Source organism: Heterodontus francisci, chromosome 16 (genome assembly GCF_036365525.1).
Source record: "Heterodontus francisci isolate sHetFra1 chromosome 16, sHetFra1.hap1, whole genome shotgun sequence".
Lineage (NCBI taxonomy): Eukaryota > Metazoa > Chordata > Chondrichthyes > Heterodontiformes > Heterodontidae > Heterodontus > Heterodontus francisci.
Window position 1 is genome coordinate 81,168,448 of NC_090386.1, and position 110,103 is coordinate 81,278,550.

The window sequence follows — 110,103 nt, forward strand, 5'->3', positions numbered from 1 at the left end:
GCGTATTTTAGTAATTTTAACCGGTTTAGAGTGATAAGGTTAATAAACTGAAATCTTTCTTGTTTAAACTCAAGAAAACCTGTCTGATTGGTTCATTTGTAATTATATTTGAGGACCAGTGAGCAAGGGCTCACTGAGGTGGTAAGCTTAATCACTGTGTTAAAAGAATAAACCCTGTTGCGGCCAAACCAGAGAAGGTGCGAAAGGGGAGCCTGTGACGCCTTCCTCACCTAGTCATAACAGAAGTTTGGGGGCTTTAGTCTGACATTGGACGCACAGGAAGTTGGATATCAAATTGATCCCAATCAAAAAAAAGACTTCAAAAGAGATTTTCTTGTGGTTTATTTGCTAGAATACTAACATATCTGCATCCGAAGCCAATACCTCCCCAAGCCAGGGTGAAGTAACTTGGGTAAGTTAAAGGCATGATCTATGGAAGAGTTGAGGAATATGGCTGGGTAGTGTGGGATCACTTTCCATGCCAAATCTAAGAAATCCAAACTCTTAAGACTTGTGGCCAACCATTTTCCCTCTAATCTGAAGAGTTAGGGACAGGGCTAGAATTAGACTCTGACAGGGTAATGTTAGCAAAGATACAATTGCAACAGAGGAAACTTGAATTAGAAGACAGGGAAAGAGAAAGAGAGAGAGAGAAAGAGAAAGAGGAGAAAGAAAAAGAGAGACGGAGAGAGAGAGAGAGAGAGAGAGTGAGAGAGTGTGAGAGAACTTTCCAGAAAGAGCAGGAGGAAAGGGAGTTACAGCAGCTTGAGTTAGCTAGGGGGTGACAGAGTAACCCCAGTGAAACCATGGCCAATATGGAGGTTACAATTAACTCGAGGCCGTGTGCTGAGCTTTTAAAATTCTCCGAATTGATCCCAAAGTTCAATGAGGGAGACGTGGAAACATTTTTTGTAACTTTTAAAAAGCTTGCAAGGCAGTTTAAATGGCCGGCTGAGAGCTGGACCCTTCTGCTACAAAGCAAGCTAACAGGAAACGCCCATGAGGTCTATTCCCTGTTGCTAGATGAAAGTTCATCAAATTATGAACTGACTAAAAATGCTATCCTCAGGGCATATGAGCTAGTACCGGAAGCCTACCACCAGAAACTCCAAACCCTCCGGAAACAAGCTGATGAAACTTACCTGGAGTTTGAGAGAGGTAAGCAGCTGGCTTTTGACCTGTGGTTAAGGGCCCTTAAAGTGCAGCCCATGTGTGAAAATCTCAGAGAGGTGATTCTTCGAGGAATTTAAAAACTCTCTCCCCCTCTCCATAAAAGACCGATGTGGAGGAACAAAATATGAACAGAGCGAGGCAAGCCGTAGTTCTGGCTGATGAGTTCGCTCTCTTTTACAAGTCAGTTCCCCATGGAAAAACCTTTCCTAGTCACCCCCACAACATCAAAAAAGATAAGAGGTGGTAGGGTGATAAGAAGCCAAACAGTCCTGGGAGAAAAATTGGACACACAGGGGGGCCCTCTCAAGCCAAAAAAGATAGTGCTGTAAATAGGAGTGAGACCCAGAGACCTGTGTGCTTCCATTGTAATAAGACAGGTCACCTCAGAGTTGACCGCTGGAAACTACGGGGAAAGCCTGTAGGGTCAATCAGGGCATACCCGCCAAGTGCAGGAGAGGGGACCCTGATGGAAAGCACAGCAGAACAGGCTGTGGTTTTAACTGCAACAGCAGTAAGACCCAGAAAAAAATACTGTTCTGGGTGCAGAAGAATTTAATGAGTCCCTGAGGCTATCAGGATTTTGTATCCAAAGGAAAAGTAACCCCATCAAGTGGGGCAAGCAAGCCCATAGTCATACTCAGGGATACCGGGACCACCAGATCTGTTTTGCTGGGAAAAGGCATGACTTTTCCCCCAGAGAGTGCACTGAATACCATAATGGTCGGAAATGATATTGGAGGGCAGTGTACCTTTGCATCGGGTGCACTTGGAATGCAACCTATTTTCGGGACCAGTGAGCATAGGGATTGTCCCCAGTTTGCCTGTGGACGGGATTGACCTGCTCCTAGCAAATGATCTGGTGGGGGTGAAGGTGGTAGCTTCCCCAGTAGTTTTAAAGAGACCAAAAGAGGTCAGGAAGACTGAACAATTGCAGGACAAGGTCCCTGAAATTTTCCCTGACTGTGTAGTAACTCGGTCCGTGGCCAAATCAACTCCCTCAGGGGAGACTGAACTGGCGCTGCAGAAGGCTGACCCTACTGTCTGATTGTCAGAAAACTGCTTTGGAGAATTAGACAACCCAAGGGATGGACTAGACAGGTCTTCCCTAGTCAAGACTCAACAAGCCGATTTCGTATTAAAGAAGTTAGCAGACTGCCCAAACCGAAAGCGAAGTGTAGGGAATCCCGGAGTGCTACTATATAAAAAAAATGAGGTACTGATGAGAAAATGGAGACCCCCCCCCCCCTCACAGACCTGCAGACGAGGAGTGGACAGTGGTTCACCAAATAGTGGTGCCCCCGAGGTACCATAAAGAAATACTAAGACTGGCCCAGGGGTTTCCCATGGCCGGACATGTCAGGGTACAGAAAACCCAAGCCCGCATAAGGTAGCACTCTGGCCAAAACTCCACAAGGATGTGGTGGAGTTCTGTAAAACCTGCCACACGTGCCAGGTTGTGGGGAAACCCCATTCTGCAATAAAACCTGCCCCCTAATTCCCATACCGGCTTTTGGGGAAACCTTCAGCCGAGTGCTGGTGGACTGTCTGGGATCCCTACCGCAAACCAGATGGGGCTACCAGTACCTCCTCACCATCATGGATGTCGCTACCCGATTCTCAGAGGCCATTCCCCTACGAACTATCTCTTCAAAGGTGGTGGTGGACGAGCTAACCCAATTCTTCACTCGATATGGCCTGCTGGCTGAAATCCAGACAGATCAGGGCACTAATTTCATGTCTGGGATCTTTCAAACTGTCATGGGCAACCTGGGCATAACCAGGACACTGAAACTCAGTATTTGAATTCCATTCATTATGGACTTTACATCAACCTCCCAATTCTTTTCTCCCCTCTCTATCTACTTTGTGTGTGTGTGTGCGTCTCTTGTATGAATGTGAGTGTGGATGCATCGCGTATTTTAGTGATTTTAACCGGTTTACCACCGAGGTGGTAAACTAAATCACCGTTTTAAAAGAATAAACCCTGTTGTGGCCAAATCAAAGAAGGCGTGAAAGGGGAGCCTGAGACCCCTTCCTGCCCTGGTGGTAACAACTGGTAGGCCTCTGCTACAGTATTCTGACCAATTCTGGGCACCGCACTTTAGGAAGGATGTCAAGGCCTTAGAGGATGCAGAGAAAATTTACTAGAATGGTACCAGGGATGAAGGACTACAGTTATATTTTTCTCCTTAGAGCAGAGAAGGTTATAAGAGAAGATTTGACAGAGGTGTGCAAAATCTTGAAGGGTTTTGATAGCATAAATAAGGAGAAACTTAGGGCAGTGTCTAGGTCAAACCATCTTCAGTTACTTCATCAATGACCTTCCCTCCATCCTAAGGACAGAATTGAGGATGTTCACCAATGATTGCACAGTGTTCAGCACCATTCACAACTCCTCAGATACTGAAACATTCATGCCTGCATATAGCAAGACCTAGGCGAAAATCAGGCTTGGGTTGATAAGTGGCAAGTAACATTGTCCCACACAAGTGCCAGGCAATGACCATCTCCAACAAGAGAGAATCTAACCATCTCTCCTTGATATTCAACAATATTACCATTGCTGAATTCCCCACCATCAACATCCTGGGGATTACCATTGACCAGAAACTGAACTGGACTAAATACTGTGGCTACAAGAGCAGGTCAGAGACTGGGAATCTGCAGCGAGTAACTCACCTCCTGAAAAGCCTGTCCACCATCTGCAAGGCACAAGTCTGGAGTGTGATGGAATACTCCCCACTTGTCTGGTTGGGTACAGCTCCAATAGCATTCAAGAAGCTCTATGCCATCCAGAACAAAGCAGCCCACTTGATCGGCATCCCATCCATCAGGTTAAACATTCACTCCCCCCACCTACAGGATGCACTGCTGCAACTCCCCAAGGCTCCTTCGACAGCACCTTCCAAACGCGCAAAGAACAAGGGCAGCAGGCACATGGGAACACCACCACCTGCAAGTTTCCCTCCAAGCCACACACCATCCTGACTTGGAACTATATCGCCGTTCCTTCACTGTCGCTGGGTCAAAATCATGGATCTTCCTCCCTAACAGCGTGGGGAGTGTACCTGCACCACATGGATTGCAGCAGTTCAAGAAGGTGGTTCACCATCACCCTCTCAAGGGCAATTAGGGATGGACAATAGATGCTGGCCTTGCTCGCAACGTACAAATCCCATGAACAAATAAATAAAATTGTTTTCTGTAGTAGTCGGGTTGGTAACCAAAGGACACAGACTCAAAAGGAATTGGTAAAAGAACCAGAGGTAACATAAGGAGAAAAAGAGTTATGCAGTGAGTTATGATCTATAAAGCACTGCCTGTAAGAGTGGGGAAAGCAAAGACAGCAATAACTTTGAAAAGGGAATTGGATATAAACTTGAAGGGAAACACTTGCTGAGCTTTGCAGAAAGAGCAGGCGAGTGGGTCTAATTGTATAGTTCTTGCAAAGGTCAGGGACCGGTGCTATATCATTCTATAATTCTATGTCATCTAACCTGTGACCCATATAATCACACTGAGGGCACCCGTCATCGCACTACCACCGTGCTAAATGGGATAGATTTAGAATAGATCCAGTAGTTCAAATCTAGACATTCATGAGGCACTGTTGGCCATCAGCTGCAGCAGAATTGTATTCCACCACAATCTGTAACTTCATGGCCCAGCATATCCCTCACTACCTTTACCATCAAACCAGGTGGCCAACCCTGGTTTAAATAATTATAGAAGAGCATGCCAGGAGCAGCACTAGGCATACCTGAAAATCAGGTGTCAATCTGGTGCAGCTACAGCACAGAACTAAATATATGTTCGCTCATAGAATTTTACAGCAAAAAAGGAGGCCATTTGTTCCATCACACCTGTGCCAGCTCTTTGAAAGAGCTGCCCAATTTAGTCCTACACCCCAGCTTTTTCCCCATAATCCTGCAAATTAGTATTCTTCAAGTACATGTCCAATTTTTGAAAGTTCCTATGGGATCTGATTCCAACACCCTTTCAGATAGTGCGTTCCAGATCTTAAGAACCCAATGTGTGAAGAAATTCCTCATTTTCACTCTAGCTCGTTTAACAATTATTTTAAATCTATAACCTTAGGTTACCAACCCACTTGCAAGAGCAAACAGATTCTTTCTACTTGTTCTATCAAACCTCTCATAGTTTTGAACATCTCTATTCGCTCTTCCCTTAACCTTCTCAGCTCTAGGGAGAACAATCCCGGTTTCTCTAATCTCCCAATGTCACTGAATTCCCTCATCCCTGTTATCCTCCTGGTGTATCTCCTCTATACCCTTTCTAAAGTATGGTGCTCAGAATTGGACACAATACTACAGCTGAGGTCTAACCAGATATTTCTAAAGGTATAGCATGACTTCCTCGCTTTTGCATTCAATGCCCTATTTACAAAGCCAATTTCTTAACCACCTTATCAACACCCTACCACCTTTCAAGATTTGTGAATGTGCACTCCCAGATCAATCTGTACTTGCGCTCTCCTCAATTAGTACACCTTTAGATTATACTGCCTCTGCATGTTGTTTCTTCCAAAGTGTATCACGTCATACTTATCCACATTAAATTGCATCTGCCATGCACCTGCCCATTTCACCAGTCGGTCTACGTCCTCCTGAAGTCTGCTATTATCCTGTTCACTACAGTGGAAAGTTTTGTATCGTCCGTAAACTTTGAAATTGTTCCCCCTATACTCAAGTCCAAGTCAGTTATATATAACAAGAAATGGTTCTAATACAGACCCCGGGGGAGAACCACTGCATCCTCCTCTCCATCAGAATAATAGCCTTTCACCATTACTCTCTGCCTCCTATCCCTTTGCCACCGTCCCTTTAATGCCATGTGCTTCTATTTTCCAGAGAAATCTGTTCTGTGGTATTTTAATCAAATGCTTTTCCAAATCCATATATACATCTACCACAATACCTTCATCAACCCTCTCTATTACTTCATCAAATAACTCAGACATGATGTGCCGTTAACAAATCTGTGCTGGCTGCCCCTTACTAATCCATACTTCTCCAAGGGAGGATTAATTTTGTCCTTGACAAAAGTAGTCTTCCCAGCACAGAGGCGAGACTGGTTGGCCCATTGTTAATAGGGTTATCCCTCTCTCCTTTTTTGAATAACATCATTTACAATCCTCCAGTCCTCTGGCACTATTCCAATATTTAAAGGAGGATTAAAGATTGTGGCCAAAACTTAAGCTATCTCCACCCTACCTTCCCTCAGCAACCTAAGATGCATCTCATCTGGACTAGGCAATTTGTGACTAGACAGCGCTGAGCAACAGATCAGATCAAAGATCTGCTATCCTGCCGCATCCAGTCGGGACTGTGGTGTACAATTAAACAACTAATGGGAGGAGAAAGGTCCATGAACATCCCCACCCTCAATGATGCCGGAGCCCAGCAATTGAGTGCAAAAGACAAGGCTGAAGCATTTGCAATCACCTTCAGCTAGAAATGCAGAATGAATGATCCATCTCCGCCTCCTTCTGAGGTCCACACCAACACTGAAACCAATCCTCAATCAACTTGATTCGCTCCACGTGCTATCAAGAAATGGCTGAACACATTGGATATAGAAAAAGTTACGGACTGCAACAACATGCCAGCAGTAGTGCTGAAGACCAGTACTCCAGAACTAGCTGCTTTTCTAGCTACTGGCATCCAGCTGACAAAGTGGAAAGTTGACCAGATATGTTCTGTCCACAAAAAGCAGAACAAATCCAATCCAGCTATTTACTGCTCTATCATCCTACTCTCAATCAGCAAATTGATGGAAGTTGTTGTTGACAGTGTTACTAAGTGATACTTATTCACCCATAACCTGCTCACCATGCTCAGTTTGGGTTCTGTCAGATCCACTCGACTCCACCTCATTACAGCCCTGGCCAAACATGAATAAAAGAGCTAAATTCCAGAGTTGAGGTAAGAGTGATTGTGCTTAACATTAAGGCTGCATTTTGACTGAGTGGCATCAAGGAGCCCTCATAAAACTGAAGTCAATGGGAATCAAGATGGAAAACTGGCTGGAGTCATACCTAGCACAAAGGCAGATGGCGATGGATGTTTGAGGCCAATTCTCTCAGCACCAGGTATCCTGAAGGAGTTCCTTAGCCCAGTGTCTTAGGCCCAACCATCTTCAGCTGCTTCATCAATGATCTTTCCTCCATCATAGAATCAGAAGTGGGAATGTTCGCTGATAATTGCACTGTGTCCATTCCATTCACAATTCCTCAGACAATGAAGCAGACTGTCCCCTCACGCAGTAAGACACAGACAACATGGAGAGGCAGTGGTGCACTGGTAATGTCACTGGACCAGAAGCCCAGGCTACTGCTCTGGGGACATGGGTTCAAATCCCACTATGATAGATGCTGAAATTTCAATTCAATTAAGCTGTGAATTAAAAAGCTAGTCTAATGGTAACCATGAAATTGTTTTGGGGTGGCGCAGTGGTTAGCACCGCAGCCTCACAGCTCCAGCGACCCGGGTTTGGTTCTGGGTACTGCCTGTGTGGAGTTTGCAAGTTCTCCCTCTGACCGTGTGGGTTTTCGCCGGATGCTCCGGTTTCCTCCCACAGCCAAAAACTTGCAGGTTGATAGGTAAATTGGCCATTGTAAATTGCCCCTAGTGGTAGGAGAATGGTGGGGATGTGGTAGGGAATATGGGATTAATGTAAGAATAGTATAAATTGGTGGTTGTTGGTCGGCTCAGACTCGGTGGGCCGAAGGGCCTGTTTCAGTGCTGTATCTCTCTATGACTCTATGACTATAACATTCATGCTTGGGCCAATAAGCGGGAAGTAACATTCACATGCCACAAGTACTAAGCAATGACCATCCCCAACAAGTGAGAGTCTAAAGTACCTCTGTTTGATATTCAATAGTGTTATCATCGTCAAACTCTCCCGTTAACATCCTAGGGGTCACCACTGACCAGAAACAACTGGACCAGCCGCATAAATACTGAGGCTACAAGAGCCGGTCAGAGGCTGGGTATTCTGTGGTGAGTGACTCACCTTCTGACTCCCCAAAGCCTTTCCACCACCTACAAGGCACAAGTCAGGACAGTACTCCCCACTTGCCTGCAGCTCTAACAACACTCAAGAAGCTCCACACCATCTAGGACAATACAACCCCTTAATTGGCACCTTATCAACCACCCTAAATATTCACTCCCTCCGCCCACCAATACACCATGGCTGCATTGTCTACTAACTACAAGATGCACTGCAGCAACTCACCAGGGCTTCTTCGACATCACCTCCCAAACCCGTGACCTCTACCACCTAGTGGTACAAGGGCAGCAGGCACATAGGAACATCATCACCTCCATGTTCCCCAAGTCTCACAACATCCTGACTTTGGCATATATCGCCATTTCTTCATCGTCACTGGGTCAAAATCCTGGAACTCCCTACCTATTAGCACTGTGGACATACTCACACCACAAGGATTGCAGTGGTTCAAGAAAGTGGCTCACTACCACCTGCTCAAGGGCAATTAGGAATGGACAATAAATGCTGGCCTTGCCTGCATCCTGGGAATGAATAAATACATTTTTAAAAATGGGAGGTACCCTGTGTTGGCCTTAACAACATGCATGACATTACATTTGTCGGTTATTTGCCAGACTCAATTATTCCAATGTCCTTCTGGTCAGCCTCTCATCTTCCACCCTCAATGCAGTTGAGCTCATCCAAAACTCTGCATTTGCCCATCACCCCTGTGCTAGTTGACCAACATTGGCTCAGGGTCCACCAACACCATGATTTTAAAACACTCACTCTCACGTTGAAATCCCTCTATGGCCTCACCCCTTCCTATCTGAACTCAGCAGTGCAAGCGCAGTGTGTTCTCTGAAACCAGTAGGGTTAACACTGTGCCTTGTCTGAACTCTGTCGCCTGCCTGACATTGACTGAATCAAATTACACATTGCAGAGAACTTGAATTGCTCTGCAGCAGACAAGATGAAATTACACATTCCAGACAAACTGTTGAGTGTGTTTTATCCTCCAAGGGGATCAATCAGAAATCTGGTCCAGCCCACGTGTGTTGCAAATAGATGCAGCCATCTCCCTTAATCCCAAGTGAGGCTGTAGCATCATCTGTAGAAAGCTTAGCTACCTTTTTCGTATGTCAAACATTTCCTTTTGTCTTCATTAACTCCTGATAAGGCTCATGTGTGCCAAAGCTTAAAAAACTGTTCCTTGTCTAGTTAGGTTCTTCTTGTACCTCTCTTGTATCCTTCTCAAGAACATACGAACTAGGAAGAAGGTAAAAATTAAACCTTAAGATCATTATCAGAACGGGTTGGAGCGGGACTTCTGTCCACCAGTCTAATCCCACCGGGACTCCAACCCATTTTCTCGTGTTGAGGTCAATTACATACATAGGGTGGTCTCCCAACTGTATCGCTGCTCTTCAGAGGGAGCCCACACTGTGGGGCATGAGAAGGAGAAGGTGTTTCAGCAGGGCACCCAGTTCAGTACCTGAAATGGGAGCAGATGTAAAAGAGGACAGAGCCTCCAAAATGTGCATATCTAGATTTTGTTGGCTCTAAATGAGCCAAATGGCAAAACACGCCAGCAGTTAGAGAAGTTAAGAGAGGGAGAGGTGGCCAGATAGCCTACCTTTTCACCATGAAATAGGATACGCCCTGCCCCATAACACCAAATCCCGTTACTGCTTTTTTCTTACTTGTCTTCTCCTCTATCAGCAGTACAAAAGTGGAAATGTTGTGGGTTAGGAGAGAAGAAGATAGCCCTGCTTCCATGCTCTCACTTATACATAGCAGAATCAGTGGCTGAAAAAAAACCTCACCGAGTCATTTCAAGAGGAAGGATATGACAGTAAGCCTCCTTGCAATCTTTTAGGACTGCCTGAAAATGTGTGCATTCCTGAAGGAAAATCGAGCCTAGTTTGTCCATTAGACAATGAGACAGTCCTCGTCTAAATTCTGACCTCTTTCTTTCTGTCTCTCTCCCCCACCCCCACCCCATCCTCAATTAAATAAAATAAACGCTAATGCAGTCATTGCACTCCTTAACTTTCTGTTCTGGATTCCCTTCAGCTCTAAATAGTATGTCCTGCAAGCACTGCCTCCTCTCTTCACTGTGTAGAAATAAAGGCTCACCATGCATGCACTCTCCCAATTTATCTCATACTTCCTTAAGACTTCAAAACTATGTAAGTTCTTACTGATCTGTTTACCTATCCTCATAAAATCTAGAGACTTTTGAAACCCAAGTGACCAAATCACCACATCTAGATATATTTCAGCTTCCTATGTATTTGGTTTAAAATTGTTGGTGAGCTGCACCATTAATTTTTGCCCTTTCCCTAGGGTTCTTAATTCAAAAGCACATAAAGCATCCATGGTTTTTTTACACAATTCAGAATTCCAGCATTAATTACTGTTGTGTGTATGTCGAAATGAAGAAAATCGGAAGTCTCCTGGTTTAAACAAAACATCAACAAGAAACTTGCAACATTACACCAAAGGAAACAGCCAACATTTTTTTTTTTAAAGTACTGCATTAAAGATACCACATTTTATATACTAGAAATGAACATGAAGTTGACAATTGGAATGATCATAGGAATCCGATTTTATAATTTAAAGGAGCAACCACTGGACAGTAATCCCTATTATTTCCCACCTCCCCCCCCCACCAGGATTTTTTTTAAATAATCAAAACTAGTATTAATTGGATCCTAGAGCACGAAACTCATGAAACCATTAAGAAATGAAGCACCAAGTAAACCTATTTTTATGAACAATTTATTTTTCTGGTTTTGAAAACAGCCAAAAATATTTGAGGAGACAGTCTCTTGGGAGGGTGGGGGTGGGGTAGGGGTGTACTGGTGGAACTCGAATAGTTTGCTTTGCCTTAAAAAAAAAAGAAAGGCTTGCATTTATATAGCACTTTCACAACCACCGGGCACCTCAAAGTGCTTTACAGTCAATGAAGTACTTTTGAAGTGTAGTTACTGTTGTAATGTAGGAAATGACAAAATGATTTAAAGAAAACATATCATAAACTGTACAATGAAGTATTTCACAGGATTGTCTATCTTGCCTGTTCATATCCATAAGGCCTCTGTTGCTGAGCTGAGGGCCCTGGCTGAGCAGTCCTGTAACTTCCATATTGCTGTCCCTGTCCCTGTTGGTAACCTGGATACTGAGAAGTGGCTCCCTGGGTTGGACCTGGAATTTTACAACATGTTTTTAATAAGACAGATGGCTCCACATGATCTATATTCTTTTTAAATCAGACATGGCAGGAAACAGTAGAATTACATTTTTGAAGAAACATACACATGTTGATTGCCAAAAAAAAATTTCCCCTGCAATATATCAAATTAATATTCAAGTATGTTCATATTTGGGTTTTACTTGTGCATGGCATGTTTACAACATATCCACAAGAAACTGTGGTAACTCATGTGAGATACTGCATGAGATACCATATAAAAGTCTCTGATGGCTCTGAAGGGCAACACTCCATGTGGTGTGGCACTGAGCCGTGCAGACCAAGAAGGTTCCAGGTTCATTGAGAAAGCTAATCTCAGCCATTGCAGCAATAATTATAATGGCAGAACCAGGGTGCTACTATTGGTCTCAGCATTGTCAAGCTGAGGAAAAAAGGTGAGAACAAGCTCAGCCTTGGCTTTAATGGTCCTTTTGATTTCTTAACAGATAAACACTTGAATTAAGGTACTGAAAGGTCACTGCTTGTTAATACATGCAGTACTACTCTCAACCCAGGGGTTAGCAGATAAAAATGTGTTTAGCAGTGAAGTTCAACATTCCATTGTGCACTAACAGTACTAGATTTCATTTTGGGTGGAGTTTATCTCTGAAAATATTTGTTACATGGTTCAACCATTTTTTCAGTGGTAATTCGAAAAATTGAAAGGGCCTGGAAAGTACAATTTATACAGCAAACTATTGCGAATCACCAAGCTACAGCATATTTTAGGTTACGTTTTTAACTCATCTTTAAAACCTTATCAATACATGCCTGAATCCCCTGGAGTTATTAGACAGTTGAATCATTCTTGTTAGAGATCTTAGACTTTGAGACTATGTTCCATGCTTTACGCGTTATGTCTATGAAAGTACTTCAGACCAATTGTGAAGTTTGGACAGGGCATCCTAGTGAGGTTAAATGTCATTAGAGTTTGGATTAAAATAAAAATCAATATTTTCTTACACAAATATTGATATTTCTACATCAGACTCTCATTCTGATGCATACTAATCTGAATATACCCACCAATCTGAAGCTTCAAGGTAGATTTATATACACTCTACTTATCATGCTGGAGAATCTTTGGTCAGAGGCGTCAATTTTCAATTGCAGCATTTGGCTTTGTGCTGGGTTATAATGTTATAAATTCAAGGGGTTTTTTTTTTTTTAAGAACAATCAATGCTCACTATGCCCATGAAAAATTTACTTTATGATGAATTTCTAGAATCAAGACACTTATCCATGGAAAATCAGTTTTATTGTTACCAACTTCTGGCCCAGGGCCACTGTATTTTGGAAGCCTGTATCTTTTCTATGTCAAGCCAAAAGCCCTTTCCCATACAATTATCAATCGTTCAGTCTCCTCTCATCTTCATTATAGATCCAATTTTCATCAAGGGATGAATCTTGATTGATAGCACATGATTTGATGATAGATGCAAGCATCTAGTTGTGCGCTTCATATGACAGTTCATGTTGTGGCCCTTGATCCCGCCCACATGTTACTGCTATACCTTCCTTTGGTTGCATCTCAGTATTAACCACAAGAGATATAGATGAGGAAGGCAATCAAACCATCCTAGGTCATCCATCTAGGACAAATCTACAATCTCATCATAGCATCCAACTGCTACAACTGTTTTAGCCTCCACAGCAATTGCCTTGAGAACATCACCTTTTATGCTGTTAAATAATTCAGATGTATAAATGAACAGAAAGTCTTTTATACAGCCATTGTATAACTAAAAAAAAATTATTCAGCGCAACCTTTTTCAAATGTTTAAAATTATAGCTTTGAACAAGATTTTGTAGCAGTTTGAATCAAAAATCAATGTCATTGTAGGGACCATTTTGAAAAGAAGAAAATGAATTATGCAAGTTCATCATTGGTCATTTTAAAAAGAAAATTTTCTTCACATTTATTTATCTTCCCCCTTTTTAGTTTTCCCATTTAGACATTCACAGAATTACAGAAATTACAACATAGAAACAGGCCATTTAGTCCAGCGAGTCTGTTGTTTATTCTCCACATGAACTGTAGTCCTAATCCCATGTTCCTTCCCTCTTCCCATATCCCTTTATCCATGTTTTGTTCAACAGCTATCTAACTTGACCTGTGCTTCAATCACTAGTTCTGGGAGTGCATTTCACAGGTTTCTGTCCTAAATCTCTCATATTTCCATCTCCTTGTTCTAGACCTCCTAATCATTGGAAACAGTTTGTTTTCATCTACTCTGTCCCATCCCTTCATAATTTTAAACCAGAAATAACTTTGTAATCTCTTTTATTCTAATAAAAAGAGCCCCAACTTTAAGTCTTTTTCCTATTTGCACTTCTGAATACCAAACAGCATCCTAGTGAATCTGCACTGTACCTCAACACTCTCCCATAGTGTGAAGTCCAAATCTGCACACAGTACTACAACTGTGATCTTGCTAAGGTTTTATAGAGATTTGCCATTACAACTCAACTTTTATACTCCTCACCTCTTGCCATAAAACTTGAAGTGCTGCTGTTCATGTCTTATGAACCCGAACCGCCAAATAGCTCTGCTCTTCCACATCATTCAGCTTTCCCCCACTCAAAATGTACAATTATTCAACCAAAATCTACCACCTCACATTTACTGACATTTCCATCTGCCACTTCCTTTCGCCCATTTCACCATCTTATAAAGTCCCCGCAAAGTTTCCTTTGGTCCTCAGAACTATTTTCTTTTTAAAATCATGCTTATTTGGCAAATTTGGACACCACTCTCCTTAGCCCTCTATCCACATTACTCATGTGCAGAGTAAGCAGAAGCAGTCCCAGAACAGAACCTTTTATGAGATTGCTACCCCTTCCAACTACTCGGAGAAACTGCCTCTACTCCTAGGGCATAATCTTAACTTAATTCACCTGGTGGGAAACTGGTGCAGTAAGATCAGCCACCTGTTTTAAACACTGCCTGATTTACTTTTCATTGACTACTGATCAGATTGACTCAGTTTTCCTCCTGGTTGGTTAGGTTCAAATCATCCTCCTACCCTCTGTTTGTTCCATCTAAACAGTTTTTAAAATTGAGTTTGCTACTCTTCCCCCCAGTCCCATACTATTAATCTTCTCGAACAGTTCCCTGTCCAGTATCTTGTCAAAGGCTTTCTGAAAGTCCATGTGCACCACATCCAATAAATTTCTAGAGCAAGTTAGATCATATATTGCTAAAAATAATCACATTTATTGTGTGAAAACCCCTGTATGCTAATTTAGATTTGAATTACAGCCAAAAGCAAATTTATCACCTTTTTGTTAAATTTAGCAAAGCAGAAACTCTTGGTAACAAACAATTGGTATCAACCAACTATCATGGTAGAGCTGCATATTTTAAAGATATAGTTCTTCATTTTTATAACAGTCAAATTTTTTACTGCGAACCTGTTTTATTGAAATGGTTTAAAACAAGCATTTACCATTAAGAAATACAACAGGATTCTATTTGTGTCACACTGGGGCCCAGTGTTTTGTTGTTGACACTGGTTATTTTATTTTTAGAAAGACCAAAAAACAGCTGGTTATTGGGAAATTCCTGAAAGTAACATTCCTTCAGTCCTTTCCTCAAATTGCTTTTCAGTAAGTTGCCCAACAAAAACTTCAGAAATTTCTAGGAACTTTAAAAAACTATGAGCCATATCTGGCAGTTATATTAATTGCAACATGTAGGGGGAAAAATGAAAGTAGAAACTTATACGAGGCTCATTTCCTGACTCCCCAAAGCCTCTCCAGCATCTACAAGACACAAGTTAGGAATGTGATGGAATACCATCCACTTGCCTGTATAACTGCAGCTGCAACAACGTTCAAGAAGCTAAGGTATATGATCAGCTATAATCTTACTGAATGGTGGAGCAGGTTCAAGCAGCCGAATGGACTATTCCTGCTCCTATTTATGTTATGCAAATCCAGCCCAACCGAATGCACTGAAAACCTCCCCTGTCAGTTGGTTTAAAGGTCCTGTGCAAATTGAGTTCTTAATGGGCTTGGGCCCACAGAACAAAACTCTCCCTAGTCTGGCACTGATTGGCAATCTCATTCAGAAGCTGATATGGGAAAAATCACTGACTTAATAGGAGTTGTTGTTCTGAGGCTGTGGCTGCATCATGTTATTGAGGCAAAGAGCCGTTTTCTAGAGCTTCATGTTAACACCGAGCAGTGAAAAAGGAAAGTGCTTCATTTCCCAGATCTCAGGCATCAATCAGCCCAAATATTTGAAGAAAGAAACCGGTTTTAGTTATGTTTAACTTCTAGTGCTTCTTCAATATTCCGTTGTAATCCAGAATAAAGATCAATATATTGGAGGCCACTTTCAATTCTGTTAATTGGAGATCCAGCAGCTGAATTTCTGAGGCAAACACTCTAACCTTTAGAGAAGTGAGATAGACATAAAGTGTACCCCGATCAAAATTATAGCATTTGCACATTTTGTTTATTTCATAATGATGATTTTAATTCCTGAATTCTAACTTAATCTAAACAAATGTTGAGATTACTGACTAAGTAAGCCTCATTCTCTTCTACATACTATACACTGCACTGACTCAGTGACTGCTTCTCTCAGTTTCTGCTATTGTAAAGGACAATTAGGGATGGGCAATAAAAGCTGGCCTTGCCTGCAACACCCGAATCCCATGAACAAATTTTTAGAAAGTAACGACAGTTTGAAGTTCAACAGCTATTGCAGTGTTATCCAATATGTTTGCCACTAGCCACATGTGAGTAATCGGGAATCAGATGTGGCTAATTACAATTCTGATTATTTAAAAAAGTGAGTGATAGACACCATCATTGGGCATGTGATCTCAATACTCATTCGTACAGCAAATGCAAGTGTACTTTGACCTTTTTAATGTTTGTTGGTAAAACGGTAAGACAAAAATCATAGTGTATGAGTGATTTTGATCAGTGAGTAATTCACTTCCTTGTTTACTGAATGGCGGTAGATGTTTACAAATTAAATATGCATGAAGTACATTTACCTGTATTATGTAAGTGCACGAAGGGTGTTTTCTGCTAAAATGAGTGCATGTGGCCAAAGTGGTGTTGCCTATGAGTAGTCGGCAATTTTTTTTTTGAACTATACTAGTCTATTTTCAACTTTTGAAGTTGCTATTTATTTCCTATCAGGTTATAAGTAATTCAATTGGATTAGGTGGTAGGGACATGGTTTAGAGAAATCACAATTTCTAATTTACTTCTCATATCAAACCAGCTTTCACAAAATTCCCACCCAGTGAATCCACACCAAAGATGCTTTGATTTTAAGTTTGAAAACATTCATCTACAATTCCATTAGTGTGGATCTTTTGTTAAAAGAAATCCACACACTCCACATCCGAAACCTTAACCAGGCTTCTCTCTTTAGGTGCTGATGTACCAAGTGTATTTCCAACATTTCTTTGGTTTTATTTCAGATTTCCAACATAATTTTTTTTATCATTTACAATGCATCAGTTGTACAATTACAAACAGGAAACTCTTTTTACTTGGGGGATAGGAAGAGAATAGCAGGTAGCATCCAGATAACTTTCCTCACGGACTATTCCAGCCTCTAATTAGCAACCTTTTGCATACCAAGGTCATTCAGTAGTCAAGTTGTCCCCTTCACCGTCAGGTCAGACTACCCTGAAGGTGCTGGGGATGAAAGGCCTACTACCCGACCCAAACCCAACGATGTGTCGGGTTCGGGTCAGGTCGGGTTGCACTTCCGGGTCTGGCATTCGGGCTTGGGTCGGGCCGGATCGGGCACGCTCTATCACAGGTAAGTGGCTCCACAGAAAATTTAACTTTTGTACCAGAAAGGTGGTTTTATTACAGTTATTTTAAGCTTGTGCAGATCAGCAACAAAGTGAAAAACGGAAGGTAAGTTAATTGATGGTCGGGTCAGGCGTGGGAAAAAAATGGAAGGGCTCGGGATGGGCCAAGTCGGGCTTAGGTCGGATGTGGTTCTGTCGGACTCGGGTCGGGTTTTTTTTTGGCAGACCTGAGCAGGCCTTTACTGGGGATATGATTCGGATGGGCTGGGTCATGCAGCAAAACCTGGAAGGAGAGAGCAGCCATGGTGAACCATAAACTGAGCATGTGGGAGCAGCGTTCTCTCTCCATTGCGGGTAAGAACCTGGTCATCAGGTGCAAGGTGCTCACATTATTACTGCACAAGGTGCAGTTCTGGCCCATACCCCAGTCCTGTGCCGTGGCGATCACCTGAGCCATCATCCACTTTATCCGGAGGGACACGATGTTCAAACCTCTAGATAAAGGGGGAAGAAAATGTACCCAACATCACTCTCATCCTGAAGGCCACCTTTGTGTGCAGCTGCATCAAGCTGTGCATACAGCCCCAGTACGCAAACACCAAGTGTCACTACATGCTGAGGTTCTATCTGTTCCCAGCGTTGCGAAGGATGGGTCTGGCCACAGTGCCGCGGAACGCTCCATCCTGTTGGACCGTGCCTTACCACCTATTCTTCTTGGAAACGTTTGTGCAGAAAACCACCTTTGACCACCAATCCATCACGCAGTGGTCTGCACGGAATGTCCTCAAGGCCCTATGGGAAAAAGAGATGGTGGATCCTGTCGGATGGTTCCCTGAGCAGACTGCCAAAGTCATTTGGCAGAATGCCTCATCAACAGAACTTTCAAACAACCACAAAGACGTAGCTTGGCTGGTGGTGAGAAGGGCCCTCCTCGTCAGATTGTTCCTGCACGCCCGGGATCTCACCGCCTCCACACGCTGCCCTCGAGGTAGCTGTGGTGAAGAGACAGTTGCCCACCTCCTTCTGGAATGTGCCTTTGCAAAGCAGGTGTGACAAGAGATGCAGTGGTTTTTGTCAAGGTTCATCCCGAGCAGCTCGGTAACTCAGGAGTCTGTGCTCTACAGTCTGTTCCCAGGGACGCACACCGAGATAAACATCAACTGCTGCTGGAGGACCATCAACTCGGTGAAAGACAGTCTTTGGTGTGCCTGAAACTTGCTGGTGTTCCAGTGCAAAGAGTTGTCCACGACCGAGTGTTGCAGACTGGCACATTCCAAGGTCCAGGACTACGTGCTGACTGATGCACTAAAGCTTGGAGCAGCCGCCGCAAAGGCTCAATGTGGAAAGGCCACTGTGTAAGGTCCTCCCGCCATAGTGTACCGCGGGGCTGGACCCATGGAAAACCCCTCGGGCTGTATACAGCAAAATGTTTTTACTATGTCATGCCAATGTGCATTGCACTTAAAATGGAATGGCAAGAATTGTCAGGCACTTCATGTTTTTCTGTATCGAAGAAATCTGATCTGTGTTGTACTATCCGGAAAGTGAAATCTGAACTGTTCTGAATTGTTTTGTAATGTATTTTTGCAAATTTTTATGAATGAAGTATATCTTTGAGAAAAAAAAGTCAGAAACATAAGCCTGCCTTAAAAGCTGACTTCAATTTTAAAACAACATAAAATTCCCATTCAAACCTCTACTGAATTTTCAGCTGCTTTTTCACATTCTGAAATGAATTGGTTTTGAAATAACCTCTGAAAATAGGGTTGCTACCAATCAGGGTTTGAACCAGATAGTCCAGTTTTCAAGTGCATATCCATAAATTTATCTCTTCTTCATCTACAGTTAAAAGGTTTTCCACGGATTTTCATGATCAGTAAAGCAAACAATAATGTCTTGAACTATGATCACACTGCCTTGCCTTGTCTCCTATCTGGACTTGGTTAAAAGTGACAATCGTATTTTGAAATTGTCTGTCACTAATGACTCTAATAAGCAGATGCTCAAGACCTTTTACAAGCTCTGGTTGAAAACAGTCACTATACCATCAATAATAGTAGTGTTGATCTGCTCAATGGCAGATCTTCTGCTTATTTCTCCAAGCCTCATGGTCCTACGCTTTCCTCTTCAGTTGCTCATAAGAGCGTCCAATGAGAAAAGTGCAATAATGACTCGGAGAAAAATTACATGAGGTGGTTTCCTGTTGCCTTCCTCCTGTGCTTTAAGGGAAACACAAGTCCTCTTCCCGAAGGATCCTCCACCTGTAAGCAGCCCTTGTCCCTCAAGGTTCTAGCTCTTCCACCATCACCACCGACAATTTGTTGATTCCGCCATTGGGCATGGCGTGTAACCCTGACCAAGGGGACCCTTACCTGGGCCTGGGCCTGGGCCAACTCACAAAAGAGCAGGGACGACCACCCACTCAGGTTTCAAATGACCCTGCTACCCTACACCAATACCAGGAAACCAATCATTTTAAACTTCCCAAAAATGTCTTAAAATAATCATAAATTAAATCAGAAGTGAAAAACATCAAAGGCCTATAGGGAAAAAGCAGGGAAGCAGAATTAGTTGGATAGCTCTATCAAAGAGCCAACACAGGTATGATGGGACGAATGGCCTCCTGTGCAGGATCATTCTATTCTTCCAAATTATATTCATATACAAGTTACAGAGCACCAAAAAAGTTTAAAAAGAAGAAATTCATTGGCAAGCTGAACAGATTAATGCAGATTTCAAGTTCATTTCCTTCCCAACAACAAAGTTGAAATTTTATTCTTGCCAATGTTCACTTCTTTGTGGCTGTTTGCCTTACTGACAATCAAACTGGGTACTACAGAGTTCAAAAGATCCAAGGAGATAGAGCCACATTCAGAGAGGCTTTATGGAACACTTGGTGAAATAGGAGAAGAACATTACTAGTGTAGGTATCACATACAATTTAGAAAGAAAGATGTGAAGTTATATCATGCTTTTCACGACCTCAAGTCGTCCCAAAACACTTTACAGCCAATGAAGTACTTCAGACGTGTAGTCACTGTTGTAATGCAAGAAATGCGGCAGACAATTTGCACACAGCAAGCTCCCACAAACAGCAATGTGATAATGACCAGATAATGTTTTTTTGTGCTGTTGCTTGAGGGATAGATATTGGCCAGGGCACCAGGGATAACTCCTCTGCTCGTCTCCGAAATCATGCCATGGGATCTTTTATATTCTCCTGAGAAGGCAGACAGGGCCTCGGTTTAACATGTCGTCCAAAAGACAGCACCTCTGATAGCACCACACTGGAGAGTCAACCTAGATTTTTTGATCTCAATTCCTGGGCCAGGATTTTATCCTGGCAATGGGGCTCTCAACATCTGGAAAAAGCGACACCAAGAACCCCGCGTCGCCTCTTCTGTGGAAGGCCCACTAAATCTAGTGCCAATTAGGAACTTAAGTGGACAGCAGTGGGCCTTCTACAGGATCAAGGGTCCTGGCGACAGAAATCCCACCAATCAGAGGCTGGCAGCTCTTTCACAGAGTAGCGCCACCACAGAGGCAGTGGCTGCTGCCAGTGGAACACCTGCCCGAGGCCCAGGAGCGTAACTGGTACAAGCCACAGGTAGGTCAGGACGGGAGTGGTCACGCAGGGAAGTGGGGTTGTAGGGGGGTGGATAGCAAGGGCAGGTGTTGGCTCTCAGCGGGTCGCCCTTTTCCTGATGCCCCTCATTCAGACACTGTGCCTTTTAACGAGGGACCCCACCCCCCCAACCCTGCAGCCGGAAAGCAGCCTTCACGGTTTTCATGCCATGCTTCCCATGCGGCGACAAGGCCACCCGCCATACAGCTAATTGCGGCAGCAGGATGAGGTGCTTAACTGGGCATTTGAACCCACAACTTGCTGACACAGAGGCAAAGGTGCTAATAACTGAGCCACAGCTGATCCTATTAATTTAGTGGCTTTGGTGCATCCAAATAAATCCCTCCCACCACCCCTGCAAAGAAAAAAAACTTGAGGTGCCTAATCTCATAATTTTGAGCAGGGATTGACACTTCTATTTCTGCACGATAGTACAACAACAACAACTACTACTACTACTTATATTTATATAGTGCCTTTAGCATAATAAAATGTGCCAAGGCACTTCACAGAGGCATTATAAAAGAAAATATGACACTGAGCCTCTTAAGGAGATATTAGAATAAACGCAAAATACTGCAGATGCTGGAAATCTGAAATAAAAACAGGGAATGCTGGAAATACTTAGCAGGTCTGGCAGTATCTGTGGAGGGAGAAACAGAGTTAACGTTTCAGGTCAGTGACCCTTCATCAAGGTTTTTCATCATTTCTTGTTTTTTTTTTAAGGAGAGATTAGGGCAGATGACCAAAAGCTTGGCCAAAATGGCATGTTTCAACAAGTCTCTTAAAGGAGGAAAGCAAGGTCGAGAGGCAGTGAAGTTTACAGAGGGAATGCCAGTGCTTGGGTCCTAAGCAACTAAAGGCTCAGCCACCAACGTGGAGCAATTAAAAGCAGGGATGCTCACGAGGCCAGAATTAGCGGAGTGCAGATATCTCGAAGGGTAGTAGGTCTGGAGGAGATCGGTAGGGGCGAGGCCATGGAGTGATCTGTAAACAAGGATGAGAATTTTAAAATCAAGGCACGTTTAACTGGGAGCCAGTGTTGGTCAGCGAGCAGAGGGGTGATGGCTGAATGGCATTTGGTGCGAGTTAGAACATGGGCAGCAGAGTTTCGGATGACCTCAAGTTTAGGGAGAGTAGAATGTGGGAGCCCAGTCAGGAATGCAATAGCATAGTCAGTCTAGGAGTAACAAAAGCATAGACGTGATTTTCAGCAGCAGAAGAGCTGGGGCAGGGACAGAGTCGGGTGATGTTACGAAAGTGCAAATAAGCAGTCTTACTGACGGCACGGATATGTAGTTGAAAGCTCATCTCAGGGTCAAATATACTACAGAGGTTGTGAACAGTCTGGATTAGCCTCAGACGGTTGCCAGGGAGAAGGATAGAATTGGAGTCAAGGAAGCGGAATTTGTGGTGGGAACCGAAGAGAAGACAAAGGCTTCAGTCTTCCCAAAATTGGAGGAAATGTCTACCCATCCAGTACTGAATGTCAGATAAGCAGTCTGACAATTTAGAGACAGTGGAGGGGTCGAGAGCGGTGGTGTTGAGGTAGAACTGGGTGTGATCAGCATACATGTGGAAACTTGGATGATGTCACTGAGGGACAGCATGTAGATGAGAATTAGGAGGAGTCCAAGGATAAATCCTTGGAGGATACCAGAGGTTACGGTGCGGGAATGGGAAGCGAAGCCATTGATGGTGATTCTATGGCTACAGTTAGATAGGTTAAATGAGGGCAGGCAAGTGCAGTCCCACCCAGCTGTATGATGGTAGTGAGGCATTGGAGGAGGATGGTGAGATCAACTGTGTCAAAGGCTGTAGACCGGTCAAGAGGGATGAAAAAGGGATAATTTACTGTTGCACAGTCACATAGGATGTCATTTGAAACTTTGATAAGAGCTGTTTGGCAGTGTGGCAGGGCAGAAACCTGATTGGAGGGATTCAAAGATGGATTTCTGAAAAAGATGGGCACAAATTTGGGAGGCGACCACAAGTTCAAAGACTTTAGAGAGGAAAGGAAGGTTGGAGATGGTGTGGCAGCTTGCAAGGCCGGAGGGGTCAAGGATTGTTTTTTTGAGGAAAGGGGTGATGATGGCAGATTTGAAGGAGAGAAGAACAGAACCTGACTAGAGAGAGAACTGTTAACAATGGCAGCTAACATGGGGACCAGGAGGGGAAGTTGGCTGATCAACAGTTTAGTGGGAATAGGGTTGAGAGAGCAGGAGGTGGGTGTCATGGACAAGATGAGCTCAGAGAGGGCATGACAAGAGCTAAAAGAGAAACTAGGAAAGGAAACAAGTTCATGGCTAAGGAAGGGGGGAGCCTTAGAGGAAAATTGGCCCAGTGGGCTAGGGGAAGGGAGGGATGTGATATAGGCACTGATCAGATGGTCTCAATCTTGGTCACAAAGAAATCCATGAGCTCCTTGCACTTGTTAGAAGCGAAGATGGAGGAGACAGGGAAGAGGGGTTTAAGAAGATGTCTTGCAGTAGAGAAAATAAATCAGGGGTTACCTTTGCATTCCAGGATGATTCTGGAATAGTGAGACGTTTTCGCAGATCTGGGCTGGACCCGATAGAGCTTTATGTGGTCCAGCCAGATCTGGCGGTGAAGGATAAACCAGTTGTCCACCATATCTGTTCAAGTCTGCATCCCTCCGACTTAGGGAGCAGAGACGAGGGCCATACCAGGAGGCACACTCAGCGTGAAACAGAGTAATGGCCTTAATTATACTGCCATTTCGATATTAATGTAAGCAAGTTCAGAAGCGCACAGACATGAAAGTTACAATATAACCCATGAATCAGGTACACTAAAGCACAAGATATATATGTGTTGAGACATGCTTAGATGTTGCTAAGCTCAGATGAGATACTGCCAGCAGTACAATTCAGGTCCACCAGCTGCTTGTTGCAATCTGCAATGTCAGACCAATAAATTGCAGCCTTAAAATGCCTAGTTATCGGATCAATCCAGTCTGGTAATTGCTGAATGGATCTGAACATCTGCCTATTTTACTTGTTTTGAAAATTATGGCATGACGAAAGGTCAGCTAGCACATCATGCACTAACTACAAATTAAGTGTTCATGATTCACAGTTAGCATTCTTCTCCCACTTACCGTATCCTTGTTGCTGTCCTGGGAAGCTCTGCTGGGTGGGGTATTGCTGCTGGGAATAAGTTTGCTGCTGTGTTGGTCCCTGCTGGTAAGCAGTCTGCTGTTGGGTATACTGGGAATTTCCTGAAGATAAATGATGAAACTGGCTGTCAGGCATATTGTCCTTACTACCAAAAAAACTACTACATGGCCCTTCAAATTCTCCAACAATTAAAGGCGTTCTCTGCAGCTAAGCCCAAAGAAATTCTGTGGTACAACACTGTAGATATTGCAGCTACCAATTGCCAGTGACCTTGCTGGAAAGTGTACATTTGTGCATGTCAATTAAAGACAGCATCAGGCTCAGCTATGGAATGGGATCACTTTCAGTTTTCATTGACATGTATGACACAGGCAAGCTGTGCAGAGATGTTTAACAGCACATCATAACCCACCCTCAAAGCAGCAATCACTACTGCACCAGTATGAATTTTTCCCAGATCTAAGGCCCGATTTGAATTCCATGCAAATGAATGCGTTTTGAGTGACTTAAAATCTCGTCTTTGGTAAGTATTGGCATTAAGTTATGGGCAATCATTGGAACTCTGACCAGTAAACACTCAAATGCATTTCACCTTAGTAGTTGGCAGGCACAAAACACCTTCATCCCATTAGTCTGGGCTGGCTTCAATCCAATCCAGTTCCAGATTAAGGTCCAAAAAGTGAAAGAGTAATGTTCCAATCCCACTTAATTATCCAGTCTCTATCCCTCCTCCCTCCCACCATCACCCCACCCCCAAAATCCTGACTTCTCACTCAGTTCAGTTGCTGCACACTATAACATGGCTCACTACAGTTGTCTTTATTTTATTATAGTCTAGCTGGATGCATACAATGTCTGGCAAGACCGGGTCATCATTTCAGCAAATTAAGAAAATGTTCAAAATGAAGCAGTCAAAAAAACTGTTTTTCCCTTTCCACCAACCCTCCCCACAATTGACTTTAGCTCCTGCCCTAAACTCTGTATCCTTGACAATGATTCCGTCCTCTCTCTGACTCAGGTCAACGCAGACAGTTCACAACTTTGGCATCCTGTTTGACCCTAAGTGGGGTTTTCCACTCAATACCATCTCAATTACAAAGATCCACTTTCATAACAACTGTCCAACTCTACCCAGGCCTTAACCCATTCCCCACCGAAACCCTTATCCATGCCTTTGACACTTTCAGAATCAACTATTCTAATGGTCTCCTGGCTGGTTTCCCCATTCATCATCCTCCATAAACTTCACTTCATCCAAACCTATGCTGCCATATCCTAGCCTTCACCAGCCCTTGTTGTTTAACTCCCCTCCCAGAGCGTAAAGTGGGAGTTTGGTGCATGAGGGAGGAGCTCCTTTCTTTCTTCTACCTTTTTTCAGCCTCCAGTAGCTGCCTCTCTCTTCGGTGCAGGGGAAGAAGTTGATTGGTGAGTAACTGGTAAGTTATTTTACTTCTCATTGTAATAAAAAAATTTTAAAGTTACTTTATGGCAGGTCAGGTTGACCAAGTGGAATGTATGTCCTGTGGTATGTGGTAAGTCATGGATGCACCACGTGTCCTAGACGAACACATCTGCAGGAAGTGTCACCAGCTGCAGAAGATTGAGCTCCGGGTTTCGGAACTCGAGCAGCAGCTGGAGTCACTGTTGTGCATCTGCGAGGCAGAGGACTACATGGGTAGCACGTTTAGGGTAGGTGGTCACACTGCAGGTTAGGATTATGCAGGAAGAGAATGAATGGGTGACCGCCAGGCATTCTAAGAGAACCAGGCAGGTAGTGAAGGAGTCCCCTAAGTCTATCTTGCTTGCTAATCGGTTTTCCATTTTGGATACTGGCGAGAGCAATGGCTCCTTGGGAGAGTGCAGCCACAGCAAAGTCTGTGGCACCATGGGTGGCTCAGCTACACAGGAAGGGAGGAAGAAAAGTGGAAGAGCAATAGTAATAGGGGATTCAATAGTCAGGATATCAGACAGGCATTTCCACGTCAGGAAACGCGACTCCAGGTTGGTGTGTTGCCTCCCTGGTGCCAGGGTCAAGGATGTCACGGAGCGGCTGCAGGACATTCTTCTGGGGGAGGGTGGACAACCAGAAGTTGCAGTCCACACTGGTACCAGTGACATAGGTAGGAAGAGGGATGAGGTCCTGAAAGCAGATTTTAGGGAGTTAGGAAGGAAATTAAAAGGCAGGACCTCCAAAGCCGTAATCTCAGGATTACTCCCAGTGCCACCTGCTAGTGAGCTTAGCAATAGGAGGATTGATTGGCTACACATTAACAGGACCGGAGCTAATCTCCTCGCAGGGAGATTTGTTGGTGCTCCTGGGAAGGGTTTAAATTAGCTTGTCAGGGAAATGGGAACCTGAGGGGGTAGCTCAAATTGCAAGTAAGTAAAGCTGGTAACAAGACGTAGAAAAGTAGCAAATGACATTAGAAGGCAGGTGAAACAAAGGCGAGCATCAACTAGGCTTAGAATGTAGAATAATGTCAAGAAGACAAGGTTAAGGACACTCTACCTGAATGCATGCAGCATTCGCAACAAGGTAATGATTTAAAGACCCAAATAGAGGTAAATGGGTATGATCTAATTGCCATAACGGAAACGTGGCTACAGGGTGACCAAGACTGGGAACTGAATATTCAAGGATATTCGACATTTAGGAAGGACAGGCAAAAAGGAAAAGGAGGTGATGTTGTGCTGATAATAAGGGGTGGGTTCAGTACATTAGTAAGGGAGGATCTCAGATCGGAAGAACAAAATGTGGAATCTGCTTGGGTGGAGCTAAGAAACATCAAGGGGCAGCAAACATTGGTACGAGTTGTTTATAGGCCACCTAACAGTAGGAATAGTGTGGGGCATGGTAGTAATCAGGAGATTAGAGAAGCATATGGCATGGGTAATACAGTAATCACGGGTGAATTCAATCTGCATATAGGCTGGGTAAAGCTAATGAGCAGTAATGCTGTGGAGGAGGAGTTTCTGGAGTGTGTTAGGGATGGTTTTCTAGAGCAGTATGTTGAGGAATCGACTAGAGAACAGGCTATTTTAGATCTAGTTTTATGTAATGAGAAAGGGCTAATTAATAATCTTGTTGTAAAAGAACCTTTAGAGATGAGTGACCATGATATGATAGAATTTTACATTATGTTTGAAAGTGAGATAGGTCAATCTGAAGCCAGGGTGTTAAATTTGAACAAAGGAAATTATGATGGTATGACAGTACATAGGCAACGGATAGTCTTTAAAGAAATATTACATAGTTTACAGCAACTATACATTCCTTCAAGGCATAAAAAAACCCAAAAGTAAAGGCAGTCATTGGGAAAACAAAGGAAGTTAAGGATTGTATAACATTAAAAGAAAAGGCCTATAAAGTTTCCAGAAATAGTAGTAAACCTGAGGACTGGGAGGATTTTAGAATACAGCAAAGGAGGATGAAGAAACTGATAAAGAAAGAGGGAATAGAATATGAATGTAAGTTAGCAAAAAATATAAAAACGGACTGTAAAAACTTCTACAGGTATGTAAAAAGGAAACATTTGGCTAAGACAAATGTGGGTCCATTACAGACGGAGTCAGGAGAATTTATAATGGGGTATAGAGAAATGGCAGAGAAGCTAAATGATTATTTTGTGTCTGTCTTCACTGAGGAAGATACAAGAAATCTCCCAGAATTAGAGATCCAAGGGATTAGGGGGAATGAGGAATTGAAGGAAATTAGTATTTGTAAGAAAGTTGCATTGGAGAAATTAATGGGGCTAAAGGCTGATAAATCCCCAGGACCTGATATTCTACATCCCAGAGTGTTGAAAGAGGTAGCTGTGGAGATAGTGGATGCATTGGTGATCATCTTCCAAAATTCTATAGATTCTGGAGCGGTTCCTGCGATTGAAAGGTCGCAAATGCCACCCCACTATTTAAGAAGGGAAGGAGAGAGAAAACAGGGAATTACAGACCTGTTAGCCTTACATCAGTCGTTGGGAAAATGCTAGAATCGATTCTAAAGGATGTGATAAATGGACACTTGGATAATAATGATCTGATTGGGCAAAGCCAACATGGATTTATGAATGGGAGATCATGTTTGAGAAACCTGTTGGAGCTTTTTGAGGATGTTACCAACAGAATTGATAAAGGGGAGTCGGTGGACGTGGTATACTTGGACTTTCAGAAGGCTTTTGATAAAGTCCCCCACAGGAGGTTGGTTAGCAAAATTAAAACACATGGGACAGGAGGTAATATACTGGCATGGATTAAGGATTGGTTAACAGGCGGAAAGCAGAGAGTAGGAAATAACATGTCATTCTCCTGTTGGCAGGCTGTGACTATTGGGGTACCACAGGGATCAGTGCTTGGGCCCCAGCTGTTCACAATATATATCAATGATTTGGATGTGGGTACCAAATGTAATATTTCCAAGTTCGCGGATGACACAAAACTGAGTGGGAATGTGTGTTGTGAGGAAGATGCAAAGCAGCTTTAAGAGGATTTGGACAGACTTAGTGAATGGGCAAGAATGTGGCAGATGGAATATAATGTGGAAAAATATGAGGTTATCCACTTTGGTAGCAGGAATAGATGTGTAGAGTATTTCTTAAATGGTCAGAGATTAGAAAGTACAAATGTACAAAGGGACCTGGGTGTCCTTGTCAATAAGCCACTGAAAGCTAACATGCAGGTGCAGCAAGCAATTAGGAAGGCTAATGGTATGTTAGCCTTTATTGCAAGAGGAGTTGAGTACAGGAGTAATGAGAGGTGATCTCATTGAAACCTACAAAATACTTAAAGGGATAGACAGGGTAGATGCAGGTAAGATGTTTCCCCTTGTTGGGGAGTCTAGAACCAGGGGACACAATTTCAAAATAAGGGGGAAGCCACTTAGGACAGAGATGCGGAGAAATTTCTTTACTCAGAGGGTTGTGAATCTTTGGAATTCTCTACCCCAGAGGGCTGTGGAAGCTCAGTCATCGAGTATATTTAAAGCAGAGATTGACAGATTTCTAAATACAAATGACATAAGGGGATATGAGGATAGTGTGGGAAAAAGGCATTGAAGTGGATGATCAGCCATGATCATATTGAATGGTGGGGCAGGCTCGATGGGCTGAATGGCCTACTCCTGCTCCTATGTTCCTCAAACTCTCCATTCATGTGACTCTGACCTCATACATTCCCACAATACCTTCAGCCATCTAGGCCCCATGATTTGGAAACCATTGCCTAAAACGTTCTGTCTCTCCCCTCCTGAAAACCCACCTCTTTGACTAAGCTTTAGGTCACACTCCTAATATCTTCTTTGATTTTATCCTTTTTTTGGGGGGGGGGTGCAATAAATGCCAGTCTTGTCAGCAATGCCGACATCCAGAGAATAAATTTTAAAAAAGATGAAAGCTGTGGTTGTTCTACCATCCAAAAAACCCACATAAAAATCAGTATTCAATGTCACTCAAGAAAGATGTAAATAAAGAAGGCTATTTGGCACATCAAAGCACATCCATCAGGAACCAACAGTCCCATCACAGCATCTAATTTAACAGGATGTGAATCTGGTGCTAGTGGGCAAAATAAAGCAACATTTCCTCTCATCTTTCACCTGTGGTGAACCCCTTGTCACTGTGCTCTGAAGATTAGGACATCAGGAATCTTGGCATGAGGGAAAAATCATAAGTACAAATCAGTATCTCGCTACTTAATACCTGCATGGTGCATTTTACTGATCTTCTCCCGACCAACAACCACCCATTTATACTAATCCTACACTAATCCCATATTCCCTACCACATCCCCACCATTCTCCCACCACCTACTTACACTAGGGGAAATTTACAATGGCCAATTTACCTATCAACCTGCAAGTCTTTGGCTGTGGGAGGAAACCAGAGCACCCGGCAGAAACCCACACAATCACAGGGAGAATTTGCAAACTCCGCACAGGCAGTACCCAGAACCGAATCCGGGTCGCTGGAGCTGCGAGGCTGCGGTGCTAACCACTGTGCCACCCCTGAAATTGATATATTAAATCTAGTATTAGAGTTGTGGGTTTACATCTGTACAGCAGATATAGTGGATCACCCTTTGTTTTATCTGCACAATCAGATACATTAATTTTCATTACCTCCTTCATAGTAATGCTGTGAGGATTCCTCAAACGACCGCTCGTAACCTTGTTCTGCATATGATGATTGCTGATATGCATACTCACTGTGACCTAAAGCACATATTGCAAGAAAAAAAAATGAAATGGATTACTTTATACTGTTGAACAGTGCTACATTTAATGAAAATCATTTAAAGAAGTCTTTGAGCAAAGGAGCTTTCTAAATCACCTTTCTAAAATCGGCTCATGACAAAATAGAATAAAGCTACCCAAAAAATCACATTGAAATCATCTCAAGACCTTTTTGCTCATAACATACTTGCATGCAAACGTTGATTATAGAGTTTATTATCTGATGTTTAGAAATTACTCATATACAGAAATCTCACAAATCATGTAAAATGCTGACCATACATCCCACAATCAAGTCAGAAGTACTCCTCTCTGAACAGAAATAAATAATCCCATTAAATAGTATATATTTAATTTAGGAAAATAAAATTCAAACCATCGCTCCTTTTGATATATATTAATGACCCAGACTTGGATATACAGGACACAATTTCAAAGTTTGTAAATGGCACAAAACTGAAATGTAGTCATCAGACAGGAAGATAGTGACAGACTTCAGGAGGACAAAAACAAACTGATGAAATGGGCATTAATAATAATAAAAGCAAAATACTGTAGATGCTGGAAATCTGAAATAAAAACAAGAAATGCTGGAAATACTCAGCAGGTCTGGCAGCTTCTGTGCAGAGAGAAGCAGAGTTAATGTTTCAGGTCAATGACTCTTCTTCAGAACTGACAAATATTAGAAATGTAAAAGATTTTAAGCAAGTAAAGTAGGGGTGGGGCAAGAGATAACAAAGGTGAAGATGTTGATAGAACAGGGTCACAGAGAATAACTGACCAGAAGGTCATGGAACAAAGGCGAACAGTATGTTAATTGTGTGCTGAAAGACAAAGCGTTAGTACAGAGAGGGTGTGAATGACTGTAAAGCACAGAGCACTCCAAGCACAAACATAAAAAAACACATTTAAAAAACCAAAACAGTGGATAAGCACAGTGGAAACAAACTAAACAAACTGAAAAACCTAAAATAAAATAACCAAATAAAAAAGGAAAAAGAAAAAAAGAATAACTAAGTATAAAAAGGGGGACCCGTCATGCTCTGAAATTATTGAACTCAATGTTCAGTCCGGCAGGCTGTAGTGTGCCTAATCGGTAAATGAGGTGCTGTTCCTTGAGTTTGGGCAGGAGTACGGCAGATGAAATTTAACACAGAAGTGTGAAGTGACTCATTTTGCTAGGAAGAATGAGGAGAGGCAATATAAACTAAATGTTATAATTTTAAGGGAGGTGCAGAACAGTGAGCTGGGGGTGTATGCACATAAATCTTTGTAGGTGGCAGAGAAGTTGAGAAGGCTGTTCAAAAGGCATACAGGATCTCTGGCTTTACAAATAAAGACACAGAGGACAAAAGCAAGGAGTTATGCTAAACATTTATAAAACACTGCTTAGGGTCCAGCTGGAGTATTGGGGACAATTTTGGGCACCACACTTTTGGAAGGATGTCAAGGCATGACAGTGGGGGTACAGGAGATTTACTAGAATGGTAACGGGCATGATTAAGTTACAAAGAGAGACTAGAGAAATTGGGTTGCTCTCCCTAAAGCAGAGAAGATTAAGCAAGGATTCGATAGAGGTGTTCAAAATCATGAAGAGTTTTGATAGAGTAAATAAAGGGAAACATCGTTCCCAGTGGTAATAAGGTGGGTAACCAGATGGGACAGATTTCAAGTAATTGGCTAAAGAACCAGAGGTAGCATGAGGGAATAAAAATACACAGTGAGATGTTATGATCTGGAATGCAGTGCCTCAAGGGATGGTGGAAGCAGCTTTAATGATCACTTTCAAAAGGAAAGTGAATACTTGGAAAAGAAAAATTTGAAGGGCTATAGGGAAAGCTGAGAAAGACTAATTGGATAGCTCTTTCAAAGAGCCAGCACAGGCCCAGTGGACTGAATGGCCTCCTTCTTCGTTATATCATTCTATGATTAAGAAGGAATGTTGGAAGTCATTGGATATCATTCCACATGTCACATCTAAGATATCATCAAACTGAACCCATCCCAGAAGTGGCCTCAGTTGCACAGTTGGTACCATGCAGTCAACACTGAGAGCGATACATTGTTATTTCTCTATGGTCTTATTGTCAGCACCTTGAGAGTGCTATAAAAGTAGTTTCAAATAGCAGGTTTTTTTGCCATTTGAATTTATTAGCCGATTATGTGCAGGAAACGATGGCTTTCAGGAAGACAGCCTCTAGAAAAGAACTAGGCTTGAGGACAGAGTGCAGCAATTTTGCCATTCGGCAAAAAATACTTGTGTGGCACATGCCACAATATTCAAATCTTGAATTTGAAAGCAAAGGGGATCTCTTTTGTTCTGCATGCAAGATTAATGAAAAAAAAAACTTTACAAAATACTGGGAAAGTTTGTTACTGTAGTAAAAAAAAATCTCTAAATTGTGGACACTTAAAATATTTTTATCTTCACAATATTGACAGCACACAATTACAATGCAACCCAAGATCAGAAAAAAATAAAAATATCTCAGACTTTTAGTACTTTGCGTTCTCCCTGCACTCCAGTTAGTAGATTGCAGAGGAGCTGATTTATTGGAAACCAAATACCTTTATCCAGTTAGATAAATATTTCACATTACAAATATGACTAGCAGTCTAAGGGAAAAAGAAGTACCATCAGGGTAATATTGTTGATTAATGGAATCTGTGGGTCCTTGGCCATGTCCATATTGCTCACCGTAGTAATCTTCCTGTCCGATGTATTGCTGAGAAGAACCTACAACAAGGGAAGAAACAGTAGCCAGAGTGTCAACTTTTGTTAAATTTTTTAAAAAGTCATCTTCTCAACTTAGACAATTTATTCAGCTTTGTTTACTGCAAAAAAAATCATGCATAATAAAGTTAATGGAATATTCTCCTCTTAAAAGAATGAAAAATACTCTTAAATATTTCTTCAAATATTGGATTAGCATTTGGCAACTGACTAAATGTTGGGTTATTATTGGGAAATTGACGCCAGAAGAGCATATAGTTGCGTTAGCAATATCCACTGAAGTAATGGACAAGCAGCAGCCAAAACAAAATCAAATGGATTGTCTACAGCACAGCTTGTAACAGTGTTAGATTTCACAGTCACAGCCAGTCCTGATAACTTGAGGCACAGGTTTTGAGAAAATAATTGAGTGAAATACAATGAAAGTAAGATTTGTATAAATTTAATATCTATACTGTCACATTCCTGTGTCAGAGCTCGTCACATATGTTGCCTTTAACTACAGTTGAGTTCAGTTGGGGCCTCAACATCAACAACAACTTATATTTATATAGCACCTTCAACGTAATAAAACGTTCGAAGGCACTTCACACAAGCATTATCAAGCAAAATTTACACCAAGCCACATAAAGAGATATTCAGACAAGTAAACAAAAGCTTGGTCAAAACGGTATGTTTCAACAAGTCTCTTAAAGGTGGGAAGTGAGGTAGCGAGGCGGTGAGGTTTAGGGAGGGAATTCCAGAGCTTAGGCAACTGAAGACCAACAATGGTGGAGGGACTAAAATCGGGGATACTCAAAAGGCCAGAATTAGATGAGCGATGCTATCTCAGAGGGTTGTAGGGCTGGAGGAGATTACAGAGACAGGGACGGGCGAGGCCATGGAGGGATTTGAAAACAAAGATGAGAATTTTAAAATCAAGACGTTGCTTGACTGGGAGCCAGTGTAGCTCAGGGGTGATAGGGGAACTGGACTTGGTGCAAGTTAAGACACAGGCAGCAGAGTTTTGGATGATCTCAAGTTTACGGAGGTTTTAATGTGGGAGATCAGCCAGGATTGCATTGGAATCGTGAGGTCTAGAGTAACAAATGCATGAATGAGGGTTTCAGCAGCTGATGAGCTGAGATAGGAGTGAAGTTGGGCAATGTTACAGTTCTGGAAATAGGAAGTCTTAGCGATGGTGCGAATATGACGTCAGAAGCCCATGTCAGGGTCAAATATGATGCCAAGGTTGCGAACAGACTGGCTTAAATCACAGACTGTTGCCAGGGAGAGCGATATAGTCAATAGCTAGGGAATGGAGTTTGGAGCGGGGACCAAAAACAATGGCTTCAGTCTTCCCAAAATGTAATTGGAGGAAATTTCTGCTAATCTAGTACTGGATGTCAGGTAAGCAGTCTGATAATTTACCAACAGTGGATGAGTTGGGAGAGCTGTTGGTGAGGTAGAGCTGGGTGTCTTCAGTGTACCTGTGAAAACTGTGTTTTCAGATGATGTCGCCAAAGGGCAGCATGTATATGAAAAATAGGAGGGGGCCATGGACAGATCCTTGGGGAGCACCAGAGATAATGGTGTAGGAACAAGAAGAGAATCCATTGAAAGTGTTATGAATGCTGGACTTTGTAACATGATTATGTTTTTAAAAATTGTTATTTTTGCAAGTTTAAGAGGTAGTCCAGAAGGTCAGGTGACCTCACATCCACTCTGCGAAAGGACAAGACAGAAGTCATGGTTACCAGGAAAACAGAGAACATAGTCAAAGACTTTTTTTTGTTGAAAAAACAGAGACTGCAGGGGTAACACCCCTCCCAGACTTTCCGGTCATAATATAAGGAGTCAGTGGTTCTGAAGATGCAAATGTACCAAGCAGCTGTTAACACCTGGGACCAACGGAAAGCCTATGTGGCTCTGTGAAACCAGACTTCTGGACTTTGCATATTGGAACAGGACAATAAGCTATTGACTTTTGAGTCCAGATCAATTTAACAGATTTTCTGAAGGCAGACAGGCTGTAAGAGAGGAAACCAACAGCTGCGGCCTCAGAGCAGGTGGTAAGGCAGACAACCAGCGGCAGCGGCCTCAAGAAAGAACGAGAGAGGAAACACATGCTCTCGGAAGCCTGAGGTAGCGAAAGGCTGAAAAGACTCAAACATGTTTTGAAAGTTTAAGACTGTGGAGAAGTAGATGACCAGCAGCATCACACAGAGTTCTAGGTCAGAAGTGGAATCTGGAACACACTGCTTGAAGGGATGGTAGAGGCAGGAACCCTCACAACATTTAAGAAGTATTTAGATGAGCACTTGATATGCCATTGGGAAGGGGTGGTAGAGGCAGGAACCCTCACAACATTTAAGAAGTATTTAGATGAACACTTGAAATGCCATAGCATACAAGGATATGGGCCAAGTGCAGGAAAATGAGATTAGATTGGATGGGTGCTTGATGGTCGGCACAGACTCGTTCAACTGAAGGGCTTGTTTCTGTGCTGTATAACTCCACGACTCTATGACTCTAACTGCTCGGAGAAGTGAGCGAAGAGGACATTGATTTATGAAAAGGTCTGGGAGATCCAATCCATTGCAACTGAGATGAGTTTGGGACTTTTAACCACAAAGGATTTTGCCAGCAAAAAGGACTGAGTAACGTATAAGTGTGGTGTGAGGTTTTCAAATATTTTTAATAAGTAAAGAAAATACCTTTCTTTGTAATTTGGGGTATCAGCTACTTACAAAGTACTATTTAGTTCATGGGGATTTATTTTATTTCATAAAAGTCTCAAAACATGAAATCTTGTGTAATTCTTTAAATTGGTCTGGGGGTTCATATCTCATATTTTTAATGTTAATGGTCTCATTGAAGTTGTAACACTAGTGATTCTCTGGCTATGATTAGGTAGATAAGAATGAAACCAGGTGAGAGCAGTCCCATCCAGCTGGATAACAGTGGAGAGGTGTTGGAGGAGGATGGTGTGGTCAACTGTGTCAAAAGCTCGAGAAAGGTCAAGAAGGACGAGGAGGGAAAGTTTACCTTTGTCACAGGCACACAGCATGTCATTTGTGACTTTGATAAGAGCTGTTTTGTTAATGTGGCAGGGGCGGAAACCTGATTGGAAGGTTTCAAACATGGAGTTCCAGGAAAGATGGGAACGGATTTGGGAGGCGACAACACATTCAAGGACCTTAGAGAGGAAAGGGAGGTTGGAGATGGGATAGTAGTTTGCAAGGACAGTGGGGGTCAAGGTTGTTTTTTTGAGGGGGGTGATGACAGCAGATTTAAAGGACAGAGGGACTACACCTGATGAGAGAACCGCTTACAATATTGGCAGCTAACGTTAGCATTCTGTGCTCGGCTCAGTGCTTAGAAAACTATTTACCATCAATGCCATTTGCGTCACTGATAATATTTATCTTAATACTGAAATATGTAAGGTTCAAATAGTTGGTGCATCAAACCAACTTATTGAGACTTTTGCTTACCTCAGAGGTTGCTATAACCCTAATAGAAGAATAAAATAAGATTATCTGTCCTTTAGATGAGGCGATAAACAGAGACTCATTTATCCTCTTGGCTCAAAGACAGCCGTAGGAGTTGTCTTGGTGTCCTAGTAAATGTTCATGCCTCGACATCACAAAAACATTATGTGGTCATTTATCTTGTTTGTGGGATCTTGCTATGTGCAAATTCCTACTCAGTTTCCTTACATCACAACAGTAATTCAATGGCTGGAGTGCTTTGTAATGCCAATAATGCATGAAAAACTCTTAATGAAATGCAAATTTTTCTTTCTTTTGGAGTCTCTTCTTAAAAACCATAACTTGTAATTACAGAAGTGTTACCTTCATAACTAAAGCAGAGTAGATGTTTGAAGGTCTTGGTCTAGACAAAGGGCTGAATTTTATCTGTCCATCACAGGTCCCAGCACCGGATGGGGCAGAGTCACCGCTCGGTACATGTACGGCCAGCCAACCGCGATCAGCGGCAGCCAGCCCATTTGAATGCAGGAGGCGCGGGGCTCCTCCCATTGGAGGATGGAAGCGGATGGCGAGACACCAATGGCATCGCCAGTGGAAATGGATGCAGGTGCTGGCACCATATTTAAAGCACTGCCAGCCCTGCTTAAACTGCTGCATCACTGACTGACTTTGCTGCTGCTTTGCCTTTGTGTTGCTGTGCTGCAGTGCTGCTGACCTCACTACTTGCAGTCCCTGTGCTGGTGACCAAGACCTCATAAGGCAGGAGCTGACTGGAAGCCAAGAGGAACCATGTCAGGCAGGAGACACCGGGAAGTCCCACGGTTCAGCGATGACTCTCTGCGGATTCTCCTCCAGGCTGTAAGGGAAAGGTGGGAGCTCCTCTTCCCAAGGGATGAAGGAACAGACCCTCCTGACAGACCAAGCAAGCCTGGACAGAGATCGCGGAGGAGGTCATCAGCCGGGGGGCGGGATGGTCATGCCCCAAATTGGGGTCCAGTGCCACAAAAGGGACAATGACCTCCTTCGCTCCACCAAGGTGAGTCCTCCATACCCATATCATCTTAGGGGCTTGCGGGACGGAGCAAGCCATGATCAGGGAGTGGCTACAAAGGGGGTGGCAAGGGACTGAGGCAACAGCAGACCATGTCAGATGCATGGCTGCATCTCCAAGACAGCCGGACTTCTTTTCTAGCTTGCTCCCCATCTGTCTTGAGAGCAAGCGTGAGAAGGAGGCATTCAAGAACCCCCATCAGGGCCAAAGGGCTGCCACCAGAACAAGTGTCCCACTGGTCTCCATGGGGAGACTACAGGGTGCCTCTTTCTGCTCACTGGAGAAAGCGGCCCACAACACTAGGGAAAGGACGAAGGCTGGAGATGGGATCCCAGACATCTGGACTGGCCCTGGAAGTAGTAGGCTCCCAGGATGGCCATTCCATAGCAGACAGAGAGACTGGACTGTCCACCTGAGAGAGTGAGGAGGCATTATGCTCATGTGGCAACCACTGACCTTCTAGAGAACCAGATCACACATGGTTGGCATGGGCAGATCCATGCAGCAGAATCCCTAAACATTTGTGTTTTCTCATGGCCGTGACTGTAGAGGCCACCGACATTCGGAGGAGAGAGAGAGGCCAGGCTCATACCAACTGCCAGGCTGATGATGAGCCTCTGATATCAGCAGTGCAGCACAGAACATGCTGGAGTTGCAGAGAGAGATAAGGAAACATCTGCAGAGCTGCCAGAGACAATGTGCAGTTATGCACAGACAATTGAGGAGTCCATCCATACCATGACTGCTGCCATGTCTCAGGCATGCAACAGCATAGCTTCCTCCAACAAGAGGAAGGCAAACATCCTGGAGAGCCAGATCCCACAGATGTGCACAGGCCATATATTCCCCTTGGTCATGAGTTCAACGCAGTAGTGGCAAGGCGAAAGAAGGATGAGGCGCGCTTCTCCATCTATAGTCAGTAGGGAGGTTCAAGTGGGCCTTGAAGGAGGAGAGGCTGATCTCCACATCTGGGGCTCCCCTCAGGGTGCTGAGTATAGGCAGCGGCTCTTCAGCCCCTCCGCCAGTGAGCCCAGCTCCAGTAACTGCGATGACTGAAGAGGCTCCTACACCTGTGCAAGAACCCCTCAGCCAGCCAGAGGCCACAGGGCAGTGCGTTCAGCAGCCTGTCTTCACTTCAGCTGCCAGTGCAGGATGAGCACTTTGTAGACTGAATTGCATGAGGAAGAGCAGCCAGACACATTTGGGGTTTCACGGGTGCGTGCAACTTGGTCTTGTTATTGAATATTGTGAACGTTTAGCTAAATGGAGGTCACTTTCATTGTTGAAAATCTCTCATGCATTCCCTGCTACCCTGTCAGATGCCACCTTCACACTTGTTCCCTCAATGGGCTGCCAGCGCAGGGGCAGACTGCGTACGGGCACCTTCTCAGCTCTGTACATGCACCTGGGGAGCCTGGGCACAAGGCGCAGGAGTGCGATAGGTCAGTCTTTATGAGTTCCTTGGAAGGGGCATCATGGTGGCAGAAACCGGGTATATATGAGATTGTTCCGAGCCTCCCTTGCGAGTCTCTCAATGGCCCCCGCCTCCGGTACAAGGGCTTCAATCATGTCCTCTTGATGCAAGGCCTCTCCGCTCTGCAGTGTTAGATTGTGCAGAGCACAGCAGACCGCCAGGATATGAGAGATCGTCACTGGGGTACACTGCAGGGCTCCACTGGAGTGATCTAGGCACTGGAATCTCATCTTCAGCAGCCCAATGGCCTGCTCAATGGTCGCTTGGATAGAGACGTGACAAGTGCTGTACCTCTCCTCTTCTGCAGTGTGAGGGTGCCTTACAGGCGTCTGTAGCCATGGCTTTAATGTATAGCCCTTGTCCCCAAGAATCCATCCCTGAAGGCAAGCAGAGGGCCGGAAAAGCTGTAGCACCTGGACTGTCAAAATATGTCGGCGTTATGGCTGCTTCCTGGCAAGAGGGCACACACCTGCAGGAAACGATTTTGGTTGTCACGGACCAGTTGTACGTTGATGGAACGAAAGCCCTTCCGGTTGATGAAGGCTGCTGGCTGCTCCCTGGGAGCCTTGATAGCCACAGGCATGCAATCGTGGACATGTGGAAATCCAGCCATTGCTCCGAATCTGATGGCCCTCTCTGCCTGAGTCAGTCCAGTACCGCATATAGTCAACGGCCCTCTTAAACACAGCATTGGTCACCACCTTGATGCAGCAGTGGGCTGCTGCCTGACACACTCCACACATGTCCGCAGTGGGCCCCTGGAGTCAGAGGTGTAAACCTTGAGTGCCACTTGATCTTCAGGCCCACGGGTACGGGATATCCACCGAAGCCCATGGGTTGCAGCTCATCCTGCAGCATAGCACATAAGTTGCTGACGGCCTCCCTGGAGAGCCACAGTCTTCGCTGACACTGCTGCTCAGACATCTGGAGGTAGCTGAGGTGAGTCCAGTTCACTCTGCACTGCAGATAAGATCTTCTTAGCGCGGTCAGCTGCTGTGGCTCCTCTAATCAATCCTCACCAGCTTGCCCAGCTGGCCCTGCCTTCCTCTGAGTCTGAATATGATTCATGCATTGCCATATACACAATCAAATGGCAATACAATAAGAAGTCTATGGGCTAGATCTTGACTTTTTGCAATAGTGTAAAACGGGTGATGGCGAGTCAGTAGCCTATTTTACATCTCTCACCATTTTTATTCTCATTTACTAATCGCACAAAGTTAAAATCAATCCCAATTGCTTATAAAACCACATACCTCTTGAATTCACACACACTGGCACACGTGCACACAATCCAGATTTCTTTATACCATTAGTGTAATTTTTTCCAACAAAATTATAAAAGAGATAGCAACACAACAAAATGCTTGGTCCATGCATCAAGTGGACAATCCTAAAGTTTGCAAAGTTGGTACACAAGGAAGTCGGCAGTAAAGTAAAACTTTGCACTACATCATAAAGAGATTCCAAGTTCAATTCCACCCACACCCCCAATATAGACCCATACCCAAAGAGATACGAGTCTAACAACAAAGTGAAATTTAAACACAGCATAAACAGTTTTTAAGTGCATCTGTCACACTTTAGACATATTACTCTGTAAAATACACCAGCAAATTACAAGCTAATAATCTTAGGGAAAGAAATATAGCTATTTCTTCTAATCTACAGCTAACCCTGAAGAGGTTCTTCAGAGAACAGTGCGAATCAAACCGTTGGCAATTAGAGAAACATGCAATAGTTAATCTCAGATCTATTTATACCACTTCTCTGCAGGGATGAACTGAGCATTGGCCTTAAAAAGCAGCAAGCCAGATAAAGCAGTTAAACATTACAAACCTATGTGCATGATCTATCCATGAAAATCCCACAGATCAGCTAGTACAACTCTAAAGATATTGCTTAAAATAATAACTTTTTGCTCTTTGCAGGTTTTTCTCCAGAGTTACTAATAATATTTAAATTACAATACTGATAGAAGAACAGTCGCCCTTTACATACATATGAACATACGAATTAGGAGCAGGAGTAGGCCACTCGGCCCCTTGAGCCTGCTCCGCCTTCAATAAGATCATGGCTGATCTGTTTGTAACCTCAACTCCACATTCCCGCCTACCCCTGATAACCTTTCACCCCCTTGCTCATCAAGAATCTATCTACCTCTGCCTTAAAAATATTCAAAGACTCTGCTTCCATTGCCTTTTGAGGAAGAGAGTTCCAAAGATTCACGAACCTCTTGAGAAAAAGTTTCTCCTCATCCCTGTCTTAAATGGGCGACCTCTTATTTTTAAATAGTGATCCCTAGTTCTAGATTCTCCCGCAAGGGGGAACATCCTTTTCACATCCACCCTGTCAAGACCCCTCAGGATCTTATACGTTTCAATCAAGTCGCCTCTTACTCTTCTAAACTCCAGCAGATAAACGTCTAGCCTGTCCAACCTTCAGTCATAAGACAACCCGCCCATTCCAGGTATTAGTCGAGTAAACCTTCTCTGAACTGCTTCCAACGCATTTACATCCTTCCTTAAATAAGGAGACCAATACTGTACACAGTACTCCAGATGTTATCTCACCAATATCCTGTATAACTGAAGCATAACCTCCCTACTTTTGTATTCGATTGCTCTTGCAATAAACGATAACATTCTATTAGCTTTCCTAATTACGTGCTGTATCTGCATACTAACCTTTTGCAATTCATGCACTAGGACACCCAGATCCCTTTGCATCTCAGAGCTCTGCAATCTCTCACCATTTTGATAATATGCTTCTTTTTTATTCTTCCTACCAAAATGGACAATTTCACATTTTCCCCCATTATACGCAATTTGCCAGATCTTTGCCCACTCACTTAACCTATCTATATCCCTTTGTAGCCTCCTTATGTCCTCTTCACAAGTTACTTTCCTACCTATCATTGCATCATCAGCAAATTTAGCAACCATACCTTTGGTCCCTTCATGCAAGTCATTTATATAAATGGTATAAAGTTGAGGCCCCAGAACAGATCCCTGTGGCACACCGCTTGTTACATCTTGCCAACCAGAAAATGACCCATTTATGCCTATTCTCTGTTTCCTGTTAGCTAGTCAATTTTCTATCCATACCAATATGTTACCCCCTACACCATGAGCTTTTATTTTCCGCAATAACCTTTGATGTGGCACCTTATCAAATGCCTTCTGGAAATCTACGTACAATACATCCACCAGTTCCCTTTTATTTACAGCGCATGTTACTTCTTCAAATAATTCCAATAAATGGGTTAAAAATGATTTCCCTTTCACAAAACCATGTTGACGCTGCCTGATTACTTTGAATTTTTCTATGTGCCCTGCTATCATGTCTTTAATAATAGCTTTTAACATCTAAGACAGATGTTAAGCTAACTGGCCTGTAGTTTCCTGCTTTCTGTCTCCCTCCCTTTTTGAATAAAGGAGTTACGTTTTCTATTTTCCAATCGAATGGAACCTTTCCCGAATCTAAGAAAGTTTGGAAAATTAAAACCAACGCATCAACTATCTGACTAGCCACTTTTTTAGGACCCTAGGATGAAATCCATCAGGACCTGGGGACTTGTCAGCCCGCAACTCCAACAATTTGCTCAGTACCACTTCCTTGGTGACTGTAATTTTCTAGAGTTCCTTCCTCCCTCCCTTCCATTTCCTGAATTACAGCTATTTCTGGGATGTTACTTGTATTCTTTATAGTGAGGACCGATGCAAAATACCTGTTCAATTAATCTGCCATCTCCTTATTTTCCCTTATTAATTGCCAGACTCACTTTCTATAGGACCAACGCTCACTTTAACTCTTTTCTTTTTTAAATATGTATAGAAACTCTAACTATCTGTTTTTCTAGCTAGCTTTCTCTCGTACTCTAATTTTTCCCTCCTTATTAATCTTTTAGTCATTCTTTGCTGTTTTTTATATTCTGTCCAAACTTCTAGCCTACCTCCCATCTTTGCTCAATTATATGCTTTTTCTTTAAGTTTGATACTATCTTTAACTTTTTTAGTTAACCAAGGTCCTCTCCTTGGAATTTTTCTTTCTTGTTGGAATGTATCTATTCTGTGTATTCTGAAATATCCCCTTAAATGTCTGCCACTGCACCTCTATTGACCTATCCCTTAACAGAATTTGCCAGTTCACATTAGCTTGCTCTGTTTTCATGCCCTCATTATTACCCTTATTTAAGTTTAAAATACTAGTCTTGGACCCATTCTTCTCTCCCTCAAACAGAATGTAAAATTCAATCATTTTATGATCGCTGCTACCTAGGGGTGCCTTCAATTAATCAATCAATTAATCCTATCTCATTGCACAATACCAGGTCGAGTGTAGCCTGCTCTTTGGTTGGCTCCAGAATGTGCTGTTCTAAGAAACTATCCTGAAAACATTCTAGACTACCTTTGCCCATCTGATGTTTCCCAGTCTATATGTAGATTAAAATCCCCCATGATTATCGCCGTACCTTTCTGACAAGCTTCCATTATTTCTTCCTTTATACTCTGTCCTACCATGTAGTTACTGTTAGGGGGCCTGTACACCACTCCCACAAGTGACTTATTGCCTTTCTTATCTCTACCCAAACTGCTTCTACATCCTGGTTTCCTGAAATTAGGTCATCCCTCTCTATTGATCTAATACCATCATTAATTAACAGAGCCACCCTGCCACGTTTTCCTAGCTTCCTGTTCTTCCTAAATGCCATGTACTCTTCAATATTCAAGTCCCAATCTATGTCATCCTGTAGCCATGTCTCTATAATGGCTATCAGATCGTACTTATTCTATCTGTGCTATCAGTTCATCTGTTTTGTTTCAAATACTATGTGCATTCAGATACAGAGCCCTTAGTTTTGTCCTTTTATTACTTTTGTAACGTCTAGCCTGGACTGCTGATTTACTGTTAGATTTGTACTCTCTATCCCTTCCTGTTGTGGTATGTTTATCATTTCCTACATTCATACCTTTGTCTCTTGCCTTGTCTCTACTCTTTGATCCACCACATCTTCCCAAATTTGATCCCTTGCCCCCACTGTTTCGTTTTAAATCCTTTCATTTCTATGTCTTGCACACTGTATGCTTCTAAAATGCATCTTCTTCATTAATACATGCTGCTGAAGCCAACAGAATTTCCTGAAGAGCAACTTACTCCATTCATTAAGGACAGAATCAAGAAAAAAAAAAATCACAACATAGGGAACTGGAAAAATGTGGCAAAAATACCATGTCAAGCTATACACAAATTGTGACTCTGTGCTAATCATACCTTGTTGTGATGACCTATAAGGCCCCATTGGCCTTTGCCCCATTAGGTTGTTGCCTTGGTTACTCTGTCCCATCATGCCCATGGTTGACTGCCCCTGGTAATGTTGGCCACCTCCTTGCGGTGTGCTGTAATGTGAGGTTGCAGCTTGCTGGTGCATCATGGGAACTGAAAAATAATCTGAATGAGCAATTCTGCTAAAAAAAATTGCATCGTGATCAAGAACTTGCACTTACATGGCAAATTTCCCCAAGCACTTCACATCCAATGTGCTACATTCTAATAGAATCAGCAAATTACATCAGCAATTCCACTATTTTCTTCAGTAGTCAAACTACAGTGAAGCTGATGCTAAACATTGAAATGACTGAACTGCATTATTTGATCCAAGGTTGGCTCCATTTAAAGCTTACTGAAGTTGAATGCATTACTAAACATCCATTAAAAGAAATACAATCTCTAAATTTCAATAAGGTGAGAACATATATTAGCTCCCATATAAAAAGCAGCTGGTGCATAGCGCTGCCAAAAAAGAAACAAGTGAATAACAAACACTGACAGCCTGCTGCAATGCCATTCACATTTGGATGAATTAATACAGTCAACAAGCTCATCAGCAGTTTTCAATCATTAGAATTTCAATGTGCAGTCGAAGGCCAGAAAGTGGCAGGCTACACATGTGTTTTGAGCGTGCACGTGCAGAGCAATGTGAGCAAGCATCAACAACGTAAATTCCCATCTTGCCACTGTAGAAATGCATTTTCTCTTCCCTGCCAACTCCCAATTTCATTTTCTCTCCTGAAGGCCATGGCTCATATGAGCCTTAGTTTCATTCTCATTGGCAGCTTTCTGGTGCTTCACTCAAGTGGCTGTTTTTATATTATCCTAGATAGGAGATATCTTAAAACTGTTTAACTGGGAATCAAAACTCTACTCTTTCATGTCCTCACTAAATGTCTACACATATGGAATGTTGACCAGCTAGCAATCAGGAGCAGGAATCTTGGCTGTTAATGCCTCCCCACTTTCCTAACCCACTAACGCCAAAGGACACATTTGGCACCCCTACCACTTCCCGCACTGAGAGCAGACAACTCAGTACAAATTTGGAACCTTTTCGATTTGAATAGCTTAGTATTACACTGTACCCTTTGAGCTATCAGAGGTGTTTGTAACAATTTTGTTTATGTATTAGAAGTTTAAGTGTCAAGACACTGCAACATATTTTGCTTTGAATTTAAAAAGGTAAATTAGATTATGTTTGTTTAAATGTTTGCGAGTTATATTAAAATTGGGATCCCTTTGGGCTCAACCACTAAGCTGCTTCTAATAAACCAATTTTTAAAAAAGGTTTATCCAAGTTAAATAAGCACTTTTAACTCTTTTGGGCTACATGTTTTCATTTATTTATTTGTGACAACTTTTCTTTTGGCCGATCAGAATACACTGCTGTTGTGAAATGGCTTTGGAGCTATTTTAAAATGAGTGATCTTTGTCCTCAAAATCAGTCCCACACGAAGCACCATTTGCCCATCACACTGTTCTCATTAACTTATATTGACCCCTATCCCTCAATGAATCAGATCTATAATGTAGGTCTTCATCTACAAATCCTCCCACAGCCACATTCTACCCCATTTCTGTAACTTTCTCCAGCCTAATATCACTTCCCAGTCTGCTGTGCATTTTTCACCCTCCCCTACACCACCTTCAGTTGCACAGCCTTACCTTTTAGAAATCCCTTGTCAAATCCTTCCTCTTCTCTACCGCCTTCTCAAAAACATATCTCTGACCAAGCTTCATTTAATTCTCCTTACCCTCCTAACAAGAGCCTAAAACTATTTCATTATTATATTTATAGAAGACATGTTTCCATGGATCACATGGCCCAGAGTCAGATCAAATGACTATCTAATTTCTTGGTTAAAATATTTTCCAAACCCTTGTCCTTTGGTTACATTTTCCTTACTTTGCACTATAATCACCATTTCAGATAAGCAACTCAAACAGGGATCCATTGATTGTGATTTGAAATAAAGCTTCATTAATTCCAGCAACAATAGAATAAAGCTAGATTCTTGAACTAAAACAAAGCCTCATGTTTTGTAGTCATGAGCCGGAAGAAAGGCAAATTCTACAGAAACAGTTGCTTCCATCAGGGCTCAATCCATTTTCATTAGCCATCTCTTATATGCCAACATTGTTTCCAATTTTTGCAGAAGGCAAAAATTAAAAGTGTATCTGTAAAAGGTAATATATTCAAGCACTAGCCTCTGAATGAAAAGATAGTAAGCACCTCTTCACTTAGTTCCCAATTACAGCCATGTAAGAGGAAAAGAAAGCATATCTGACATGAGCATTGCTGCACTCTTGAATGCCTCCTATTGTTAGCTAGCCAAAAGTGGCTTAGATGATATTTTGTGAGCACGTTCTTTAGCCTACTGTTTCAGTCTTGAGTATCAGGGAAAAAATAAACAGCCTCTCTTCACTGTTGAATGTCACGGGGTTGCATTTAAACTTCAAAATATTCAAATGTCTATTTATAACTAGTGAAAATTTGAAACTGCTACAAAACTGGTTTTATATGGGCAGAAGAAAAGAGCTGAAAAAATGCTAAACCAGCTGCTCAAGTATAGTTGTGGCCATGTTGGGAAATTGTTCAAAGTCATGATTTTTTTGCCATTCTGCTCAAGGGAAAAGTAAACTTAACCAAATAAAATCGACAGGAGGTTTATACAAAAAGCCCCGAAAAGCAAACATCTCTGATGCCAAAATTATTTATTACAATAATGTGACATGGCGACTTTAGAAAGTTTACCTTGACTGTTTTGCATGCTCATATTTGTCCGAGATCCATAGTTTGCCATCGACTGGTTCTGACTCTGCATCTGCATGCCTTGTGATGAAGGTACAGAGTGACTATAACCACCTGCAGTTCCATGGTTATTGACAGGCATGGTCATTGAAGAACTTGGTATTGTGGCTGGTCCTGACTGTTGCACTGAAACGTGAGTAGGACCTAAAGAAACAGAGCCAGATTCAGTCACAGTGATTTGTTCAGATAATCTCTGGAGTTTGGTGGACATTTCAGCGGCCTATGCTCACTTAAAACCTAGACCAAAGGGACAAAGTCTTCCTTCTATTTCCAATTTCAAGGATTTTATCTGAAGTTAATAAATTGGGCGGCGCAGTGGTTAGCACCACAGCCGCACAGCTCCAGGGACCCGGGTTCGATTCTGGGTACTGCCTGTGCGGAGTTTGCAAGTTCTCCCTGTGACCACGTGGGTTTTCGCCGGGTGCTCCGGTTTCCTCCCACAGCCAAAGACTTGCGGGTGATAGGTAAATTGGCCGTTGTAAATTGCCCCTAGTGTAGGTAGATGGTAGGGAATATGGGATTACTGTAGGGTTAGTATAAATGGGTGGTTGTTGGTCGGCACAGACTCGGTGGGCTGAAGGGCCTGTTTCAGTGCTGTATCTCTAAAATAAATTTTTAAAAAATCTAAAAATGCAGAATTTAAAGTGATAGGCCCCCAGCACAAAACTGATAAATTAGCAATCTCACACAAGAATGTTTGTGGTGGGAAATGCCCCCTTGGGGCAACAGAATGAGCTCTTCAGAGGCTAGGGTTAAGGCATATTGTTAAGGTTGAGCAAGGTCTGCTGTTGACAATCTGGCAGAAAAGCACCTGTACTCTCAATTATACCTCCTACCTGTTCCAGGCCCCAAGGCCTAGCTGGAGAGGGAGACAGGGCCTTCCTGGGTGCAATTGTTGCTGATATCTTGCCCTGGTTGCTGCTCCAAGGAACTGGTTGCAGGATGGCAACAAACATAGCAGCATCTTTAGGGCCCAACTGGCGCCAATTAAAATCAAACAGAAGCTGCAAACAGTAGCAACCCGGACCAGGAACCAACCTGGGACCATGCTCCCAAATTAAGTCAAGCTGAACTGTGGCAAAAAATCTCCAGCTGTGCCTCCTAAATGAACAGGTAAGTGAGGCCCAATCTCTTAAAATATACACAGTTACGCTGAAGTAGAATCAACCACTGGTCCCGGCAGGAAAGAAGGAAATTGAGCTCAGGCCAAGAACACGAGTAAGTTGCGCCACCACAGTTTGCCCCCTTCTTCAATGCTATTCCACCCAAGCTTGGGCACTGTAACCACAATCAAGGGATAGAGGAAGAATGTTGTTGGGGGTTGGGGAGAGTGGGGGTGACCAGTTCCATTAAGCGGGTGGCGAACAGAATATTTAAGATTGAATACTTGGGGCTGAGGGAGCATTTCACAAAGTCATTTCAAAACCTTTCCCAACCCCTACCCCAACAGCCTGCAACAGTCCCTGTAAGGACCGTTGGTTGTGCCACTCAACAAGTACCAATGGGCAGAGCATACACAGCACACGCAGTGGCACTTCAAAGTTGCATCAGAGTCCTATGGATATCATAGGACCCCAATTTGCATGGACTAATGAGGCTCCAGTCTGTTTCTGATCAATTCCTGGACTGCCCATTTCAAGGTTCCTACCAAAATGGCTAAGAGGTGTTTAGTTTAGTTTAGTTTAGAGATACAGCACTGAAACAGGCCCTTCGGCCCACCGAGTCTGTGTCAACCATCAACCACCCATTTATACTAATCCTACACTAATTCCATATGGTTGATGAAGGGTTGAAAATTGGCACTGGGGTGTGCAACTGCAGCAACCATGTCATACAAGGATAGTGGACTGGCACTTTCCTCATAACTTTGTTACCATACCTTGTAGGGTCAACATGCATCACCCTGGCCAGACCCCTCTCTTCAAAACCTTCACAAGGTCCTTTCTCCAACCACACCTATATCTCCCAGTAATGAGAAAGGGAAAGGAAACAGGTCATTTATAGACAGAGAAAAAGTATTGGAGAGAGAAAGAGGGATTTTTTTTTTAAAAAGAGCTTGAGCAAAAAGAAAAAAGAAGATTGAAAAAAGACATAAAAAGATAGAGACAAAAACTCAGAGGAAATGCTTTGACTTATTATGAGCAATATCATAGCAACTCCATTTTTTTGAACAATTAATATTCTAATAACCATCCTTAGTCCCAAAGCCTTTTCTCAATTACCAAAACCTCAAATTCTTTTCTTTCCAATCACCTCTCTCCCACTTCACTCTGCAACTTAATGCGAGAAATGCATGGAAGACCCATCAGTGTTATAAATTATACCCAGCATCTCATCAAGTAAACAGATTATCACAAATTATGCAATTGTGGATTAAAGATTGAATAAAAGGACAGGCTTGTTTAGTCATTGGTTATACAGATACCACAATTGTTAACCACTGTGAGGAGCACCTGCATATTCTCTGCTATTGAATATATATTTGGGGTGAAAGAAACATATTGAAAATGACCTCATTAGTTTAAGCAATGGAATCACCCATGTTTAATTGCCTGTCAAATTACTGCTCAGAATTTAAGTGAAAGCAAGAGAGTCATCCACAGCAAGGTAAACATTCTCATGGAGGGAAAGGCCCATCTGCTGTTGGTCAATCACAGACAATATCAATAGACACAAAGCTCTCCATGGATACCAAGACTATCCTAGCTTCACATATTAAGCAGGAAACAAGAGTGAAGATCTAGTGAGGGAGAAAATAAACCATTTTTTGTGAGGAAGGTTTTTTTTGAGGAGGAGAGGAAATAATCATCAAATCAGAGTACTAGCATATTTCATTTTAAACTCTAACAGATAATGGGCACTTTGTAAAGGAAGATATCAATGGACTGGTCAGGTGGGCAGAAAACTGGAATTCAACCCGGAGAAGCGTGAGGTGATGCATTTGGGGAGGTCAAATAAGGCAAAAGAATACACAATTAATGGGAGACAGATGCAGAGGAAGTGAAGGGCCTTGGAGTGAATGTCCACAGATCCCTGAAGATAGCAGGACAGGTCGATAAGGTGGTTAAGAAGGTATATGGAATCCTTTCCTTTATTAGCCGAGGTAGAGAATATAAGAGCAGGGCGATTTTGCGGGAACTGCATAAATCATTAGTTAGGCCCAACTTGAGTACTATGTGCAGTTCTGGTCATCTCATTACAGAAAGAATGCAATTGAACTAGGGAGGGTACAGAGGAGATTTATGAGGATGTTGCCAGGGCTGAAAAAATGCAGCTATGAGGAAAGATTGGATAGACTGGGGATGTTCTCCTTGGAACAGAGAAGGCCGAGGGGAGATTTGATTGAAATGTACAAAATTGTGAGGGGCCTGGATAGAGTGGAGGTAAAGGGCCTATTTACCTTATCAGAGAGGTCAGTGACTAGGGGGCATAGATTTCAAGTGGTTGGTAGAAAGATTAGAGGGGTGATAAGGAAAACATTTTTCACCCAGAGAGTGGTAGGGGTCTGGAACTCACTGCCTGAAAGGGTAGTAGAGGCAAAAGCCCTCAACTCATTTAAATGGTGTCTGGATGTGCACCTCAAGTGCCAAAACCTGCAGGGCTACAGATCAACTGCTAGAAGGTGGGATTAGGTTGGGCGGTTCTTTTTTTTCCAGCTGGCGCAGACACGATGGGCCAAGTGGCCTCTTTCTGAGCCGTAAACTTTATTTGATTCTATGATTCTATAAAGGCCCATTATCTAACAGCTCAAAATTCTGAAACTACACTTTTAATTTATTGCCACAATTATGATGCTTAATTCTTTTTACATGTGCTGTTCTACTGCATGGTATTATGCATTAAAGACACTCTGTGATACTCCCTCCAAATGGCTCTGTGCACAGAGTGTTGTTGCACTAGCCTATCTTGAGTTTGCAGATGTTGAGGCCAGTTATTATGCTCTGAACTAATCAGGGGAAAAAAAAGACATGGTCAAAATTTCTCTTCTAATCACCATCCAGCTACCACAACTAGAACAGCAGGCATGGATGCTGGGGCAGGGCAGGGCTTGTCTCAGCTCTGATGCCCAGATGATTGATTAGCCTGCACTCATGAATAAAGGCTACCTTAGTGAAGAAGCAAAGAACCACAACTGCCCCGGAACCAAACTACAATACAAGTTTGTTTCTTCTGAATAGGAGGGAGAAAAGGCAATAATAAACAATATTATGAGAAACATTGCTTCAATTAAACTCATTATAAAAATTTGAACTTTCTGCCCTTTAACTTTATAAAGTATAATAAGGCATTCATCACTTATCCACATATTTCATTCATAATTTGGATTGGAATATTAACTAACTTCAAATTGCTGAGCTTCTACATCACTAGGTGGTGTTGTGACAGAAAAAGTAATTTCTTTGTTTAAAAACATAAGCCAGACATTAAGCTAACCTGGAGTCTACCATTTTTCAGCTTCACAATCTAGCAGATTCTGGTGTCTTAACATTGCTATAAACTAAATAAGGAACAGCGGCACTGTTTAGCATTATTAGAACCTACCATTGCTCATCTGGCTCTGCATTAGTGGGGAAGGTGGAATACCTCCTCCCATTGTGTCATTAGGAACATTCTGTGAATGTAAAGCTTGATTTGATCCAGAGAGATTCATTCCTCCTGGTCCCATAGACAGGTTTTGGGAAGGTGGCTAAGTAAAGGAAATATCAGAAGAAAAGAAAACACAATTAAGAATTGGATTTTTAAAGAAAAATCTGGCAAAGACCTCAAAATCCTTTTCTTTTTAAGACAAAGTAGATGTCATTACTTTGGAAGATCACCACAGGAAATATTCTATTCTACAAATAGTTATGATATTCTTCCCCTGAAGATGGAAAGAATAAATAAATTTCCATTTATATAGCAATGTATCACATTCTCAAAATATCCCAAAACACTTTACATTGAATGGATCTCTTTTCTGAACTGCAGTCATGGTTATTATGCAGACAAATGTGCAGCTAAATTGTGCCCAACAAGGACCCACACAGAGGAAATGAATGAATAAGCAGATAATCTGTTTTTGGTGATGGGTGGTTGAAAAGGAATGTTAGCTGACACTCATGGAGAAAGCTTTGTTTTTTGAAAAGTGACATAGGATCCTTTAAATCCACCTGAACAGGCAGATGAAATCAGTTGAACAGCTCATCCAAAAAGGCAGCACCTCCAACAATGTAGCATTCCCTCAGTTACTGCACTGAAGGTTGTCAGAAGCAGATTATGTGCTCAATAATGGTATGGAGGATTGATGTTCAACCTTGCTCCAATTAGACACCCATAAATGTACTAACTAGTGTAACACTCAGGTAGAGCTGGAACAGCTCAGGCTGGATCCCCACTCTGTGCCAGTTTAGCTTATCTCAGCCAGGACAGTGGTAAGGATGAAACAACTGGGCTCAGTGCCACAGTGTAGAGAAGGACAAAAAAGCCAGGGTTTCCTCTCCTATCCAGTAACCCTGCTGTACGAATAGGATCAAGTTCATCAGCTGTACGCCAACCACCCCCACTCCACTATCAACTTGCTGGTGCTCATTTTGCCTAGGTTTAGACTGGGCCCTAGGGCATGAACCCAACATCATCATAAGCCAGCAACCTCATGAGAAAATGAGAAGTGGGTGTGTGCATGTGGAGGGGGAGGATGCTTTAAATTGTTAGCCCACATGATCCTCATGTTTTCTCTGCATAGATGTATAGACACTGTATTTAGTACTTCATTATTATTCTATTCTGATCCCGAGATCAAACCCTGAAACATACACTTGCCCACATGTGTAGCATTGCAGCAAAGATAAAGGCTGACTATCAAGGTATGCAAAAGTACACTAATTGCTTTATAGGCTAGGTACAATAAATCCTTCCATACCAGAAAGACATTATTGATGACCTTATTGATGAATGGCAGCTTTTTCCATCAGTTCAAAGCATGTTTAGTTTACAAGTGCTAGATACAGTGATCTTTGACCAGAATGACCTGAATGAAAGAACACCAGGAACTGTGAAGTGATTCCATTTCTTTAACTGGCATGCAATTCCTGGCAGAACCTCAACTATATCCTTAAATCAATTTGAGCACTGTGCATTATTTCCCCTGTAAATCATTTTTTAGCTTTGATAAATATTAAATATTAAATCATAGCTGATTGATTCCCAGTCACACCCACCAAATCCTTTTCTGATTAGCCCAGCTGCACCGATAGTTGAAATAATTGAGTAGTCAGATTCTCAAACCATCATAGGTATATACATAGAATGAAGTTAAATTGTTCAGCGGTGCAGAACAGAATATAAAAGTTGGATAGTTAGAAGTGTACTGTATTATCCATAAAGTTAGAAGTCTTTTGAAACTGTAAAGCCTTAAGTTGCAAGGTGTAGAAGTCAACTAAGACTCAGTATAAAAGCAATAGCCTGGATTTTACAGTTATACTGAACGGCAAAACTGACAGCGTTCACCATCATTTCTCCATGAAACTGACAGCTGCTGGTGCCTGCACATGCGCAGTTAAACACAGAAATCCAGAAGTCGCTGTCAGTGATTCCCCGTTCCTTCATAAGGTGTGCTGCTGAAGTCCTTGCAGATTAGAAGTCACTGATTTGACACAAACTTCCACTTTATTAGTCTCGCTGTAAAAATCCTTGTAAAAGTTACACCTTGTTAATGAGATGTTACTGGATTTTTAAACAGTGTACTAAGTTAACAATTACTGCTGGTCAATCTCTCTAGCCATGAAAAAACCCATTTTATATTTGTGGAATGTCAATTTTCTCCAGTGCATGCTAAAATCCATAGATTATTCTAATTTAAAAAAAAAGTTTATTATATTGCAGTTCTACCTTAATCCTCTGTGTGTGTCTCAATTTTTATTTTGCTTTCCATAAAATTATAAAAAGTGAACGTTAAAACCTGCTTGTTACTTCCTGGTTTGCTTTCTGTGAGCATTCTTCAATGTGATTGGCTGCTTAGCTGCTTGATGATATCACTGTTGCTGGATGTTAGAAATTCTACAACTGTCAGCAGAATTAGATTAATGCCAGTAAATGTGAAATTGACATCAGAGATCACTTGATCTTTGTGGGCAGCTTTCTTCAAGGTCAGTGGCAAGCACTGTTACTTCATTCACAGCTACAAAATCTGGACCAATAGCTTTTAAACTATTGGGCTGAAATGTTCTCTGTGGTAGACCCTACAGAAAATAGGTTGAAGTGGTCTCAACCCAGATGGCTCCGAGTGCTTGCAACACAACATAAAATGGTCTAGAATTTGTCATAAATTGCTAGTTTCATTCAGAGCAGCCAAATGAATGGCTGGTGTAGGAAGTGGAATCATCCGAAATTTCCTTTAAAACAACGGACCAGAGGAATTTGATAACCTGTCTCTAGCCTATCCTGTACATGTTTCGGCAAAAACAAACTGAATTCTAGATAGAAAGAAAAAGTTGTTCTTCTTCATGAACGCAAAAACAAACTTTAAACGTTAAAATGTGTCGGTCATGGCTCAGTGGTAGCACTTTTGCCTCTGTATCAGACGGTAGTGGCCATAAGCCCCAGTCCAGAGATTTAAGCACAAAATCTATGTTATCACTTCTTCAGTGCTACATAGTTGGAGGTACAGGCTTTCAGATGAGATGTTAAACCGAGGCCCCATCTACCCTTCCAGGTGGATGTAAAATTTCCCACAGCACTATTTGAGGAAGAGGGGAGTTCTCCAAATGTCCTGTCCAACATTTATCCCTCAACCACCACCTAAAAACAGACGGTTTGGCCATTTATTTTGTTGCTGTTTGTTGGGGCTAGTTGTTTGCTGTGTTTCCTATATTACTACATTTCATTGGCTATAAAGCACTTTGGGGCATTCTAAGGTCATGAAAGTGCTATATAAATGCAAGTTATTTCTTTAATCACTTTCTGTACTTTTGTTTTTAAAAAGTGATCTTGAATTTTAAACAAAAGCATTCAATTAACTTCTATCCACAGAAAACCAATTTTTACTGGCTGCAAATTTGAATTTATTGTAATTCTTTTTATTCATTTCATGGGATTCCCCTTGAGAAGGTGCTGCCTTCTTAAACCACTGCAGACCATCTGGTGCGGGTATACCCACAGTGCTGTTCAGGAGGGAAGTCCAGGATTTTGATCCAGAGACAGTGAAGTGTTACGGACAGAATTGTGAGAGAACTGAAACGCCAGTTCCATTCCCTTTACTCTCCATAATCAGCGTGTTTTTGATGAGGAAGATGTGTGCGTTTCATAAACCCGGAGTGTGTGGACAATTTGCAAAACCAGCAGCTAGGTTTTCGTGGGTTTAAATAAAGAGGATTATTTTTATTCATGTGTTCACCCCGAAAATCTAACGCTACTTTACTCACCACACACACTCACACACACAACACACAGACACACACACACTCTCGAGAAAGAAAGCTGTTAAAGAGGATAGTGCACTTTTATCAATTACAAAGCAGTAGTTTGTAATATTTTGACTCGTCCTGGGGGAAAGGCATGCGTTGTGGGCCTGGTGAAGAAGGCGTTTTTCACTCCTGAAGAGTAGTTAGGTGGATTCGATATCCAGAGTCAAATATCAAAGTTGTTGCAGTATTCTCTTGAAAAGGTGGATTTTTCAGCACGTCACGACATTAGTTGCCTGTAGTCTTCGCACTAGGAGGTTGGTTTTCTGTACTAGTGGACTTGAAAAGGAACAAGCTTGGAGACCGTAGAATGTTGTAGTCTCCAGTTTTAAGGCATAGGTTTTCTGCCTTTGTTGCTGTCTCTCCAGCTGTGGTTTGCAGACTGCTCAATTTCACACTGGTGCTTGGAGTAATAAGATTTGTTATTTGTGATGAGTTTCGGTCAGGTGGCCACCTGATCAATAGTTCTATTGTCCACTCAGAATGATTTCAAGGTCGAAGCCATTGCTACACAATGCGGGATGGATGGTAGCCACTCCCACCTACTTATGATTTCACTGTTTTCTTACAGTTCTCTTTGTTAAATTTCGAGCTCAGAGACAGTGGCCAGGATTTTATGCTGGGCGGACGGGAGCCGGCCACCAACTGAAAAGTCGGTGGCGAACCTGCTTCCGCCTCCCCTGGGGATCCGACCCGTATTTTGTGGGTCCCAGACTTTGATTGGTGTGAGGCAGGACTTCCACCCGCTTGAGGCAGGAAGTCCCACCTAATAAAGCTGCTGGCCAGGAGCGCCACCAGGATCGGTGGCCACTGCTGGGACTACAGCCCAGCTCAAAGGAAAGATGCCAGGGAGCCTGGAAGGCAGGTAAGTTTTGGTTGCCTCGCCGGAGGTAATTGAACGGGCCCTGGTGAGGCAAGGGTGGTCGATTGTGGGGGGGAAGGGGGAAGGGGGGGGGGAAGAGGGGGCGTGTTGGGTGTTGGGGGGGGTTGGGTAGCCGGGGTGGCCCTCCATTGGGCACAGGCTGGCCAATCATGAGGGGCCCCCCAGGATGTTCGAGAGCCGCCTGCGTTTCTCCTTGGGTCTCAGCCGCCAGCTTGCCATGCGCAAAATCCAAATGGAGGCAGGCGAAGGCCCTTAGGTGGTCGGTAAGTGGCCACTTAAGGGCCTTGATTGACCTCGGGCGGGCGGGCCCTTTTTCTCCACTCCTGCCGTGCGTAAAGTGGTGGCAGAGGCAGGAATGGGTCGGGAAGGCCTCCGGGAGCCTCCCGCTCCATTTTATGCTACCCCCCCACACCATCCCACTCTTTGGGATGGCATAAAATTTAGCCTAGTAAGTCTAGGAGTCCATAGATATTGAGTTTTGGATCAGACCACAAACAATAGGAGGTGCGAATTCCACAAATGGTTTCATCTTGGTATGTCCATCCAAGGGAGGCACTCCACTCATGGTCATTCAATTAGGGGCGGTACAGTGGCTCAGTGGTTAGCACCGCAGCCTCACAGCTCCAGGGACCCGGGTTCGATTCTGGGTACTGCCTGTGTGGAGTTTGCAAGTTCTCCCTATGACCGCACGGGTTTTGCACCGGGTGCTCCGGTTTCCTCCTACCGCCAAAGACTTGCAGGTGTTAGGTAAATTGGCTGTTGTAAATTGCCCCTAGTGTAGGTAGGTGTTAGGGAATATGGGATTACAGTAGGGTGGTTGTTGGTCGGCACAGACTCGGTGGGCCGAAGGGCCTGTTTCAGTGCTGTATCTCAAAATAAAATAAAATTTTAAAAAAATAAAATAAAAATAGGAACGTTCCAGATGTATGAGATACTTCAGTCTGGGCCAAAATTGCAAAAGTCACCTGAGCCTCAGCAACCATCTTACTGTAGCCTTTTAATGTCCATTGTGATTCATTTAAAAAAAGGAAAATTCAGTTTCAGAAGCTTCTATGCTGAATACAGTCCATGTTTAAAGTTATGAATAGGACATGCTTTTATTAGGCATGACAGAAGGAACAGCAATATATTTCCGAATCAGGATGGTGTGTGGCTTGGAGGGGAACTTGCAGATGGTGATGTTCCCTCATGTCTGCTGCCCTTGTCCTTTTAGGTAGAAGAGGTCATGGGTTTGGAAGGTGCTGTCGAAGGAGATGTGGTGAGTTGCTGCGGTGCATCTTGTAGACGGTACATGCTCTGCCACTCTTCATCAGTGGTGAAATGAGTGAATGTTGAAGGTGGTGGATGGGCTTCTTTGTCCTGGATGGTGTCAAGCCTCTTGAGTGTTGTTGGAGCTGCAACCATCCAGGCAAGTGGACAGTATTCCATCACACTCCTGACTTGTGCCTTGTAGATGGGGGACAAGCTTTGGGGAGTCAGGAGGTGAATTACTCACCATAGAATTCCCAGCCTCTGACCTGCTCTTGTAGCCACAGTATTTATGTGGCTGTTCCAGTTAAGTTTCTGGTCAAAGATAACCCCAAGGATGTTGATTGTGGTGGATTCAGTAATGGTAATATTGTTGAATGTCAAGGGGAGATGGTTAGATTCTCTCTTGTTGGAGATAGTCATTCCCTAGCACTTGTGTCGTGTGAATGTTACTTGCTAGTTATCAACCCGAGCCTGGATGTTGTCCAGGTCTTGCTGCATATGGGCATGGACTGCTTCAGTATCTGAGGAGATGCAAATGGTACTGAACTTTGTGCAGTCATCAGCAAACATCCCCACTTCTGACCTCTGACATCTGGTTAGACGATTATAACCACATTTGTTCATTCAAAATCTGTGCATATTATTAAACCCAAAGTAAGCCCTTTTAAATCAGTGCTGGATAAATACTTTACCAGTTTAATTAGACTTCTGCTAATTCTGGAACTTCAAATCAATCTAATGTGAGGATTGTAAAGAGTCTACTCAAAATGCAAAAAAAGATGGGTTACAAAGGTTGTCCAACAATGTTACTAACAGACAAATTGTTATTTAATATAGGTTTCAGCTAATCTCATATCATTTTTGATCTGCAAATCCTTGATATAATTAAGATATTGCCCCAGAATTATTACAAGAATCCTTTCACAAACGTAATAAATCCACAGCTCAATGGAATTGTAGAAAGAGACTTAGCAACAGATCAGCACCGGGGTAGGATAATCATTGAAAAGTGATTTTGCCATTTGTCAAGTAATCAAGAGTTGTACATTTAGCAAAAGTGGTAAATGAAACTCCAGACACGCAACACAAGGTTGTGGGTTCAAGTCCCAATGGCAGGACTTGAGCACAAAAATCAAGGCTAACACTCTAGTGCAGTACTGCACTGTTGGAGATATCGTCTTTCAGTTGAGACATTAAACCAAGGCCCTGACTGCCCTCTCAGGTGGATGTAAAAGATCCCATGGCATTATTTTGAAAAAGAGGGGAGTTACTCCCCGGTGTCCTGGCCAATATTTATTCCTCAATTAACATACAAAAACAGATTATCTGGTCATTTTCACATTGCCGTTTGTGGGAACTCGCTGTGCACAAACTGGCGGCCACGGTTCCTGCATTACAACAGTGACTACACTTCAAAAGTACATCATTGACCGGAAGGCACTTTGGAACATCCGGTAGTCATGAAAGGTGCTATACAAATGCAAGTCTTTTTGTTTCGTTTTCTCTTTGCTAGTTACTACCCAAATATACCATTGTACACTATAATTCCCATAAATATGTATATGTCAGATCTGTAGTTATATGTGGAGGGGAGAGTGAATTAAATAATTAAATGCTAACAGACATAAAATTGATCTAGAAATCTCATTCATAATTGTAGCTTTGTTTTGCCTCTCTCAACATACTACAATCCTGGTTTTGCAGCCACTGGTGTATTACTTACAGCAGGTAGCAACGACTGCATGTTTTGGTTGGAATCTGCTATTGTTGCCAGGTAAACCAAATTTCTGTGCAGCATTTGTTGATATCTAAGAAATGGAAGAACACAGGTAAAGGTTTTTAAATTCATGGAGGAATGCATTGAATGTAAATCTTTGCAATAATGATAAGAATGATAATGATAATGGTAATGATAAACTGACATGTCTTTTCATTGCTTGGGTCTGGCCCTAACATACAGAAGTGTATCTGAAAGAAATCTCTTTTCAGGCTGTCTCCTAATGCAGGATCAATTTGACTTATTCATTTATTGTTTAAATAGACATTTGAAGTGATTTTCAGCCCTCCTCCCAGTTAGTTTTTAAATGTGGCTGTAACTGGCAGAACCATATAAACCACTTATGTGAATGCATTATTAAGTAACGATTTTTTCTACTACATATTTTATTTCATTCAATGGACCTACGCTTGAGGGAATTATTTGGTAATAAATAGAATAAAACAAATGGATCAGCTACGGTGAATTAGGGAAATGGTTTGATTTTCAATTTGACCAAAACAGATTAAAGTTAAAAGTTGAAAATATCAAATAAGGCCAAGTGATGAACTACTCTATGATCATGTGCAGAATTAATCACCAATTCCAATTCCAACCCTCCTCTCCCCCTCCCTCAACTTCCACTAAATTGGCCTCTCGGTATAAAATAGAGAGAGGGTTAAGTGACTGGTATAAAGAGCTAGCAGTGAACAGTGATACAAAGACCCCTGTCCTCTGACACCAGATAGATACGTAGACATGGTCATAATACTAAGATGGCAAGTGCTGCCACTGGAATTTGCACATCTTTATACAATTTAGATATATTCAGACAACACAAGACATCCAATATTTTATATTTTAAGCAAAGTTGAGGTTGACAGGCCAACATATAAAGGACAAGTAAAATGACTTAGTGTTGGCAAGTCCAAATTTTGCTTCACAAGAATATTTAGTTTTGATATAGTTAATTAAGAAGCAGACTCCTGCTTAATGTTAAGTCTAGTTTCTCCTCCCCTATGCTAAAGTGATGTCCTTAAATTTTTGACACTAAACTTGTTACAGTAAATCGAACAAAATGATTGCAGCAGTTTCTTTCCAGGGATCTGTGTTCTATGTATTGATATTAGATTAACTTGGTGACTTCTCTTTTCATGTAAAGCATTACATTCATCAGTTCTCACGGTCTAGACGACAGCCAAGGCTGGGATGATGTTCTAAAACAGATACACCTGCTCGACAGGATGTCCTTTGTACATAGCAGCATGTCCCAGGAGAAAATAAGTCTTGAGCTGTGCCAAAATGAGCAGCAGTGATAACAGCAGATGGCAGAGCAACAGTGAAAATCCTGCTTAGTGTGACTACATACAAGGTTGCCCAATGACAACCATCACTAGGCTGGGAAGACAGCATTTCCATGACCCTCTTACTTGGGCAAAATTTGAGCCATAAACAGAAATGGCATGACAAGGTGGAATACAAGGACTAACCAGAAGCCAAAGACTTGACACCATAGTCACAAACCAGGCTTTGAAAATAAAACAATTAAAAATCAATTCATGGATGAGTATGTTATTTAAGAATGGCTGAGAGTAGAGAATTGCTCCCAAAATTCAGAGTAAATGAAAAGATATTGTGAATGGGATCCTCAAACAACAGTTGTGAGAAGGCAAGGTCACAAATTCAATTATCAATTCTACAATTTCATTCTTACTAATTATTGTACTTTTGTGTATAATTTTTATTAACTTTTTTTTACAATGAGTAGATAAAAATGAAGTACCTCATAAAATCTATATATAATATCATAGTAAAAACTTAATAGCTTAGGTTATGAAAACAGTAAGGATGTGTGGTAACTTTTCAGATTTGGTTCTGCCATCAGCACTCACTGTATTTTTATAATATACATCACGATTCTTCATTTGACTTTACAACAGTTTTAATGTAGTTTGACGGTCTTACAGTCTCCACTCTGTAGACCCAGTAAAAACACATACAGTAAAAACATTTAAGAACTTAGTTGAAACAAAGGGCTAGTTACACATAATTACACAGTGTGTTGAAACCTAGGGGAGTTGGGTAGAAAGGGGAACAGCAAAGATGCTAGTAGACTCAGTGTCCTGGCACGTACCAGATAAAGGTGTCGCTATGGACACGAGATATGATTAGACTCACAGTAGACAATGGAAAACTGTAAAGAAATGAACCAGGTTCTCACTGAGCCAAATAAGGAATTATCATTATGTCATTATACCAGACCTCTATGAGTAAGTAAGAGGAGAGGGTCTTGGAAACAAGATTTAACCCCTGACTGAAACTAGGGAAGGCACGAGAATCCTGGGGAAGAACACTCAAGAAGATACCCCGAGCCAAGGGCTCAGAGAACAGAAGAGCAGCCGTAAGTCCGAGACTGATCACCTCATGCCTTGACGGGTAGTATACTGTGCAAGTAGTAAGAGCTTGTACTTTGATGATTCTTGATACTGTACAAGTTAGTGAGAGCTTGTACTTGGTGATTTAGTGTGTGAATAAAATATTGATATACCAATCAGCTTCTGTGGATTCTTTAAGAGTAAGTGCAGATTAGACACAACATAATTGGCGCCTGAACAGGGACTCGGTTGTAGTGCTATTTCAAGTTATTTTGAATAGTCTCACCGAGTTCGAACTTCCGTGGATTCTTTAAGAGTAAGCAAGATTAGGCACAACAACTCAAATCTCTGACAGCCAGGAGCCTAGAACAAAATGATTCCTACAGGTTATATCATGCAACTATCAATGACTAGGAGGTATGTGACAGATCTACCACCTAGATTTCAGCCACCCTTTCAACATAAGGCACTTCATTTTACAAGCTAGCTATGTATGAATATACAAACACCTCATCTATTACAAGTGTCCATGCCCATTGCAGTGCACCTTGAAATTTGAGACTAGAGCCTCTGAAAATGTATAATTCCTTTTAAATATATAGTTACTAGCCTACAGTTAGAGTTAGCACTAGGCATATTAAAAGATGAAGTTCAGGGGCATAATCCTGCCCTCCCCAATAATACAGAGCAAGATAATAGACCAGTAGTATTTTATTTGATGTATCGAATGACTTTGCAGCACAGAAACTTCTTTGGGGGAGGCAGTGGCGTAGTGGTAATGGACTAGCAATGCAGAGGCCCAGGCTACTGCTCTGGAGTTCGCATCCCACCATGGCAGATGGTGAAATTCAATTAATAAATCTGGAATTTAAAAAAACTGGCCAATGGTGACCATGAAACCATCTCCTCCTTGCCCCTCCCTTAGGCTGGGTTACTCCAGTAACATCACTAATAAGAAGCATCCCAGAGCATTCTTACAGGAAAGCTTTAAAATGGCTTGAGAGCTACTATGAACCTAGCTGATTTTGCTATGTAGATTTCCCAACCAAGTACAGTTTCCTGGATCTGCTGGCCTGACAGCAGGTCCTGCTTGCTCCCTGCTGTTCCTTTTCAGACCACTCTAGAAGACATGGGAAGTGCTCCATCGGCAATGTTATCTGACTTGAGGGTCTCCACGGCAGTAAGAAAATTTTACATTTTTACTAAAATGTGAACAAAATCTATTGAATCTATCATAATAATCTAATACAATAATGAAAATGTACTTTGAACAAGAGTAGTTCCCCAGACTTTCTTTCCCCTTTAGTCATTTAGGCCTGATAATGGTATATGCAACAATGCACATCATCTTAATGCTTAAGGAATTACTCCCCAACTGAAGGTTGACTCTCGTTTCTGGCGTACAGTAGTCAGCGAAAAACAGAAAATTGGATCATCAGAGTGGCGGGGTAAGACAGAATAAAAACTAAAACACTAATATCAGCCGACATCAAAAGCAGGAGAGAAGGAGCAACCAGGAGACGGATAAAGAACAGAAAAAAAAATAAATCAAGCATAAATATATTCAAGTTGGCAAATATAACAGGAGCCAAGTAAAAAAAGGGAGTGACCTAATTGAAGTGTTTAAGATGATTAAAGAATTTGATTGGATCAATAGAAACAATTTCCTCTGGCAGGAGTTCACAACAAGGGGCACAACCTTAAAATTAGAGCTAGGTTATTCAAGGTTATGTCAGAAGGCATTTCTTCACACAAAGAGTAGTAGAAATCTGGAACTCCCTCCCTATAAAGATGTTGAGGTTGGGGGTCAATTAAAAATCTCAAAATTGAGGTGGGTAGAATTTTCTTAGGCAAAGGTTAATTAACCAAAGCAGATTTTAGATGTAGATTAGCCATGATCTAATTAAATTTGTGTTTATTGAATTTTAAACACCTAATAATACCAGATATTACATTCAGTGAATAAAGAATAAGGAAGTGTGTCACCTGATCCAATATGCCTTCAGGTTCTAGATCATTAAACTGACAATTCTATTTGCTGCTGTTATGAAACTGCTTCTTTTTAAAAAAATTTGAGGATTTATATTTTAGAATCATGGATATACGTTTATTTGGGAAAACTGAAAAGACTCCATGGATGTTTTTACATGGGTCACGGAGAGGTCTTGTTTGAAAACAACCTTTACTGGAAGTCACATGCCTTAAGCTCAATAAACTACAGAAACTTTGGTGACTTGGCGAAGATCATTACAAGAGAAGTGACATGTCAAGATTTATGATGGTCAGGAGATCGCTTTTGGGATATTGTCTTGACTTTCTTTTGTGGACTGTTTTGAGTTAGTTGGAGATCAACTTGCCAAGAGAGAAGCACCCGGCTTGCCTCCTTCCTCCTGTCTCTGTAAAACGCTGTGTATTGAGTGTGTGGAAGCTAAAACCCCTGATGTCGCGTTTCTGCTGAGGAGCTCCTGGAAAGCCTACAAGATTAACTCTCTACGCCGTCTGAAAAGAACTGCTCTAGAAAAGATCCCAGTGACCCATCTCCCATCTATGTGTTCTCGGATGCCAGACTGTATGCCATTTTGGAACACAACATATCTCATCTGTTTTCTTCAAGAATTAACAAATACTTGGCCAAAGTATTTTTTTTGTCTGCTTTTTGTAAAAGAGCTCTGCAGAAAATTTCTTTTGTTTTCTCTTTAACCAGTGTGTGTGTGTGTGTGGTATTTAAAAAGGGAACTTTCATATTGCAATCTGTGTGTTCATGCTTTGCGTCTTTAATGGACAAGTCTTGTTTTATAATAAACTAATAATTTTGTAGCTTATTTAAGAAATCTGATTGGTGTATTTTATTTTATTCTTGGATAAAGAGTAGAGTATATGATTGACCATATCGGTAACTGGGTAAACATTTAAATATATGTTGTGACCTGTGGAGAAGTGGAACTAGAAAAAAAGACAGTGCACTCCTCCTGCCTCGGTCATAACACATAATTGGGGGCGCCATGCAGGATAACCCAAAGCTGACGACGTGCAATTGTAAGTGGGGTAATAATCATTGAAAAGGGAAAAGGAAAACATTGGGTTTCTTGTGCATTACAGTAAAGTTTACACAACTAGTAAGTCTTTGTCAGTTGCTACAACCTTTCTGGGGAAGGAGGATTTAGCCCTGAGTGATTTAACAAAATTAGCCAAGGCTAGGCTAAAGGAATTGGCAGAAACGTTGGCATTAGAGTTAAAACCAGGAGCTAAGAAAGCAGACATAATTGAAGAAATAGCACAGTATTTGAAATTGGAAGAAAAAGGCGATCCAGATAGTAGTTCAGTTGAATTAGCTAGGATTCAGTTGCAATTGGAAATGAAAAAACTTGAGCTTGAACAGGAAAAAGAAATAAAGAAACCCAAACTACAATTTCAAAGGGAGCAAGCAGAGTGGCAGGAAAGAGAAAGAACGGAATTCAAATTTAAAAAGCTGGAACTAAGACAAAGGGGTGGCCTTGACTCCAGTGAAAATTTTGGTGAGGAAAGAACTGACCCCAGCCCAGGACCCAGTAGAGAGCTGTTTAAATTTGTGCAAGCTCTCCCGAAGTTCGAGGAAAGGGAAGTAGGGGCATTTTCCATTTATTTTGAAAAGATAGCCAGACAGATGAAGTGGCCGAAGGAAAGCTGGACACTGTTCATGCAAAGCAGGTGATGGGCAGAGCTCATGAAGTTTATGCTGTGCTTTCTCAGGAGGCTTCTGCAGTGGCAAAAAAGGCTATTCTCGCTGCTTATGAGTTAGTCCCTGAAGCTTACAGGCAGAAATTTCGGAACCTCCAGAGACAGGCTGCGCAGAATGATATAGCATTTGAGAGGGTAAAGCAAATTAATTTTGATTGTTGGATGCAGGCACTAAAGGTAGAGGCCACATATGAGAACCTTAGGGAAATAATTCTCCTGGAAGAATTTAGAAATTCATTCCCTCCATTAATAAGAACCCATGTAGAGAACCAGAAGGTTTCAACGGCCAGACAGGCAGCTGAGGTCGCTGATGATTACGAGCTTGTTTATATATCAAAACCCTGACTCCATCATCCCCACAAACCAGAGAAGGATAGAAGGTGGGAGGGTCAAAGGAAGGCAAGTAGCAGGGCACAAGAACAGACAGCTGGGAATGCCCCAGGACCGCCTCCTCAGGTCAGAAAGGATGATGCTGAGGTGCAAGTGAGGTTCAAAAGCCTAAGTGTTTCCATTGCCACAAGGTGGAACACCTTTGTGCAGAATTCTGGAAATTGCAGTGTAAACCCAGGGGACTTATTGGGGTACAAGGCTGATGCAGAAAAAGGGACCCTGAACGAGAGTACAGCAGATCAGGCTGTAGCTCTGACTACAGCTGCAAGACCAAGTACAAAAACCACAGTGAATGCAGGGGACGGGAGCAAGATACCTGAGAGTTGTAGGGAGTTCTTGTCAAATGGAAAAGTAACTTCTTATCCCTCAAGTGAGGCAGGTAAACCTATAGTTATACTTAGGGATACAAGGGCCACCCAAACTCTTTTGCTGGGGAAAGGCATAACTGTTCCATCAGAGAGTGCACTGAATGCCAAGGTTTTACTGAAGGTTATCGGCGGGGAGTATACCCATACCTTTGTAGTGGGTGCACCTGGAGACCTAATATCTGGAATGGTAACTGTAAGAGTTGTCCATAGTTTGTCTGTAGATGGAGTTGACCTACTCCTAAGGAATGATGTGGCTGGAGCGAAGGTAGTAGTTTCTCCAGTAGTCACGGAAAAACCAAGTGAAGCTAAAGAGACAGAGCAGTTGCAGAAAAAGGTTCCTGGAATTTTTCCCTCATGTATAGTGATTAGAGCAATGGTTCAGAGGTATAATTGGCACCACAGAAAGATAGCCGAATATCTGAAACTTTCTTTGAGGAATTGGATAATCCAAAGGAAATGTTTAATAAGAATTCTCTGATTGTGGGAAAACCACAACCTGCCATAAAACCAGCACCTCTAATTCCCATACCAGTTTTTGGGGAACCATTTAGTAGGGTGTTGGTAGACTATGTAGGACCTTTACCAAAAATCAAAAGTGGGACACCAATATATACTCACGATCATGGATAAGGCTACAGAGGCCATTCCCTTGAGAACTATTTCTGCTAAGGTAGTGGTAGAGAAGTTAACCCAGTTCTTCACGAGATATGGATTACCGATTGAGATTTAGTCGCATCAAGGTTCCAATTTTATGTCTAAAACTTTTCAGGAAATGATGGGCAATTTGGGTAAAACACAGTTAAAGTCCTTAGCATACCACCCACTGACACAAGGGGCTTTAAAAAGGTACCATCAGACCCTCAAAACAATGATCAGGGCATACTGTCATGAATATCCGCACAACTGGGATAAAGGGATGGAATTTCTTTTGTTTGTCGCTAGGGGTTCACCTAATGAGTCTACCGATTTTAGTCCTTTTGAGGTAGTTTATGGACAGGAGATAAGAGGTCCTCTAATACTAATCAAAGAAAAGTTTTTAGAACAGAGGGACAAATCTTCGATGTTAGATTATGTATCCGTGTTCCAGGAGCAGCTCACGAGAGACTGCAAAGTCTCTCAGTAACACCTGAAAGCTTCCCAAACAACCATGAAGAAATAGGCAGACAAACATGCCAAGACCTGAACATTTCAACCAGGAAATGAGGTGCTAGTATTACTGCCTTTACAGGGTGAACTGCTGAAAGCATGGTTCAGTAGTCCGTATAAAGTGGTGAAAAGAATTAGTAAAGTAAATTATTTGATTGACACCCCAGATCGCTGGAAAAAGAATTTGCTGTGTCATATCAATATGTTGAAACAATATCTTCGCTGGGAGGAGGATAAACAAGTACAGGTATGTCAGGTAGTAAGAATAGGGAAGGATGAAAGGGATAGTGAGGATGAGGCAGAAGGAGGCTTGGGCAATTCTCAAATTGAACCTCCTACTATCCGGTTAGCTAATACTGAATTGTTAGGGAGATTAGACACTATGCTTTCATACTTATATGGAGAACAATGAGAAGACCTAACAAGGCTACTCACAGCATTTAAAAGGAGTCTGTAGGGACAAACCAGGATGTACAACCTTAGCCAAGCAAGATGTGGATGTAGGGGAATCCTTTCCTATAAAATAGCATCCTTATCACTTGTCCAGAGAAACAGACCCAGGTAAAAGCAGAAATCCAATACATGTTGGAAAACCACCTAAATGAACCCAGTCAAAGCAGCTGGAGTTCCCCAGTCATGTTACTGTCTAAACCTGATGGTTCAGCTAGATTCTGCATAGACTACAGAAAGGTTAATGCAGTAACAAAGGCAGACTCCTACCCAATTCCTCCTTTGGAAGACTGTATTGACAGAGTGGGCAGTGCCACGTTCCTTACAAAAATAGATTTGTTAAAGGGATACTGGCAGGTTCCTTTGACACCCTGTGCTAAAGAAATATTGGCCTTTGTCACACCAGAAGGTCTCCAATGCTGAGTGATGCCATTTGGGCTAAAAAGTGCCGCAGCCACTTTTCAGAGACTAATGAACCAAGTGGTAGCCAGTGTTCCTAAGTGTGTGGTTTACCTTGACAATGTGCTGGTATACAGTGATACTTGGAACGACCACTTGGAACAACTAGAAGCTCTGTTTAGAAAATTACAATCAGCTGATTTAGTGATAAACTGTGCCAAAAGTGAATTTGCAAAAGCGAGGGTAACCTACCTTGGGCATATTGTAGGGCAAGGACAAGTGTTGCCAAGAGCAGCAAAAGTACAAGCATTGATGGAGTTCCCTACCCCTACGACTAAATGAGAAATCATGAGTGTTTCAGGACGTGTGGTTTCTACCACAAGTTTGTACCAGATTGTAGTATTATAGCTGCTCCACTGACAGATTTGCTTCAAAAATAGAAAACCAGGGTAGTGTGGTCAAGGGAGTACCAAGCATCTTTTGAGAGTCGGAAAGCCATTTTGATTAATGAACCAGTGTTGGCTGCCCCAAATGTCACTAAGCCCTTCAAGGTAGCAACTGATGCTAGTGACCTGGGGGTAGGTGCAGACCTGTTACAAGACGATGAATCGGGCATAGAAAGGCCAGTGGGATACTTTTCCAAAAAGCTAAATTGACACCAAAAGAGATACTCAACAGTGGAAAAAGAAACCCTGGGCTTATTACTAGCTCTTGAGCATTTTGAAGTCTATGTCTGCCACGACTACAGAGAGGCACTGGTATATACTGATCATAACCCCTAGCCTTTGTGGAAAAATTCAAAAACCAGAATGCCAGACTGTTGGGATGGAGTTTACTAGTGCAACCTTATCACTTAAAGATTATCCACATTGCAGGGCAACATAATGTAATTGTGGATGCTTTGTCTTGCATTTAACTTTACTTTGAGTTATCGGAGTGCAAAGATGGCACAAAGCAGAACTGTATTAGTTACAGGTAAAGAGTGATTAAGAATGAGTGTGTAAATGTTTTAATATTTTTTCATCTTCTGTTTTTCCATTCTTTGTAATAAAATGCATTTTAAAATGGCATTTCATCCCTCTAAGGATGGAGGTGTTATGAAAGTGCTTCTTTTTTAAAAATATTTTTTGAGAATTCATATTTTAGTATCATGGACATTGGTTTATTTGGGAAAACTGAAAATACTCCATGGATGTTTTTTTACATTGGTCACTGAGAGGTCTTGTTTGAAAACAACCTTTACTGGAAGTCACATACCTCAAGCCCAATAAACTACAGAAACCTTGGTGACTTGGGGAAGATCTTTACAAAAGAAGTGACATGTCAAGATTTATGATGGTCAAGAGATCGCTTTTGGGATATTGTCTTGACTTTCTGATTGGGTTGTGGACTGTTTTGAGTTAGTTGGAAATCAACCTGCCAAGAGAGAAGCACCCAGCTTGCCTCCTTCCTCCTGTCTCTGTAAAATGCTGTGTATCAAGTGTGTTGGAGCTAAAACCCCTGATGCCACGTTTCTCCTGAGGAGCTCCTGGAAAGCCTGCAAGATTAACTCTCAACGCTGTCTGAAAAGAACTGCTCCAGAAAAGATCCCAGTGACCCGTCTACATATTCTCGGATGCTAGACTGTATGCCATTTTGGGACACAACATATCACATTCATTTTCTTCAAGAATTAACAAGTATTTGGCCAAAGAATTCTCTTGTGTCTGTTTTTTTGTAAAAGAGCTCTGCAGAGAAAATGCCTTTTTTTCCTCTTTAACCAGTGTGTGTGTGGGTGTGTTTGAGGGGCATTTAAAACGTGAACTTTCATATTTCAATCAGTTTGTTAATGCTTTGCTTCTTTACTGGACAAGAGTTGTTTTATAATAAACTGATAATTTTGTTGTTGATTAAAGAAACCTGGTTGGTGTATTTCCTTCTGGGATAGAGTAGAGTATATGATTGACCATATTGGTAACTGGGCAAACATTTAAATATATGTTGTGACTTGTGGAGAAGCTGAACTAGAAAAGACAGTGCACTCCTCCCACCTCGGTCATAACACTGCACATCACAAGCATTTTTGGCATCAGTAAGAAAGCTCCTGCAAAGACAGGAAAAACCTTCCAAACCCGCGACCTCTACCAACTAGAAGGACAAGGGTAGCAAATACATGGGAACATCACCACCTGCAAGTTCCCCTCCATGTCCTTCCTGACTTGGAACTATATCGCCATTCCGTCACTGTCGCTGGGTCAAAATCCTGGAACTACCTTCCTAACAGCACTGTGGGTATACCTACCCCAAATGGACTGCAACGGTTCAAGAAGGTAGCTCACCATCACCTTCTCAAGGGCAATTAGAGATGGGCAATAAATGCTGGCCTGGCCAGCGTCACCCACATCCCATGACTGAATGAATTAAAAATAAACTAGTGGTATGAAAAATCGTTACCTGATGTAGATACATTAATAAAGTGAATTTAAGGTGAAATCAGTTATTTCATCTGACCCCAGTGATTACATCACATCTTGTAATTCGCTCAAGTATCTATCAACCAGATAGATATAAAAGTCAACATACACTAAGGGCTGAATTTTCTGGGTCCCCCAAAGGCGGGAATGGAGGTGAGAGGGGGGGGCCTCCGAAAATACACACCCAGGGTAGCTAATTTGCAGCTGCTGATCCAGGTGCCAAAGTCAAAGTGCGATGGGAGGGCAGGACAGGAATCCCACTCTCCTCGCAATTGAGGCCAATTAAACAAGTTAAAAATCTCGCTCAGAGCTTGCTGAAGGGGGAGGGTGGAATATTTAAAGGGGCGCACGGGTTTCAGAAACTGTCAGTTGAGGGGAGGTGGGTATACAATGGGGAGCTGGTCAAAACTGCCCAAGGGAATCACCCTGGCCCATAAGAGGGTCAGCAGCTCAAAGGGGGACTTGGCACTTGGTAAGCAGGTGTCCTTGGCACTGCACAGGTGCTAGGAGAGTGGGCACTCGGGCATCAAAGGGGTTCATCAAACCCCGCCCCCCCATCCTGGCATCGTGGAGGCCAGGCTGCCAATCACAATAGGAGAGCCAGCTGTCTAAAAGGAGGGCTGCAGCTGGCATGGGGGACACAACTGCCAGATTTTGGGTCAATGGCCATGAGGGACAACACCCTCCACAGGAAGGGTGTAACCCAGGGCATCATTAGGGCACAGAAGAGGAAAGAGGGGCGGGAGGCAATGGAGGTTATACCCTCACCACAGGATCTACTGCCAAAGATGGAGCTACCTGGAGATGACATGACCCAGTGGCACAGGAGAGTGCAACTCTCCAGGCAGATGTCACAGATATCTGTGACCTTGTTGCCGAAAACCTCACACCTCATAGCACTGGTCACCATGCCCTGCCAGTAGCTGTCAAAGTTGCTGTGGCCTTGAACTTCTTTGCTTCGGTCTCTTTCCAAGGATTAGTTGTAGATCTTGCTGGCATCTCACAAATGGCAGCACACCCCTGCATCTCGCAGGTCAATGCCCTCTTTGCCAGAGCAGGACAGCCCATTTATTTGACGATGGACAGGTCCCCACAGGGAGAGAGGGGATTGGGTTCCCCTCCATCACTGGATTCCCCCAGGTGCTGGGCATCATTGATCGCACCCATGTGGCCATCAAGGCACTCAGCGACCAGCAATTGAGATCCATCAACAGAAAGGGCTTCCACTCCCTCAACATGCAACTGATCTGCGACAACAGGAGCTTCCACCACATGTGCGCTCAATTTCCTGGTAGCTGCCATGAGTCCTTCATCCTCTGCCAGTTCAGGCTACCTCAGATCTTCTCTCCAACCTCCAAAGTGCGTGGATGGATCCTAGCAGACAAGGGATATCCCTTGAGGACATGGCTACTCACCCCTCTACAGGAGCCTCAGACAGAGAGAGAGGTGCTACAACCAATGCCACCTGCTCAGTTAGACAACCACTGAACTGGCCATTGGGCATCTGAAGCTATGATTCTGGTTCCAGACCGGTTAGATGGTGCCCTCCAATATCCTTCTGTAAGAGTCTCGGTCATTGCGGTGGTCTGCTGCGCTCTCCGTTACATGACTCTCCAGGGAGGTGTAGACCTTGAGGACAATGGGGCCCTGGAAGGAGACAGCTCAACAGGGAAGGAGTAGGAGGTGAGAAAGGAGGAGAAAGAGGAGGTGGAGGGAGATGACACTGAGCAGAGAGATGCCCCTGCTGTACGATGAAGTGGCCTCCTCCTGCCACCCTTCAAGAAAAGGACCTCCCTCCTCTCCCTCATGGCCTCCAGCATTAGATCCAGCTCAGCACTGATGAAGCAAGGGCTAGGCCTCTGACTCCCCTGCGACATCCCACTTCTGTGCTGTGGAAGACTTTGGCATAAACCTCAGATCTCTCCCTCAGGCCAACCAGCGGCCTCAGTGATGGTTGCCGTGGGAGTTTAATGAGACCCACACTTCATCTGACCCGCCTCCATTGCCACCCCCACATCTCTAAGTGGACTGTAAACCCATCTCCAAACCAATTGAGGGCTTTCCCACTTGGAAATCTGAACTTTAATCAGTTTCCCCAACACCCCCCACCACCCCCAGAAGTGGGTTTCTGACCCAAAAAGTTCCTGTTACCCGCCTCTGTGACAAAAAGTCAGCCCTAAGTTTACAACATACAACTGGATAAGATTCACCTTGTTAGATTACTGTCAGAGAATGATGCACCAGAATTTTACCCAATGCCTAATGTACACTTCCATGTGTCAATACCATTCTGCCAACTAGATACAATGCAAGAATATAAAATTATAAACAAGTTTCCTCCATTAAAACTTATATTGAAGAAAACTAAATTTCAACACACTAGGCATCAGGGCAACTAGAATACATTAGTTAAATAGCCTAATTATCTTTTTAATTTAAGTATTGCTGAAAAGAGAGACATGTTGTTGAAGCTTTTTGTCTTGCATTCATCAGGACAATCTGCAAGAATACCAATGTAAGGGAAAACAACAACTTTATACTGTATGAGAGTGCTGATTGGTTGGCAAGTGAACTCTGATTGGTAGAGGCGTTGCCTCTTGATTGTAATCAGTTGCACAACAGTTGCAATTCCACATGGTTGAGAAAACCAATAGTGAAATTTTCTGTATTGTATCTTGTGGAATATCATGATCAGCTGGTCGTGTTTTCTTTAAGTGGAGAGAGTTCAGGACTGTTACTAGCTCCTCCCTGCCCAGTGGAAGTTGCAAACTGCTTTTCAGAATATTCTATTTTCACAGAAAATTACACCATGCTTACAATTGGTATGTTTTCACAAATTAAAGTTTTAAATTATTTTTGGCTCTAGAGTGTACTTTTCAAACCAAAGGCTGCTTTTAGGCAATACAGATCTTGCACTAGTAACCTAATATGAGCACTAGTGAAATTTAGCATTATTCAAAAGGTACAAAATAATACATATTCGGGAGAGAGGTACAATAATACAAGTCAATCATAGGATTCAGACAGCTCCACAAAGGGAAATGTGAGTAGTTTATACAATCAACAGAACCCTAAGACTCTGTTACAGGCCATTAGTACACTCTCAGGCATTTTATGATCATCTTAGGCATTTCTTTTCCAATGGTGAGCTTTCCTATTCAAGCTTGTACGTCCCATTTCCACAGCAGTGTCACACCTTTGGGTGTCATGCAGCTTCATATTATGACAGCAAGAGAAAGTTTTGCATGAAAATACATGGTCACTTGCCAGAAAAATTTACTGAATTATACAATATGCTCTACAAAAATGTTTGCCATTCTGTACAGATGGTTTTTCAATGTTAAGGCTTGTAGTGGGAATATTACCATCAAGTCAGAGTTAAATCATAAACGAGGCAATTAAATCCATAAGAGCTTATAAGTTTCAGTAACATCAAATCTTCCATTGCTGTTACAATCTTAATTCCACGAGCTATACCCATCACTTGTTAACAGATACAGATATAAATATTTGCCATTTAAATCTATTCCTTTTTGTTTAGTGCACACCAATAGATGTATAATAGTACCAGGAAAATATACTGAAAAGTTAAGCATTTATGTTCGACAAAGATCTCCACATCAGGGCTCTAGTGGCATTAATGATACCAAGACACATGATCTCTATACCTCTGTCCCAGGTCTGGTACTTATACTGGTCTCTATTATTTGAAAGCACAACCCTAAATTGGCTACATTGTATTATCTTCAGATATATTCCTTCAACATCAAACCTTTCCCCAAGCAACTTCATTCAATTTCTACAAACTCTCATGCATATAAATGTCAGGCCCTTTGTATTCATAGGTGCAGAGATATTACTCCAGTGTTCCACAGCGATGGGGATGTTAACTGAGCCTGTAATTGTTTTAAATAAAGTTGCCAAAGTCAAAGTTCAAAATGACGACAAGAAAAACTTACTGAGAACATTCTGCAGTTTTGCCTTTACTCTGGTAATCCATGATACACTGTATCAAATGATTGTTTTCATCCAACATCTAAAACCAAAAATCATTAGAAATTTTTAGTTACATTGTGGAGCCAAAATCCATATGTTGTACAATGTTATGTTAATTTAGTACTGCTCACATTTAAATATTCACTTCAGTAGAGTACAGTACTGATCAGCTAATAAAACAGCAATGTTCACGGTAAACAAAAATAACATTAGCAGACTAGTCTGAAATTATTACTTTATTTTAATCCACATAACAGCCACGTTTTGCAATGTTTGAGTTGCTGCTCAACAGTACTGTTACAACTTGTCTTGAAAATTAGCAAAAGATCATTGAATATGTGTATATTTTGGTTTCCTGCTGTCAAACAAAAGTAAAACTGTCTGTTTTATCCTTCAGACCAATATCATGGCAGAATTTACAGGTTGGACTGGTACTTTGGAGTTTAAAAGTGATTTCTGGCCCATAAAGGATACTGTTTTCTGTTGGTAGCTGAGGCATCTTTGAGCTGATTGATCACTTGAAAGCATCTAATATATTTAACAGCCATACCAAGTCATGCTAGGCCCCCACTGCCAAGAATGAGGCACATTAATTTTGTCATGAACATTGATTTTTGACTGGTACTGGAGTGAGGAAATGACTTGTTAAACAGATCAGCCATGTCTGGAAAAGACATTTGCATATTAACAGACAGTGCTTGGAAGGACAAAGGACCATTCCCTGACACATTCAACTCACAATGGACCTTGATCACCAGGTATTGTGTGCAAGAGGAGCATTCCAGAAACTGCTAAGGTGATACAATCCAGGACTGGTTAGACCAGCTGGTCACATGACTAACTGGCTGTTCCAGGATTTTTTGAATTAGCCATGGAGAGTTTGTAAAGTAAGACTGTTTGTTCCTGGACTGAGACAATCTCTCCTGTCTGCTCTCATCTCTTTCTCACATGTCTCTGAATCCAATGAAGACACAGGAACCCCAAGAGAGAAAAGTCTCCTACAGCAAACAAGGTTTAAGAAGAATACTGGGCTCCAATGAAAAGCAAGATCTACCTACAATCAAGGGCTTTACAGTGAGCCCAAAGAACCATAACAAAAACTCTTCAGATATTGCCTCATACTTTTCCACTTTATTTTTCTTCTGCTCTTTTCTGTCTCTATTTGCATGTATGTATCGCGTATGCATGCTAGCGTGAGTGCGTCGTGTATCCATAGACTTGAACTGAATTAGAGTTTAAGTTCAAGTTTAATAAATTTCAACTTTTCTTCTTTAAACCTAAGAAAACCTGTTTGTGCTGGTTTCTTTGTATTATAATTGAAAAGTAGTGAACAAGGATTCACCAAGGGGGAGCTAAAAACACTGTGTGTTTAAAATTAAACCCTGTTATGGTAAGACCAGTTGAAGCCTGAGAGGGACCCCTAGACACCTTTCTCACCTGGTCATAACAATGGTTGTTTATTTATTTCGAGATACAGCACTGAAACAGGTCCTTCAGCCCACCGAGTCTGTGCCGACCAACAACCACCCATTTATACTAATCCTACATTAACGCCATATTCCCTACCATTCCACCATTCTCCTACCTACACTAGGGGCAATTTACAATGGCCAATTTACCTATCAACCTGCAAGTCTTTGGCTGTGGGAGGAAACCGGAGCACCTGGTGGAAACCCACGAGGTCACAGGGAGAACTTGCAAACTCCGCACAGGCAGTACCCAGAACTGAACCCGGGTCGCTGGAGCTGTGAGACTGCGGTGCTAACCACTGCACCACCCTATATAAAAGTTCCCTCTTAAACTTGACAAAATGTAGGTGTCATGGCTTTGAACACACTAATTATCTGGTCCAAATATTAATTCTTCATCATGAAAGAATGACATTGTCATCTTCTAACATCTGTATCAATTATTTACTGGTCTTCAGCCAACCCTGCAGAAGAATCCTCCATCCGTTGATCATTAAGAGTGAGCCAGTTTAGTTTTGTTTGAAGTTGGGGGATTTGGGCTGGGACAGACATTCAATCATTTGAGAAGCATTTTATGTTACCTCCCAATTATGGTGCACATGTTTTAGTGAAATCACGTCATTGGTAGCTCAACAAAACAAACAAAGTCAAAATAAAAATAAAATTGGCACTCTGTAGTCGAAGGCATGTTCTTGCTAATTATTCAGTACTTTGTGTTTACAAGCTTTCATCCTTCATCAATGTTAGTTATTTTTATTTCCAGTCTCCTATTTGAACATTAGTTAGCCCTTACAGCAAATTATTCTGTCCTACGGCATAAATGTAAAATCAAATTGAGCACAAAAACTCCTACCTTTTCATTATATAGATTTACAGCATTTTTCTTCTAGAAAACTAGAATGTTAAGACCTTACATGTAAAACAGTTGCAAATAGCATGGGACTGGGAAGGGAGTGAAAGATCAAGCAGACATAAAATTAATGGTTCATTCTGTTTATACAAAGTACAAATAAAATGTGAGGAAACCTTAATTGCTTTAAGAAAGTTTAATTTTTCAATTGATTGGACAGCTTTTCCCCATATTCATCCAAATGGTTGTCTGTAAATCAAACTTGCCATGAATTCCTTTTGCACCACCATCCCTTTTGTCAGTTAATCTCTGTCTTCACCCTATCACAGATTTTCCCTTTTGTTCCCCCAAACCGCCCCCCCACCCCACCCCACCCCCGCCTCTGTGTTTATTCAAAACCTGTTCCATCTCTAACTTTGTCCAATTCTGACAAAAGGTCATCAACCTGAAACGTCAACTCTGTTTCTCTCTCCACAGCTGCTGCCTGACCTGCTGAGTATGTCAGCAATTTCTGTTTTCACTTCAGATTCCATCATCGCAGTGTTTTTCATTTGCCATGCATTCCTGACTATTTTTATAAGGTACTTAAATGTTGAACATTCACCTGCCGTATTTGAAAATGATAAAGTTCCCATGTCATATCTGTCTATTTGCAGCTAACCGCTTTAAAACTCTATTAATATACCCCGTCTCCTCGGAAAAGCAAGGTGGAAGAAAACTACAGGAAAAATGGAGAAATTATACAAATATTAACACTGGTGACGCTAATCGTACAGATAAAAATATTTCTGTACCCACAATGTAAGTGGAGATTAGCATTTTTATTTTGCCATTTGGTCTCTGCGCTCAGATATGTTACAATGTGACACTGTTCATCGAAAATAATCAGTTCAAACCTATTACAGTCTAATGACATTGAATAATATTGATCTGATTAGATGAATTTTACGGGCAATCCGCGATATGCAAGTAAAACGCAGTTAACATGAGGGAAGCTGTTCACGTCGGCAGTGACAGAAACAGATGCGAAGTGGTAGGTGTTTAGCAACAATGCTCCCTGTCCATCGGATGGCAGCACGATGGTTTGCTGAGCAGGATGCTGATGAGGTGTTGATTGCTGTCTGCACTGACACCTTTTCTTCTTCGCCATTATTAATCCGCCAAACTACCAATGTCCCGTCCCCCCTACTCCACTTACCCATTCCATCGACACCAGCCTCCTCTCCATCACCAAAACCCAAATACTCTCTCACAATTGAATGCTAAGCACCGTCTGGATAAAGTTTGGCGATTTTCAGCTCGATTTGGGAGAGAGGGGGAGGAGAAATCAAAAATCAAACGCTTGGTCGCCCACAGTATCGTCATTCCTAGCTAACGGTTTGGGGAATAAAGCACCTGAGGTCGCAAGGAGCCCTTATTCAGTCCTAAGAAAACGACTCTTTCCTTTCAAAAATAAAACCCTTTGACAAGAATTATTAAACTATTCAAAGGTTTCAAGTTTCAGATCATTACTTAGTAGGGTTCAGTACGTCTTCAAGCTATTTTGATTTTAAAAATGATCAAATGTGGAACAAAAAATGCCTAAGTGCGTTGCCTGATACCATTTTGATGGCCCTATTCCTCACTAAAAGTACCACTTTTATTAAATAATTACTGACCGCATCGCTGAACACGCCATTCATTTTAGATGCTTCTAAAAATGCATTTGTGTAGTTTATTGTGGAATTGCATTCGTTTTCAGGAAAGCTGCAAGAAAAATAAAATCTATTTAATCGGTTTTATTGGCATTTAGTTTGGCTCAGATTTCAGCCCCTGCATTAAGCAACGTCAGATTGTACACAAGTAAACTGTACATTTGACGTTATTTTATCCAAAAGCACGTTTACAAAAATCACGTGTCAATAATAGAGGTGCAATCGTCTCGCTAAGTAGATGAGGTCGGTGCTTTAGAGAGGGGGAGAAAAATCAAATCTGCATCTATAGTTTTGAAATGAAATTAAACAGTGTACTGGCTCCTTAACCCCGGTTGCCCCATGTGTCTGCACTATCACACCTTGCTTTGTTCAGAGCTGCTGCATTCATAGTCCTGATTGGGGGGAGGGGGGAAGAGTGAAGGGGGGGGGGGGGGGGGAAGAGGGAAAAATCACTACTGTCCCCAAGCAGGGTCTTAAAATGATTAAACCTCGCATTTCAAAATTGAGAGAGATGGCACATTTCTCACAAATGGGAGAAATAAAATAAATAAAAATTAGGAAATGACAACCCACCAGGGGAGGATTAAAAAAAATAGGATTTACAGATTTTCCATAAAAGGATAACTAAATCAAATATTAAATAATAAGAGGTTTACCTTTTGAATGGTGGCTTGAGTGACCTCCCCTTTCCCCCGCTGGCGAGCAGATGCAAAGGCCACAGACATGATTTTTTTTTTCTCTATGAGGTTGCAATCTATTTTTCAATGTATTTCCCGTTGATTTTGTCAGTGATGCAGATGCAGATGCAGATGCAGCCCCGGTGACTGCGGATCCAGTGGCTGGGACTGGGGACGGGACTGTGCAGAGCAGCGGCTGCAGCTGCGAAAGCTCTGGCTGTGCAGTGCCTGTTTAAAGGGATAGGACAGGACGGGAGGGGGAGCTGAAGCTCCGCCCCCTCTCCCCCCCCCCCCCTGCAGCAGTGGTAGGCGCCGAGGCGGAAGGGGCGGGCGAGATGATTCGGCGTTTCGGGGGGGGGGGCGGTTGTGGAGCCGGATGCTTGGCGTTGCTTTCACTTTGCACCTGGGTTAGCGGAAAACAAACCATGAGCGCTAGCTACGACCGAGCCATCACTGTCTTCTCCCCGGACGGGCACCTCTTCCAGGTGGAGTACGCGCAGGAGGCGGTGAAGAAGGGTTCGGCGGCGGTGAGTATTGCTCCGAGGCCTCGGGGAGGGAGAGAGACCCGGAGCTGCCTCCGGCCCCACATCCATCGGTGAAAGCCGCGGCCTTGTAGCCTGGCTTCAGAGGGGAGCAAGTGTGACCTGATGCTCCCGAATCCCAGGCCGGACCCTGACCAGACTCCTGGGCTCTTTTTGGGCCCTTTTTAATTTTATTTCCTGCAGTAGAAACATTTTTTTAAATAAAATCAACCAGGAAGGAGTTGATTCTTAACTTAAAATTGCAGAGTCACTGGGACTTCTGTGCACGATGTTAGAGCAATGTTAGTGGATTTATAGGAGCCAGACAGATTCATTGCAATTCCCATTCAAACCCTCCTGTAAGTTTTATAGTTGCTTAAGTTACTTATTAGCAGTGACTTATAGCCAAACAAGTGAGTCCCCACAATGATGAAATAAGGTAGGTCCAACTCTCTGCAATGTCCAGGCTCCTCTAGTGTCCACTATCCCGAACTGCATCTGCTGTAATTTGTTTACAACCATTCCTTTTGGTCTTGTTTCCAGTTAGTGAGTTTTCTTCTTTAACGAAAAGGGTTGCAAAGTTTAGCCTCGTTAGTTATGGTCTCTTTTGAGATTGTTTGAAAAGTAAAAATTGGATGTGTTTAAGCTACAAACTGGCTCCTGCCAATTGAAGCAGGGTTATGCTTTAGTGCTATCTGATGGGAATTTATATATTCCGCACTGTTTATTAATGAGCTCCGAACAATCAATGAAATGTTATTCCTAGGCAGGCAACATTAGCTAGAGGATTATGGAATGATCTCTTCAAGTATTTTATAAAAACTGCTGTTCGGCCATGAATGCTGGTATCTTATATTAGATATACTCAACTTGAATAATTGCAAAATGAAAAAAAGAATGATTATTTGAATTTTGTCTTTAGATTTTTTTTGCAGGTATACATATTGGAGGAAGAGAGTAAATGCTTTATGAATATACTAGCTAGTTGTATCACTTAGCCACTAGTTCAGCAGACTTAAAGAATCCCAGTAGATCAGAAACATAGAACATAGAACATAGAAAAATACAGCACAGAACAGGCCCTTCGGCCCACGATGTTGTGCCGATCCTTTGTCCTCTGTCAAGGACAATTTAATCTATACCCCATCATTCTCCTTTATCCATATACCTATCTAAAAGCCGTTTGAAAGTCCCTAAAGTTTCTGACTCAACAACTTCCCCAGGCAAGGCATTCCATGCCCCGACCACTCTCTGGGTAAAGAACCTTCCCCTGACATCCCCCTTATATCTCCCACCCTTCACCTTAAATTTATGACCCCTTGTAACGCTTTGCTCCACCCGGGGAAAAAGTTTCTGACTGTCTACCCTATCTATTCCCCTGATCATCTTATAAACCTCTATCATGTCACCCCTCATCCTTCTCCGTTCTAATGAGAAGAGGCCTAGAATGTTCAGCCTTTCCTCGTAAGACTTATTCTCCATTCCAGGCAACATCCTGGTAAATCTCCTCTGCACCCTCTCCAAGGCTTCCACATCCTTCCTAAAATGAGGCGACCAGAACTGCACACAGTACTCCAAATGAGGCCTTACCAAGGTCCTGTACAGCTGCATCATCACCTCACGGCTCTTAAATTCAATCCCTCTGCTAATGAACGCTAACACCCCATATGCCTTCTTCACAGCCCTATCCACTTGAGTTGCAACTTTCAACGATCTATGCACATAGACCCCAAGGTCTCTCTGCTCCTCCACATGCCCAAGAACCCTACCGTTAACCCAGTATTTTGCATTCGTGTTTGTCCTTCCAAAATGGACGACCTCACACTTTTCAGGGTTAAACTCCATCTGCCACTTTTCAGCCCAGCACTGCAACCTATCCAAGTCCCTTTGCAGACGACAATAGCCCTCCTCGGTATCCACAACTCCACCAACCTTTGTATCATCTGCAAATTTACTGACCCACCCTTCGACTTCCTCATCCAAGTCGTTAATAAAAATCACAAACAGGAGAGGACCCAGAACTGATCCCTGCGGCACGCCACTGGTAACTGGGCTCCAGGCTGAGTATTTACCATCTAAGACCACTCTCTGCCTTCTATCAGTTAGCCAATTCTTAATCCAACTGGCCACATTCCCCACTATCCCATGCCTCCTGACTTTCTCCATAAGTCTACCATGGGGGACCTTATCAAATGCCTTACTAAAATCCATGTACACCACATCCACTGGTTTACCCTCATCCACTTGCTTGGTCACCTGCTCAAAGAATTCAATCAGGCTTGTGAGGCAAGACCTACCCCTCACAAAACCGTGCTGACTGTCCCGAATCAAGCAGTGTCTTTCCAGATGCTCAGAAATCCTATCCCTCAGCACCTTTTCCATCAACTTGCCTACCACCGAAGTAAGACTAACTGGCCTGTAATTCCCAGGGTTGTTCCTATTCCCTTTCTTGAACAGGGGCACAACATTTGCCACCCTCCAATCACCTGGTACCACCCCCGTCAGCAGAGAAGATGAAAAGATCATTGCCAGCGGCTCTGCAATTTCATCCCTTGCTTCCCATAACATCCTTGGATATACCCCGTCAGGCCCGGGAGACTTGTCTATCTTCAAGTTATTCAAAAACCCCAACACATCTTCCCTCCTAACGAGCACTTCCTCGAGCTTACCAGTCTGCTTCCCACCGTCCTCTTCAGTAATACACCCCTTCTCATTCGTAAATACCGAAGAGAAGTACTCATTCAAAACCTCACTTATCTCTTCCGGCTCAACACACAGTCTCCCGCTATTGTCCTTGACCGGACCTATGGTCCCCCTAGTCATCCTCATATTTCTGACATACGCGTAAAAGGCCTTGGGGTTTTCTTTTATCCTACCCGCCAAGCATTTTTCATGCCCTCTCTTAGCTCTCCTAATCCCTTTCTTCAGATCCTTCCTGGCCAACTTGTATCCCTCCAGAGCTATGCCTGAGCCCTTTTTCCTCAACTTTATATACGCATCCTTCTTCTTCCTAACAAGACTCTCAACCTCTCTTGTCAACCACGGTTCCCTCACATGACCATCCCTTCCCTGTCTGACAGGGACATGCTTATCAATGGCCCCTACTATCTGCTCCTTGAAAAAGTTCCACATTTCGACCGTGCCCTTCCCTGCCAGCATATGCTCCCAACTTATGCTCCTCAGTTCCTGCCTGACAGCATCATATCTACCCTTCCCCCAATTGTAAACCTTGCCCTGTTGCACATACCTATCCCTCTCCATTACCACAGTGAATGCTACAGAATTGTGATCACTATCTCCAAAGTGCTCGCCCACCAACAGCTCTATCACTTGCCCTGGTTCATTACCTAGTACCAAATCCAATATTGCCTCCCCTCTGGTCGGGCAGTCTACATACTGAGTCAGAAAAGCTTCCTGGACATACTGCACAAACACTACCCCATCCAAACTATTCGATCTAAAGAGTTGCCAATCAATATTTGGGAAGTTGAAATCCCCCATAATTACTACCCTGTGACTTCTGCTCCTTTCCAAAATCTGTTTCCCAATCTGCTCTTCCACCTCCCTGCTGCTATTGGGGGGCCTATAGAAAACTCCCATCAAGGTGACTGCTCCTTTCCTGTTCCTGACCTCAACCCACAGTGCCTCAGTCGGCAGATCCTCCTCGAAAATTCTTTCAGCAGTTGTTACACTATTTCTAACTAACAATGCCACCCCCCCACCTCTTTTACCACCATTCCTAATCTTATGAAAACATCTATAACCAGGTACCTCCAAAAACCATTCCTCCCCCTCACCTATCCACGTTTCAGTGATGGCCACAACATCGTAGTCCCAAGTGCCCATCCACGCCTTCAATTCACTCACCTTATTCCTGATGCTTCTTGCGTTGAAGTATACGCACTTTAACCCTTCTCCGTGCCCATCTGTCCTCTGTGACAGTGCTACCTTCCCCAATACCTCACTACACTCTTTGTCTTTCTGAGTGGACCCACTGGTCCCTGGATTACAAGTCCGGTTCCCATCCCCCTCCCAAACTAGTTTAAACCCTCCCGAACAGTACTAGCAAACCTCCCTCCCAGGATATTGGTGCCCCTCTGGTTCAGATGCAGCCCGTCCTGTTTGAACAGGTCCCATCTTCCCCAGAATGCAGTCCAATTATCCAAGAACTGGAAGCCCTCCCTCCTACACCATTCCTGCAGCCACGTGTTCAGCTGTGCTCTCTCCCTATTCCTAGCCTCACTATCACGTGGCGCCGGCAACAAACCAGAGATAACAACTCTGTCCGTCCGAGCTTTCAGCTTCCAGCCTAACTCCCTAAACTCACTTCTAACATCTGTGCCACCCTTCCTTCCTACGTCGTTGGTGCCAATGTGCACCACGACCTCTGGCTGCTCCCCCTCCCCTTTAAGGATCCTGAAGACGCGATCACAAACATCACGGACCCTGGCACCAGGGAGGCAACAAACCATCCGTGCGTCTCGCCCACGCCCACAGAACCGCCTGTCCGTACTCCTCACCATCGAGTCCCCGATGACTAGTGCTCTCCCATTCTCCCTCCTTCCCTTCTGAGCCACAGTGCAGGACCCCGTGCCAGAGGCCCGGTCACTGCAGCCTGCCCCCGATAGGCCGTCCCCCCCAACAGTATCTAAAACTGTATACTTGTTGTTGAGGGGAACGACCACAGGAGATCCCTGCACTGACCTCTTCCCACCTCTAACTGTTACCCAGCTGCCTTTGATTTGTGGAGTAACGACCTCCGTGTAGCTTCTATCTATCAACCCCTCAGCTTCCCGAATGATCCTCAGTTCATCCAGCTCCAGCTCCAATTCCCTAACACGGTCTGATAGGAGCTGGAGACGGATGCACTTCCAGCAGGTGAAGTCGGCAGGGCCACCGGAGGTTTCCCTCACCTCGAACATTCTGCAGGAGGAGCAAGACACTACACTGGCTGCCATTTCTTTTATTCAATTACCCCTTAGTTAAGTACAACTATAGATATTAACAAAAACAGTAAATAGCTTACCTGTTCAGTCCTTTTTGGCTAGAGGAGGAGGGTAAAAAGGGTCTTATTATTAGGTTAGAGGAGGAGGATGGGCGGGAGACACTACATGTGTAGTGGCTCGGGTTTACTCAGCTCCGCACCTTTAAGGAAAATACCTACCCAGGAGACCTCGCTGCCGACCAGCTTCCGGTTCCTCCGGCGCCAAAAGAAACTCAAAGACAAGGAAAACAGTAAGTAAAACAGTAAGTACTTACTTTTAAAACACAGCTCCTGATGCCTTCACTCACCCACCGAAGAGTCGCTACCTTCTCCTGCTGCTCCGCCGGGAAATGAGGCCGAGTCCACGGAGCTCCGCACCTTTAAGGAAAATACCTACCCAGGAGACCTCGCTGCCGACCAGCTTCCGGTTCCTCCGGCGCCAAAGAAACTCAAAGACAAGGAAAACAGTAAGTAAAACAGTAAGTACTTACTTTTAAAACACAGCTCCTGATGCCTTCACTCACCCACCGAAGAGTCGCTACCTTCTCCTGCTGCTCCGCCGGGAAATGAGGCCGAGTCCACGGAGCTCCGCACCTTTAAGGAAAATACCTACCCAGGAGACCTCGCTGCCGACCAGCTTCCGGTTCCTCCGGCGCCAAAAGAAACTCAAAGACAAGGAAAACAGTAAGTAAAACAGTAAGTACTTACTTTTAAAACACAGCTCCTGATGCCTTCACTCACCCACCGAAGAGTCGCTACCTTCTCCTGCTGCTCCGCCGGGAAATGAGGCCGAGTCCACGGAGCTCCGCACCTTTAAGGAAAATACCTACCCAGGAGACCTCGCTGCCGACCAGCTTCCGGTTCCTCCGGCGCCAAAGAAACTCAAAGACAAGGAAAACAGTAAGTAAAACAGTAAGTACTTACTTTTAAAACACAGCTCCTGATGCCTTCACTCACCCACCGAAGAGTCGCTACCTTCTCCTGCTGCTCCGCCGGGAAATGAGGCCGAGTCCACGGAGCTCCGCACCTTTAAGGAAAATACCTACCCAGGAGACCTCGCTGCCGACCAGCTTCCGGTTCCTCCGGCGCCAAAAGAAACTCAAAGACAAGGAAAACAGTAAGTAAAACAGTAAGTACTTACTTTTAAAACACAGCTCCTGATGCCTTCACTCACCCACCGAAGAGTCGCTACCTTCTCCTGCTGCTCCGCCGGGAAAGGCATTATCTTTTCTTAAGAACTGACAAAACAGAAAATTGATTAGTTGAAGAGAAGCTTGCACAGTAATTAGCCTGGGACAGGTTCAGAATTAAGTATCAGAAATGTTATTTGCCACATCACCAAATCTTGCCATATTTGATTACACTGGGGTCACATGATGAGTACCACTGTATAATCACCAGGTCTCCATCAAATTATATCTATAATTTCAATAATGCATAGTTAATCACAGTTTACCAGAAAGAACATTTTAGACTAATAGCAGCAAAATGAATTCCTAAACATCTATTTTTTTCTCCTTTTTTTGTATCTGAATATTCTAGAAATGCAAATTAAATGTGATTTTGTTGTCAACTATAATTGAGTCGAGTTTCTCAGAGGTATTTTAATACAACTCTAGCATCAGTGCAAAATGCTTTCCACTTTGCTAAAATTATATTGTAAACCCAGAATCTGCCTTGACTCCTCTCAGGAAAGCAGCAGTGTGAATCGAGAGAGAAATGGTATAAAGATTTACTTTTTAACTCCTGATAAGTGCTTATATGTTTGTGCAAAGCTCCCGTCTGTGAATGCAGCATTGATAACTAAATTTCACCTTGCACACATTACATTCGTGCATTGGTAGTACTGTACAATGATGTAATGTTTTGAGACTAACCCTTTAATATTTCATGTGACAGGTTGGTGTTCGAGGAAAGGGAATTGTTGTCCTTGCAGTGGAAAAGAAGTCTGTAGCCAAATTACAGGATGAAAGAACTGTAAGGAAGATCTGTATACTGGATGACAATGTTTGCATGGCTTTTGCAGGTGAATATTACTTCCTCCAGTGTCCCATTTGAGTCACTGGAATCTGGTTAAATATTTCTTTGCAATTGTTTTTAAAAATCAAGATTAACAATATTTTGTTCCACGATCAGTCATTACTCAGTAGTAAATTAAGCTTTTTGCAGTCAGGGAAACTGGCCTCAGTGCCACACAGCTGGCGAGGAACAACTTAGTACGCTAGGACATGTTAAGGCTCCAAATACACATCAGAGTAGACCAGTATGGACATATATTTGAGAGAGTGCCTTGGAGTTTTCACTGTGGTGCAACACTGGCAGAAGTGAGCTGGCAGGTTGTTATGGTTCACGTCAATGTGTTTGAATGCTGAGTCTGATTCCTGATTTAAGTTTATCTGCACATGTGCAGTTGGTGGAAGTTACTGTCCAATTTACGCTTTAATAACGGTGAGCACTGTGAGCCTTGTCATTGCTCTTAACCTGAAGTCAAGGCCCCATTTGGTAAGTTTATTTGACATGGATTTCTTAACCTTAGCACCCACCAGTTTCTCAAACATAGGAACAGTAGTAGACCTTTTGCCCCTTGAGCCAGTTCCACCATTCAGTGGGATCATGGTTGATCTGTGACCTAACTCTACATACCTGCCTTTGCCCTATATCCCTATCTTTGGTTAGCAAAAATTGATCATAACTTAAAATTAATAATTGATCAAGCATCAATTGCTGTTTGTGGAAGAGAGTTCCAAACTTCTACCATCCTTCGTGTGAAAAAGTGTTTCTTAATTTCACTCCTGAAAGATCTGGCTCTAAATTTTAGACTTTGCCTCTAGTCTTAAATTCCCCAACCAGCAGAAATAGGGTAGATAGAGCGAAACTATCTGTTCCCCTTAAAATCTTGAAAACTTTATTCAAATTGCCCTTAACTGTCTAAATTCTGGGGAATACAACCTCAGTTTATGTAATCTCTCCTTGTAATTCAACCCTTAGAGTCCAGGTATCATTCTGGTAAACCTACAATGCACTCCTTCCAAGGCCAATCTGTCCTTCCTAAGATGGTGCTGAGAACTGCTCACAGTGCTCCAGTTGTAGTCTAACCAGGGCTTTGTATAGCTGCAGCATAACTTCTGCCCCCTTGTATTCTAGTCCTCTAAATATCAAGGCCAGCATTCCATTAGCCTTGCTGATTATTTTCTGTGCCTCTTCATGACATTTTAATGATCTCTGTACCTGGATCCCCAAGTCTCCTTTAGAAGACCACTGTTTCTAGCATTTCACCATTTTAAAAAGTATTCTGTTCTACCCTTTTTAGGTCCAAAGAGGATGACCTCACATTTGCCACCGTTTTGCCCATTCACTTAATCTATTAATATCTATCATTTTATGTTTCCATCTACATGCTTACAATGTTACTTTTCTTTGTATCATTGGCAAACTTAGATATGTAGCTTTCTATTCCATCATCTAAGTCATTAATAAATATAAAAACAAAATACTGCGGATGCTGGAAATTTGAAATAAAAACAAGAAATGTTGGAAATACCCAGCAGGTCTGGCAGCATCTGTGGAGAGAGAAGCAGAGTCAATGTTTCAGGTTAGTGACCCTTCATCGGAACAGTTCTGAAGAAGGGTCGTTGACCTGAAACGTTGGCTCTGCTTCTCTCTCCACAGATGGTGCCAGACCTGCTGGGTATTTCCAGCATTTCTTGTTTTTATTTCATTAATAAATATGGTGAATAATTGAGGCCCCAACACAGATCCTTGCAGAACACCACTAGTCACATCTTGCAATTAGCATACCTGCCCATTTCCTTACTTTGTCTACTGCCACTCAGCCAATTTCCTAACCAGGCCAATAATTTGTCTTCAATTCCATGAGCTTCTACTTTAGCTAGTTGCCTGTCATGTGGGACCTTATCAAATGCTTCCCGGAAGTCTATATCAATAACATCAATAGATATTTCCCTTGTCCACTACTTTAGTTACCTTTTCAAAAATTTCAAACAGATTTGTCAGGTGTGACCCTCCCTTTACAAATCTTATTGATCAGCTAAAAATTGAACGAGTTCAGTCACTCTATCCTTAATTACAGACTCTAGTAATATCCTGACAACAGATGTTAGGCTAACTTGTCTATAATTCCTTGGTTTCCCCCCCTCGAATGTGAATGTGAAGTACAGCGATCAGGGAACAGGGTGCTTCGTAAACCAATTAGAATTTGGTGCAAATGGGAAGGAGGTGCAGAGGGGGAAGGAGGTGCTGCTTTTATTTTTGTTTTACCTCCAGTAGCTGGAGAGGTGTTTTTTCTTTTGTCTGCAAGCTAGGAGACTGTAACTTGCTATTACTTTGCTAAATGAGTAATTAGTTAACTAATGACATAAATAAATAAGGTTAGACGGACATGACAAGGCAGGTGGTGTGCCGTGGCTGCACCATGTGGGTGTTTGTGGGAAACATTGCAATCCCAGACAGCCATATCTGGGTAAAGTATCTGCATCTTGAGGAACATCGGCTCAGAGTTGTTGAGTTGGACTCCGAGCTGCAGACATTGCATCAGGGAGGGGCAAGAGTTACCTGGGAATTTTGTTGCAGGGGGCAGTCACGTCCCTTAGGTTAAATGGAACTTTAGTGTTGGTTAATGGTCAGGGACGGGAGGGTGTGACTTTGAGTCAGGCAGGTATGGGGATCCAGGATGTTGTGATGGAGGAGCCTTGGCCTTTGACTTTGACCAACAGGTTGAGGTACATGCTACCTGTATGGATGAGAACAAGGTCTGCAGGGTGGATGGGCAAACTGACCAGAGCACCATGGTGTAGGGACATACAAGTTGGGGGGCAGCGAAAAGGAATGTTGTAGTAATAGGGGATAGTATCATCAGGGGAATAGATATTGTTCTCTGCAGCCACAACCAAGTGTTCCAAAGGTTGTGTTGCCTGCCCAGAGTCAGTATTAAAGACTTCTCACAGCTGGAGATGAACTTGGAATGGCAGGGGAGAATCCAGTTGTTTTGATCCACATAGGAACCAACAAGAACTAGGAATGATGTTCTGCTGAGCAAGTCTGAGGAGTTAGGGTCCAAATTAAAACGCAAAACCTTAAAGGTGGTAATCTCTAAATCGTTACCTGATCCACATGCCAATTGGCATGGAGTCACGCAGATTAGAGAATTAAATGCATGGCTCAATGAGTGGTTTGGGAAGAAGTGGTTTGATTTAAGGGGCATTGGGGTACTAGGGAAAGAGGGAACTGTTCCGTTGGGATGGGCACCACTTAAACTGGGCTGGGATCAGTGTTCTGGTGATCATATAACTAGGGCTGAGAATTGGGCTTTAAACTAAAAGAGGCGAAGCGAGATTTAGAAATCTAAGAAGAAAGGTTGAGGCTATAGAGCAGTGTAGTGATTTGAGTAAAGACGAGCAGATTTGGACAGGAAGGAATAGATTTTAACAGTAATAGTGCATCAGCAAATAAAGTCCATGCAAAGAATATTGTCAAAAAAATTAAAGACTCAATCTGTGCAAAGTGGCACAAATACAGATAAGTGGTTGAGATCTGATCACCATTACAGAGACATGGTTATGGAGTGACCAGGGTTGGGAAATAAATGTTCCAGGGTGCACAACATTTCAAAGAGATAGAATAGAAAAGGAGGAAGAGTGGCCCTGATAGTAAAGGATGACATCAAGACAGTAGTGGGACAGGATCTTGGCTCAGAAGATCAGAAAGTCGAATCCATATGGGTGGGGATTTGGGATAACAAGGGTCAGAAAACGCTGGTGGGAGTAGTTTCTAGGTCCCCTAACAGTAGTTGTAGTGTTGAACAGAGTATTAAGCAAGAAATAATTGGAGCTTATAACAAAGGCAATGTAATAATCGGGGGGGCCTTTAATCTCATAGACTGGGCCATCAAATTGGCAAAGGTGGTCTGGAAGATTGGTTTGTAGAATGCTATCGCAACAGTTTCCTGGAACAAACTAGGGATAAAGCTATTTTAGACTAGTATTGTGCAATGAGACAGGTTTAATTAGTAATCTCATAGTGAAAGATCCTCTGGGGGAAGAAAGTGATCACAGTAGAATTGAATTCCATATTAAGTTTGAAAGTGATAGACTGTATAAATGCAGCGATTAGACAAACATGTAGCAAAAGCAGTCATTTTAAATTCCATATAGATTGGGATAAGCAGACATACTCCAGTCCCGAACAAGAATCTTAAACTTAAACAAAGCCAATTATATAGGTATGAGGGGGCAGCTGGCTAAGGTTGATTGGGTATAAGGACTAAAAGGTATGGTAATAAGTAAGCACTGGGATAAATTTAAAGAAACAATTCAAAATGTTCAACAAAAATACATTCTATTAAAAGAACAAGCTCAGCAAGAAAGATCCATCCGTGGCTTACTAGGGAAGTTAAGGATAGAATTACATTAAAAGAAGAAGCTTATAATATTGCAAAGAATAGTAGTAAGTTTGGGGATTGGGAGTGTTTTAAAAACCAGCAAAGGGTGACCAAAAAGTTGATGAGGGATAAGAATAGAACAGAAGAGTAAACTAGACAGGAATATAAAAACAGATGTAAGAGTTTTTACAAGTGTATAAAAAGGAGAGTAGCTAAAGTAAGCATTGGTCCCTTGAAGTAGAGAGGGGAGAAATTACCATGGGGAATGAGGAAATGGCAGAGATATTGAACAAATATTTTGTGTCTGTCTTCACAGTAGAAGACTCATTACATACCAAAAATAGAGTAATCAAGGGGCTAATAAGAGTGAGGAACTTAAGGTAATTAATAACAGCAGAGAAACTTGAGGGACTAATCTGACAAATCCCTGGACCTGGTGACCAATATCCTAGGGTTCTAAAAAGTATCTGCAAAGATAGTGAATGTACTGCTTACAGTTTTCCAAAATTCCCTATATTCTAGAATGGTCCCAGTTAGCAAATGTTACACCACTATTCAAGAAAGAAGAGAGAGAAGACTGGGAACTGCAGGCCAGTTAGCCTGACATCATTCCATGGGGAAACTGCTGGAATCTATTATTAAGGAAGTCTTAATGCACTTAGAAAATCATAGTATGATCAGACAAAGTCAACATGGTTTTATGAAAGGGAAATCATGTTTGACAAATTTGTTAGCTTTTTGAGAATGTAACTAGGGTAGACAGAGGGGAACTAGTTGATGTAGCATACTTGGATTTCCAAAAGGCAAGGTGTCACAAAAAAGGTTAATATGCAAGATAAAGGTACATGGAAGATTGTTAATGGACAGGGAGTAGAGATTAGCAGGGCATTTTCAAGTTGGCAGGCTATAATTAGTGGAGTGCCGCAAAGATTAGTGTTGGACCTCAGCTATTTACAATCTATATTAATGACTTGGATGAAGAGACCAAGTTTGCTGCTGGTACAAAGTTAGATGGAAATGTAAGCTGTGAGGAGGATACAAAGAGGCTGCAAAGAGATGCAGAGAAGTTAAGTGAGTGGGCATCAAGGTGGCAGATATAGTATAATGTGGGGAAGTGTGAGATTATTCACTTTGATAGTAAGAATAGAAAAAGAGAATTATTTTAAAAGGTGTGAAACTTCTAAATGTTGATGTTCAGAGAGATTTAGGTGTACTCACACAAGGAACACAAAGTTAGCATACAGATATAGTAGGTAATTAGGAAGACAAACTAAGATATGTGTCCAGTTTACTGTATCATTTCATTGAAGTCCGTCTTGCCTAACTCTAGAATTTTAGCTGTTTCACGTTTCTCCCTTTCAAACATCTATGTTGAACTCTATCGTATGATTGCCATTAAATAGAGGTACATGCACTGTTAGGCTGTTAACTAAATCTGGCTCATTACTAAATCTAATAAAGTTTGCTCCCTTGTTGGTTCTAGGACAAATTGTTGCAGAAAACTAACCCACACACAAGAAATTCACTACCTTTCTGACGTGCTTGTCTGCTTATCCCAATCTATATGGAATTTAAAATGACTGCTTTTGCTACATGCTTGTCTAATCGCTGCATTTATACAGTCTGTCACTTCACAGATTCCATTTAAGAGCCTATACACCACTCCCAAGACAGTCTTAAATCCTTTATTTCTTAATTCTACCCATAAAGTTTCTACTGTCGGCTTACTTTTTGTTATATCCTCCCTTGTCATTGACGTGATTTCATCCTTGAACACTCAAACTGTTCCTCTCCCTTTGCCATTTTTCATTTCTTTCCTGTAGACCTTGTAACTTGGTATATTTAGTTCTCAGTTCTGTCCACCTTGCAGCCATGTCTCAGTATTGGCTACCATGTCATAACCTCCAAGTTGAATTTATGCCTTCAATTCATTCAACTTGCTTCTTATACCCCATGCATTTGTATGAAGAACACTTATTTGGGCCATGCACCCTAACTTGTCCTTCTGATCTAATGGTTTAATCACAAACATTTCTTATTTCTCTCTCCTCGCTTAATTACTTTGCATCTTTTTGTTTTCCCTTTACCTGTCTTACCTAAAGCACAATTCTGGCTGTTGCTCTACTCTCTTTCCTTTCAGTTTTTTCCAAAGTGTGTTACCTTTTCCATCTGAGCCCTCCTTGCCACCTCCTACCCCACCCTACCATTCACTAGTTTAAAGTCTTTGAGTGAGAGTCCAGACGGCTGTGTTGTCTGCCCAGTGCCAGGGTTCGGAACATCTGCTCAGAGCTGGAGAGGAAGTTACAGTGGGAAGGGGAGGATCCAGTCGTCGTGGTCCATGTAGGTACCAACGACATTGGCAGGATGAGGAAAGAGGTTCTGCATAGTCAGTATGAGGAACCAGGTGTCAAATCAAGCAGAACCTCAAAGGGGTAATCTCTGGATTATTACCTGAGCCATGTGCAAATTGGCATAGGGCAAATAGGATTAGAGAAATTAACGTGTAGCTCAAAGACTGGTGTGGTAGAAGTGGGTTCAAGTTTGTGGGGCACTGGCACCAGAACTGGGGAAAGTGGTGGTTGTACCATTGGGATGGTCTACACCTGAACCGTGCTGGGGCTGGTGTTCTAGCGAGCCACATAACTAGGGAAGTAGAGCAGGTTTTAAACTGACTAGTGGAGGCAAGGGATCAAATTTGGGAAGGTATGGTAAATCAAGGAGTGGAGACAAGGCAAGAGAGAAAGGTATTAATATGGGAAATGATAGACTGTGACAGAAAGGAACAGAGCGTACAAATCTAAGAGTAAATCAACAGCTAAGGCTAGAGATTACAAAAATAATAAAAGGACAAAGCTAAAGCTCTGTATCCGAATGCATTTAGCATTCGAAACAAAACAGATGAACTGAGAGCGCAAATTGAAATAAATAAGTACGATCTGATAGCCATTACAGAGACATGACTGCAGGACAACATAGATTGGGACCTGAATATTGAAGGGTACATGGCAATTAGGAAGACAGGAAGCTAGGAAAAGATGGAGGGGTAGCTCTGTTAATTAATGATGGTATTAGCTCAATAGAGAGGGATGACCTAAGTTCAGGAGACCAGGATGTAGAAGCAGGTTTGGGTAGAGATGAGAAGTCATAAAGGCAAGAAGTCATTTATGGGAGTGGTGTACAGGCCACCTAACATTAACCACACAGTAGGACGGGGTATAAAGGAAGAAATAATGGCAGCTTGTCAGAAAGGTACAGCGATAATTATGGCGGATATTAACCTACATATAGACTGGGAAAATCGGATGGGCAGAGGTGGCCTAGATGAGGAGTACATAGAATGTTTTCGGGATAATTTCTTAGAACAATATGTTCTGGAACCAACCAGAGAGCAGACTATACTATTGTGCAACGAGATAGGATTAATTAATGACATCATAGTTAAGGCGCCCCTAGGTAGCAGCGATCATAATATGATTGAATTTTACATTCAGTTTGAGGGAGAGAAGAGTGGGTCCAACACTAGTATTTTAAACTTAAATAAGGGCAATTATGAGGGCATGAAAGCAGAGCTAGCTAAAGTGAGCTGGCAAATCAGGTTAAGGGATAGGTCAATAGAGATGCAGTGGCAGACATTTAAGGGGATATTTCAGAATACACAGAATAGATATATTACAAGGAGAGAAAAATTCCAAGGTTGGGACCTACCATCTGTGATTAACTGAAACAGTTAAAGATAGTATCAAACTTAAAGAAAAAGCCTATAATTGCACAAAGATGGGAGGCAGGTCAGAAGATTGGACAGAATATAAAAAAAGCAAAGAATGACAAAGTTTGATGAGGAAGGTAAAATTAGAGTACGAGAGAAAGCTAGCTAGAAATATAAAGACAGATAGTAAGAGTTTCTATAGATATTTAAAAAGAAAAGAGTTAATAAAGTTACCATTGGCCCTATAGAAAGTGAGTCTGGCGAATTAATAATGGATAATGAGATGGCAAATGAACAAATATTTTGCATCGGTCTTCACTATTGAGGATACAAGTAACATCCCAGTATTAGCTGTAAGTCAGGAAATGGAAGGGAGGGAGAAAATCAAGAAAATAAAAATCACCAGGGAAGTGATATTGAACAAATGGTTGGAGCTGCGGGCTGACAAGTCCCCAGGTCCTTATGGACTTCATCCTTGGGTGTTAAAAGAAGTGGCTAGTGAGATAGTTGATGCGTTAGTTTTTATTTTCCAAAATTCCCTAGATTCGGGGAAGGTTCCGTTAGATTGGAAAATAGCAAATGTAACTCCTTTATTCAAAAGGGAGGGAAACAGAAAGCAGGAAACTACAGGCCAGTTAGCTTAACATCTGTCTTAGGGGAAAATGTTAGAAGCTATTATTAAAGATGTTATAGCAGGGCATTTAGCTAAATTCAAGGTAATCCGGCAGAGTCAACATGGTTTTGTGAAAGGGAAATCATGTTTAACCAATTTATTGGAGTTCTTTGAGGGAGCTACATGTGGTGTGGATAAAGGGGAACCGGTGGATATATTGTACGTAGATTTCCAGAAGGCATTTGATAAGGTGCCACATCAAAGGTTATTACGGAAAATAAAAGCTCCTGGTGTAGGGGTAACCTATTGGCATGGATAGAAGATTGGCTAGCTACCAGGAAGCAGAGCAGGCATAAATGGGTCATTTTCTGGTTGGCAAGATGTAGCGTGTAACAAGATCTGTGCTGGGGCCTCAACATTTCATAATTTATAGATGAAGGGACCGAAGATATGGTTGCTAAATTTGCTGATGACACAAAGATAGGTAGGAAAGTAACTTGTGAAGAGGACATAAGGGGACTACAAAGGGATATTGATAGGTTAAGTGAGTGGCCAAAGACCTGGCAAATGGAGTATAATGTAGGCAAGTGTGAAATTGTTCACTTCAGCAGGAAGAATAAAAAATAAGCATATTATCTAAATGGTGAGAGATTGCAGAGCTCTGCGATGCAAAGGGATCTGGGTGTCCTAGTGCATGAATTGCAAAAGGTTAGTATGCAGGTACAGCACATAATTAGGAAAGCTAATAGAATGTTATTGTTTATCGCAAGGGGAATTGAATACAAAAGTAGGGAGGTTATGCTTTAACTATACAGGGCATTGGTGAGATCACATCTGGAGTACTGTGTACAGTACTGGTCTCCTTATTTAAGGAAGGATGTAAATGTGTTGGAGGCAGTATGGAAAAGGTTTACTCGACTAATACCTGGAATGGGTGGGCTGTCTTACGAGAAAAGATTGGACAGGCTAGGCTTGTATCTGCTGGAATTTAGAAAAGTAAGAGGCGACTTGATTGAAACATACAAGATCCTCAGGGGTCTTGACAGGGTGATGTGGAAAGGATGTTTCCCTTTGTGGGAGAATCTAGAACTAGGGGTCACTGTTTAAAAATAAGGGGTTGTCCATTTAAAACAGATGAGGAGAAATTTTTTCTCTGAGGGTCGTGAGTCTTTGGAATTCTCTTCCTCAAAAGACAGTGGAAGCAGAGTCTTTGAATATTTTTAAGTCAGAGGTAGATAGATTCTTGATAAGCAATTCTTGAGTGGAAGGTTATCAGGGGTAGGTGGAAATGTGGAGTAATCAGTTCAGCCATGAACTTATTGAATGGCGGAGCAGGCTCGAAGGGTTGAGTGGCCTACTCCTGCTCCTAATTCATATGTTCGTACGACTGCACCATTTATTCTCTCTGCTAGGACCCTGGTCCCAGCCCAGTTCAAGTGGACTCTGTACCAAGGGTACAGTTCCTTCCTGTCTCAGCCAGTGTCCCATGAAATGGAACCCCTCTTTCCTACACAGCTCCTTCAGCCATGTGTTCACCTCCCTAATCATCTTATCCTTGTGCCAATTTTCACCGAGGCTCAGAGATTATAACCCTTAAGGTTATGGTTCCTGGTAGACTCTGAACAGGACCTTTTGTCTACTCTTCCCTATGTTGTTGGTCCCAACATGGAGCAAAGTGACTAGATCGTCCCCCACCCTCTCCAACATCCTTTCAAGCCGATTTGAGTCATTATGGCACAGAAAGAGGCCATTGAGTCCATACCGGAAAAATGTTTGGTTCCAGGGATGACTTTTAATAGATCGCAACAAGATAGCTGTTCTGCTAAATACGAAACCCTGAGTTAGAATTAGGTCATCTACAACTAATTTAGCACCAAGTTCCCCGCAAACAGGCTGTGCATTAACAGGAGAGAGGCGGCACCAATCTGGTCGCACTTCAGCCCTGAGTCAAGCGACACTATGCACTGACTGGAATCGGCCATCCCCGGCAAACCAGTGATCCACTGCGCTAAAGTATCATTATGTTTGGGAGGTATTCTGACTTAGAGGCGTTCAGTCATAATCCCACATCTGATCACTTTGCACCATTGGCTGCTCACCAAATGTCTGAACCTGCAGTTCCTCTCGTACTGAGCAGGTTTACTATTGCAACAACACAATCATCGATAGGGTAAAATTAACCTGTCTCATGATCTAAACCCAACTCATGTTCTCTATTAGTGGGTGAACAATCCAACACGTGGTAAATTCTGATTCACAATGATTGGAAGAGCCGACAATGAAGGATCAAAAAGCAATGTCGCTATGAACCCTTGGCCGCCACAAGCCAGTTATCCCTGTGGTAACTTTTTTGACACCTGCTTAAAACCCAAAAAGTCAGATGGATCATGAAGTCCCACTTTTACAGTCTGTAATCATACTGAAAATCAAGCAAGCTTTTGGTCTTCTGCTTCATGGGAGGTTTCTGTCCTCCTTGAGCTTGCCTTAGGACACCTGTGTACAGTGTGATGGGTGTACCACCCCAGTCGAACTCCACACCTGCCACCGTCCCCAGGACGGGTTGCACTCGGCCAGAAGTGAGAGCCACTCGGGGTTTGCATCCCCACCTCACCATGTGGGACACTCAATCTTGCTTAAAAGGATGATATCCCCCTAATTATTGAATCCCCTACAACTACTACATTACGCTTTCCCTCTTCCTCCTCTTGGACAACCTCCTGCTCCAAAGTGCCAAGGTCAGCATTCTGGCTACCCTTCTGATGGACTTTATCTTTATCCTCACAGGTAACAAGTTCATTGTACCTGTTGGATGGGATTGGTTTCTGTGGATCCTTATTCTCTGTCTTACCCGGGTTCCCCCTTACTCTCTACACCATCAGTCACTCCAACCTCATTCTGAACCCGCATCCCTCTACCCAGTGTGACCAAGGGCTGGACCAAAGTGTCCAGATACTCCTCCCCCTCCCTATGTGTCAGAGTGTCTCCAATTCACACTCCAGCTCAACGACTTTGAGCCAGAGAGATTAGAGATGGAGACACTACTGCAGATGTTTTTGCTCTGATAGTCTCACTCCACAAACCCCTACATACTGCAGTCCAGACATGCAACTTGCTCTGCCATATCTTAGTCTAGATTATTTATATTGACTTTTCAGTTTATTTTAAGTTTTCTGTTACTACACACTAACTTGCACTTCAGCATCAAAATGCTGGACAGCAATTTTAAATACTTATTACCTGAAGCTGATATGAACCACTACAAATAATGGAAGATGGTTATTGGAAGATCCAAGTCTAAAAAAAGAGATCTGTGGCTTGTCTATGATGCAGTACTTCACAGTAGCTCTTGAAAATAAAAACCCTGGAAGAAAAAAAAAGGATTGATTCATGGGGGAGTCCCATAACAATAGGGATTGACCATGATCTAAAATTGAATGAGTTAAAAAGGATCCTTTGTCAAAACTGCAAGAACAGGCTGGAGACTATTGTAGTTGGAGGACATCAACTATTTTCTCATTGCTCGGACAGCACTAAGAAAAAGTGGTAGATAACTGTTTATCTCAATATATTCTTTATCATGATAGGCCTTACAGCTGATGCCAGGATAGTAATAAATCGGGCCCGTGTAGAATGTCAGAGCCATCGACTCACGGTGGAGGACCCAGTCACAGTTGAATACATCACACGCTACATCGCCAGCTTGAAACAGGTAAATTTGAGGGGGTTTTTTTGTTCTAATTATATCCCTTATATAATATAATGCACAGCTGCTTAAAAAGCTGCTGTTCACGTGGACCAAAAAATCTTGTCATGTGTAACCAAGTAGAGATCTGATGATTCAACTTATTCTGCTTTGTCATAATGGACAAAACTACAGCATTTACAGTAACTTAAATGCAGTAAACCAATGCACTGCCCACATACATCAGTCTAATTTTGTTTTAATGGATAATTTTCACCTTGACATCAAGTCTAAGAGTTGGCTGTGTTGTTTCCTTGGTCGCATAGTACGACAGTTCAAATGGAATCTAATCAAACTGTACAAGGTGCGAAAGTTATAGGTTTTTTGTTCAACTATCTACTTGATACCATAATTATTGTCCCAGGAATTTTAAACTCCAATTTCAGAGTTTGAAAGTGTAGTATTGGAACTCTACATTATAGTTCCCATACAAAACTTCATAAAGACAAGTGTAATCTGTTCAAGCTGCTTTGCTCTATTATATTGCTTAATTACTGTTGCTAGACAAATCATTTTTAGCACAAACCATGCTTTGAATTATCAGGAATAGAATATATAGATGACTACTTTTTCTATCTTGTTTACAGCGTTACACTCAAAGTAATGGGCGTAGACCATTTGGTATTTCTGCACTGATCATGGGTTTTGACTTTGATGGAACTCCAAGACTGTACCAAACTGACCCATCAGGCACCTACCACGAATGGAAGGTAAGTAGTTTGCCAGGTTTACTGGCACCACTTGAATTTTTGACAGAAAGTTGGCTCCGTTTTATTTTGTATGCATTGTTTTTGGCACAATACCCTTGCAGTGAAGCTAGAAGTCTTGCTTATGCTAACATTACTGTATTTCCTAGCGTACCAGATGAAAGGCATTGTTGCTAGGGGCCTTTCAGACACTGGAGAAGAATTCATTGCCATCGGTATGGGCTGAATTCAGATGTGAGATGAAAGATTTGAGTGCTAACCCATTGCCCCATCCAGGCCACCAAAAGACATAACCGTTTAATACCTAGGAGAAGATAGAAAGTTGTAAGATGTAAATATATTAGCTTTTAATTGATTTAGTTTAAGTTCTAAAGTTTAAATGTTACAATAGTTTTAAAACCAAGTATCATCCTGTTGAATGAAAACTATACAAATTGCACACTTTTGCACCCTTTCTTTTGAATCTAGGCCAATGCCATAGGAAGAAGTGCAAAGACTGTCAGGGAATTCTTGGAGAAAAACTACACTGAAGAAGCCACTGCTACAGACAGTGGTACCATAAAGCTCGCCATCAAGGCTTTGCTGGAGGTGAATTATTTCGGTAGAAATATAATGGGTTTCACTTGGAACATAGCAATGCAAGTAGCATATAAGTGGCAATGATACTAATATCCCCCTGTAAAATATGTATGTAATCAACCAGTTCAGGAATTCTTTTTATTGCCACTTTTGTCTTCCTATCAATATGGGACTTCTCTCTTCCCCCCCCCCCCCCCACCCCTAGACAAATCCGACCTTTTTTCATTTTGGTTTCCAGTGTTTTTTTTTAAAGTTAATGTTTTTATTGCATTATGTATTCAGACTGTAGTTCTTGATCTAGATTTTTTAAGCCTGAATTTTAAAACCAGCTCGGGGAAAACACTTACTTGCTTTAAATTGTTTTGTTAGGTTGTACAGTCGGGTGGAAAACACATTGAACTAGCAGTGATGAAGCATGAACAACTCTTAAGGGTAACATCTCTGTCTGTCTGTGTTTGACTGTCCCGTCCCTCCCGATTAAGTGTTAAATCTGTCTCTCCGTTCCTATTTTTCTAACTTTGTTACATTAATACATGATTAAGCAAACTCTTCCCCTCCACTTTCAGTTCAGTAACAAAATTCTATACAATTTAAAAATTCTGATACAGCCACTATAAATAAAAGCTCCTCTGTCGTCCCAGTAAACACCTTAAACAAGTAATTTTAAATTTAAATCCATAAGTGACAGGGTCAATATAAATACAACATTGAGATTTTCAGATTTTGCATAGTTCATTTTTTGGTTACTTATGTTCCCTAGTCCTCAAAAGGCCACATTTGAACAACCTAAACAACTCAAGTCCTATGATTTTTTTTTTTCTCTCTCCTTTTAGTCTCCTACATGTACCAATTCCCATTAGCATTAGCACCAATTGCGACCATGGTTCTGGATCAACAATGTTAACTGTGTGTGCAGCCCAGAGTACATGTATATAGAACATAGAACAGGACAGTACAGGCCCTTCGGCCCACGATGTTGTGTATATCTTCGGCACGAGCCCCTAGTCATGCTTGTATGCAGTAGAAACTTCCAGAAAGTCTCTTCCTGTCTTCTTGGGCAGCCCCAGTACTCCGCTCCAGCTCATACATACTGGTAGACATCTGTGTGCCCTGGCTTGTGTTTTTAAAAAAACACAATCAGGAGAGAGAGGCAGACAAACAAATAATTGGAAGTAAAAATAATTTTTGAACAACTTAACAAGACTTCAACTAGTCGTTTATATTTGATAACTCAACTAATTTCAAAATAACACCAAAGAAATAAAACCAAGGTAACACCCTTTCATAATTCCTTGCAATACCTGTAAATGTGAACTATAAGATTTAGGCTGACGGAGTTCTAATATTAATAGCTGAAAAAGCTAAAATCTAAGTTTATCTTTGTTCTTGTAGATCTTAAATCCTGAGGAAATTGAAAATTATGTCTCAGAAATTGAAAAAGAAAAGGAAGAAGCTGAAAAGAAGAAGGCACCGAAAACCTAAAGCACCATTAATTATACATAAAATATGGTTGTGTTCTTGTTTATCATTGATAAAAGCTGAGGATTCCACATTTTACTAATTCCTAATCTACTGGAATAAATTGAAGAATTTTACATTGTGAAACTGATGACATTTTTCCTGTGTTCCTTCACAGAAATGTTACTTTTTGAAATAATTGAACTTCTCAACTCTGCTTACAGCACAATTTCTAGTTCCGTTGTGAGGAAAGCACACAATGTAGGGTTTCACTTAAAGAACAAAAACAATTCAGATTATCAGTCCTGCACTTCACTAATTCTTTGGACCCAAGCTGCATTTTCCCAACTTTTTGTAGAGCTGATGCCTTGATCTGATTCAAATTCAATTTGCCTGTCTAGATAATTATTGCCTTAAGATTAAACTTTTATATATATTCATTCAGCAGTATACACCTAAATGATTAAGATGGCTGGCTTTTTTTCTGTTTGGAAACAAAGTTTGTCACTTTTAATATCTGCAAGATATCACTGAGCATTATTACCTGAACCTGTTCATACAAATATTAAACCACCTTTTTCAGGGCAACCTTGGTACTTGACAAGTATAGTAACTATAGTCTCCCATTCCTTGAACGAGAACATGAAGAATGTCACCCACTAGTTAGTATGGGGCTTCTAATTCATACTTTCATTTAGAAGTATATTTATTCCATTACCCTTTCATTTCCTGAGTACCACAGGGAGAATTCGGGTACATGGAATGAGGTTTAAAGAAGGAATCATATGCTGTGGTACTGAAACACAAAGGTCCGAAGCAATGTTCCCTTTAAAATTTAGTTGCACATGGCCAGTTTTCTCAGTGCACGGTCCCTTTAAATTTTTTTGTACACAACTATGGACGCATACTATTTATCCTGGAATACTTGGCCCCGAGTTCAATCCCTGGTGTGTGTTACGTTAAGTGGAGTAGTGTTATAGCATTATAATATCCTTAGACTAAGATGGAAGGGAATTTCAATGTTCCTGCTCGACTGCTAGCAAGTGACTCTTGATGGAAGGTATGTGTGGACATGGGGAGGCGGTGGCATAGTGTTATTGTCACTGGACTAGTAACAGAGACCCAGGGTATTGCTCTGGGGACATGGGTTCGAATCCCACCACAGCAGAAGGTGGAATTTGAATTCAATTCATAAATCTGGAATTAAAAGCTAGTTTAATGATGGCCATGAAACCATTGTTGTAAAAACTCATCTGGTTTGCTAATGTCCTTTAGGGAAGGAAATCTGCTGTCCTTACCTGGTCTGGGCTAACTGTGACTGTAGACCCACAGCAATGTGGTTGACTCTTAAATGCCCTCTGAAATGGTCGAGCAAGCCACTCAGTTGTATCTAACCACTACGAAGTCAATAAGGAATGAAATCGACCTAGGCACCGGAAACAACAACGACAAACCCAACCCTGTCGATCCTGCAAAGTCTTCCTTACTAACATCAGGGGGCTTGTGCCAAAGTTGGGAGAGCTGTCTCAGAGACTAGTCAAGCAACAGCCTGATGTTGTCATACTCTCAGAATCATACCTTACAGACAATGTCCCAGACACTGCCATCATCATCCCTGGGTATGTCCTGTCTCATGGGCAGGACAGACCCAGCAGAGGTGGCAGCACAGTGCTTTGCAGTTGGGAGGGAGTTCTCAACATTGATTGCAGACTCCACGAAGTTTCATGGCATCAGGTCAAACATGGGCCAGGAAACCACCTGCTGATTGCCACCTACTGACCACCACCCCCCCCCTCGCTCACCCACCCCCCCTCCCCGCCTCAGCTGATGAGTTAGTACTCCTCCATGTTGAACAGCACTTGGAGGAGGCACTGAGGGTGGCAAGGACGCAGAATGTACTCTGGGTGGGAGACTTCAATGTCCATTACCAATAGTGGCTCGGTAGCACCACTATTGACCAAGGTGGCCGAGTCCTAAACGACATCGCTGCTATACTGGGTCTGTGGCAGGTGGTGAGGGAACTAACTAGGGGGGAAAAAAAAATTGACCTTGTCCTCACCAGATGCATCTGTCCCTGATAGTATTGGTAGGTGTGACAAAGTCCCGTCTTCACAATGAGGATACCCTCCATCGTGTTGTGTGGCACTGCCACCGTGCTAAGTGAGATAGATTTCAAACAGATCTAGAAATGCAAAACTGGGCATCCATGAGGCGCTGGGCCATCAGTAGCCGCAGAATTGTATTCAACCACAATCTGTAGCCTCATGGCCTGGCCTATCCCCAGATTACCATCAAGCCGGGGGACCAACCCTGGTTCAATGAAGAGTGCAGGAGGGCATGCCAGGCACAGCACCAGGCATACCTCAAAATGAGGTGCCAACCTGGTGAAGCTACAACCCAGGACTACTTGCGTGCCAAACTGCGTAAGCAGTATCCGATAGACAGAGCTAAGTGATCCGATAAACAATGGAGCTGATCTAAGCTATGCAGGCCTATCACATCCAGCCGTGAATGGTGGTGGACAATTAAGCAACTAACTGGAGGAGACTCTGCAAAGTGAGCGGCAAAAACTGCAAAGAAAAATAATGGAGGGAGGGAAGAGGGGAGTGTGGGAGGGAAGAGGAGTGTGTGGTGAGGGAGGGAGGGGGGAGGGAAGAGGGGGGGTGTGGGGGAGGGAGGGAGGGAAGAGGGGGGTTGTGGGGGAGGGAGGAAGAGAAGAGGGGGGTGTGGGGGAGGGATGGAAGAGAAGAGGGGGGTGTGGGGGAGGGACGGAAAAGTGGGGTGGGGAGGGAGGGAAGAGGGGGGTGTGGGGGAGGGAATTCTGGGTACTGCCTGTGTGGAGTTTGCAAGTTCTCCCTGTGTCTGCGTGGGTTTCCTCCGGGTGCTCCGGTTTCTTCCCACATGCCAAAGACTTGCTGGTTGATAGGTTAATTGGCCTTTATAAATTGCCCCTAGTATAGGTAGTAGGGAAATATAGGGACAGGTGGGGATGTGGTAGGAATATGGAATTAATGTAGGATTAGTATAGATGGGTGGTTGATGGTCGGCACAGACTTGGTGGGCCGAAGGGCCTGTTTCAGTGCTGTATCTCTAAAACTAAAACTAAAATTCTGGGTACTGCCTCTGCGGAGTTTGCAAGTTCTCCCTGTGACAGTGTGGGTTTTTGCCGGGTGCTCTGGTTTCCTCCCACAGCCAAAGACTTGCAGGTTGATAGATAAATTGCCATTATAAATTGCCCCTAGTATAGGTAGGTGGTAGGGGAATATAAGGACAGGTGGGGATGTGGTAGGAATATGGGATTAGTGTAGGATTAGTATAAATGGGTGGTTGATGGTCAGCACAGACTTGGTGGGCCGAAGGGCTTGTTTCAGTGCTGTATCTCTAACTAAAATAAATAAGATATTTTTGAACCACTTTTCTAACTCAATATTTGTTAGAGTACATTTCAAAATTTTGCAAGGGTAGCTTTGAGCTAAAACACGATGAGTGAAATAAATTACCATAGGTACTCTGTCTTAATAAATTGATACTTCAATTGCTCGGTGCCAGACTTACTCAATCTTAACACCTATTGGAAAGAAATGCAACATTATTTTTTTAAATGTAAGTTTAACTTTAGGATGACATTTCACATTGCAGCCTCCCATGCGTGATCGCCCCCAGAAATGATGAACTGCCAAATTGGAAGCAGGCAACTTTCAAGTGTTCAGGGTTCCCTCCTGAAGCAGGTATCAGGCTCCTTGCATATATAAATTGGGTCCCAATGGCACCAAGTTGTACTAGGTCTTGAGTGGCCTAACCAGTGATCTATAAACTTTAGAGCCAGGAGAAACTCCATAGAACTAATATGCCATGGGCTGCTGCCAGCTTAGGTTCATCTCCCCACCTTGTTCCCAGTACTTTCCTGTAGGCCAGTTCAGTGCCAGACCTTCATCTGGTTAGCATCTGTGACACTTGTTTCATTCAAATGAAGTCTGATGCTGAATTTAGCTCTGGTCTCTTCCCCCATATCATATACACACACACTCAAACCACCCACTTTGTATTGGAAATGTGTGCAAGTTGAATTTCTCAGCTATTGTTTAAAATTAGTAGTGGGGTTGATGTGCTCTTACCTCCAGATCTCGAATGACAGAAGTTTATTTTTGTTCTTGGGATGTGTCGCAGACAAGGCCAGTGTGATGTCTAAGTGAAGGGGCAAGGGAAAGGAGATCCTTTTAAGGCCTTAGCGGATGTGGCACAAGGCCCATGGGAAAACCCGACAGCATTTGCTGTTAGGCTTGGGGAGATGGTGGCATAGTGGTATTGCCACTGAACTAGTAATCCAGAGGTCTAGGCTAAAGGAATTGAAAGCTAGTCTCATTAATAGTACCAAGAAACTATCAACGGTTGTAAAAACCCATCTGGTTCACAAATGTCCTTTAGGGAAGGAAATCTGATGTCCTTACCTGGTCTGGCATATGTGACTCCAGACCCACAGAAATGTGGTTGATTCTTAATTGCCCTCTGAAATGGTTTAACAAGCCACTCAGCTGTCAACTGCAATTAACAATGGGCAACAATTGCCAGAGATGCCCACATCCCATTAAAAAAACGTACAAAGCAGCTATGGGAGGGGTGATAGATGGGTCTGGATGGACAACTGTGCAATCAATGGTTATGCACACTGATCTCCCATAACTTGCCCCATTTGCAAGCCACCATGGTGGATTTTGACCTGGAGGATGAGGCGAACACCGAGGCTAGGATCTTGAGGAAAATGAACCTGTACTTTGAGGCGCGACAGGTAGACAAAAGGAATACTGGGGTAATGAACAATGTGAAAAACAAGGTCTGAAAAATGAAGGGGAAAGGATCAGATACCAGAGAACCACTTTGCAGCTGGCAACAAGAAGGGACTTCCCCAAAAGGGGGAGCCCAGGGACGGGAGTGTTAACATTGCGGGGATGTAGGACATTTTGCGTATTCCTGCTGGCTCCCAAAGAAAGGGAGGCCAGAGTCCCCCAAATCATAGAGACCTCCACCCTCACCCAGGGAGAAATTACTGAATTGTTTAACAGGCGTATGAAAGAATTAAAGGACGAGACACCCCAAAGAAAAATCCATGCGTTACTCAGGGAAGGTAGCGTGGAACCCCAAGCATGAAGGGGCCAGGCTATGCCTGAGTACCTGTGTCTACTTAGGAACGATGATTGGGAAGACCGTGTATGAATATTATTGTAAAGCGAGAGAGAGGGGACTTTCTGGTAGACACTGGAGCATCCAGTACGGTAGTCCACTCTCCCTCCCCCATGAGGTCTCCTTGGTCGAGTGGAACCCCCTATATCCTAGGAGGTTTCATGGGCAATTCAGTGGCTGGGGCAATATCAAAACCTTTGTGTTTCAAGATGGGGCCCCTCTAAACAAAGTGGATGTACGTACAAATGAAATAGGACCAGCTAGGGCTGGGAGTTGTAGGTTTAGACTGGATGCTGGCTCATAATGTTTTAGTGGATATGAATAACAATTGTCTGAGGGGTAAGATGGACAATAATGAGGAAATAATTGTAATACCCCTGTAACATGAGAAACACCCCGGGGTCCCCACAACCTGGAAACACTGGTGGCCCAGGTACCTGAGAGATACCATGCCTTAGTGCAGAATGGAAAGAAAGCTTTCGCCACCCACAAACATGACTGTAGTAGAGGTAGAGATGTGCATGGAGGGATGAAACAATGTCGAGGCCACAAAAACAGTACACTTTCCCCAAAGGAGGTGGAGAGGGATCTGGAAAAGGCCATTATATACTTGCTGGTACAAGGGATACTGAGGTTCCTCATGAGGCATGTTAATGCTCTTTTTTAAAAATTCATTTTATGGGATGTGGTTATTGCTGGCTAGGCCTTGAGAAGGTAATGATGAGCTGCCTTCTTGAACCACTGCAGTCCATGTGGTGTAGATACACCCACAGTGCTGTTAGGGAGGGAGTTCCAGGATTTTGATCCAGCGACAGTAAAGGAATGGTGATATATTTCCAAGTCAGGATTGTGTGTGGCTTGGAGGGGAACTTGCAGGTGGGGTGTTTTCATGTGTTTGCTGCCCTTGGCCTTCTAAGTGGTAGAGGTCATGTATTTGGAAGGTCTGTTGAAAGAGGCGTGGTGAGTTGCTGCAGTGCATCTTATACATAATTGTACACACTACTGCCACTCTGCGTCAGTGGTGGGCAGAGTGAATGTTGAAGGTGTTGGATGGGGTGCCGATCAAGCGGGCTGCTTTGTCCTGGAAGTTGTCGAGCTTCCAGAGTGTTGTTGGAGCCGCAGTCATCCAGGCAAGTGGAGAGTATTCCATCACACTCTTAACGTGCCTTGTAGATGGCAGACAGACTTTGGGGGAAGTCAGGAAGTGGGTTACTCACCACAGAACTTCCAATCTCTGACCTGCTGTTGTAGCCACAGTATTTATGTGGCTTCTCCAGTTCAGTTTCTGGTCAATGGTAACCTCCAGTATTTTGATAGTGGGGGAATTCAGTAATAATAATGCCATTGAATGTCAAGGGGAGATGGTTAGATGCTTTTTTGTTGGAGATAGTCATTGCCTGGCACTTTAGTGGTGTGAGGGTTACTTGCCATTTATCAGCCCAAGCCTGGATGTTGTCCAGGTCTTACCACATATGGACATGGACTGCTTCAGTATCTGAGTTGCAGCAAATGGTAGAAAACATCGTACAATCATCAACGAACATCCTCACTTCTGACCATATGATGGAGGGAAGGTCATTGATAAAGCAGCTGAAGATGGTTGTGCCCAGTACACGACCCTGAGGAACTCCTGCAGCGATGTGCTGAGACTGAGGTGATTGGCCTCCAACAACCACAACCATATTCCTTTCTGCTAGGTATGATTCCAACCAGCAGAGAATTTTCCCCAATTCCCATTGACTCCAGTTTTGCTAGGGCTCCTTGATGCCATACTCAGTCAAATGCTGCCTTGATGTCAAGGGCAGTCACTCTCATCTCGAGTTCAGCTCTTTGTCCATGTTTGGACTAAGGCTGTAATGAAGTCAGAAGCCAAGTGGCCCTGGCGGAACCCAAACTGAGCATCGGCGAGCAGATTGTTGGTGTTTAAGTGGCTCTTGATAGAACTGTCGACGACACCTTCCTCACTTTGCTGATGATCAGAAGTAGACTGATGGGGCGGTAATTGGCCGGATTGGATTATTTTGCTGGTTAAGTAGTCAGACGGCCTGTGGCACATGACTATAGATTAGAGTTCTGAATAAAAAAACATCCCTGCTTGCACGGCCATGGTGACTGCTGTGGTTGACTTAAATCGATAATATGCCCAGGTCTGTCACCATGTTCATGGTACTAGACATATTCAATGGATTCTGTTAGATTCCCTTACACCCAGGGGATCAGTGTAAGTTTTCCTTTTACTTTCAAACGACAGCAATATACATGGACTTCCCTGCCTCGGGGGTTCCACAATAGCCTGTCCATTTTCCACCAGTGCATCGTCAAGAGTCTGCCTCCCTTGCATTCAAATTAAAATTCCACTGCACAGGTCATGCACATGGCTCACAACCCAGTCATTGGGAATGACAGGAAATAAACTGTGCCTTGAAATTGGCTCTACATAAAGAATTGAATGAAAAACCTACCAGGTAGGATGCAGTATTTCTCCTGATTCTTATGGAGATGTGTAATCAGCAGTCCAAAGGAATGGATTACTTCCTACATGAAGTGGTGACTGGGAGACCCATGCAAACCCCCACATTGATTGATAAGCAGGTTGGAGGTGGTCACTAGGGATAAATTCCTGAACAATCTGTGGGGAAACCCTGAAGGAATCTGGATTACTAGACCAGTAACCTAATTACTACATTCATATAGCTCAGGACCAGTCTCATCTTGCAGCCTTAACTCACTGCATTTAAATTAAGTGTATGTGAAGAAATTTGATTTGTGCAGTAAAAGGCACTATATAATGTAAGCCTTTC

The 110,103-nt window shown here is 42.6% G+C and overlaps 2 protein-coding genes across 2 annotated transcripts; one reads left to right on the forward strand and one right to left on the reverse strand.

The window, feature by feature from the left end:
- Nucleotides 1-11,266: 11,266 nt before the first annotated feature.
- On the reverse strand, nt 11,267-79,543 carry LOC137378231 (calcium-responsive transactivator-like). The gene is made up of 10 exons (XM_068048454.1): nt 79,397-79,543; nt 74,691-74,767; nt 59,401-59,485; nt 51,648-51,792; nt 47,049-47,249; nt 44,234-44,398; nt 32,863-32,964; nt 30,114-30,206; nt 23,986-24,105; nt 11,267-11,403 (listed from the first exon to the last, which is right to left on the reverse strand). The coding sequence occupies exons 1-10, from the start codon at nt 79,463-79,465 to the stop codon at nt 11,267-11,269; spliced, it is 1,194 nt and encodes a 397-aa protein (XP_067904555.1). The 5' UTR covers nt 79,466-79,543.
- A 221-nt stretch (nt 79,544-79,764) lies between these two features.
- Nucleotides 79,765-102,271, forward strand: LOC137378232 (proteasome subunit alpha type-7). Its single transcript, XM_068048455.1, has 7 exons — nt 79,765-79,944; nt 86,822-86,948; nt 99,223-99,347; nt 99,968-100,090; nt 100,556-100,675; nt 101,036-101,098; nt 102,059-102,271. Exons 1-7 carry the CDS (start codon nt 79,843-79,845, stop codon nt 102,146-102,148), a joined length of 750 nt encoding a protein of 249 aa, XP_067904556.1. The 5' UTR covers nt 79,765-79,842; the 3' UTR covers nt 102,149-102,271.
- The last annotated feature ends 7,832 nt before the right edge of the window (nt 102,272-110,103 follow it).

What these genes read in the sequence shown, in the direction of transcription:
- LOC137378231 (XM_068048454.1), bottom strand. Translation starts at nt 79,465, where the DNA reads ATGTCTGTGGCCTTTGCATCTGCTCGCCAGCGGGGGAAAGGGGAGGTC. An exon ending in CTCAAGCCACCATTCAAAAG is followed by an intron (nt 74,768 to 79,396) that starts GTAAACCTCTTA and finishes TTTTGGTTTTAG; the next exon opens with ATGTTGGATGAAAACAATCA. An exon ending in TGCAGTCGTTGCTACCTGCT is followed by an intron (nt 51,793 to 59,400) that starts GTAAGTAATACA and finishes TCCTTTACTTAG; the next exon opens with CCACCTTCCCAAAACCTGTC.
- LOC137378232 (XM_068048455.1), top strand. Translation starts at nt 79,843, where the DNA reads ATGAGCGCTAGCTACGACCGAGCCATCACTGTCTTCTCCCCGGACGGG. An exon ending in TGTTTGCATGGCTTTTGCAG is followed by an intron (nt 86,949 to 99,222) that starts GTGAATATTACT and finishes TTATCATGATAG; the next exon opens with GCCTTACAGCTGATGCCAGG. An exon ending in CCATCAAGGCTTTGCTGGAG is followed by an intron (nt 100,676 to 101,035) that starts GTGAATTATTTC and finishes TTGTTTTGTTAG; the next exon opens with GTTGTACAGTCGGGTGGAAA.